This window comes from Xyrauchen texanus, chromosome 22 (genome assembly GCF_025860055.1).
Source record: "Xyrauchen texanus isolate HMW12.3.18 chromosome 22, RBS_HiC_50CHRs, whole genome shotgun sequence".
Classification (NCBI taxonomy): Eukaryota; Metazoa; Chordata; class Actinopteri; order Cypriniformes; family Catostomidae; genus Xyrauchen; species Xyrauchen texanus.
The window spans coordinates 39,438,470-39,540,654 of NC_068297.1; the positions used below are offsets into that span (position 1 = coordinate 39,438,470).

The following is a 102,185-nucleotide window of genomic DNA, read 5'->3' on the forward strand; positions in this document are numbered from 1 at the left end:
GTATGTTTTCCCAAAAAACAATTCAATTCACAAAGTAAAACATCAAATAATGTGTTGATGTAGTGCTTTCAGTATAACAGATGGTAAATCCAATTTACAAATCACACCTTTACTGCCCCAAATGTTTTGGAATTGAGGTTTTACCCATAAAAAAAACAGATTTTTTAAATATTTTTTGTATCTTTATATGATCTAAATAAGTTTTTGTTCAAATCTTAATACCTCAAATTTGTCTTTTATCTTGCATTAAGATTGCTTAGATATTTAAACTCAAAACTGCAACAAAGAAACAATAGTTTTTACAGACGTTTTTGCAGTTACTTGTAATTTGAAGGTAATTGTTATTGAATGTATAAAGTCAGTTCTCCTCAGATTCACACGGGTTACTCTGCTAGGACACCACAGGTGGAGTTCATCACATTGACTATGGACATGTTCTAATGTTTGACAACCACACAGTACCACAATACTTGTGTCTTAATCATGAACACAATGTTTAATCACTTGAAATCAAACAATCTCATTTTTGAGAAATGTTCTGTTTAAAGTGTGCTTGTGCTATCTTTAAAATCGATGGCACTTGGTTGGATAATTTTTTATCTTAAGCAAAGACATTCATTCATTTCTAAGTGTCGCTTATGTGCAATAATAAGCTTTTTTCAAATGTACGATGCTCTGTAACTAACAGAAGTTCAAAAAACTTCAGTTGAAAGTTTAAAATAAAAGCTATGGAAATCAGTGTCAGGGGTTTTTGAAGTTAAAAAGCATTTGAGATTTCATTTACTGTCAAATTATGTAAATATGTGGGAGTCACAGGTCTTTGAAGTGCCATCAGGAGTCTCTCCTCAGTGCTGTGCTTTTTCTCCTCCACAGATTCACGTCATCGACTTTAATGATGAGAATTATATGATTAATAAGAGTATACGGCTGCATGATGCTGGTGAAATATGGCACATCAGCCCCAGCTCTACAGACAAGGGAGTGCTGACCATGTGCTACAACAAGAGTCTCTCTTTATTTTCCTCTCTTTATGTGTATTCATATAGGATGTGTTTCAAAACCTAGTGAGCTGTTTGTATAGACCACATTTATGGGCATCAGAGGCGTGTTTTGAAATGGCTAAAATTATCACTCAATCACAGAGATATAAAGTATGCAAATAATAAAAGAAAAATTATGGTTGTCACATTTCACCCCCAAAAATAATAAATAAATATAAATATATATATATATATATATATATATATATATATATACACACACACACAATACATCCCAATGTTTTTTTTTTTTAAATCCTCTTATTTCAATGGTGATTTTAATTAAATTGCTGTTACAATAAAACGGAGTAAAGAAAGCTTCAGTAGAATGATTATTTTTAATTTACATCAATATAAAAATAGTATAACAGATACTACTATGGTGAAAAAATACTTGCAATTTATATATATATATATATATATATATATATATATATATATATATATATATATATATACACACACACTGGTGGCCAAAAGTTTGGAACAATGTACACATGTTGCTGTTTTGGAAGGAAATTGGTACTTTAATTCACCAAAGTGGCATTCAACTGATCACAAAATATTGTCAGTATATATTTTACATTTCTGATGTAAAGAATTACTGATGTAAAGAAGAAAAAAAGCAATTGGCCTCTGGGACTGCCTTTACAGCATCAACGAGTACCAAGATGAGGCAATGTGCATTACAATGTACATAAAATACATGTTTTGCATCAGTCTTTATTCTGGCTGCCCCTCCAGAGTGTTTCCCACTCATTACAGATGCTCCATCGTAACCCTTTCCAACATGATTGGATTTGTACTCAAGTCCATATCTTTCGAAGCAATGGATTATTTTATCCTCAAGTCCTTCTGCATCTAATCTTGTTGCATGCTGAAAGTCAAGAAAATGTTCATGCACTTCTCCATTGCAGTAGTAGCAAAGTACCAGTGAGAGCTGTTCCTTATTTTTCAGGTCTTAAGTCTCATCGGCAATCACAGAGAAAACTTCACTTTGCTTCACTTCCTCAATTATTTCTTCACGGACCATATTTGCCAAACATTCCAGGATTTCATTCTGTATTACAGAGCTTGTATACTTTGCATTGTGGCTTCACGTCATTTTTTTCTGTATCACTGGGTCATGCTTTGCAATTAACTCCAATATTTCTAAAAATGTCCTCCTGTTATCTGCCTCTTCTGTCTCACAGTGACCTCGTTGGGCAATATTTTGTGTTGCAGTTAAAAGAAGTACTTCAGCCACTGTTTTAATGTACTTTTGATTCTCTTGGATTTTCTTCCTGTATGCCTCATTAATGGCATCACTTATGGAGTAGTCAGTGAGTACTGCCTTCTTGTGCTCACCCCATGCAAACATAGCATTAACATAACCCTCTGACTTATCATGTGCTTTGAACCCAGCATCTCTGCACATTGCCTTTTTTCCAATGATTGAAGCCTTGCTGTGACGTGAACACAGATGCTGGGGTATTTGGCAGAGAGAAATGCCTACATGCATAACAGTAGGCAGAGTCTTGGCTTTGAGAATATTCAATCCATGGACACTGTTTATACCAGTCACTCAGGAAGCACCTTTTCCTGTTACCTTGCAGTGTCTGAGGAAATACTTTCAGATGAGGCTGTGTTGGACCTGCTGCTCTGGACTGTGAAACAACTGCAAATAATAATCAAAATCAGTCCATCACTGTGAGGCTAACTGGTGCAATGTATCAATGCAATGAGTTTGCTCTGTATTAGCAAATGAATATCATACACTGAGCAAAGGTGGCTCATCCTCATTACCCATACAAGTAACTATTTATGGAACTCAGAAAAGGAAGCAACTGAATTTGACATACTATTGTGAGGTGAGGCAGGTGCTGCTCCAGACACTCCTGGATCACACTCATCTCCCACAACTTTCTGTTGTGAATGTGGCCAGTCAACTGAAGTTGAAGCTGCAGTGTCTGAATACAAAGAGACATGAGGTTGGAGGCTTTTCTCGATGTCTTATGCTTTGTACACTCTCTCTCTCTGCATTGCCAGTGGAGCTAGGATGATATTTGTGTGTGTGTGTGATGATTTATATTAAAACCATTTTTAACTAATCTTCTGCTGCAGCGATATTTGATCATATGATTGTACCTGAGTGACAACATGAATGTAAGAGTACATGGCAAATTCATATATGTTCATCCAGAAGTCACAGGGAATATCTAAACATGACATACCATGCTGTGTAGGGGGTGCTGACTGATCACTGCCGTATCCAGGCAGTGAGTGGGCTTTTCCACTGCTGCAGGAAGTAGCTGCGGCTGGTTCTGAAGATTTGAATATCTTTGGTTCACTTCATAGCATTTATCCTGGGGGAAATGCTATTCAGTCAATCATTCAATCAATTATTCATTCATTTATTAGCTATAACTGCACTGTCCAGCAGAAATATTGTTAAATTGGGTACAAAATCAGTGTGTGAAATTGGCTACGAGGGCTTATAGGTGTGTATCTGGAAACCCGAATTACTGATAGCTTGAATTACTTTGAATATTACCAAATAAAATAGTTAGTCAAATCATTTGTGGCATTTAAGTGCAATTTGCCCTGCCTCTGCATATATAAAATGTCAAATAAGGTATAAAATCTTTGAAGATTTTATTGGTCTGATTGACCAATAATACACATAAAGAGCTAATAAATAACTCAAGTAAAGACTTAAAGTACAGTCACAGCACCCCCCCACACACACATACAGATTAGCCATATATATAATTTTAGCTATTGAACGTATATATCTGTAAAACAATTTACATGCCTCTGTCATTAAATCAGAAAACATGGCATTTCATATTTCATGACAATATCAAGATAACATGCTGAATGTGCTGTAGGGTCTAGCTTTCTCTTTAACCTAGCTACTGTTAACATGCTACATGAATGTTTTCACATTCAGATGGAAATTTGGGATCAATTAAACGTTAGATTAGATAAACGTACCTCTCAATTAACAGCTTTCTTTTTGACCACAAATCGACGTTGTCAACTCCTTGAAAGTCAGAGGTAGATGCTAGCTTGTGTCAGCTTTGTGTATCTGACCGACTGTTATACTCCAGACCTGGCACCTGCTGCCCATGACCTGCGGCACCTGCCTGGCCGCCCGCAGCCTGCCCCTCCCCACTGATCAAAGATCAGCTCACACAGCTTCAGTCCCACCACTACTATAATGGTAAGAAATATAAAACTGACCCTGGGTCAGTGTGGCTGATGTCATCTTTGATTGACAGGTGTTTCTCTTGGTTCTTCGTTCTTGTGTTGATGAACATGATTTTGACAGGGTGGAGAGCGGGGCCCGGTCTTGATTATACACACCCGGTCCCTTATCAGGTTAATTAAACCTCCGAGAGGGATAAAGGTCGACTGCGGATGGTGGTGCGACAGAGAGATCGTTTATGGGCAGCTGACCATCATGCATGCTTGCGTGCGTGTGCGTATGTGTGTCTTTTGTTTAAGTTTATCATTAAAACTATTATTTATATCGTCAATCCGGTTCTCGCCTCCTCCTTGCCCATCTAAATCCCTTTACAATGGTGCCAAAGACCCGGGAAGGAGGAGGGATATGGTGTAGTAGAGTTCTCGCCACTACCATCCACCCCAACAGAGCAGCCACGGCTGTCTGCCGGGGGACGGTGGAGCCCGGCTGCCTAGAAGCGGAGGAACGGCCGTTGACCGCGATGGGAGAAGGGGCTCCTAACTGACCGCCTGGAGGCCCCTACCAGCCTCTGAAATGCGGTGGGGTCTGAGACCACCGACCTCAAGTGGGGAGGTGCTCGCTTCCGACAGCCTGGAGCGGGATAACCCCTGCCTGGGGCGGGGGAGACCTCTTCTGTTCCCTGAGAACGCGGCGGGGTGTTCCGTCCACCTGGGGTTGGAGGACTGCCTCCGATCTGCCCGGGGAGGAGTGGCTGTTGTTCGTTAGAGGGTGGAGGAGTGGCGAGGACCAAGCTACTGCGTATCGGAGAACTGGCGAGGAACCGGCCTGAGAGAACGAGGGAGGAATGTGACAGGGCGGAGGGTGGGGTCGGGTCGTGATTATACACACCCGATCCCTTATCAGACTAATTAAGCCTCCGAGAGGGATAAAGGCCGACTGCAGATGGTGGTGCGACAGGGAGAGATCGTTTACGGGCAGCTGTCCATCATGTGTGTGTGTTTGTGTATTATTTTAAGTTAACTATTATTTATATCGTTAAGCCGGTTCTCGCTTCCTCCTTGCCCATCTAAATCCCTTTAAAATGATGAACTACCAATCAGTTCTGGGGTGTCCACAGGGTGGCTAATGAGATTTCAGTGGTGGCCCAGGCCACCACAGGCCACCCCCTAAAATCACCACTGAAAACAGCACCAATTCTCCTAGGTACTGTACACCTGGACACAGTTTTTTTGGTTGTTGGCAGATAGGATGTTCAAGCTCCTTGGAGAATTCATCACAGTTCTTCTATCTATTTAGGCTGTCTCAATTGCTTCTTTCTCTTTATGTAATCTCAGACAGACACGATTTTCAGTGATGGCTTTGTGGGGGCCATGACATCTGTGGCAGTGCTCCCTGTTCTTCTATTGTAATCTTTTCTGTTTGCAAAAGTAATGTTTGGGAGTCTAACATTTATATTTCCTATTGACACACTAAAGCTGAAGATATAAATAACCATCCTAAGACAAATGCTTTTTTGAAACTTTTGCATAGTACTGTATATATATATATATATTAGGGCTGTCAATAAATAAAACATTTTAATCAAATTAATTACATGGTGTCCCGATTAATTAATCACATATACTGTACATATATTTGCTGAGAAAGCCCCTCATATAACAATAATTCAATATATAAATATTATACATATTTATATCAATATATAATTATGCATAGTTATCTTTAAATATTTAAAAATTATATATATATTTATATATATATATATATATATATATATATATATATATATATATATATATATATATATATATATATAATAAAAAATATTCAGATAATTAAAATTCTTGTGGTTAGAAGAGTTAATCATTGATAAGACAATACAAAAATCGGCATTAGAATACAATGTATTGTTTACTACCATATTATTGATCATAAATCAATCATTGGCACACAGTTCACAGCAATCCATTTCACAAGTGAATTAGTGCATTGCATCATAAACATAAAATGTTTAGGTCACTGTTTCAAGTTAAATATAGTTTAATACTTAGAACACATCTTGAGAACTCTTAGTTTGGATTTGCGCTCTTTCGAGTGTTTTGAACGCAAGAATGTAACGCATGTTTGTGTTGTTCTGCCTACTGAAGTGTTTTCTTCACTGTATAAACTGTGCATTGCTCATAGAGCTGAAATTTCACTTACTGCCCTCTGGAGTAAACAGGTGGTACTACAAGCTTGCATTTCTCAGGAATCTTCCTTATTATGGTCCGGGGGCATTGCGATTAATTGCGTAATTTTTTTTAACACATTATTTTTGGTCAAATGAATTGCACTGAATTAATGCGTTAAATCAACAGCCCTAATATATGTATATTTATGGTATATATTTGGATTTAAATAATGGTTATGATCTGGGGTTGCTTCAATTGGTCAGGTCTAGGCTTAGCAATGTTATGCGACAATAAAATGAAGTCAGCTGACTATCTGAAGTACTGAATGACCAGGTTATCCATCAATTAATTTGTTCTTCCCTGACAGCATGGGCATATTCCATGACAACAATGCCAAGTAGTTCAGGGAGCATGAGGAATCATTTTCACACATGAATTGGCCACCACAGAGTCCTGACCTTAACCCCATTGAAAGTCTTTGGGATGTGGTGGAGAAGACTTTACGCAGTGGGTCAACTCTCCCGTCATCAATACAAGATCTCGGCCAAAAATTAATGCAACTCTGGGAGTAAATAAATGTTGTGATGTTGCATACATTTGTCGAAACAATGCCACAACGAATGCATGCCATAATCATTGCTAAAGGTGGTATTTACGATGGCAGAATCGAACCACTCCATAAAGAGAAAACAGTGTAAATATCAATACATTCCTTTTTTTCTCTTTTCTTTTCTTTTCTTTTTGTAAGCTTCAATCCACAGATCCAGTTTATGTTGATCTTTTTCAAATATTCATCTCCATTTAGAGAGTGTATTCACCAAAATATAAATAAAAAATAATTCAGGTTCCTTATATTAAGTGTTATACATCACTATAGTCATTTGCAGACCTTGGTGGATGTGTCATATCTGAGAGCAGCACTGTTCTCTCGAGCAGCAAAAGACAGCAGGCCCCACATATTACTATGCTATTTTAGGGTTCCCTTGATTACCAAATCCCAATATAATTCCAATATAGGCTACATCTAACACCATAAGAGTTATATACTCTCTATTTGGTTATATTTGCAGTGAGTCCACTCTCAAAGTTACACAAGTGGCTGTTAATATAATATGTGACACATTCTAGTACTCATGGCTCCAGGCAAATAAAAAACTACACTAACATGATGAAACAATTGAAAATGAAATTTTTAATTAAAGCCTGTGTTTATATGACTGACGTCCGTGGCCTCCGGACGTATGATGACAGTTTGGATCGTAGCGAGCGTTTCTTTTCTGAGTGAAAACTGGAATATTACTTTTTTTTATTCATTTCTCCTTCCATCTTCATTATGACGAAGCCAATGTGCAAGATGTCACAGTAGAGTTCAAAAGAGGAATGTAATTACCATGACATTCAAGCTAATGGAGTAGCCGAGCAGTGCTCAGTCTGCCCCCCAAAGCCCCCCACCCGCTCCGCATTCTGCCGCTCTTAACGCCGAGCTATCTGATCTGAGGACAGCTCTTAACCTGATGCTGCCATGTGCTTCTATTTAACTAAACCAGCAGCAGGCATCACAGCAGCCTTAACAGAAACAATGAAAGTGTGCAGTATGAAATCTACTCATTAAAGTCTTCATTACTGTACTATAATTATAATTCTATATATTAGCAAACTAATGGGGCTTTTCCACTGCACGGTTCAACTCAAATCTGCTCGCTGTTTTGGGGTTTTCCACTGTGGATAGTACTTGGTACCTTTTTAGTACCACCTCGGTTGAGGTTACAAGCGAGCCAAGCCGATACTAAATATGACATCAAAATCCTGCAGATCATTGCAGGGATAATCGTCACTACCAGCGTCAATTGATTTCCGACACGCGACATTAACCCGCTAGTTTTAAAGTTAGCAACAGCGATAACAGTATAATATTGTTCATACAACTTTTGAATTGTGATAAAAGAAATGGCTGTGCGCAAAACCACACCGTGGTCAATAAACGAGGTGCAGACGGTCCACTCGTTAGCAATGAGCGAAACGATAAAAACTCTCAGGAAGTGTATCAGCTGTTGGCTGCACACGGCTACCACCGGACCTACCAACAGTGTAGTGAAAAGATAAAAAAAAACTTAAGTGACTACAGAACCATCAAGGAAATGTGGAAGTAGTTCGACCAAATGGGCGCTATCTAAACCAGCGAGTAATGGGAGGGAGAGTGCCCTGGACTGGAGGATGGAGGATGGTATATTTTGTTACATTAACACTATATTCTGCTTGAAAGCTTCACTTTATTTAGTTGACCAGCTACTGGAAGCTTGCTTCTAAAACAACCAGGCCAATTTAACTGTTACACTTGTGTAAAATCACCATGCAACAACTGCTTTATGCAGCACAATGAGCTAGTAGCTAACAGCTAGCAGTCGTGTTATTCTTTTGGTCAGTTTGTATCGTGTTTAAGATGATGTCACAGCAGTAGAGGCACAACTATGATGATCAGACTATAATCCCACCCACATTGAGGCGGCACTAAACTGCAGTGGAAATGCAAGCTCAGAAAGGTAAAGTAAAGTAGAGTTGAGGTGAGTCAAACCGTAAGGTGCAGTGAAAAAGTGCCATAAGATCAGGGTGCTAATAGTCAGTTAAACCTGGTATATATATTATATAAGATGACTTGACATTTATTTTAGTTTAGAAAATGGATGCTTCCGATTCTAAATACAGAGTCTGATTGGAATTTATAATGTTATAAAAAAATATATATATTTTGTGTATAGAAGTATAGTAATGACAAAGCACATATAAATGCATTGCATCAACAGTTCTTGCATTTTTGGGGGATGCAATTATGTTGGTTGAATATTTACACAAAATATTTTTATTGAAAACCTTTTGCACACAATTCCATCATTAACAAAATCAATAATAAATATTTACCTTCCAAAGTTCAGTTCATAAAAATAAATAATTGCTTTTAAATTATTTGATTGGTAATATTCTCTTTGGTCCATTATATTTCGCTGCGCAAATTCACCACTAAACTTTTACTGATTTAAATTTGGTTGAAATTCAACATTGTACATTCTGGCATTAGAGGGAAAGCAGTAGAGTGCCAATGCACAATCTATATTAGCTGCTACTATTCTTCACCATTTGTTGCAAGCAGGTGTTGACTGGACAATTGCCAGTTTTAATAAATCAATTAAACTAATTAGACAATAAACAATAAGGTAATTTTAAACAGTTTCTTCAGTTTGACACACCACTTTGCTCTGCGTGTCATCATCCATTTTAACGTACAACATACACCGATCAGCCACAACATTAAAACTACCTGCCTAATATTGTGTAGGTCCCCTTTTTGCCGCCATGTAGACTTTGTCAGTTCAAACCAGTCTGGCCATTCTCTGTTGACCTCTCATCAACATGTCATTTCCATCCACAGAACTGCCACTCACTGGATGTTTATTTTTTCTTTTTGGCACCATTCTGAGTAAATTCTAGAGACTGTTGTGTGTGAAAATCCCAGGCGATCAGCAGTTACAGAAATACTCAAACCAGCCCATCTGTCACCAACAATCATTCATGTGATTATCTAATCAGCCAATTGTGTGGCAGCAGTGCAGTGCATAAAATCATGCAGATACAAGTCAGGAGTTCAGTTAATGTTCATATCATCCATCAGAATGGGGACATTTTTTTATGTCAGTGATTTGGACCGTGGCATGATTGTTGGTGCCAGATGGACTGGTTTGAGTATTTCTGTAACTGATGATCTCCTGGGATTTTCACATACAACACAAGCGAATGTGATTGTGATAAAGGTTTATTTGGTGAGGACCTCTCATGTTGCTCTTGATCTTCATCAACACCCAATTGGTGACCAACTATTGATGAAGCATAGTAGCAGTAAGTGAAGATTTTGCATCTGCATTTTTTTCTGCAATGCCAGGATGTACAAGGTTAAATTTCAAACCGAATTTGAACCACTGAAATTTTAGAGGTGAATTTGTGCAGCAAAATGTGATAGACCAAATACACTCACCTAAAGGATTATTAGGAACACCATACTAATACTGTGTTTGACCCCCTTTCGCCTTCAGAACTGCCTTAATTCTACGTGACATTGATTCAACAAGGTGCTGAAAGCATTCTTTAGAAATGTTGGCCCATATTGATAGGATAGCATCTTGCAGTTGATGGAGATTTGTGGGATGCACATCCAGGGCACGAAGCTCCCGTTCCACGACATCCCAAATATGCTCTATTGGGTTGAGATCTGGTGACTGTGGGGGCCATTTTAGTTCAGTGAACTCATTGTCATGTTCAAGAAACCAATTTGAAATGATTCGAGCTTTGTGACATGGTGCATTATCCTGCTGGAAGTAGCCATCAGAGGATGGGTACATGGTGGCCATAAAGGGATGGACATGGTCAGAAACAATGCTCAGGTAGGCCGTGGCATTTAAACGATGCCCAATTGGCACTAAGGGGCCTAAAGTGTGCCAAGAAAACATCCCCCACACCATTACACCACCACCAGCAGCCTGCACAGTGGTAACAAGGCATGATGGATCCATGTTCTCATTCTGTTTACGCCAAATTCTGACTCTACCATCTGAATGTCTCAACAGAAATCGAGACTCATCAGACCAGGCAACATTTTTCCAGTCTTCAACTGTCCAATTTTGGTGAGCTCTTGCAAATTGTAGCCTCTTTTTCCTATTTGTAGTGGAGATGAGTGGTACCCGGTGGGGTCTTCTGCTGTTGTAGCCCATCCGTCTCAAGGTTGTGCGTGTTGTGGCTTCACAAATGCTTTGCTGCATACCTCTGTTGTAACGAGTGGTTATTTCAGGCAAAGTTGCTCTTCTATCAGCTTGAATCAGTCGGCCCATTCTCCTCTGACCTCTAGCATCAACAAGGCATTTTCGCCCACAGGACTGCCACATACTGGATGTTTTTCCCTTTTCACACCATTCTTTGTAAACCCTAGAAATGGTTGTGCGTGAAAATCCCAGTAACTGAGCAGATTGTGAAATACTCAGACCGGCCCGTCTGGCACCAACAACCATGCCACGCTCAAAATTGCTTAAATCACCTTTCTTTCCCATTCTGACATTCAGTTTGGAGTTCAGGAGATTGTCTTGACCAGGACCACACCCCTAAATGCATTGAAGAAACTGCCATGTGATTGGTTGATTAGATAATTGCATTAATGACAAATTGAACAGGTGTTCCTAATAGTCCTTTAGGTGAGTGTATATACCTGTTGAATAATAATGATGAAAATGTTCACAGCTTATATATACAACTGCATGAAAATTATTCCCAAAAGAATGCAAGAACTGTTAATGCTGTGTGTTAGTGCTATTCAAAATGCTTTTTTAAAGACATTTGTCAGTAATTTACTTCCATAGTGAGGAAAATCTTATTACTAAAATGCAAAAGAAGTTTAAATTGTCATTACTGTAATGTACAGATGTAAGTGTACATCATGGCAGTATTTATTTATTTCACATTACCATAATTAGTGTTATGTTATTATGCGCTCAGTTGTCTTGATTATTTTTTTTTAAATGTCACAATGGATACATTCTTGATAGTCCTAAAAATAGGCTTCATTGTCTTTATGAAAAATATGATTTCTTATTTTTTCTTTAGATTTTTGGTGTGAAATATATCTTGGACATTCCTTGAGAGATTCACACTATTGCACCTTTTAACACGAGTGTCTAAAAAGGAGTTATGAGTGATGTGGCCACTTGGGGCAGCATAACCTTATAGAGACTGAAGCAGCACACCCTACACTGCTCATTTGGCTGAAGAACCAATGACTATATTATATTTAGTATAAATCATATATTTATGGGTGTCTATTAGTGTCAATAGTGTCTATTGTGGTTGTGTGTGTGTGCATGTTTATGTGAGATTCTAACCGTGCTTGGGTGTGTTCTGTGGGGCAGCGTCTGAGAGTCGGTTGCTCACATGTGAGGCGGTGTGGAGGATGCCCCCAGAATGGGAATCAGGCAGAATGAGTCCCCAGACAATTCATCAAACAACACGCAGACCTTGGAGCTTCTCTGTCACCTTGACAACACGGCCTATGGCAGCGTGGCCTGGTATGGCGTGCACTATCGATTTAACCCTGTAGCTTCCCCATCCACCTTCCTCTCTCACTCTGCTATTCTTCTCTTCTGCTTTTTATTTAATTTCTCTCTCTGTCTTGCTTTGACTCTCTCTCTCTCAGCATTTTGGCTCTACCTCCTTTCAATCTATTGTTCTTTTCTACTGTAGATGTTACAGAAATCTATTTGCTTAGTGTATCATACACCCGTCTGTTTCGTTTTAGTTTTTTACCTACTGCCTTTATTTCATGCACCATAATTCACAACAGGGAATAAAAGGAAAACAAGGTTGTGTTTTGAAGCTTTTGCCAAATGCCAGGCCCTCATACTCACATCCATCAGATGAGGGAGTTGCACATGCTAATGGAATGTCTCTTCTTCTTTTTCAAAGTCTAAACTAAAAATAATATATGTGTACATTTTTCATCCTTTATTGGTAGATAAAACTCAGAAGCTTAAAGGAAATGTTTACCCTTAAATGGAAAGTCTGTCATCATTAACTCACCCTCCGTTTGTTCCAAACCCATATGACTTTCTCTCCTCTGTGGAACACAAAAGTAGAAATTTTGCAGAATGTCTGAGTTGCTGTATTTCAGGCACAGGAAATAGAAGGTTATTCACAATGTCAAGCTCCAAATAGTAAAAAAACAAAAAACAAACTTTACCAAGAAAGTATAATTAAAGTACATTAAATTGTATATATCTCCTGCAGTATATTCCAAGTCTTTTGAAGTCATATGATCACTTTATGTAAAGAGTCAAATTCAAGTTTTATTGAAATAAAGATTTTCATATCATAATGGCCTACAGGTATATTGGGTGTTGGAAACAGTTACCACTTTTTCAAAGCAATAATACAATTATCAGCATTTCATTATCATGGTATTGTTCTGTTATTTAGTCCTGTACTTTTATTCTGAGAAACAGGCTATATGGAATAGTTTTCTCTTAAATACCTTGTTTCCTCCCATCATTCATCTATGTGACAGAAGATGAAGGACACTGCACTGGGACCGTCAGAGCAGATGCCTGATTCATTAGACAAACTTCCAGTGTTTGTATTATGACATACTCTAGACCATCTTAATGTATGACTGAATGTACAATACCCTTATGATTGATTATTATGCCTCAATCACCGTAAACTCTGCATAACTCACTTGTAGCTTTTTTTAAGTGATATAGAATTTTATTTTAGCAGTGGCATCTCTAAACCGTGACAAACATGGGAGGTTTGTGTGTTTGAGAGTGTCTTCTGCTGAAGAGGAGAAAGTGCTTCTAGAAAGTAATTGCTGTTCTTGAGAGAAAAGAAGAAGCAGGTGTAAGAGATGAATGTTCAGTGAATGACAGTGAAGCCCCATCCACTGATGGTGTCTCCTTAAAATAAGCACTCAGTGGGAAACTGATGCTATTTCTGATTTCTACTGTTTCAATTATTTTATTCTGCTCTCTGAACATTTGAGCATGTGTGTTTGTGAATGCGTACATAATTCAAAGACAAAGTGTGTGTGTGTGTGTGTCTTGTCTGTGCCTGTACATTTTCTCTGTCTCTGTGTGTGTGTTCTCTTGGCAGAGGTCAGTGAGTCCTGGTGTGGAAATTGATAGTACCAGTGTCTGCCCACTTATAACTCCAAGAGCTATGAGATTCTCAGGGGTGGGAGATATGTGAATGTGCACCTGTGTTTGTGTGTTGGAAGACCAGTTTAGCTTCACATTTATGTCCTTGGTAGACACTTTCTATTAAAGCAACTTAAAAGAGAATATGCATATTATCTAAGCAACTGTTGCCAGAATAATATTTACAAACAGGTTTGCCAAGTGCCCCGCCCAACCTTCCATTGTTCTGACTAAAAAAATAGTCCCATCACATACTCGCATCATTGGTTGAGCCAAAAGTTTACAAGTTGGACTGCTCAAATGAACATTTAGAAATTTTGAAGGCATCCTACAAATGTCTTTGTGGCAGGGTGGAGGGCCGGGCCGGGTGTTGATTCTACACACCTGGTCACTTATCAGGCTAATCAAGCCTCCGAGAGGGATAAAGGCCGACTGCGGAAGATGGTGCGGGAGAGAGAGATCGTTTACGGCATGTCCGTCATGTGTATGTTTGCAGTTCAATGGAAAGGAGGAGGCGAGAACTGGCTTGGCAATATAAATAATATTTTAATGATAAACTTAAACAAAAGACAAAACATGCCCGTAAACGATCTCTCTCCCGCACCATCTTCTGCAGTCTGCCTTTATCCCTCTCAGAGGCTTGATTAGCCTTATAAGGGATCGGGTGTGTAGAATCACCACCCAGCCCCGCCCTCTGCCCTGCCACAGTCTTACTTATAGGTAACAGTGCTCATTAAACTGGTATAGAAATAATTATGAAAAGTTATTTTGATCGTAATTATTACATGTTGACTGTTAATTAGAGGTTGGTTGTCGAGTTCAGCATGAGAGTCTTTCAAGGGGCAGTGACATCTGAGTGGCATAGAATGGAGGTAAGATTAATCACTGCCTGAACCATCTCTGTGATCATCTTCACCACGGCAATGACTATACTGGACTAACCTGCTGAACTAGAGTGTTCTGGTCCCCAAAATACATCTTAGGTGGGACGACCGCCAATCTGGGCCTTCATGAATGACCTGACAGTTACCACTGAGACAGTACTAGGAAGTAGGTGGTTCCTACAAGGGTTAAAGAAATTTGACAAATGGATGGGAAAAGAATGCACTATAAATCAGCAAGTCCAGGTCTCTTGTCTTAAAGATGGGGAAGGTTATAGACTGATTTTGTTTCATTATCTAATAAATGCCAATTACAACTTTTTTTGATTAGCCAGTAAGGAGCCTTGGTAAATGGTTCAACAGCAGCATGTTGGCCACAACAGCAGTGAAGGACACCTGCCTGAAGCTAAGAGGTTGGTTGAGAGAAGTCAACCTGTCGAGGCAGCCTGGAAATTACAAGGTCTAGTACCAGCATGGCATCCTGTTGAGGAAAATGTGGATGTTTCTGGTGCCCAGAAACTGGAGTTTCCCATCTTAATGCCTGCAAACTTGAAGTAAAAGGCGAGCAACTACTTCTGGATTTTGTTGAGACTGCAGAGGAGCCTTAACTGCAAGTTGTGACAGCCCCTGAAGTCACTTGAAGAGGAATTCAATGGGTCTCGGAGAGAGGTGATACTGTTGAAGGACTCTGATAACCCAGAAGGTAATGGAGGGCAGAGGCATAGGTTCAGTTTGCCGCAGTAACCAATGGAAAAGTTGGCTTAGGAATTTTCCCAACTGGCACAATACAAGGAAAGGAGAGATGGAGGTTGGAAGAGAGTACCAATGGAGCACATTCTGAGCTGTTTCCCAATAGCCTTGGAGGAAGGCCGGCACCGCTGGCACCACGATCAGGTACTGAGGTCCATTGCAGAAGCCATCAGCCTTGGCAGCAACTGAGCATGCCCCTTCTCTCGGATGATTACATTGGTTAGAGTGTTTCAGCAGTCAGGAACAGGACCTAGGTTTTTCTGGCTGCTTTCAGTGAACTTAGCGAAACAACACATAATCAAGGGTACTTTAGACCAGACATTTTCCTGGACTTTGAGGGAACCAAGAACATCTTCCTTTTGGAAATGACTGTGCCATGGGAGGATTATATGGATGAAGCCTAAGAGAGAAAAGTGATCAAGTATGAAGATCTTGCCAGTGAGTGCCAGAAAAAGGGACTGGTGAAGAGTTTGCAGAGTGCATTGGATGTAGGTGTTTTGCAGGGCAATTCCTCTTCACATCACTGGAGCATGGGGAAAACCATCTGCAACATCAGGGAGGCAGCTTGAAAAGTAATTTGTAATCGGGGGCAGGCCATTGGCTGCACTGCCAGAAAGTGTCTTGAGTTTAGTTCTTGCAGTTGCTTGCAGTCATTGTAGAAATCCAAGCAGAGTGACATAACAGACGTTTCAGTGGTTAGGCATAAGTAGATTGGCGGCATTTTGGAATGCATTCAATGGGAAATGTAGGAATATCAGCAATGTGTGAGTTGTAATAGTAGTAGTGCACTAGCTGAGAAATCTCCTAAACCACAACTAATGTGAAGGATTCTCCTGGGATATATATATATATATAGTGCGCCAGAATGCCCACCACACACCAGCTATCAGAGGAGAGAAGTGATGTACTAAATTGATATAGGCGATTATTAGGAAGCCATGATGGATAGAGGCTAATGGGAAAATTTGATTAGAACCCCTATAGCCTTCTCAGGAAATGTCCCGGTATTTTTAATGAGCACAGAGAGTCAGAACCTCGTTTTAACGTTTTATCTGAAAGACTGTGTACTTTTTACAGTGTAGCATCCCAGTCACTATACAATGGGCATTGGGACCCATACAGACTGCAGGGGGAGCATCATTCCTGCCTTTCTGTCTTCATTTAAAAGTTTACAGTTTTACTGCAGTAAAGTTTTTAAAAAATCTTTCAATTTTAGCTCCCCTGAAGAGAATAGAAAAAACATCAAATCAAAATGTACAGAAAGACAATCTTTATTGTCAATTATTGGGTTTTACGTTGTCTTGTGCCTCACAGACATGACTTTCAGAAAAGCATTGCTTCATTTTGAAAGCTGGTGGCTGCCTTATAATCAATCGCTATTAAGCACTTTGGGGCCGATATAGCATTTTTTGAGAATTTGTTCGCGGGACATGCTGAGTGTGTAGTGATGGCAGCGTGCGACAGTCTAATGGCTGTGTGATGGGTTATCAGAGCCACCGCTGCTAGATCAATTGGAGCTAGAGAAGAACCGAAAGCAAACTGTGTTACTGTATATAGGTCAGTCAATACTTTCAGTAATGATGGAGTAATCTTGCTGCTGTTTGGTGGCCAGTCGATGCTCACATGCCTCTTACATTGTGGACATTTGCTACACATGAGCTCCCTGCTTCCTTCTGACTAACCTCATCTTTTTCACCTAGCCTTTCTCCCTTCAGATCAAACTTAAAACATTTCAAATTTACCCTAGCATCAAATATATATCTCTTTCTGGTTAGTTTTATATTTTAAACATAGTGCAGATTGTTTTAAACATTTAAATTTAAATATTAAATATATTTATTCATTTAGGAGCCATTTTTATCCAAAACAATTTACAAACAAGGAAGAAAACAACACATGCCACAGTTACATGGACCCAACAGTAATAGCAGTTTCACTATGTAATGTTAAGTTAATCATAAGGGTGCAAGATAGAACAAAGAAACTGGCAAAAAAACAAGAAGCACAGTCTCTTATGGAGAGCGTTTTGAAGAGTATATTTTGGGAAGTTAATTCTAGTGTTTTTCAACTGGTGGTTCGCAGGTCTGTTCGGAGTCACGGACAGCAGTGAAAAAACCTGCCATATCTTTCCCATTGAAAATGTTTCAGCGGCCGGCCTAATGATTAATAATTTGGTACTTCTTTTGTAGTTGACATCAACAACAAAACTAATGCCACTTGATACATGCCCATATACTTGAAAATTATGAACAAAACTATGCATGATAAATGAAAATACAACCCAGGATGCATTAAATACATGCTACATTTTTTACTTGCCACTTGACATCCAATGGAAAATATGGGTCCTGAAGTAAAGTTGAGAACCAGTTGAGAACCACTGCTCTAGAATAGCTCTTGACCCTACCTGTCAATGCTTTGCTGTATATCCAGCATCTTTGTTTAATTCTTTGGCTCTTGTCCAAAATTATTAAGGTTCTGACAGAATAATTTTTAAATATCATTGAAACATTTCTGCTGTATTACCAATAGACCTCAAGCCAATATCAACTTTATTTGGTGTTCTTCCCATAAAACTCTAAATTTACCACTTTACAGATTCATAATATAGCACTCTCCATCCTTTTGGCCAGATGAATAATTCTCATAATTTGGATGTTAACACTTTCCCCATTCATTCATAAATGAGTTTCAGATATACCTATTGAATCTGTTAGTGTTCTACCATTTCTGGCTGGGTGTCAATCTTCACCAAATTGGGCTGATATCATCTTCAGACAATGCCGACCAAAAGTTATCAAAAGTTTTTTTATTATTATAATTTTTTAATTCTTAACCTATCTTGTATTTAATCATCATTAAATTTGATGACAAAATACCAAAAAGGATCTGAAGCTATATCTCAGCAATGCTAACATATGGACATGAAAATTGCCATGTGTCCCAACTGTGCCCTACATAAATGGCGAAACGCTGTGACATTACCATATTAATTGGGTGACAGCGCAACCTATTGGTCAAAATGTATAAGCCTTTAATTTACATTTGCATTAAGTCACCTTGATTATGCCATCTCTGGTGATAATTTTAGGCTATCAAATATTATTGCCGTTGTTGCTGTTGGTGTGCTTGGCACCATAATTGATTTTACAGCTTTATTTTATGATTTGATTGTGATTAAAAAAACAAAAACAAAACTGGATTTTCAGTTTACTAAAATGAAATGCTACCAGGGAAACTATGGATGGCAAGTACGGAGGGTACTGCAGGTTAAATTAATTCTGATGGACCAAGTTTCTGTGCAGTTTGAATTTATGTATGCAAGGATGTACTGTATGTGTGTGAGTGAAATTAATCCTATCTTACTATGTACATTTTCAGTTAATGCTCTCACCTCCTCTTCTTTCAAAAGGGATATACAAATGATAGAGTGGGATGGATTCCAAAATATGACTTTGACATTTTAACTGTCCAATCTTTCATCTCACTCTGTTGTTGTATTGTGCATCTGATATCTGGATAGCCAATGATAACAGAGCTATGCCATGCAGTAGTTACCATACCTCACAGCCAAACCCAACATCATTTATGCATATGCAGAGAGAACCGTTCAAACATTGTATTATATGGTAAATCTAGTGGAGACAGGCATTGAAAATAGATGGCTGTGAGTTCCTCAATCTCTTCTCCTGTGCCTCCTGCAGTGTATTGTGGGAGCCCATGAGTGATGGCAAGCATGTGATCTCTCTGGCTTAAAACCATGTGCTGCTGTGAAACCTGCAGGAGAGCTCCGCTTAATCCACGGTGAGATTCCAGCTCATTATTTTACAATTACTGTATTTCACACTGCACGTCAGTTACTATATTTAGTTTCATACCGCAGAAACACATTTACAGTCAACATTAGACAGCATGGACATGGATGTTTCAATAAATCTCTTGACTTGTTACTTTAGGATTATCTACAAAAGACACTTTTAAAATGTTGTGTTGTGTTAAAATTATTCACACAAATAATTATACCAACAGCCACAACATTAAAACCACTTGCCTAATATTATGTAGGTCACGCTCATGCCACCAAACAGCTCTGACCCTTCGATGCATGGACTCCATAAAAGGTGTCCTGTGGTATCTGGCACCAAGACGTTAGCAGCAGATCCTTTGTGTCCTGTAAGTTGCGAGGTGGGGCCTCCATGGATCGGACTTGTTGGTCCAGCACATCCCATAGATGCTCAATCGGATTTAGATCTGTGGAATTTGGAGGCCAAGTCAACACCTTGAACAATTTATGATGTTCCTCAAACCATTCCTGAACAATTTTTGCAGTTTGGCAGGGTGCATTATCCTGCTGAATGAGGCCACTGCCATCATGGAATACCGTTGTCATGAAGGGGTGTACGTGGTCTGCAACAATCTTTAGGTAGGTAGTACATGTCAAAGTATCACCACATGAATGCCAGGACCCAAGGTTTCCCAGCAGAATATTGCCCAGAGCATCTCACTGCCTTTGCTGGTCTGCATTCTTCCCATGGTGCATCCTGCTGCCATCTCTTCCCCAGGTAGACAATGCACATGCACCCAGTTTGTCCACATGATCTAAAAGAAAATGTGATTCATCAGACCAGGCCACCTTCTTCCAATGCTTCATGGTCCAGTGCCCATTGTAGATGATTTCGGCTGTGGATAGGGGTCAGCATGGGCACTCTGACCAGTCTGTGGCTACACAGCCCCATATGCAGCAAGCTGTGATGCTTTGTGTGTTCTGACACTTTTCTATCATGGCCAGCATTAAGTTTTTCAGCAATTTGTGCTGTGAGATTGGACCAAATGGGATAGCCTTTGCTCTACATGCATCAATGAGCCTTGGGCGCCCATGACCATGTCGCTGGCTCACTGGTTGTCCTTTCTTGGGCCACTTTTGGTAGGTATTAACCACTGCAAACTGGGAACACCCCACAAGACCTGCCATTTTGGAGATGCTCTGACCCAGTCATCTAGCCATCACAATTTGGCCCTTGTTAAAGTCACTCAGATCCTTACACTTACCCATTTTTCCTGCTTCCAACACTTGAAATTCAAGAACTGACTGTTCACTTGCTGCCTAATATATCCCACCCCTTGACATGTGCCAATAAATATGATAATGAGATAATAAATGTATTCACATCACCTGTCAGTGGTTTTAATGTTGTGGCTGATCAGTGTAAGTATGTCATCACTCAGGATGTGCAAGACTTGTCGACTTAATGGTTCTGATGCTGCTAGTCGACACTGGAAATACTAGTCAGTTAATATTTTTCTCCATTAAACTGTTCAACATTTTGACACATTTGTGTTTGGAATATATATTTTAAAAGGCTGCTCTTAAAGTCATCTTAATGTTACACATTTTTACGAATTTAATAAAATAAAAAAAAGAGGATATTTGGAGCAGTTGCAAAGTTTCATTTTACCTCAGGCTGCATTGCTTCTTTCCTCTCTCACTTGCAGCAGATAAATGTCCTCTCGCAAGACAGGCAAACTCAACAAAGTAGTTATGAAATCACTCTGGAAGTGGATTTCAGAAACGTTGGATGCATGTCGCTATGAATGATCTTTTTTTTACATTTAAGTCTTCTTTAAATCCGTACATGCTTTTAAGTTATTTTTCCACTGAGCATGCTTTTTTAAGTGCATGATTGTCGCCTCAGGTGGGTCAAGTTCCGTCTTTCACAAGACCATGTTGACGTGTTAATTTTACTAATGATTAAAAAAGCTACAGTTGAAGTCAGAAGTTTGCATACACCTTAGCCAAATATATTTAAACTTAGTTTTTCACAATTCCTGACATTTAATCATAGAAACATTCCCTGTCTTAGGTCAGTTAGAATCACTACTTTATTTTAAGAATGTGAAATGTCCAAATAATAGTAGAGAGAATTATTTATTTTGGCTTTTATTTATTTCATCACATTCACAGTGGGTCAGAAGTTTACATACACTTTGTTAGTATTTGGTAGCATTGCCTTTAAATAGTTTAACTTGAGTCAGACATATTGTGTAGTCTTCCACAAGCTTCTCACAATAAGTTGTTGGACCTTTGGCCCATTCCTCCAGACAGAACTGGTGTAACTGAGTAAGTTTTGTAGGCCTCCTTGCTCACACACACTTTTTCCAATTCTGCCCACAAACTTTCTATCGGGTTGAAGTCAGGGCTTTGTGAAGGCTCCTCTAATACCTTGACTTTGTTGTCCTTAAGTCATTTTACCACAAGTTTAGAGGTATGCTTGTGGTCATTGTCTATTTGGAAGACCCATTTGCGACCAAGCTTTAACTTCCTGGATGATGTCTTGAGATGTAGCTTCAATATATCCACATCATTTTACTTCCTCATGATGCCATCTATTTTGTGATGAGCACCAGTCCCTCCTGCAGAAAAGCACCCCCAGAACATGATGAACACGTGAAGCCTTACCTCACTTGCAAACTGTTGTCTGGCTTTTTTATGGTGGTTTTGGAGCAGTGGCTTCTTCCTTGCTTTAAGCCTTTCAGGTTATGTTCGATATAGGACTCGTTTTTACTGTGGATATAGATACTTGTCTACCTGTTTCCTCCAGCATCTTCACAAGGTCCTTTGCTGTTGTTCTGGGATTGATTTGCACTTTTTGCACCAAACTACGTTCATCTCTAGGAGACAGAATTAATCTCCTTCCTGAGCGGTATGATGGCTGCATGGTCCCATGGTGTTTATACTTGCATTCTATTGTTTTTACAGATGAACGTGGTACCTTCATGCATTTGAAAATTGCTCCTATGGATGAACCAGACTTGTGGAGGTCCACAAATTTTTGGCTGATTTCTTTAGTTTTTCACATGATGTCAAGCAAAGAGGTACTGAGTTAGAAGGTAGGCCTTAAAACACATCCACAGGTATACCTCCAATTCAGTACATCTCCATCAGAAGCTAATTGGCTAATTGCCTAAAGGCTTGACATAATTTTCTGGAGTTTCCAAGCTGTTTAAAGGCACAGTAAACTTAGTGTATGTGAACATTTGACCCACTAGAATTGTGATATTGTCAATTAAAAGTGAAACAATCAGTCTGTAAACAATTGTTGGAAAAATGACTAATGTCATGTACAAAGTAGATGTCCTAAACGACTTGCCATTACTATAGTTTGCTAATATTAAATCTGTGGAGTGGTTAAAAAAATTAGATTTAATGACTTCAACCTAAGTGTATGTAAACTTCTGACTTCAACTGTATATTCAACTATGTCCTGACTGCTTAACGGGTTTAACTATCTTTTATTTGGAATGCGCTTCGTGTTTAGGATACATTAGGTTTATTGTAGGCTACATCACAGGCCTATTTTTTCTTTCCTATAGCTTTACATCGTAACTGTTATTGGTTAACGTTCTTTACTGAACAGCTGTCATATTAGATCAATGGCTAATGCACGTTGTGTAATACATGTAACTTTTCAGTGCATATTTTTCTCTCTCTCTCATCGTGACTGTTTTAATATGTTAAGTAAATTTACTTGGTGAATTCCATTTAGAACAGACTGTTGGGGATGCTTTATTGGTCCTACACTATTCATTCAATTGTTTTCAATAAATATGCCTGTATTCGCAAACATTGATTCAGTGAATTTGTGTCATGTTCTGTATTTATTGTAGGTGAGCATGCCACAGATAAATGCCTCTTTTCAGCTGAATTTAGTGTCGGATTTGGAATAGATTACATATTTTAAATGGGTCGTATAAATGCATTTTTTTTACTGTTTTCTAAAGGTCGGTTCCATTTTAAACTAGTCGACTCCAAAATTTTCATTTAAAGTCAGTGAAATTAGTCATTCCAAACATCCCTTGTCATCACTTACCCTTATGCCATTTCAAACCTGTATGAGTCTTTCTTCTGTGCAACACACAAGGAGATACATACAATAGCATGACCAGAGTTTGTCAAGCCACGAAAATATGTTTTTGTCTATGTATTCCACTGGTCTGACAGTCAGAGTGTAGAGCAACTTTAGCAGGGTCAATGAATATGCCATTAGTAAGAACGGCTTTGCACAGAATACTCATTAAAAATCATCTGCAGTCATTACTAATTAATGCCTCTCAGACCAGCACTCACAGGCTGCAGTGTCACAGGCTTTTGAGAACATAACCTTGACTCGACATTTGAAGAACCGCCACGTGTGAAAACACTCAGGCTCTCAGCAGATGCTGGAGAAAAGGCCCACCGTTGACATCACGCCGTGTCTCTCCATGAGGTCCCACTAATGCCATCTTTGCATGCAAAGTGAGAGGAGGTTATCGAGTAGAAAGGCCTGCTGAGTGCAGTACGCCCATTATAATGAGAGAGAGAGAGAGAGAGGCCTGAAGAGGGGGAGGCAGAAACAGAGAGAGAGAGAGAGAGAGAGAGAGAGAGAAAGGATGTTTGGAAAGCTCTTGGCAAAGCTAGATTCCAGCAGTGTCGTGAAGAATGCTAAACTGCCTCATGCAAATGCTCACTCATACCGCCCCCACCCTCACAACACACACACACACACACACACACACACACACACACACACACACACACACACACACACACACTCTCTCATCAATGCCCTTCCCCCATCCTCTCATCCCTCTGTTCTTCAGAAAATTTCAGGTTGATGCGTTTATCTCACGCTGCCTCCGTCTGCCAGCGTTTTATTCAGAATCACTGAATTTCAAAAACGCAAAATGAGGGAGAATGGTTTTCACGTATCTACACTCACAAATGTGCACCTACCAAACCTACAATCACATTTGGGCAAAAAAATGCAGATGTTGTTGTGCTGGCTCGCTCTTTACTTCATTTAACATCATTAATGGCAATGCTGGCTCTGTTCCAAGACCTAGTGAGCTGACTAGCTGTCTAGTGTCAACATAAACAGCTGCCTACTAAATCAGCATCCTTGCTGAAATGAATACTCATAAGTGTCTGATTATGTTGGCTTGACAAAGTCTGATGTGGGTCCAATTAGGTCTAATGGGATCCAAAGTGGTCTGGTGTGGTCTCAGTGGATTCTGATGTGGTCTGATGTGGTCTGATGTGGCTTCTTGGAGGTCTGATGAGGTCTAACTGGGTCTAAACTTGGTTTAATGGGATCTGCACTGGCCCAGTATGGTTTTTTGTGGGAGTATAATGGGATCTGAAGAGGTCTGTTTGGTTCTAATATGGTCTGATGTGGTTTGATGTGGTTTCTTGGGGGGTCTCGTGGGATCTGAAATAGTCTAATTGTGTCTGAAATGGTCTAATGTTGTTTGAAGTGTTTTCTTGGAGGTCTTATGGGGTCTAATGTGATCTGGATTGATTTAATTGGGTCTAATCTGGTCTGATGTGGTCTCTAGAGTTTCTGATATTGTATAATGTGGTTTGAGGGGGGCATTAGTGGTCTGTTGTGGTCTCTAGGCAGTCTAATGAAATCTGTTGTAGTTTGATATGGTCTGATTTGGCTTCTTGGAGGTCTGAAGAGGTCCAACTGGGGCTGATGTGGTTAAATGTGATCTGAAGTGGTTTCTTAGGGAGCTATTGGAATCTGATGTGGTCTGATGTGGTTTCTTTGGGGTCTAATGAGGTATATGTTTATTCTGATGAGGTCTAATGGGGTCTTAAGTGGTCTAATGTGGTTTTTTGGGGGTCCAATGAGGTCGACTGGGATGAGGCCAAATGGGTTCTGATGTGGTCCTGTGGGGTCTCATTTGGTCTAAAGTGGTCTAAAGAGATATAATGATATCTGAAGTGGGGTAATGTAATCTCTAGGAGTTTTAATGTGGTATAGTGTGGTTGGGGGGGTGGTCTATTGCTGTCTCTAGGTCTTCTGAAGTGGTCTGATGGTTACTTGGGATATAAAGGAATCTGAAGTGGACTAATTGGTTCTGATGTGGTCTAATGGTGTCTGATGTGGTTGTTTGGAGATCTGATGTGTTCTTATGGGGTCTGGATGTGGTCTAATGGGTCTGATTTGGGTTTATCAGAGCGGGCAGTGGGAGGTCTCTCGGGAGGCAAACAGGTCTACCTGGGCCTTGTCAAATCGTTCCAAAATCAGCTGGACCGATTGGGGGTGAAGCCTCCACTCTCCACCGGGCAAGCATTGTTGTGACAGCGCGTCCGCTACCACATTGAGGTTGCCGGGGATGTGAGTGGCGCGCAGCGACTTGAGTCGCTCCAAAGGAGGAGACGACGGGTGAGTCCTGACATGTGGCGGGAGCGTACGTCGCCTTGGCGATTTATGTACGCTACCGCGGTGGTGTTGTCTGACCTGATTAGAACATGTTTGTCTCGAACTAAGGGGAGAAACTTCTGCAGGGCAAAGAAAGTCTCGAAAACAGCAACTCTAGGCAATTGATGTGCCAGCGCATCGGGGCCCCTTTCCAATGGCCCGCGGCTGCGTGCCCGTTGCACACGGCGCCCCAACCCAATCTGGAGACGTCGGTCGTGACCAGGACGCGTTGGGACACCTGCTGCAAGCGGGGCTGATCTTCACATGGTGCGTGCCGTGGCGGTCTCATGATGCGCTTCTGCCAGTGCAGAAGCGGTCTCATATGCATCAACCCCAGTGGCACGACCGCTGTGGAGGGTGCCATACGCCCCAGGAGCCTCTGGAAAAGTTTTAAAGGGACCGCTGTGCCCAGCACCGACTGCACATCCAAGTTGGTGAGACGTGCTGACATTGAGACTAAGTCTAACTCCATGCCGAGAAAAAAGATGCTCTGAACCAGGGCGAGCTTGCTCTTTTCCCAGTTGACCTGAAGCCCCAAACGGCTGAGGTGCCTGAGCACCTGTTCTTCAGGTCTACCGCTGCGAACCAATTTAGATGCCAGACGCAAGTTAAGATGTGTTTTTGCGTGAGCATTTTGAACGGGAGTTTGTGCAAAGCCCGGTTGAAAACTTGCAAGTCCAAGATCGGTCGTGAGCCACTGCCTTTCTTGGGTACGATGAAGTAAGGGCTGTAGAAACCCTTCATCTTGCAACAGAGCTGAAATAATCTTCTAAAAATCTTAATTTGTGTTCAGCTGAAGAAAGAAAGTCATACACATCTGGGATGGCATGAGGGTGAGTAAATGATAATTTTCATTTTTGGATGAACTATCCCTTTAAAACTATCAATGCTGTCAATCCATCACCAAAGTTTGTCATGGCAAACCATACCTATCTATTTTGGGATGTTCTACATAGGTGACAACTCTGCACAGCAAAAAAGTTGAGCTACTTACATGAAGCTTGTAAAAGATTTTATTCCCAATTGATTCCAAAAGAGTTTGTCATTAGCATGTTGCTAAGCTAACAACGTGATAACCAATAAGCATAAACACGAATATTGGGTAAAATTTTCAATATTGAATAAGATTAGAGAAATGTTTTAATTGATACTTGTCAGCAGTGCATGAAATGTAAACATATGTATAATCAAAAACTTTTCTTGATTGGTCTGACACTTTCACTTAGCTTGTTGCAGTGCATTCTGGTATTGCCTTCTTGCTGTAGGAAATACACAATACTGCCTTTAGAACTGGGCAAAAACAAATAATCTTTGAATGCAGCATAATTATGCTGCTTACCATTTGGCACTGCATTTGTGTCAGAAACATGCCTATGATTCCATAGAATCCTGTCTAGGTAGGTGGCTCACTAGGTTCTGGAATGGAGCTGTAGTGTGGTGTGGTTGGCACATGCAGCATTACGTGACTGTGCCAACACATGGCTGTGTTATTGTTCACAAGCTCAGGCTGGTGTTTGAGCTGGAATATTGATCTTTTCTCTCTGTGGTCAATAAGCTACAGTACAGAAACAAACCCTGAAAAATACAATAAAATAAAAAACAGAGAAAGGGGCTAAGATAGAAGAAAATCAGGCTTCTCCTCTGCTTTTATAACCGCAACTGAGTACTGAACACAATAACAACACACAAATGCACTGTTTATGTATTAGATAAAGTGCCATTTTTTTATTGCTTTTGTAGTAGCTATAATGTTTTTCAGTATTTAAAATTTTTAGTTTTTAAAATCTCCAAATTCTGTGATTTGTCTAAGGCCAGATTCTCTTTGCATTCTTTAAGTACACAAGTGCAGATGCAAATTGGCCAATGCAATTAAAGCACACAGTCCCATTGAAGGCCGGACTTACCATTGGGCTAGACTGGGCTCCAGCCCATGGGATATATACAGTATATATATATATATATATATATATATATATATATATATATATATATATATATTGTCCATAATTTTGGAATTTACAAAGACACGTGGCCAAAAACATGACATAGTGCTCCGTTCACAGAAGGAAAAAACTTGGCGGGGCCAGGTCGTGATTCTACATACCCGGTCCCTTATCAGGCCTCCGAGAGGGATAAAGGCCGACTGCAGAGGATTGTGCGGGAGAGAGAGATGTGTGTGTTTGTGTTAGTTTAAGTTTTATATTAAAAATATTATTTATATTGTCAAGCCTCCTCCTTTCCATTGACTGCTTTACAGTGGGTTATAATGGTGAAATACCCATAAGCCTTTGCACTTCAATAAGTATGTATGGGCAATGCATTGGGGCTAAATAAAAAATTAAATAAAAAAAAAACGTACAAACGTTTTTATTCAGACTTAATAGAAATCTTTCAGAGAATGTAACTTAAATATACAGTAAGTGTATTTTGTATATACATGTTTTTTTCACTTGGTTATACTTCTGCGAGTGCAGTAAAGACAAAATATACTTGTATTCAAGATCTATTCTATAAACGCAAGTCTAAATATCTGTTATGCTGCTTCTCAGGTGAATGCGTTCTTTTAAAATTATTTTTAGATATTTTAAAATATTTGTATTTTTAATATTATATTCAACATTCTCAGATAACAAAGTTTTCTTCTGCAGTATAGCTGCTAAAGTAAATGTACATTGTTTTAAATGAGTTTTAGATATTTATATGGGAAAACAAGACAAAAGAAAAACAAACGCATAAACGTATTTTGTTGCAGTGTATGACTTCCTCTCTCACATTTCCATTTACTTCAATCCATCTTTAAATCACAAAAAAAACAAACTCTTTCTTATTAGTAAAGTACAGTGACACATATATTATGATTCAATAAGTTACAAGCCATCAAGTTATAATCGAGCTGTTGCAAGCGTGCACACTCGAGTGATGAGCGTCCACGCGACAGAGTGTTCTTCAGCCGGGTGCAGTTCAATCTCTCTCCCTTAGATCGGGACATTAGCACAACTCATAGAAGAGGCGCTGACCACACACAAAAAAAGAGTTTGTAGTTATTTACATAATCTGCTTTCATATAATTTGAACTTTAAAGGGGTCATGACATGGTTTTTTTTATTGTATTATTATGTTCCCTTAGGTGCAATTATAGTATTAATATATTTTTTTTTAAGAAAAACTTTTAAAATCTAGTGATTTATGACCTTTTCCCACCCTGTTTCTCATCCTCTGATTCAAACAGTCTGTTTTGGGGGCGTTTTCCATTTAAGACTTCAGTGTTAACGCCCACTGTTATGATTGGCTAACGTCAGTGCCTATGTATCAATTATTGACGCCCCAAGCCAGAACAATATGCAAGTAAACTAAGTAAAAACACTGTGATTATTCATAATGAATGAAATTGCGCTTTAAAAAGTAGTTTAAAGTTTAAAATAGATTACTTACAGTTTGCGTCGTCGTTGTTCCCAGAATAGTCGGCACGGACTTATCTTTGAGCAACAGTTTTCTGGCAAAGCCAGCATCATATTGAGATTTGTTCTCAAAACAGTCATCCTTAAAATGTACAGAACAAACGCTTAAGTTAACACTGCCGTGACTGGAACGTCTGCAAAAAATAAACTGCATCCATTTTTCCCTGACGTCTGGATCTTTTGGCAGCTTATTCAGAGGTTTTGTTTGACCACAGCCAGGAACAGCACATCTGTGTGGCATCGTAATTTTCCTGTGCACAAGTAGTCTCTGTCAGAGCTCGCTGTCCATCGACTGAACATTTGTGAGGCGCACGGCGATACGAAATCAGCGTAGTTGTCTTGCGCTTAAAGCGTAGTTATCTTGTGCTGGAGGCGGTCATATGCAAACGCTGGTACGTCACTTCTAACCGACACGTCACTTCTAACCATGAATCCAGAACGAGCTGTATTTTGAGCTTGATTAAATAAATGATTCGTTTAGAATGGGGAGGACGTCTTAAAATATTAAACTTGCAGGACGTTTTAATGATACAAAGACCTCTTATATACCAAAAGATCAAGGCAAATTTGGTTTCTCATGTCATGACCCCTTTAAAAAAGCTATAACGCATTAAATATAACTGCATTAAAGATGAAACGTCGGGGTGTTTCCTTTATAGACACTCGACACACAAGTTTTGCTTCAGCGAAGCGGCAGCACCTGCTCCACTTATTCCACAACGAGAGTGCTTCTGTGTTTACTTATGTAGTATTTTAGCATTATAATTCCCTCATACTTTGGGATCTACATCACCTGAAGCTGTTTGGAATGTTTAGAGTGCATCTGGACTGTGATCTGTGTAATTCTTCATCTCCTCAGTCAGCAGTGCTGCTCTCACGCGTCATCATTAGAGTTTAATGTGATCTTTACGTTAATTTTTTATTGTCGACATTGTCAATAATGCTGACTAATTGTTTTAGCCCTAGTTATAATGTCATATGTTTTTGCCTGAACTGGCACAAATATCGCTTGCTATTCATTCTTCATATAAGTTCTTTGTTGCAGGAGCTGCCAGTCTAAAGGTGCTCAACAAACAGGCCGAAACTTTTTCCAATATGTACGGTTTATTTCTTTAACAGGAAAATTGCACAGAAACACTGTAATATTATGTAATCTTCCAGGGTGCTGAAGGGTATTAAATATAAATTAATGTCATGAAAGAAATTGGGCCCTATTTTAAGAGTGCTAGCGCTAAGTGCAGCACTGTGCTTTAAGTCATAAGCGCAAAGTAAGTGGGCATGACTATGAAGTTTTGGTATTTTCATGCAAGCATGCGCAAAGACTAGGCGCAAGTGGGTTTGGGGAAATTGCCCATGCATCGTGCAAATGGGATGGGACAAGTGCAATTTAATTCTGAGGTTCTTCTCTGGTTATTGCACCATCTGCATCCTATTATATAGTCCATTCCCTCAAGCACCAGAAATATAAACAGACAACACATTCATAACAAATTGATAGTGTAAATGGACTGTATGCAATGAATTTGAAGAATTCCTTTGTGCATGAACTATGTCCTTGATGAATGCTATGGATATTTCTATGGCAGTCACATGATCCTTTTATATGCATGGGAAATGTAATTCTAGACAGAATTTGGATGTACCGTATATTCCAGAAATAAAGTCGCACCTGACTATAAGTCACACCAGCAGTGTTGAGAGAAACCCCCCCACAGATAAGCCTCATCTGTGCAGTCTGTGAAGTCACACTGACAGAGATTGTATTTGGCAGGGACCAGGACTCGTGAGCAGTCGTCTGACTTCTCTTCAGCCAGATGTCAAATGCGCTCTGTGAAGATTACAGTACCCCAGAATCTATGCATTGTATCACAGTGTTTTTCAGCTTGATATAAAGGGAGAGTTTGCTTTATATCTCATGAAAGAAACACAACAAGTAAGCCACATTTGTTTAGAACATCTGTAAGTATATGCTGTGGAGAAATAAACAGCTTTTAATCTTGTTACTGCCTGAGCCTTATGTTAATCTGTGTACTATTTTGGCTGATCTGATTCTCTCTCTCTGAATAGGCTCCGCCTCTGCACACCTGCAGCCTGTTTTGGGCTGGAGATATAATGGGAGAGCGGAAGGAGAATCGGGGGGGGTTGATCACCTACGATTTGTTCCCATAGCGGAGTGATCGTTTTTCGATCACTGTTTAGCTCTGTCGAAAGCTTGGCGTGCACTGGAGGAGAAGGGCATGAGTGGACGAACGAGAGAACGAACGAGAGAGCCCTGTGTGCGTCTTGATGTTTCCGCCAGCCGCTGATAAGCTGTGTTTTTCATGTTGTTTGTTTTAGTGTCTTGTGGGTCTATGGTCGTTAATTTCTGTCAACATCGTCTGTTGTTGTATGACACGTGAGTTTGTGTGCTACAATAAGTTGTGAAACGGTTATATCGTGTATTGCGTGTATTGTGTGTCATTTATGTTGCTTAACCCCACCTTTAACCAGCACTTCAATAGTGGGGTTCGTAACATAAATGGGTTCAGCTAGAAGTAATTAAGTAACTTGATTTGCTTTGTGTGGGTCAGGTTTGTCCTGCGCATTTCCCGGTTAGTTAGAGTGAGCCAACGGGACTGTGTTTAGCGCCAGTTCTGGCTACGGTTTACTGTTTGTTGTTTTTCTTTATTATTTTAGTTTGTTGTTTTTGGAGGTATTCCGGGGGAGAGATACATCTCTTAATCGGTACCCTCTGAAGACTAGCTAGAACGTAGCTAGTTTTCTGGTTGGGTAGGTAGGTCCGGGTTAATTGCGTATGGATTTTCCTTATTTACTCAGCTTTAAAACAATCTAAAAAAATAAATAAATAAATAAATATATATATATATATATATATATATATATATATATATATATATAAATAATGGCAACTTTTGATTTGAACAGATTTATAGATCAACCCAGTGTTGAGGGGTTAGAGGCATGTCGGAAAAATGATTTGCTTTTGATAGCCCAACACTATGAGATTTCAGTTTTTAAAACGCAGCGTAAAGAAAAAATAAAAAGTTGTTTACTTGCCCATTTGACTAATCAGGGGGTATTTTCTTCTGGTTCTCTACAAGTAGGTGATCCAGTGACAAATGCTGCAGGAAGCTTTCCATCACGAGTGCCGGTCGGTGATCAGGTTACACCAGGAGTGGTGGCTGGTGAGGTGAGGCCACCTTTTTCTATTCCTAGATTTGAACCGATTTCGCTTTCTACTGAGGCATCACCTGATTTTCGTTCAGAATTGCGTTTAAAGGTTCGGCTAGCTCGTTTACAATTGGAGACGCAAGAGCGTGCTCAGGCAAGGCAAGATGATTTAAAACTTCAAATTGAAATGCATCGAATCGATGCTGATACAAAAGTGCGACTACGGGAGTTGGAGTTACAGGCCGTTCCAGACGTACGAACGACGGTCCAAACGACAATTAGTGTGAATGATAGTTCGGAGACAGCTCCTGGGCTGCCAAATTTGAGTATGGTTTCTGGTCCTTCTGTTTTGGCTGGTGCTGAATCCGAGTCTGTAGTTATGTTGTCATCTACACATTTTGACGTGGCTAAAAATATTGCTATAGTTCCACCTTTTCGTGAAAGAGAAGTTGAGGCATATTTTCAGGCATTTGAACGAATCGCGAGTGTTTTAAAATGGCCAACTGAAGTATGGGCATTGATGTTACAGTGTAAATTAGTCGGTAAGGCGCAAGAAGTGTGCGCATCTCTTTCATTGGAAGAAAGTGTTCAGTATGATGCTGTGAAAACTGCGATTCTTTGAGCGTATGAATTGGTTCCTGAGCATTATAGACAGCGGTTTCGTACTACTAAAAAATCTGGTTCTCAGACCTATGTCGAGTTTGCTCGTGAGAAAGGCATATTGTTTGACCGATGGATTAAAGCGTGCAAAGTAACGGATTATAATTCTTTGCGTGAGTTGATGCTGATTGAAGAGTTTAAGAACTGTGTTCCAGAGCGCACTGCTCTGTATTTAAACGAACAAAAAGTTAGTGCAGTGCAGCAGGCTGCGGTGTTAGCAGATGAGTATGCTTTAATGCACAAAACAGTGTTTTTAAAACCTTCAAGTGATTCTGGAGGTCCTGCACAAAAAGAGAATGAGAATAGGCCTATCTCTGATCTTAGAAACAAGTGGGTACCTACCAGTTCAAAACCTCGCAGAGAATGTAGTTATTGCCACAAAATAGGACATATTATGACTGAGTGTCGTGGTCTTAAACGAAAGCAAGAGCGACACGAGTCCTCTTTTCAGCCTCGAGGGTCTGTGTTGGTTAAAACTCTATCTTTACCTTTTTCTCTTTCTCCAATAGCGCCTGATGTCTGTTTTCGACCGTTTGTGTTCGATGGATGTGTGTCTATGAATGAGGGTGACGAAGGTCGAAAACCAGTACGGATTTTGCGTGACACCGGAGGATCTCAATCCTTTATTTTATCAGACACTTTAGATTTTTCACTTTAGCCAGCACAATTGTGCAAGGCATTGAGATGGGGTTTGTAACTGTTCCTCTTCATCGCGTGTGGGTTACGTCTGATTTAGCACTCTGATGTACTGGATAAAAGTTTTCCAGATGTGTTTTCAGCTAGTGCTGTTACTACGCGAGCACAAGTAAAACGTGATATTCAAGAGAGTAACCTCAGTGATTCTGTTTTCTCCAAAATCTTGGGAGACAATATTTTTCCGGAGTCTTTGAAAGCTGCTGAAATGACTGCGAGTTCTCCTGTTTGTTTTGATCTTTTGGCAGATGTGTCTATTTCACGGGAGACTTTAATTGATGCTCAGGGAAATGACCCGACGTTAGAGAAATGTCGTGTGAGTGCTGAGAATAGTTTGTCGTCCTCGCATAACCAACAGTTCTATTGGAATGATGATGTGTTGATGCGTAGGTGGAGTAGAACTCCAAATGTTGAGCAGACAGATGATTGGAATGAGGTTCAGAAAATTGTGGTGCCCTTGGAATTCCGACCACATGTGTTGAGTTTAGCCCATGACCATCTCTGGTCTGGACACCTTGGGATAAATAAGACTTATGACCGGGTACTCCAATATTTTTTCTGGCCAGGGTTAAAAACTGAAGTCTCAAAGCATTGTAGAAATTGCCACATCTGTCAGGTGGGTGGAAAACCTAATCAGATTCTGACGCCTGCTCCCCTTTGTCCTATACCTGCAGTAGGTGAACCGTTTGAACGTGTTCTTGTGGATTGTGTGGGTCCACTTCCTCGCACGAGATCTGGTTGTCAGTATTTACTGACGATAATGTGCGTAGCTACTCGGTATCCCGAAGCCATTCCGTTAAGGAGTATAACTGCTAAAACTGTGACAAAAGCTCTTACGAAATTCTTTACGACGTTCGGTTTACCGAAAACGGTCCAAACAGACCAAGGATCTAATTTTTTATCTCGAGTGTTTCGAAATTCGTTGAAGGCTCTCAGAGTTTCTCATGTAGTGTCAAGTGCCTACCATCCCGAATCTCAAGGAGCCTTGGAGCGCTGGCATCAGACATTAAAATCTGCACTGCGCAAGTACTGTATTGAGACCAGGAATGAGTGGGATGAGGGAGTTCCCTTAGTGTTATTCGTGGTGTGTGAGGCGAGACAGGAATCGCTTCGATTTAGCCCTTCAGAGTTGGTGTTTGGCCATAATGTGAGGGGACCTTTAAAAATGCTGAAGGAAGAATTTCTTGGTGCAGGTCCTTCTGAGAAGACCAATGTACTTGATTTTATCTCTCGCACTCGTGAACGTTTACGAAATGCTTGTAGTGTAGCAAAAGAAGCTCTTTCTCGTTCGCAGGAGAAAATGAAACGCCGTTATGATAAGAAGGCAGTTGTGCGTAATTTTCTACCAGGGGAAAAAGTTCTCGTCTTGATTCCGACCCCTGGATCTGCTCTTTCTGCGCGTTTTTCAGGTCCTTATCTTGTTAAAAATAAGGTGGGTGACACAGACTACATAATACATACTCCAGAACGGAGGCGAAAAACTCGTCTATGTCACGTAAACATGCTGAAGCCATATTTATGTCATGATCAAAAGGACAAGATTGTTAATGTTCCTGAACCAGTCGTGGAGATAAAAGAGCGAGTTTCGTTGCTTATTTATACGTTACCTACCGATGATGTGGATGATGGACTAAAAGTCTCTATGGAAGTCTTGAATGGTGGTTGTTTGAAAAATTCTGACGTTTTAGCAACACTTCCCTCGCAACTGTCTTATTTGTCTACTGAACAGCGGAAGGACATAACGAAATTGTTAGACAGTTTCCCAGCTCTTTTTAGTGATGTCCCTCCTGGTACTTCTGTCATTCAACATGACACTGATGTCGGTAGTGCACTCCCCATAAAGCAGCATGCATATCGTTGCCCGGTGAGTAAGAGAGAAGCCATGCAACTTGAGGTGAAGTATCTACTGCAAAACAGTTTTGCTGTTCCGAGTGGTAGCCCATGGAGCTCGCCATGTATTTTAGTACCAAAAGCTGATGGATCTTCTCGTTTCTGCACTGATTTTAGGAAAGTAAATTCTGTTACTGTACCTGACGCTTTTCCTCTGCCACGTATCGATGACTGTATTGATACCCTTGGGGCGGCGAAATATATTACGAAGCTAGATTTGCTAAAAGGTTACTGGCAGGTGCCTCTAACCGAGCGCGCGTCTGCGATTTCTGCGTTTGTAACCCCTGATTCTTTTCTTCAATATACGCGTATGGCGTTTGGTCTGCGAAACGCACCAGCGACGTTTCAAAGGTTGATGTCCATGGTTTTGGGCGACGTTTCCAACTGTAATGTCTATTTGGACGATGTAGTAATTTACTCGTCTACCTGGGCTGAACATCTGTCGATGTTGTATGATGTTTTTTCCCGTTTAGCTGCTGCGTCCTTAACATCGAATTTGAAAAAGTGTGAATTCGCGAAAGCGTCCGTCACATACCTGGGAAAGCAGGTAGGGAACAGTCATGTACGTCCATTAGAGGGAAAAGTGTCCGTTGTACTGGAATATCCAGTACCTACTACAAGGCGAGAGCTGCGTAGATTTCTTGGAATGGTAGGGTACTACCGATGTTTTTGTAGGAACTTCTCGAGTGTAGTAGCTCCCTTAACTCGATTATGTAGTCCTAAAGTTGATTTTGATTGAACTAATGAGTGCCAACAGGCCTTTTTGTCTGCAAAGTCTCTTTTATGCAGTGCTCCGGTGTTGTCCGCGCCGGACGTGTTCTCTCCGTTCCAGCTGGAGGTGGATGCCAGTGCTGTGGGAGCGGGAGCTGTCCTTCTACAGGAGGGTGCTGACGGAATACCTCATCCAGTGTCATATTTCTCTGCTAAGTTCAATTGTCATCAGTTTAATTACTCTACAATTGAGAAGGAAACGTTAGCTCTTTTGCTGGCACTACAACATTTTGATGTTTACGTGGGGGCCAGTATGTTTCCTGTTATTGTTTATACAGACCATAATCCGTTGGTCTTTTTGAGTAAGATGTATAATCATAATCAACGTCTGATGCGGTGGGCATTGATGGTGCAACCCTATAACTTAGAGATCCGTTATAAAAAAGGATCTGAGAATGTAGTGGCTGATGCGTTGTCGCGGGTTTAGGTTTATTTATTTATTTATTTTTTTCTGCTGATAGTATTCAGAAACAGTTTTTCACCTTTTCTCAGTAGGAGGAGAGGGAAGAATGGGGAAAAAGAAGGAAAAAAAAAAAACTGTTTCTGTCTTCAGGGGGGAAGTGTTACGGCCTGAGCTTTATGTTAATCTGTGTACTATTTTGGCTGATCTGATTCTCTCTCTCTGAATAAGCTCCGCCTCTGCACACCTGCAGCCTGTTTTGGGCTGGAGATATAATGGGAGAGCGGAAGGAGAATCGGGGGGTTGATCACCTACGATTTGTTCCCATAGCGGAGTGATCGTTTTTCGATCACTGTTTAGCTCTGTCGAGAGCTTGGCGTGCACTGGAGGAGAAGGGCATGAGTGGACGAACGAGAGAACGAACGAGAGAGCCCTGTGTGCATCTTGATGTTTCCGCCAGCCGCTGATAAGCTGTGTTTTTCATGTTGTTTGTTTTAGTGTCTTGTGGGTCTATGGTTGTTAATTTCTGTCAATATCGTCTGTTGTTGTATGACACGTGAGTTTGTGTGCTTCAATAAATTTTGAAACGGTTATATCGTGTATTGCGTGTCATTTATGTTGCTTAACCCCACCTTTAACCAGCACTTCAATAGTGGGGTTCGTAACAATCTGTGTATTCTATTCATTCATTTCATCAGCGAATGTTTATCTGTATATATTTCTGATATTCGTAACCCTGTTTGCAATGTATTAATTATCCGATTCACTGACTGAATGACTGATGCTTTGCAAAAGCAATGGCAGAAAACACAACGTTAGAGATCTTTTATGTTATTGTAAAGGGATCAATGGAAAGGAGGAGGTGAGAACCGGCTTTTCAATATAAATAATGGTTTAATGGTAAACTTAAAAGAAGACACAAACACACATAAGACGGACATGTCCACTAATGATCTCTCTCTCCCGCACGGCCCTCTGCAGTCAGCCTTTAAACCTCACAGTGTCACAGAGGCATAATTAGCCTAATACGGGACCAGGTGTGTAGTATCACGGCCCGGCCCCGCCCTCCACCCTGCCACATTCCTCCCTCGTTCTCTCAGGCTGGGGAGCCCCTGGCCTGATGTACATCCCCCCCCTCTTTCCCTGGGGGGAGGGCGCACCTTCCGTGCTGTCTGCCGGCAGGTCATCCCCATCTACCTGGACGAGGGAGGGGACAAGGGGAGGGAAACAGAAATAATTAAAATGGGGGGGTACTTCCTGTAACAGTGTAGTACCCCCAAAAAAACTGTAAAATTTAAAAGAGGATAAAGGCCAACGCAGAGCGACAGTGAGAGAGAGAGAGAGGAGAGAGAGATGAATAAAAAACTTTTACTCGCCAGTTCTCCGATACGCCGCAGCTTGTTCCTCGGCCACTCCTCCACCCTTTATCGGACGACAGCCGCGCCTCTCCGGGTGGATCCGAGGCAGTACTCCAGTCCCTGGCGGACGGAATGCCCCGCCGCACTCTCGGGGAACAGAAGGGGTCTCCCCCGCCCCTGGCAGCGGTCCTCTCGCTCCAGGCGGTCGCCAGTGAGCCCCTCCCCGCTCGCGGTCGGCGGTCTTAAACCCCGCCGCGTTTCAGCGGCTGGTAGGCGACTCCTGTGCCCCTGGCAGCGGCCCTGACCGCTCCAGGCGGTCGGCTCGGACCCCCTTCTCCCCTCGCGGTCGGCGGCCATCGTCCTCGTTCAGGCGGCTGGGCTCCTCGTCCCCCGGCAGATGGCCGCGGCTGCTCCATTGGGGTGGACGGTAGTGGCGAGAACTCTACTATGGCATATCCCTCCTCCATCCCGGGCTTCGGCACCAGTGTAAAGGGATCAATGGAAAGGAGGAGGCGAGAACCGGCTTTTCAATATAAATAATGGTTTAATGGTAAACTTAAAAGAAGACACAAACACACATAAGACGGACATGTCCGCTAACGATCTCTCTCTCCCGCACGGCCCTCTGCAGTCAGCCTTTAAACCTCACAGGGTCACGGAGGCATAATTAGCCTAATACGGGACCAGGTGTGTAGTATCACGACCCGGCCCTGCCCTCCACCCTGCCACAGTTATTATAAGAAGTGTAAAAATATTTTCAGTTCATTATGAAACTGTGGTGGGCCACCACAGTCTAGGTCATTACTAGGAAACACTGGCATGTGTTTGACCAGCCGACATCTGTACGAAGAAATTATGAATGTAAGTGGCTATGGACTATAAGTCGCAGGACCTTTCAGATTTTTTTTTACTTCTATTCCGGAAAATACAATACACTTTGTTAAATTATAAGAAATAAATTTTCACAAAAATATTTCTAAATTCAAATTACACTTGAAACGAAACAAAAATATAATCAATATAACGAAGTGGTAAAAAAATTGTCTATTTTTATATATGGTAGAATATATTTTTTTGTACGAATGCCCACAATATAGCACCCCTTGTGGCAGCACTGAAAATGCAATGCATTTTTTTTATGTTTTCTCTCCCCAAGTTCTCATGCTCTCAATCCGGGTGGCGGAGGATGAATCTCAGTGGCCTCTGTGTCCGAGACATTAATCTGCACATTTTATCACATGGCTTGTTGAGACATAGCGCATGTGGAGGCTTCACGCTATCTCCACGTCCACACATAACTCGCCACGCGAGAGCGAATCACATTATAGCAACCACGAGGAGGTTACCCCATGTGACTCTACCCTCCCTAGCAATCGGGACAGTTTGGTTGCTCAGGAGACCTGGCTGGCGTCACTCAGCACAGCCTGGATTCGAACTTCGCGACTCCAGGGGTGGAATTTAGCATCTTTACTTGCTGAGCTATTCAGGCCCCCAAATGCAATACATATTTATTTTATGAATATTTTTAGTATTCTGACATATTTCGGGAAGCCATGAGGTATGCAATAGAAGCGTTTGTATTTACATACTTAGAATATGTTTTAGATTTTATTTCCCTGGATCTTTCTTGAATATTATACATAGTACATATCAAGTTTCTTCTTAATAAAACATCTGGTTACAATTAGGTTTGGGTGCACACTGGATGATTTTTGCCTTGATTTTGCTGTCTGAAACAAATTGTGGGGATTGTATGAGATCGGCAATCTTTGATTGTTTAGAGTGACATGTTCATTAATGGATGATTGATTGTCCTTGCAATGAATCTTAGCCTCTGGATTTCTGGCAGTGTCAGACATTTTGGATTGCAGCCCAGCAGTGTGACTGTTCCTATAAAGGCTGTCTAATAAAGAACCAATACGAGCACAGCAGTGGATGACATAGGTGTGTGTGAGAGAGAAAGAGAGAGCATGACAGTGAGAGACAGAGAGATGCTTGTCTATATCATATGCAGTCTAAATATCTCATTATTTATTTTGCCAGTCATGACAAACGTCAGCTATGATGTGTATCGCAGAGTCTGACGTAATCATAAGTGACAGTTTATATGTGACTTGGCTTTTACCCAAGATTACACTGGGGTCATATCGCACTGATCTGTCGAGCCAAAATTGCAAAGGACAGACAAAAAAACACAGTGTACATCCTGCTTTAGCAAGACATTCTGTGTAAGTTACAGTTCAAGCAGCAGAAAGATGATCTTGAGCTGACCTTGACTGCCACATTTCCCCTTTGTGGAGGCAATATTAAATCAAACCAAGAAATAAATATAATAAAGAATGGTCAGCTCACTTTCTCTGGTGCCATATGCCTCCAAAAGACACAAATAAATGATCAAACACTTGCCAATGTATTAGAAATATGTTACTGATAGTCTCCGTAGTTCCATTGTCTGTATTGGCTCCTCATTGTGGAGATGTCTAATAGCTGGCTCACAATCTGAACAATCAGGAATCATTGCAGGCTCAGACCAGCTTTTTCATTGAATTTCCACTATAAATAGTTCACTGCGCAACCAGAACACAACCCTGTGTCCTTGACTCACATCGATACGAGGATTCATTCCTTTTCACCCATGTGCACTGATGTGTTCACAGAACAGGTCTATTCTGTGAGCAGGCTTGCCTCAGATTTCTGTTGAATATGCTACCATTGATTTGAGTTGTATGTGGTTTGGTTTTCCTGCATCAGATCTCGAGTAGTGCCACTCTGGAGGGCAAAGGGCAGCTGAAGTTCACCACAGGCAAGTGGAGCCCACATCACAACTGCACCCAGCTGGCAACAGCCAATGACACAGCCATTCATGCCTGGGATCTACGTGGCATGAGGTAAGATTTTGGCTCGGAGATGAGGACAGTATAACAGTATGCATGGCTAGTGTGGAATTTTCCATTTTTGTGTACATTTCATTTCAGTGAAACACAGCTAAACTGAATTGTCCATTGTTTTCCAGTAGTGGCAAAACATTTCTAAAAGTTCATGAAAGACCTGTTTGCCAACTGTCCATTGTTCCCAAAGGTTTGCTAAAAGTTCATCAAGTTCACTGGTTTGCCATAACTGTGTTAAGTAGTGGCAACAGGTTGGGAGGGTTACTTTTGAAATGTAATCCACTACAGATTACAGAATACATGCTGTAAATTGTAATTTGTAACGTATTCCGTTAGATTATTCAAGTTCAGACATGTATTCTAAATACTTTGGATTACTTCTTCAGCACTGGTAGATTTTTTCACTTGTTTTGACTATAAAAACTCTGCCAGAACCATAACACAAAAAAACAAAAAACAAAATTAAAGACATTTTTTTTAATATTTTTACTGGAAAACAATACAAAAATTATTATCAAGAATGTGATTTTTCCCTAATATAAAAGTCTTAATAGAATTTTTTTTTTATTGTGATCCAATGTGAATTTTCTTAAAAAATAAAAATAATGATCGTGTCTGGTAACATGTGCATGTAAAATGGCTAGAAATAGCATTTTAGCTTAGTGTTAATCTGAAAATTTACACAAGGTTTATTTCTATTTCTTCTGCTCCAATCTTACTTCTCTGTCTGCACGTATGAATGTAACACATCATAAGAAAGTGTTTCACCGCTGTTTGAATCACATCATTTATATATATAAATCAAGTCAATTAAATTTTATTTGTATAGCGCATTTCACAACACACATCGTTTCAAAGCAGCTTTACAGAATATCAGCATTAACAGACGATAAAACTGTAATGTCTATAAAGTCGATTAATCATCATTGTGTAATTTAGATAAAATACGATTTTTAATAGTGTTTAAAAATAATTAAATGATAATTGTATTAATAACCCCAGTGAGCAAGCTGAAGGCGACTGTGGCAAGGAACACAAAACTCCATAAGATGTAGATTAATGGAGAAAAATAACCTTGGGAGAAACCAGACTCACTATGGGGGCCAGTTCCCCTCTGGCTAACATTATGAATGTAATGTAAATATTAATTATGTATAGGTAAAATCATGATTTAAAATTAATAAACTAAGTGTTAAGGGTCAGTGATTAAACATCGATTGTGTTTGAACTGTAAGATTAATGACCAAAGTCTTTGAAGTCCATCTTGATTAATTGCAGAAGTTCACATAGATGCAATTGTCCTTGTTAATTGGCTGATGAAGGCTTTTGTTGGCAATAGTTAGTCTAAGCATTTCATTTCAACATTTTGTTACCTTTACAAAAAGCTACACTAGGATGCTGCGCTGAAGAGCGCTTTGGGAACACGTCTCAGTTGTGACCAGATGTGAATATGTATGCAACACGTTAATGAACACTGACTGGAATTTCTAGCCTCTGCCGATGTAATCATTGGACGCACCTGGCGCAGTGGCTATAAATAGATGCGTCACCGGTGCATCATCACACATTTCGTCTTCAGAGACATTCTGTGCTGTGTGCTATCACAAACTGTCAAACTTTCTTTCCTCTGTTAGGAGTTAGATTCTGTTTTTCTCCTAGGAGTTATTCATTTTCTCCTTTCTGTTTCCTCTGAAAAAAATAAATAAAATCTATCTCTCGTTTTTTAAGAAAAAATGACTGAAAATCAAGGCAAACGATTCCCTGTCTATGAACGAGACGGACACACATCAGTTTTATTTTGTTTGTTTGGGGGAGAGCATGCTGCTCTCGCGTTGGGGTGGGCGGGTGCGAGCATTGTGATCTGCTTTCGGGCAAAATGCTTTGCGCTCGCCTCGCTCACTTTCGGGAGTCAGCGCCCACTCTTCACTCGTGGGGCTCTCGCATGGATCTGGCTGCGGAGCGAGAGACGGGTTCGTCCCTTTCGCTCGCTCTCTCCCCAGATCCAGCGGGTTCTTCCCGTGATCTCGAAGGGTGCTATGGCGCCTCTTCGGTTCATGAGGAGGACCATGACTCTTTTGGTTCAGTTGATATCGAGTTATCCACCTCTGAGCATTCCGGGTTTGATAATAAATCAACAGAGGAATTGCTCGACGTTGTTACTCGTGCTGTGGCCAGGCTTAAGATAGACTGGCCACGCCAACAAGAGACCCCCAAACGCTCCAAATTGAAGGATAGATTTTTGTCTGGTGGCCGGGGGAAGGGAACGCCTCATCAGTCCCTTCCCTTCTTTAATGACCTCCATGACGAGCTTTCTCGTTCATGGAGGAAACCCTATACTTCCCGCGTTCACGTGCCCTCGACGTCGATATATTCGACTATCGTGGGTGCTGTGGCACGGGGGTATTCGATGATGCCGCCAGTTGAAGAGACACTTGCGGGTTATCTCTCACCGGGCTCAGCATCATCGCTGAAAAGACCCTCCCTCCCCACGAAGCTGTGTAGGACCACCTCCACACTAGTGGGGAAAGCATATAAAGTGGCGGGTCAGGCTGGTGCTGCCCTGCACACCAGGGCGGTCTTGCAGGCATACCAGGCTGATCTGCTTAAGGACCTGAGTGCAGGTTCCACACTCGTCGAGGAAGCATTTTCTGAGCTTCGTTGAGCTACGGACCTGTCTCTTCGTGTGACCAAACAGACAGACCTTGCTATTGGCCGGTCTATGTCCGCTTTGGTCAGCATGGAGAGACACTTGTGGCTCAACCTATCGGGCATCAAGGACAAAGATAAGACTTTTGTCCTTGATGCCCCAATTTCGCCTTCTGGGCTTTTTGGAGACGCTATGACTACGTTTATCTCCAGGTTCCAGGAGGCAAAAAGCCATGAGGAAGCGTTTGGACAATTCTTCCCTCGCCGCACTCAGAGGGCAGGGCCATCGTCCACCCAGTCCCACTCCGGTCCTGTTAGAAGAAAGGCTCAAAAACAGAGCGTGGCGAGTCGTGCTCCCCCTCGTAAGGACTGGGGACAGGCTCGTCGCCCCCGACAGCTTCCAAAGCAAGACCACAGGGCAGTTATTTCAAAGAGGAAAAAACCCTGAGGTTCTTGCACTCAACCCGGTGGGGGTAGCTCCCCTCGGGATGGGGCGCATGTTCTATTCACTACGCCCCAACCGGTACCCTCATGAATCCTCTCCTTTCCCGCCGCCTCTGGTGATTCAGGAAGCAGAGGCTTCTAACTAAAAGTTGGGTGTACCGCTGTTTCCTGCCTTATTCCATGACTCGGAACACCCGACATCCCCTCAACAGGAAGTTCTGAAATTAGTATCCATCCTAGAAAACCTGGCAGTGTGGAAACTTCTGCCCGGTATTTCTATGTGGGCTCTAAGAACAGTAGAATGTGGCTCCAGAATTAAATTCTCTTGCCTTTTTCTGCGTTTCAACAGCGCGGTCGCCACCTCTGTGAAACCGGATCAGTCATGTCGACTAAAAATAAATAAATAAATAAATGCAAATCTCCTGGTTAAAAGGGGCCATAGAACGTGTTCCCCTTCCAGAGAGAGAGTCAGGTTATTACACCATATACTTCCTGGTTCCCGTGGAGGGTGAGGGGTTGCGTCTGGCACAAGATCTTAAATCCTGAACTACCCAGTCTGGGTGTTCAAGTCCAAGATGCTGCCTATCAAGACGATCGTGTCACAAGTCCAACATCACGCTTGGCTGGTCACCATTGGTCTTATGACGCACTTTTTCACTGAGAAGTTCTGCCGCAACACAGGAAGCTCCTGAGGTTCGCTTTCGGGGGCGAAGCCTTCCAGTATCGGGTTCTTCCATTTGGCCTAGCCCTCTTAACCCGCACATTCACAAATGCATGATGCAGCGCCGGCTCCTTTGTGACTCCGGGCATCCGCATTCTGAATTACATAGACGACTGGCTGATCCTAGCGCAGACTTCTGACTCTCAAGATGGTTCTTCGCTGTCCTTTTATGCATATCATGGCTCATTTTAGCTTATCACTGCATACGTTATGATTTGACTTTATTTCAATAAGAAAAAATAAGTCCAAAGATCCGAAATATCCCACAATCCACAACGTGAAGTTTTAATGAACTCAAACATGTAAACAAGATATATTTCTTAAGTATCTTAAGATAGAAGTTACTACTAACAGTATTTTATTAACTGTAATTAAACAATTTACAAATAAGTATATTTTATGAGGAAAAAGCCAATTCTTGCATTTCTTAAGTGTATTAATTTAAAATATATTTAAACAATAGGCTACAAGCACATATTATTAGGAGTCCTCCACCTGTGTATTGTGATATCATGGAATATATTGTGTATTATGAAAGGTTCATCACAGAACTGTTTGTTAGAAATGGATGATATTTGCCAAAGGTTCGTCACAGAACTGTTTGGAAATAGTGACACATATTTGCCAAAGAACTGTTTGCTAGTAGTGGAAGACATTTGCCAAAGGTTCACCAAAGAACTGGTTGCCACCAAGGTTATTAAAGTATAGCATTTTCAAATCAGTTTTATTTTATATAGTAAAAAGTGGTAGCTAGTAACACATTATTTTGATGGTCACAAGTAGATATTTAACTAACTATATGTGACTTACCAACTGGCTTGCTATAGCTAGTATAGTAACAGTGTTTCAACAAACATTCAGTAGACTTTCAGTAGCCTGTATATTCGCTCTGTGCACAGGGTGACGCGACGAATGTTCGAAATCTGTGTGGTGGGCGGGGGGGACTTCCGGTTTAGGTTACTACCGGTATTTCCGATGTAGATGTTGAAGAGTGAGTGGCAAGCTATCAGTGAGTACCGTATGTAAAATGTTATCAGTAAATAAGAAACGTCTTACATATCAGTATCAAATTGGCAACTCTAAATTACATTGTAGTGTTCCTCGATGTGCCGTTTCATCGAGGTATAATTCTGAAGTAAGTTTTCATTGTTTTCCACATCAGCCTGAGGTACGAGCTCAGTGGCTAGTCAAGATAAGACGCGAGAACTTCACTCCTACCGATAACACCTGGGTCTGCAGTCGACATTTTAAGCTAGAAGATTTCATCATAACAACCACAGGACGCCGCAAATTTGGTCAAGGAGCTGTGTCATGTCTTTTTGAGTGGAACAATTTTTGTTTACCAGCGCCAAGGACTGTATTTTTCTCTATGAGCTTCCATATACTGCTTATATATTTTGTAATTTACTATGCCGTTTGTTTGTTTGTATCTTGTGATATACCTTTCAGAAAATTGTCTGAAATATTGACAATGTTTACATTTGTCATTTATTGTCTTTTACACTGCCAGGAGGAACACAAATACATGAGTTAATTCAGACATTTATTATACAAAGACACAAGCTGTCATACTACACTCAACAATAACATGGCTCCTATAATTGTAACATTGTATATAGATTTGTAATGATGAACTATGTAAATAAACATTGTGGTGCAACGTTTGACATTTTGTATGAGTTATGAGTTTGTAGATAACTAGTCCACATAACTGCACATAATACAGTACTCAACAGTACTTTAATGCTTCTTTGCACTTCTGGTTGGATGTCAACTGCATTTCATTGGCTCTGTACCTGTACTCTGCTAAATGACAATAACATTTAATGTAATCTAATAACTACTAACACTGAATTCATAATAACAAAAGATACCTTGTATAGGTTTGTTGTTTATGTACATACATGTGCATTTCTTAAAGAGAACTATTTACATTAACATTGATTTTCACACAAACACATGTTTTGTACAGTCTGATACAGTAATGCAACATTATGATTGCATAAGGCTCTGCCAGCCACACAGGAGCACTCGACCTCATAGAGCTGAACAGGAGTGGAGTCTTCTAGGACAATCTTTTAAAAAACAAAAAAGTGTGTTATAATCAGCAGAGATCACAAACTGATCAGATATCTCAAAGTCAAAAGTGCATTTTGCATTATTTTTCAAGTTAGCTACTATGAGTTAGAGAATGAGGTTACTTTAGGGTTAGTAAGAAAGTAAGTTAAACACAACACAATATAAACAGCAAAGCAACTGTCTCAACAACCAGCTTCTGGGGTTTCATATAGGAATGGTAGGTCTACTAGAACACTAATAGGGCAGGCAAGTGTCATCATAGTGTTACCTACTTCAAACGTTTGGCTAGCTAGATAGTTGTCTAAGATGTTCAACTTGTTTAGGTAATTATACATTTGTTTGCCAGTTTAACCCATCATTGCCAAATTGAAGCCCCAGAACATAACTGGAACAGAACTGGTTGGATCAGACGAACAACTGAACTGTCTTTCATCCTACTCTGATGGTGTGAGGTTTCTCATGTTTCCTCAAAGATCTATGACAGGTAGCACGGATGCTGACTCTCCCTGTCTGTCTTTACTTGATACCGGGGATAACCAAATACTGTCAATACATGTAACTGAACAACACAAGTCATTAGTATATGGGTGATTCTTAGACTATGGGCACTTTTATGTACTTTGTAACCATAAATGTCATTTTTAAAAATATGACCAAAGTACAATTGATATGGATTGCAAGAGTAGATTTGTGTAATACTTTTTATATTATAATATTATAATAAATTACAATACTTTTTATATTTAGATTATAATATTCTTTTTATTTCTAAATTATACTTTTATATTAATTGATTTCATTTAGATGAATGAAAATTAAATTTTGTTGCATCATTTATTGCTTATATTTTTGCCTTGCCATCAGTTGTGTCAGTTATTTACAGTATGCACTGTAACCGTTCATCTGTGAGACAAATCAGTTGTATACATCAAACTCAGCACTACACTAAAAACAGTTGTGGTTATGTTTAATGGCTTTGTGTATTGAGTTTACGGAGTGTGATGAGTTTAATTGTTTTTCTAATAAACATCTCCACTGTTTCTCTACATTCACGTTAATTCATTGTCTTTCCACCACCACCCTGTCATTTCCATCACCACACACATTTTTTTTAAATATTTAAAAAGTTCTCATCACACATTAAAAATGTATCCACAATTTACGAGATCATGCTCTACTTAATATAAAAATGCAAGTCATTCATTTTCTAATAAGCTCTTGCCCAAACCAGTATTAAATTGAGTGTGACAGGTGTACAGTTCACCGTTTGGTCCTTAGGGCAGTTAATTTATCTCATTGACAAATGTATAATTATTGTACATTGTGGAAAAACTGATAAAACTAGTTACAAAAATGATCTTAGACAATTCTGGACTGACGTAAGTTATTCTGTTTTTAAATAACAGCATTGAGATGTGGTGGAAATGACATTTCAATGCTGTTATTTAAAAACAGAATAACTCATAACTTCATAGTTATGAGACTAACACAGTCTCATAAGTTCTCTTGTAATCTAAGTTTGTCCTCTTACAGACCTTAAAACTAGACAAATTATTTAAACTTATGAGACTGTGTTACGTGACTTTTGAACAAGTTTTTTTATTCAACTTCACAAGCCTAAAAGTGCCCCTTGTTGAAGAAACGCCCATACATGTATTCAATGTCAGATAGTAAAATGAACATATAATAAACCACATGCGACCAACAACTAAAATTAATCGTTTAATAAGTATTTTGTAAAGGTTACTTTCTAGCCTAACGTCACCTAGAATCATCAATAACGTTAGGGCTACAGCTAGCTAAAGACATAGCATAACTTACCTTCATAACTGTTCCCTCTTGCTCTTGGGAGCCGATGATGACGCTTGAATTATTAGGTGTACGTCGTTTATCGTTATCCTTGGCAGATGTTAAAGGGATCTGGCTAACGTAACTTTAGACCGGAAATACCATCGCCCACCAGTGACGTCTGACAATCATGGAACGTTCGTAAAATCAACTAGCCAATAGATCATTATTAATGACCTTTTAATGAACTGATGTTCTCAACAATAATGTGAGTAGGTCATTAATAGAGATCTATATAAAGGCTACTGAAAGTCAACTGAAAGTTTTTTGAAACACTGTTTAATAGCTATAGCAAGTCAGTCGATAAGCTGTTATTTTGCTGCTGTTATACAGGCTATTGATAGTCTACTGAATGTTTGTTGAAACACTGTTTACTAGTTATAGCAAGCCAGTTGATAAGTCACTTATAGTACGTTAAATATCTACTTGTGACCATCAAAATAATGTGTTACTGGCTGCCAACTTCTGACAGCTATTTGCGGCAAGCTGCTACAGATTTACCAGCAATTAACTGTACATTTTCACATTCATAAATTAACCATGCAACGGTATCTGTAATTTGGCTGATCAAGTCCCTCAACACTAATACTGCTGTTCAAAATATCACACCTCAATTACAAATCATGTCTTTGTTTGACAGAAGAACAGTGATGTGTTCCTAAGTGGTTCTGAAGTCCAGATTGTCCTCATCATGTGAAGCAACCATAGTGCTCAGTGTGTATGTGTGAGCAGGGAATGGTCAGCAATAGATGCATGCTGGAGTGAAATGAGTGTTCATGTGAGCTCTGCTGGAGGAATAATAATCACAGTGTTATTGATCCCTGGATAACACACAGACACACTTGAAGAGATGAGATATAATGAGAGAGGAAAAACAGCAGAAAGGAGAAATGAAGACTAGATGATCGAGATGCATTTAACAGATGATGAAGCATTCCAGATGTTTATATGTAAACTAAACTAAAATGCAAAAGAATGCTGGTAGAGTGAGAGATGGATAGAACAAGATTGAGGACAAGAAATGGAGTTACAGTTAATCATAACAAAAGTTAATTAAACCTTGGGAGGAATAGGGATGGGAGATGGTAGAGAAATGGTGAGAGGACAGAAAATTCTATAAATCTAAAGGAAAAGGCTGACATTGGAAGGATTGTTTTTCCAATTCAAACAGGTAAATGTTTTTCTATGCAGGTTACATACATACCAAACTGTTGTCCATCTTGTTTAATGTACAGTAAACTCTTTTGATGTCCAAGATTAAATTAATTAATACAAATAATTTCAAATAAATTAACCTTGATGAGTATTTAGATCTTTTTCTTTTGAGTTCACAAAATGTTTAAATAACTTGAATTGTTTAATGTTTTGCGTTTGATTAACTTATCTCTTTAAATTTACAGGAACTTAATTTTAACTGAAACTGGGAAGGGGATTTTTATTTCTCAGAATGCTTTACATGGCACTCGACAGGGAGAGTAAATGTTAAAATGAAGTGTTATATAGTGCATCTCAGTATATTGGTATACTTGTTGAGCAATTGCTATGCTAATCAAAGCATGGTTTATCAATTAGCGACATTCAACATGCTAACATTCACTCTACTAGTTTGTTCTAGCTAGTACTAGCTAGCTAGGTTCCCTCTACTTGACATATTTATGTTGAGCCTAAATTGTGATTTTAAGTTCATCCAAGGAGTTACATTTAAAGTTAAGTACCATTCAAATGCATGAGTTAGCCTACTCAATATTTAAAATTAAGAAAAAAAAATCAACACGCATGAGTAGTTGGGCACGAGTAGTTTAAGTAAGCAACGTTCTGCTTACTTAAACTTGTAATTTATTAACTTAAAAAATTGGAGTTCTGCTAACTCATTCAGGTTTACAGTGTAAACACATTGAAAAAAACAAAAAACAAAACAAGGTCATCATATTTGTTAGTAACCTGAGTAAATATAATTTTCAAGAATTGGTATAGGTCAAAATGTATATACAGTTGAAGTCAGAAGTTTACATACACTTAGGTTGAAATCATTAAAAAAGAAAATTTACCAGTCCACAGATTTCATATTAGCAAACTATAGTTTTGTTAAGTCGCTTAGGACATCTACTTTGTGCATGACACAAGTAATTTTCCCAACAATTGTTTACAGACAGATTGTTTTACTTTTAATTGACTATATCAAGTGTTGCCAAGTTTCTATGAGCCAAATAAAGGACATTACAGCTCTAAATACGGACATTTTTTTCAGTGGTGCTCTGGCGTAAGATGCTGCACATTATTTATTGGTCAACCTAGAGCTTGTTTAGAGACATAGTTCTGTGTGAACGGCACCATATTCGCTTAAATTAAAAACCTTTTTAATTCAATGGCCAATAACACTATTTTGTCAGTTTCCACAGTAGCTGCTGCCCCGAAGAATGCACCGATATTGCTTGCACCTTTAGCTAGTGTGGCCTTTTTGTGCATTTATGTGGAAGCATGTTGAGTCAAGTCATTCTCGCCTCCATGGCCAACTGAAAATTCCCTGCGACATAATGTACTGAAGGCTTTTAGTTGAGTCACCGCAGACAGGCTTTTTTACTTCCCATTGTTTATTGTAGATGCACAGTCTTTTCTTTTTTTCAGGGTTATCCATATTTGCCATTTAATCCGTATTTCCACATGCCAAATCGACTGAAAAGCGTCACACATTGCCCGAATTTTCTTTTTTTTTTGTGTGGAGGAATTGGCGCATTTACTTAACGTATACTGATTCGCTTGAGGGGGGCTGTGATTGAATGATGACAGGTGTCTGTGATCATTCTTAAGTGTCGTGATCAGCACTGCTGCTGTTGCTGTTGTATCCGTCAGTGGTTAGATCAGTGTAGCAGTCAATAAACGGGACAAAGGTCTTTAGACAATTAGCCAATTAGCTTCTGATAGGAGGTGTAGTGAATTGGAGATGTACATGTGGATGTATTTTAAGGCCTACCTTCAAACTCGGTGCCCCTTTGCTTGACATCATGGGAAAATCAAAAGTAATCAGCCAAGAACTCCACAAGTCTAGTTCATCCTTGGGAGCAATTTCCAATTGCCTTGAAGGTACCAAATTCATCTGTATAAACAATAGTACACAAGTATAAACACCATGGGATCATGCAGCCATCACACCACTCAGGAAGGAGATGCATTCTGTCTCAGAATGCATCTCCTTCCTGAGCGGTGTGATGCTTCTGCAATCAATCCCAGAACAACAGCAAAGGACCTTGTGAAGATGTTGGAGCAAACAGGTTGACAAGTATCTATATCCACAGTAAAACGAGTCATATATCGATATAACCTGAAAGGCTACTCAGCCAGGAAGAAGCCACTGCTCCAAAACTGCCATAAATAAGCCAGACTACAGTTTGCAAGTGCACATGGGGCAAAGATCTTACTTTTTGGAGAAATGTCCTCTGGTCTGATTAATTAAACTGAAAATTGAACTTTTTGGCCATAATGACCAATGTGCTTGGAGGAAAAAACTTACAAGTTGAAGAACACCATCCCAACCATGATGCATGGGGGTGGCAGCATCATGTTGTGGAGGTGCTTTGCTGCAGGAGGAACTGGCGCATGTCACAAAATAGATGGCATTATTAGGAAGGTAAATTATGTGGAAATATTGTTGCAACATCTCAAGACATCTACCAGGAAGTTAAAGCTTAATCGCAAATTGGTCTTCCAAATGGACAATGACCCCTAGCATACTTCCAAATTTGTGGCAAAATGGCTTTGGTATTAGAGGGGCCATCACAAAGCCCTGACCTCCGTCAATCCAATTGAAAATTTGTGGTCAGAACTGAAAAAGTATATATATATATAATACACACATTTATATCTATACCTCTCTCTCCACTGCCCCTCCCCGAGAGCCCTCCAAAAACTCAAAATAGTTGCCCCATTTCCCAACAAGCAAATCCAAGTTACCCAGTCTTCTAAATGACATTTCCTCAAAAGCCGCCACCCTCCCCATCTCCGTGCACCACCCCTGAAATGGGGTGCTCCAGTCGACTTCCATCCCCTTAAAATAATTTGTCTAGCAATCATTACACTGGTCAGAACAAAATTTTTTATGCGTTTATTCCCCACATCGATGACCGCCAAATTCTGGGGCAAAACCCAGTGCCCAGTACGTCACACATAAAACTCTGAACCTTCAACCAAAATTCTTGGATCTTAACACATGTCTCCATCATCTGATTGGCATCGCCAGCAGGTGGGTGTGTCTTTAAGCCCAAGCCTATACAATCTAGAGGGGGTCCAATAGAATCAATGTAAAATCATAAGGTGCAACCCTCTCTAGATGCAGACTTGACATTTTTTTTAATCCTAGCCCACACTCCCTCCTCCAGTACCAAGTTTAAATCTTTCTCCCATAATCTTTTGATAGAAGTTAAAGCTTTGTCCCCCAGACTCTGATTTAGCAGGGAGTAGTACACTGATGCCTTCAAAAAGCAGTAATCACCATTCCCAGAGTATCTGCCACTTTAGGGGGGTGAATACTACTCCCAAAAATAGAACAGAGCAGATGGTGCAGCTGTAAATACCTAAAAAACCTAAAAGATCTGGGAATCCCAAAATGTTGAACCAAATTTTCAAAAGATCTCAACACTCCACTCTCATTTAGGTCACTGAATATATTAACCTCCATCACAATCTACTCTGACCAGCAGAAAGTAATTTTGAGTTCAGCCATATGCTCGAGGCAACATTTAAATAAATGTCAGAATGAAACACTCTGGACACTTTTGTCCATACCGAGTGCAAATGCGAGATAACAGGGTGTAACTTAACTTCTACGGTTAGTTTAATAGAAAGGCTTTACAATGCTGAAATAGGGGCAAGAACTTCCTGTTCAATACAAAAGTAGGGAAGGGCTCTCTCAGGTGAAAACAACCAATGAGGTAAATGTCTGAGATCGAATGCATAATAATAATACAAATTCTTGGGTAGGCCTAGCCTACATTTGTCAATCGGCCTATGTAATTTACTGAAATGTAATCTGAGATGTTTACCATTCCAAATGAGTGTGTAAGATTGGCTCCAAACTGTATCTCCTCCGTGAAAGACAAAGAACCAACATGACAAAACTCCTACACAGATGAGCATCTCCACCTGAATCAATGCGTCTTACTGAGCAAGGACCATAAAACTCAAATCTCGTCTGACCTCTATCTCACCTCAGGCCAATTTAGGCCTATTCTCCTAAAACTAAGCACAAATAACATGCAGATTCATCCACTCAACAGTCCCGAAGGAGTGTTACTCCACAAAACAAACTCCAGCCACTAGGTGGAACAAGCACAAAAAGAAACAAAAAAGGTGCTCAGTTCCTCAAACAGTCACGTGAATGTTCAATGAGTAGGTCCATTCGGCTACAACGTGAGTACCACAAAATAACTTACTCCATCCATTGACTTTATGAAGGACATCGCTTGCTGGAAACATGTAAATGTTTTGTGGACATCCTTAGCATCTATTTTCAATTTGGCTGGGAACATCAGTGCAAAAGCAACCTTCTGTTGATGTAAGAGTTTCTTGCATTCCTTGAATCGATCATGTTTCTCTCTTGATGAATTTGCAAAGTCTGGGACCAAGAAAATGCTGTGGTTCTTCCAAGAAGGCCTTCCTTTATTCTTCGGCTTGCACAACACAAGACTTTTATCAGATGATCTCAGAAATTTGGCTAGAATTGATTGGGGCCTGTCTACCTCAGCGGATCGCCAAGTTGGAATCCTGTGAGCTCGCTTGATTTCCAGCTTATGGCCTGCTTTGCCAAGCAGATTCAGAAAAGACCCATCCAGGATTTTTACCTTATCCTGACCTCTTCGGCTTAAAGAATTCTAACGATTCGGACATCATTCCGCCGGTTGCGGTTCTCCAAGTCCTCCAATTTCTCCCAGACATGCTCCAAATCCACCTTGGTCACTAGCGGATTAGCAGCTAGTTCCCTCTCCAAAGACTCCAGATTATCGATCCGCTTTTCAACATCCCCCACTCTTGTGACCACCTCAGTGAATTTTGTTTCCATGGCAGTGATCGAACGACATATTACAGTAACATCCTCCAATCCGGCAACGACTTTCGTCATCATTGCCGACATGTTCAACGATTCTTGTCGAATTTCCCTCACTTCTCTGGCCAAATCGACTCCCGGACTTGTGGCCTGCTGCTCAGGGGAATCATCTTGAGCAACTAAGTGTCTTTTAATGTCTCCAGAGCCTGAGGATTTTGAATTATTTGACATATTGTCTTCCTAGAACAGTTATGGTACAGAGTGTATCGAATCTCACCGGTTTATGACATAAAAAGAATTAAACTAGCAAAGTGCGCAGAGCTCGCCGCTCACTCGTCCGAACCTCAAATGGCGTTACGTGACTGCCGACATTTCACATTCTTAAAATAAAGTAGTGATCCTAACTGACCTAAGACAGGGAATGTTTTCTATGATTACATGTCAGGAAGTTTAAATGTATTTGGCTAAGGTGTATGTAAACTTCTGACTTAAAATGTATCTGTGCATCCCTTTTCTAGGATGAAACTATTCTACACACAAGGCTCCACTGAAAACATCTCTTCTGTCAAACAATTACTGAGCAATCATTCTTGCATGGAATGTAAGATGAAACATGTCAATATTTAAAGTGTGCATCGCATGCAAACAAGACTTTCAGTGAAGACATGGTCGGATACACATTTGTGTTCACGTTTCCAGTTGGTGTGCAGAACACACTTTTCTGGGGCTGAAAGATTAATTAAACTAAAATCGAAATCAGCATATGAGGTAGTGCGAATATCAATCCGCAAAGCTGCAATTTAATTAAATAAATAAATTGTCTGCTCGTGCTGCTCACTGTGCTTATTGTACATACAGCTGTATTCTCTATAGTATTACACATTTTCAATGCACACATTGATGCACACATTGTTATAAATTAACAGTGCTCTAGATGCACATTAGTGCAATTCCAAATATTCTTGGCTAAAAGTTATTATCCAAATAGAATGTACTGTAAGTTAATAGCACAGGGTTTTTGTGGACAAAAGAGTGGATGAGACTATTTCTCTTTCTTCATTCATATCAATCAATATCTTTCAAAATAATCATAGGTAGATTTTTTTTGTCCAAATCGTTCAGCCCTGCGCTCTCCATATGCTGGACTTCACATCCAGAGTCTTCACAGAGTCCCTGCCAGCCCAAACACCAATGAACCATTCCAAACTGTCACAGACATCAAAGTTATGTGCTGTTTAGTATCACAGTCAATTTTCAATACTGCAAGAAATAATTTTTTTGGGCTATTTCCCAATTTTAGGCCTTTTGGAATATGAGTATTTCTTGATCCAAAAAAAAAAGTTACTCCAAAAAGTCACACTTGGACTATCTCTTTAATACATCTTTTATTTCTTTATTTCGATAACTATTCACTCATGATGAATGTCATAACAAGAGGAAACTTTCCACATTTCCTTCTGTAAGGTATTTTATTGCAGACTATATATTAAACCTACAAAGGTTTAAATAACTTTAATATGTTCCTCATGTCTGTGTATAACGTTGATAGAGAGCCCTCTGGTAGAAAGAATAGTGTGTGATTGATTGAGCTCATATTATCATTCTTATGATAACTGTCAAATGGAAATATCCTCCGTTTCATGGCACTGATACAGTATCAGGTGCGGATGTGACTGTGATTTAGTGCTGAATATTCTGTTAAATCTCCATGAGTGAAATGTTAAAGATTACCAGCTTCATCAGAAGTTCCATCACAAATTATAATTTTTTTGAATAATGTAAAAAACACCCAAAACTACATTAATGTAATGTGCTTTGTGGTGAATGCTATCTTCCATTTGTCTTGTCAAATATGTATTATATAAGTGTTTTATTTACATTTCATGTGAATTTTAATATGACAGCTGATTAATAAATGTGTTTATGTGATTGGCTGGCTATTACACAACTTCCGGGAGTCAGGAGGCACACATTTTCATCAGTCCAAAGAAGAAATTGTGTCACTTTACATGTTACAATCCCATGATTGACTTTTGAAAGATGTTTAAGAGATTGTACTAAACCAGACCAAATATCTTTACACCTCAAATTAAAAACTTTTAACAGAAGGATTAATGGAAGTTCTTATGAAAAATATAAGCTTCAAATTTCTGCCTTTAAACCCTCAAAAAATTGGCCCCCATTCACTTCCATTGTAAGTGCCTCACTGTAACTTCGATTTTTGCTTTTTAAAGAAAAGGAGGGGTGAGTCGAAATCAGCATTATGCCACAAATGCTGTTCATAGAGCTTAACTTGTATTGAACCCAGAATATTCCTTTAAAAAATTAACTGTGGTTGGTCACTTTACATGGTGGTCTGACGGTCTCTTAATGTCTAAGGGTGTACTCACACTAGGCAATCTGTACCATGCCCGGGCACGGTATGCTGAACCATGCCTTGGCCCACTTGAAGAGATGGGCTCGAGGATGGTTCAGTTGACTCAGGTATGGTACGCATCTAGTGTGATCGCTAACCGTGACCAAGCGCGTAACTCGAAACATGACGTCAATGATGCGAATGGGCAAAGGGGTTCACTTTCGTCTACAGCAGAGATGCAGTGTTTACTGGAAATTTGGGCTGACGTGAGTATACAGGTACAACTGGATACAACACACAAGATCACACAAGAACTCCGAGATATTTGGTAAAATTTGCAACTATCTTCATGCTCGTGGATACCAAAGAACTACTGAGCAATGACGTGACAAGCTGAAAAAACTGTGTGTTCATTATCTGAAGGTACGGGATGCACTCAGACGAAAGAGATCAATTCCTGTGGTACAATGTTGTCGAAAATTAGGCATTTGAGAGGGCCATGTGTCACCGTGCCCCAAACAACTCCAAATAAGCCACAAAGTAAGTAATGTTACAAAGATGGACTCAATTGTGCTGTGCAAGAGCACTTTTCTTCCTGTTTTCTTCTAAACAAAAAGTCGCATCGTAATAATATAAGTGTGCTCAGGCCCGGAACGTTAAATGCAAAGTGAGTGTAGGCCAGCGGGGGAGGGGGGACAATCGTGCTTGGGCACGGTACAAGGCAAACGGGCCTAGTGTGAGTACGCCCAGCTGGCCAGAATGAGCTTCAAGTGGAACAGACTTTATGCCGATTGTCAGTAGTCTGGCTACACGAGACTACTGTGATGTCACAATGTCTTTGCTACAAAATCACAAATAATTTAAATGGCAGTTTTATCAATGTAGGTTATTAGCTATTTTAATCTGAATACACACTGAAAGGAGAACTTTACAGCATCTCAAGCTGCATACAGTCAAAGATTCTTTAAGCATTCCTGCTGTCCACCTGCTGTTTTCTGAAACCTCAATATCCTGCAGTGCATTTAAGACCTGTTTGAAATCCACATGCTTTTAAACTGTCTTCCGTGTAGACTGAAGCAGACATCAGGCCTCAAGCCCTTCCATTCAGCCTGTCTTACTTCAACATGATGTGCCTCACTGTTGCCATGGAAACAAAGGTCTGGCATTGTAAGCGCTTCCAATCCACTCAGCCATGTCCATTTATCAGGCACTCATGCCTCGCTGCAGTGTGGAACACAGGCCCATAATGACTTCTGTGGCCAGGAGAAGGGACTTTGGGAAGGGAATGCAGATTGGTCCGTGCCATGTCCACAGGCATATGGATCAACACAAACTAATCTCTGTCAGATTTTTTCTGTGCTGTATGCTCGCCCAGGCTTTTCCTGATCGGATCCCAATTTCACATTTACAAGCATGAAGGACTCCAGAGCAATGCAGCTAACCTCATTTCTTGCTCCATTTCGTTGGCTGGGCTGCTGCTGGCTTTGGCTTTCACATACACCTTGCTCCTTAACAGGGAGAGAGTTCCTGAACCTTCCGCCTGCTAAAGGTCTCCTCCATTATGTCTGTGTGCTTTGAGAAGGCCAGCCGAGAGTGCACGCAACAGTAAATGCAGGCTTGCAAAACCAAACTTCTGACTATCTGAAAAAATGTGGTCCACTTGGTAGCATATTCTGGAAGAGACCATCGTACTGATATTGAAAGCAACCAAATGCAGTTTGTTTTGATTCTATGGCTATGTTCACACTGCAGCTGAATGTATCCCAAATCTGATTGTTTTTGTCAGGTTGTTCACATGACATTTTAAATGTAGCCCATATCATAATCTCAAGTCATTTCCTTGATATTCCTAAACTGACCTGCATGCTTATAACAATCCTAAACATGCGTATAATAAACCCTGGCGTGATTATAGTATGTAAAGTCACAATTATTATATAATTAAAAATATTCACTCACCAAACACTTTATTAGTAACACTTTGGTTTAATAAAGTGCCTAACATGGTATTATGCTGTTGTAGCCCATCCGCCTCAAGGACATGTTGTGCGTTCTGACACCTCGTCCTAACCAGATACAACATGATAAGTTTCCAGTGACAAGCATTCTGTCCACACCAGGTGCGAAATGACACGGCAATATTTATACACTAAAATGAGGATAACTGACAATAAAATTTAGAAAACAGAGCAATCACAGACGAAACAGTATGTTTATTGAACGCAACACTTTTTCTCCCATAAGTGTCTTAACGCTTTACACAGGGAAAAGTTACTTTATGAATGGTATCCTTATTCAGTTTGTTATGATTATTTATGTCCACACAGTAGTCCTGTTGTAATTTCGCCAATCTGTAATTTAGACGTGACAGGGAAGCAAAGCCAGAATAAGCCGGTATGTCTCCCCTCTGCCATTCTGAAACTGTGTGTGTGTGTGTGTGTGTGTGTGTGTGTGTGTGTGTGTGTGTGTGTGTGTGTGTGTGAGACAGAACTCCGACTGAAGAGAAAGAGACCTCAAGCACAACATTCCCTCAGCCAAAATCAAATGGTTCTGAACTGGTTAGTGAGATGCCGGCTTTAATATACTGTAAAAATTATCATTTTAGACACATTTGTTGACACGTTTTAGGCAGGACATCACAGAAATAGATAAAATAAAAAATCCAAAAATAGAAAGCCCTGTCACGGCTGTTTAGGACAAAACTCGAATTAACATGAAAAAGATACCTTTTATCGCATGTCATGGCATCACATCGCATCTGGTTAGGACATGGTGTGAGATGCTATTCTGCTCACTACAATTGCACAGAGCGGTTATCTGAGTTATCGTTGCCTTTCTGTCAGCTCGAACCAGTCTGGCCAGTCTACGTTGACATCTCTCATCAATAAGGTGTTTCTGTCCACAGAACTGCCGCTCACTGGATGCTTTTTGTTCTTGGCACCATTCTGAGTAAACTCTAGAGATTGTTGTGTGTGAAAATCCCAGGAGATCAGCAGTTACAGAAATAATCAAACCAGCCGTCTGGCACCAACAATCATGCCACTGTCTAAAATCACTGATGTAACCCACTAGAAAATAACCTACTAATTATGTAATGTTTCCCCTGCACACCGTATTAGTTCAGTAGGTGGCGGTGTGGTGCTGAACAGAGGGAAATAGTTACGCTGATTTCTTTCGGAGAAGAAGACCGGACTCGTGCAGATCGATAGAGCTGAAGCGTTGCTTCAATTTTCTTCGCTGAAATAAAAAAAGTTAAGGGTAAAAAAAATAGGTGACAGTTAAGAGCTAGTTAGAAGGGTTTTCCCACCAAACTTACTTCTAATGCAGAGATAACCGAGCAAAGTGTCAAAATTACGACAAGGAGGTTACCTATTTTTATGATTTTTCTCCGGTGAGTGTTTTACACGTGTCAATTGTGTTACTAGCAGACATGGTGATAGATGAAATTAGTGAGTTAAGTGTGGAAAAGTTATCATTGTTTTATTTTTTCTTGACTGTAACTCAGTTTAATGCATTGTGTGAGAATGTATTGATAAGATATGCTAAAAAAAAAAACAAAAGGAAAAAACCAATCGGAGTTGAACATGAGTTTAATGATCTGAAGTGTTGTTTCATGCTATATTGAAGCCATGTTGCTACGTGATATGCTAGTGCTTGAGTTTCATGTATGTAGTGAATGTATAGTTCGGAAATAAGAATTTAAGCTACTACATTTCATGGATATATGTTATGTTTTCAGAACTAGTAAAGTTTATCGAGAGAATAATGAAATATTGCCCTGCTATGCAGGTTGGTTTTTTTGATGCATGATTCGAAAAGGAGTTCCATTGGATAAATTCATCATCGGACGTGTGAGGCAGAACTGCAGAGGGCGCGACTGATCATCTTGCCTGCACTACGGACTGCTTCCACTCACCATTTCTCCATTGCATCGTACAGATAAGCGCGAGATCTCACCCCACTAAAACAAAATTACTACCCGGGTAGATGGACATTGAGTTAATTTTTGTTTTCATATTTTCCCCACTTGTGAAAAAAAGAACAGAAAAAGTTGAGAACTAAGGGAAATACAAAATTTAACAACTCAAAGGACATTGTATGTAAAAGATTAATAGAGCGATATTGGTTGATATGTATTGTTCAATAAATGCCGGCTTTATGTTCTAAGTAAATTATCTTGGTACTTTAATCTATCTACTCCTCCTGTGAAAAGTTCCTTAGAAAGGCAGCACTTCAAGCTACATTATAATAAGTGCCCCTTTCACTGAGATACCTTTTTTCTCCATTCTGATGGTTGATGTGAACAGGAACTAAAGCTCCTGACCTGTATCTGAGTTATTTTTGTCATTTCACTGCCGCCATACATTTGGCTGATTATATAATTGCTTGAATAGGTAGGTGTAAATGTGTTCCTAATAAAGTGGTTGGTGAGTGTAATTACATGTTTTATATGAAGTCATTTGTATGGTGTAATTACCATCGAAGCTCAAGAATGTAATATTACTTATGAGCAAAACACATAATTTTTTTAATGAAATTAAAGGGCAGCAGGATTGGGTTCCATAGCTACATATGTGTTAGGCCAGTTAAGAAGTTTGAATTTGTCATTATTTCAGAATCGCATTGACTTGCTAGCTGTAATAGTTAAAGGACGGGCAAGGAGGAGGCTGGAACCAGCTGAACAGTCAACATAAAATTTTAATGCAAAACTCAACATAAAACAAACATGCAGCATGTGTGTCTCTCTCTCAAACTACCGTCTCCGGCTCCCCTTTATCAGTGATCTGATCTGATCAGCAGATTTAGTGCCGGCCATGTACCCTAACGGCCCGGCCACGCCCTCTTCCTCGTCACACTAGCACTATGTCAAGGATGTTTTTATGTGCAAATTTTACTATTTAATTGTAGGCCTAATCCAAATGAATCACTGAACCCAACTCTTTAAGCCTATGATATTATAATCTTTCCTTAAAAAGGAACTGAATTTGTTAACAAAAATAGATGTGAATCACAAATAAATGTTTCAAAACATAACAGACCTGCACATGAGGTAAATCAAGTTTGCAAAGAAATCACATAAAATCTGCCCAAAGTTGCATTTCCCATACAACGATGTAACTTAACCACCATAGTACGATACATCATTGGAAAAATGAACTAGCAAGTCACGACTGTTTCCCAAAACTGTAGTAGCTATGTCGCACATCCATTGTTCAAACCATGTTGGTTCAACAACATAGAGCTGTCATTAATGACGTTACACAGGGGTGGAGTTATAACTTCCATGAATATGAAATAATAAAAGCTCATTCACACGTACATCAGAAAGTTGTTTTATGTGCGAAAGCTGCTGAAGACATGAAAGCTCATGCACCGTGTAGTGTGACAGGAACATTGCGCTGCAATAGTGAGGTTTCCATCTACATCAGACTTCGGTGTTCCCCCGATGCACTTGAGCTCATACACACATGCGCATTCTTCAAAAACCTAAAAACAACACTTTTGCATTTACAAAAAACACAAAACACATCCGACAGAAACCGTTTGTGATAAAGCGCTTTCTCTTAGTAACTTTTAATCCCTTAAATGGCAGCATTCACATATAGATGATGTTTCAGAATGCCACTTTCTGCAAAACCCTGTTGCAGTGTTCTTAAATGCATGTACACTAGGCACTAGGCACTAGGCAGACTGATGCACATGGGGAGGGGCATTATTCATTTCACCATCAGTCTGGGGTGCGGCGTGCCACTTGATCGTTTTGTTGTCAGTCAGTGTGGGGGCATCAGATGGGACGGCTTGAGGCTAATCATAGAAAATCCTATCCTAGCCCCACTAGGCCATGTCAGGTCTACTGAAGCACCCCAATTCCTGAAAGTTGCATGAAGCCAGCCAATTAAATTCTGTCAGCTTCTGTCCTGTTTGTGAATCAAACAGTCAGTGACTGGATTGTCTATGGTTTGCAATTGCAGGCATACCATCTGAAGCTGAGACTAGAAGATGCATGGCTGAAGAATCTCCTCTAAAAATCTATACTAAGATGATGGAGTATGACATTTTACTGTCTTCTTCTCTTGATTTTAGTATTCATACTCCATATAATAGTCCTCTACATTTGAGCATTTCTCATGTTAAACATGACTTGGATAGCCAGCTAATGAAAGCAGAAAAAGGCAGATGCAATATGTCTGCGTTTAGTCCATACAGATTAGCCTCAGGTCCTTCAAACCAGACGAGATCTCTTTGTGTGAGGACACTAGCAGCCTGTGCTTTATGACGTGTCACACTTTATACGATACTTGATGGAGGTTTGACCTTCAGACCCAGATGCTCAGACTGTTTTGATTCATGAGAGGGTCTCTGTATCTCTCTTTCTCTTGAGTCTCTTCTTCTTTTTCTCTTCTACTACTCTCTCTCTCTCTCTTTCTCTCTATCCCTCACTCACAGTCTATCTGAGTATTTAATAGGGATGTAAAAAATCGACTTTTTGGTGGGTTGCCTGAACGACTAGTCAACTAATAGATTTTAGGAAAGTCCTGTTTAATTAGACTGGTATTGGGTTTTCCTGACCCTGATCAGATGCATTTGTGCTAGACTGAGTGCAAAGATATGAAACCAAAAGCATGGGTCTCGAGATGCATTTTTAAAAGTTGTACTATTTTTTATAAAGCAGTAGGTAGAGCAGTCAGTGCAACTCCAGCTGTACAGGTAATGCACCTCATCAAACCAATGCAGACTGATCTCACAGTGAATTCAGAGAGAGTCGGTAGACTTTTCTTAAGCGGTTTGTGCTAACCGAAATTCAAAGCACCGAGAATCTGGGTCTCCCATGCAGCTGACACAATGCGATTCTGGTTGCACCACAGTAGAAGGTAAACATGGATGAACTGATGCAAAAATGACTGATGGAAGATGGCGCTTGTCAGTAACTCGACATACTGGTACTGATCTCAGGGTATTGGAACACCCAGACGCAACGAGAGCAACATGTAGCACAACCTTCCACAGATGAAGTGCTCTTGGGCTCAAAGACAGCTGGAACAAGCACAACTAAATTCAGGAATCCCACAGTCCAAATCACTGAGATCACATTTTTCCGTATTCTGATGGGTGATGTGAACATTAACTGAAGCTCCTGATCCATATCTGCATGATTGTATGCACTGCACTGCTGCCACACAATTGGCTGATTAGATAATGTATGGATTATTGTTGGTGCCAGATGGGTTTGAGTATTTCTATAACTGCTAATCTTCTGGGATTTTCACACACAACAGTCTCTAGAATTTACTCAGAATGGTGCTAAAAACAAAACAAAAATCCAGTGAGCAGCAGTTCTGTGGACGGAAACACCTTGTTGATGAGAGAGGTCAATAGAGAATGGCCAGAGTGGTTCGAACTGACAAAGTCTACAGTAACTCTGATAAACGCTCCGTACAATTGTGGTGCCAAGTATATCATCTCAGAATGCTACTCTGACTGTACGTTCACACCAGAAGCGGCGAGAGCGTCAAAATTCGCTCTGGCTGCCCTGCCTTCGACGCTCAAGGACGCTCGTGGACGCTCTGACGTAGTTGAAATAGGCAGCAACGTTTGTTCAGAATGCTTTGTTTTGTGAACTATATTTAAAGGGGCCGCAATTTAAACATCCAGACATGTCGACCATTTACTTTTTGCCGACCTATCACAAGTAGCGTATATCCTCATGTACTCTTTAAAATGTGAAAATAATTAATCGATCGATGGCAGTAAGTAATTAAAATTATAGTTGTTTGTTATAAAAAATAAAATACATTTTATTAGTAATAACTGTGGTCTTGGTCATATATTACAGGGAAACCCGTCACGGCAATAATTCGTTTCTCCTCCATTTTATCTTCGGAACGAATGCTTGGTGGGAACCAAAGTTTACACGGTTGTGTTCTCTAGACTTCGCTAGAGCGGAGCACTTCTATATTCCAATAGGTTGCCGCCGAACCGCGTCACAGCTCATTACCATAATGTTGACTGCACTTGAACTTCCATCTGACGCCCACGCCGCCCAAGACTCGCCGCGGCGCTGGCTGTCATTGAAAATGAATGACTTCCGGTCGATTTGACGCTCTCACCGCCTCTGGTGTGAACGTACGGTGAGATGTGGGTTTGTGCTGTTTTGGTGGCACAAGGGGGACCTACACAATATTAGGCAGTTGGTTTTATTGTTGTGGCTGATAGGTGTGTATATATATATATATATATATATACACACACACACACACACACAATATAATGTGGACCTTGCCTAGCTTGTTGGATGACTAGTTGACCATCCTGACCCATCCCAATTTATTGCTGTGTATTGCATTGTTTTGACGATGTGATCTGCTGTCATAAAGATTTACTGCATTGAAAATGCTCGCGGACAGCTGGTACGTGACTTTGACTTCAACCCCAACAACCAGTATTAACTGGCTGGCTGTGGAGATGACTGTAAAGTAAAGTTCTGGGACATGCGGCACATCAACGAGCCTGTCAGATCCCTGGAGGAGCACTCTCATTGGTTAGAGATACACACACACACACACACACACACACACACACACACACACACACACACACAAACAGTGGAAAAAATAAACCTCTGAAGTTGCACTTGCAGATGTTTTTTACATTGATTTAAATAACCATATTTTTTTAATTGACAAATATACTGTACACGGGTTGAAAAAAATTACAAAAACACATAATGATATGTAAGGCAGAATGTACAGTCAGCTGCTCATCATTGCACAATTCATAGTTCTGTTTCTATACTGACCAGCTGAGTGTATATTCAGAGGAATGATATTGATGATATTTTCTCCTGCTTGAAAGCGTTTTTAGCTAAATATATAAATTCTGATTTATTTCACCCCTGTTTTTTTCAGACAGTGTGATTGCTGTCAAACAAGTCTAGAACTGTGTGTTATTGCTCCATCAAAAAGAAAAGTCCCAGTTCTGTTTGCTGACGCTAGTGGGGCAGAATGCCTCGCATGACTTTAAGGCATTCTTTGCCATAATTTTTGCATGACACATTGTGATTATTTTTATTTTATTTTTAAATCCTGATAAATAGCATCTTTTTGAGTTGAAATGCCTCAAGCTGCCTTTATATACTCACAAATCAAAATGTGTATGTTCTTCCTTATGTGAGACACTTTTACGGCTGCATTTATAATTGTAATTCAGTTATATCCAATACTAGATCTCTTGCAAATCTGCCTTTGACTCTAGTCAAAGCTTGCCTTCCTTTGCTGCTTTATCTGTATGCATGTGTCAGGGTTTAAAATGGTTATCTTAAATATTAAAGACATTATTTTAATTAGAGTGTGCATATCTGTGCTCCTGTATCTTGCTGATGCTGTGGTTGTGTGCTACAGTGCTCAAGGCTGAGTTAGTGGAGCACATTTTAGCTCACTGCAGATCTTTTTCAGTGAAAAGAGGAGTGTGTGTGTGTGTGTGTGTGTGTGTGTGGCTGTGAGACAGAATCAGCTTGTAGGAGTGAGTCACTCTATATAATTGTCCCACAGTCGCACATATCACTTACTTTACAGACGTGTTTTACGCACACCAATCACAGAATTTCAGACACAGGGTGCTATCTCTTAAAGATACAGCTTCCATATCTATCAGTGCTGTTTTGATCCTATTTAGATAGGAAAGACCCAAAACAACAGTGTTCTGTACATTTCTCTCATTTATTGTGTGTGCAGCAGCAGGGGTCGGGCTGAGCCTCGGGGTGGGAGGTATTAAGGAATATTTCAGGATAGAGACAGATTAGTTAGGGAGCTGTCTGCTGATAGCTGAGTTGTCCTCCCACAATCCCTGGCTATGAACGCTTGGATCCATTCCTGAGCCCTGCCTGAGGCTTAGATAGATGCAGAGGAGAAAGAGGACATGTTGAGAGATATAAGTGATGTTGGTGAGCAGATGCGCTTGAAGTAGTACATGTCACACTGTTGCTTGTGGTGTTGTGTTTCAGGTTTTGGAGTGTGAGGTACAATCTTTCTCATGATCATCTCCTGCTCACGGGCAGCAGTGACAGCAGGGTGATCCTGTCCAACATGGTGTCCATCTATTTTGAGCCGTTTGGACACCTGGTCGATGATGATGATTGAGAATGAGGAGAACCAATAGGAAGACAAGTCTCTTTCTGTTTATCTCCCTTTACACTTGATAATATACACTGGCAGCAAAAAGTTTGGAATAATGTACAGATTTTGCTGTTTCGGAAGGGAATTGGTACTTTATTTTATCAAAGTGCCATTCATCTGATCACAAAGTGTAGTCAGGACATTATTGATGTAAAAAACAGCACTATCACGATTTGAAAAAGTAAGTTTTTATCAAATCTAGACAGACCCCATTTCCAGCAGCCATCACTTCAACAACTTATCCTTGTATAATCATGATAAATTGATAATTTGGTACTAGAAAATCACTTGCCATTATATCAAACCCAGTTGAAAGCTATTTGGTTTGATAAATGAAGCTTAACATTGTCTTTGTGTTTGTTTTTGAGTTGTCACAGTATGCATTATATTGGCATGTCTTAAGTTCAATATTAGGTTGGAAATGGCAACAACAAAAAAAGAAACAGCTTTCTCAAGAAACTCATCAGTCAATCAATGTTTTGAGGAATGAAGGCTATACAATGCTTGAAATTGCCAAACAAATGAAGATTTCATACAAAGGTGTCACTACAGTCTTCAAAGACAAAGAACAACTCTCTCTAACAAGGACAGAATGAGATATGGAAGACCAGATGTACAACTAAACAAGAGGATACGTACATCAGGTTCTCTAGTTTGAGAAATAGACACCTCACATGTCCTCAGCTGACATCTTCATTGAATTCTACCCACTCAACACCAGTTTCATGTACAACAGTAACATCATGGTTACTGTTGTAACCTCCGTTCCCTGATGGAGAGAACGAGACATGTGTCGAATGTAGTGACACAAGGGGTCTTTCTTGAGAGCCGTGCTTCCTCTGAACTTGACTCCTCTGAAACGGCCAATGAGAATTTGGGAGACAGAATTTGCATGTCCCGCCCCGAGACATACGGGTATAAAGGGACTCTTCCCTTTGTTTTTGCGACTGTCAGTCAGGTTTTTGTACTGAGGAGCCAAGAATAAGGTACGGCTGTTTACAGTGGTAGGTCTAGTGTCGTGGCATGGGGGACAAAATGTCTCGTTCCAGCCATCTGGGAACGGAGATTAAACAGTAACATGACGTTCCCCTTCTGTCACTCACTCGATGTTGTGTCGAATTTAGTGACACAAGGGGTCCCATTTAAAAGCGCCATGCACTAGACCGTGTTACGTGAACTGCTGACACAGGTGGAAGCAAGCTACTGCATGCTAGAAGCAACTGTATTGGCCGCACGTAACCCTCTCCAACGCCCCCAGAAAAGGGTGTCATATACAAACCTTAGGTTCCCAGCACCCCTAAGGGGGGAACAGGCGACATGACTATCATGGGAGCAAGCCGGCCATCTTAACCAGGGCTATCTTAACACTATGAAATGTGTTGGGGAAGGCTATCTTTCCCGATCCTATTCTTTCAGGGGGAAAAGACCCTGTTGAGACCACATCCTGCTCAGGCTAGGGGGAGGTGACATGTGCCCAATACACCACATGGGTTGTCAAGCCACACGTGGGAGTGGCGCGGTGGTAGGTCCTACCTGATGAGGGAGGAGCTCTACAAACACAGTGACCAGGGTAGAGGGACTGCTCAAGGGAGACGCGGGTCCACTGACAGGGGGACCGTACCACGGAAAATAAATCACAGGGAGTTACCTGAAGAGGGAATTAGGCCTGTGGAGCCCTGCCTCAGTACACTGCACTTGCAGATCATAGTGGGTCTGGTCACAAAATCCTCTGCTAAATTCGCAGGCCAGAAGGCTAGGGAGGAAGAACATCCAGGAAGTGAGAGCTTAGTGGCTAACCTGAGAGAGAGAGAGCGCACTGGATCACTTTGGTGAATGGCACTAAGTGCAAGCGTAACACCCGGTCGGCTGTTCCATATTACCGAGTTCTACTGGCTCGGACCTGACAAACATGGTACAAGACCGACTCAACCCTGAGATTGTAGAATCTCACAATGGTATTGGTTGTTGCCCAGCCCGCTGCTCTGCAGATAGGGAGGTGCCGTTGGCCAGTGCCCACGAGGATGCCACACTGCTTGTCAAGTGTGCTCGAACCCGCAAGGGGTGGGCCCGGCCTGGGTCTGGTAGGCCAGGAAGATAGCTTCAACAACCCAGTGAGCTAACCTTTCCGCCATCCACAAAAGCAGACAAAGAGCTGGTCAGAACATCTAAAGCTCTCGTGTGGTCCAATTAGATACGCAGAGCATGCACCGGACACAGCAACGAAAAGGATGGGTCTGCCTCCTCCTGGGGCAGCCGCGCCTGTTCTCTCTCTATGTTTCTCGCATAGAGTTTAAAGTGGCTGGGGCCATCTTAACGCTATCACACGCATCGGGGAAGGCGTTCTTTTACAATTACTATTCTTTCAGGGGGAAAAGACCCCGTGGAGACCACACCTGCCCAGACTGGGGGAGGTAAAGAGTGGTGAAATACATCACATGGGTTTTCAGGTCGCATGTGGAAAATGGTGCGGTGGTAGATCCTACCTATTGAGAGGGAGGAGTTGCTACAAACATGGCGAACGGGGGACAGCGGGGACCGCCCAAGGGAGACGCGTGCCACTCGCAAGGGGATCATACTGCAGAAAAGACACACAGGGGGATCACATGGGGGCCCAACCTGTGGAGGATCTATTCCAGTACAGAGTAGTTTGAGTGCTCGTAGTGGGTCTGGTTAGGGAATTCCTCCATTGAATTCGTGGACCAGAGGGCTAGGGAGGAGTCATGGGGATTTAATGTGATTGCCTTAGTAGAGGGGAAAGGTGCTAGATGCAAGCGGTACACCCGGTCAATTGTTACCACGTTACTTAGTTCTACCGACTAGACACTGAGATTGTAACATTTCGTAAAGGTATCGGATGTTGCCCAACCCGCTGCTCTGCACATGTCTGCAAGGGAGGTGCCTTTGGCCAGTGCCCACGAGGATGCCACACTTCTTGTCGAGTGTGCTCAGACCCACAATGGGGTGGGCACAGCCTGGGTGTGATAGGCCAATGCTATGGCGTCAACTACCCAGTGGGAAAGCCTCTGTTTGGAGACAGCGTTCCCTTTCGCTGTCCACCAAAGCAGACAAAGAGCTGCTCAGAACATTTAAAGCTCTGCGTGCGGTCAACATAAGTATGCAGGGCGCGCACTGGACACAGCAATGAAGGGGCTGGGTCTGCCTCCTCCCGGGTCAGCGCTTGCAGGTTCACTACCTGATCTCTGAAGGGAGTCGTAGGAAACTTGGGCACATAGCCTGGTAGTTTCTCAGGGACGGGGCACCCTCCCCTCCAACCTCTCCTTCAGGAATGAGAGCACTGACCCGACTGTGCATCTCTGTGGGTCTTCAGACCGGGAAGAACACCAAATTCATGAAAAAGCAGCACTTCAGGGCGTAAAGTTGCCTGGTAGAGGGAGCTCTGGCTTGGTTTATCGTGTCTACCACAGTAGGTGGTAGGCCACCTAGATCTTCTGCATCCCATCCAGGGGCCAGACGTGGAGGTTCCAGAGGTCTGGGCGTGGATGCCAGAGGGTGCACCGTCCCTGAGAAAGCAGGTCCTTCCTCAGGGTAATTTGCCAGGGAGGGGCTGTCGTGAGGAACATGAGATCCGGGAAGCAAGTCTGAGTGGGCCAGTAGGGGTCCACCAGAATGACTCCCTGACCTTGCACAGCACCCGTGGGGGAAATGCATACTTGCACAGCCCCCGGGGCCAGCTGTGTTGCCAGTACGTCTGTCCCGAGGGGAGCCTCCGTTCGGGAGTACCAGTGTGGGCAGTGGATTGTCTCTTGGGAGGCGAACAGTTCTACCTGTGCCTTGCCATACCGTTCCCAAATCAGCTGGACCTACTAGGGGTGAAGCCTCCACTCTCCGCTGGGCATACCTTGTCACAACAGAGTGGTGTCTGCTGCTCTGGGTGTGAGTGGTGACTTGGGTCGCTGCTGGCTCCCAAGGAGGTGATGGCGGGCAAGTTTTGACATGTGACGGGAGCGCACGCTGCCTTGGCGATTTATGTACGCTACCGTCGTGGTGTTGTCTGAACGGATCAAGACGTGCTTGCCCCGAACTAGCGGGAGGAATCTCAGAAGGGCAAGAAGTACAGCCAGCAACTCTAGGCAAGTGATGTGCCAACGCAGTGAGGGCCCTTTCCAGAGGCCAGCGTCTGCGTGCCTGTTTCACACGGCGCCCCAACCCTGTTTGGAGGCGTCTGTGGTGACCAGAACGCATCGGGACACCTGCTGTAAAGGGACTCCTTTCAGTAGAAAACAGAGGTCTGTCCAGGGTTTGAAAGTCTGGTGGCAGAAAGGGGTGATGAACGCACGGTGCGTGCTGTGGCGCCATGCCCATCTCGGGACTTGAGTCTGGAGCCAGTGCTGAAGCAGTCTCATATGCATCAACCCCAGTGGCCCAGGAGCCTCTGGAAATGTTTTATAGGAACCGCCGTGCCTGGCTTGAACAAATTGAGGCATTTCAGCACTGACTGCGCGCGCTCTTTGGTGAGGCACGCTACCATTTAGACTGAGTCAAACTCCATGCCGAGAAAAGAGATGCTCTGAACCGGGGCGAGCTTGCTCTTTTCCCAGTTGACCTGAAGCCCTAGGTGGCTGAGGTGCCTGAGCACCCGGTCCCTGTTGACGCATAGTACTTCTCTGGAGTGGGCCAGGATGAGCCAGTCATCGAGGTAGTTGAGTATGCAAATGCCCGCTTCCCTTAGCGGGGCAAGGGCTGCCTCTGCGACCTTCATAAAGACGCGAGGGGACAGGGACATGCCGAAGGGGAGGACTTGTAATGATATGCCTGGCCATTGAAGACGGTAGAAAGGGTCAGTGTCGAGGCAAGATCGAGATGTGGAAGTACACATCCTTCAGGTCTCCGCTGCGAACCAATCTTGATGCTGGACGCAAGTTAAGATGTGTCTTTTCGTGAGCATTTTGAACGGGAGTTTGTGCAAGGCCCGGTTGAAAACTCGCAAGTCCTAGATTGGTCGTAAACCATCGCCTTTCTTGAGTATGATGAAGTAGGGGCTGTAGAAACCCTTCTTCATCTCGGCTGGAGGGACAGGCTCTATCGCGTCTTTGAGTAAATGGGTCGCAGTCTCCGCACGCAGGGTGTTGGCATCTTCGCCGTGCATTTCCCTCCCTTTATACCTGTATGTCCGGGGGAGGGACATGCAAATTCTGTCTGCCAATTTCTTATTGGCCTTTTCTCAAGTTCAGAGTTGCGCGAGGCTCTCAAGAGAGACCCCTAGTGTCGGTTCTTCGACACAACGTCGAAGTGAGCGACAGACGGGGAACTGATGTTTCTAACCACACAACTGTTTCAAGCACGAAGAAACCTAATGCTAACCTTTCACTCCTCTATATCTGTCTGTTTTCTATCTCTTTCCTTTCCTTTTTTCACCTCTTTTTTTTTTTAAAGAACTCTTGTTTTGTAACTGACCAACATGCTTCTTCAGATCTAAAGGAGTGAAAAGCTTGTTTTGACTTCAAATGGGAGTGTTTCAGTGAACTCCACAGTGTCAGATATCGACAACAGCTGAACCATTGCTCTTATGAATATCATTACTTGTATTTATGATATAATTTACTGACACCTGATGATTTATTTTGGACTACACCGAGAGGTTTAAATTCACAAATTCAATCTAACCCTAACCCTAACCTAACCTAAGTTAGGTTATTTCAAGACACATATCTGTGTTTCTATGTGTGTTATTTGTCTGCTGTGAGAAATCAGAGCCCTGAAGATTAATTATGATTATGTGTCTTATTATGTGTGCTTTAACAACAGCAATGCTCTGTGGAGCTTTCACAGAGCATCTAATTACCCCTGTATGTTTCCCATAAAACAGCTTTAATTAAAGAGCTGGACATCTCAGGCTTCGGTCTTTTCCAGTCTTTCTCTGCTTATCTGTCTCTCTTCCTGCATCTGTAATTGCAGGAGTTGAGTGTTGTCTGTAAGTGTTCATTAAAGTGTTCTCCAGTGACGGTCTCTTTTAATTGCAGTTTGACTCTCCACATCTCAGGCTGCCGGGGGACTGCCGCGGTCCGATCCATCAATAGCAGGGCCAGCGGAACGACTCTCTATATGCATAATTTCAGTGCTCGGCGTCTCGAGTGGCTTGTCTATCCTTTACATACTGTGTTCTCAGTGATGTGGGAAGGTTAAAATGGGTTTTCAGTTTTGAGCCCTCTCGCACCGCTTTCACACTGAATGGGTCTGTCACACGCCCTGCCATCCCTTTCTCACCCTGTTTTTCTGTTGACATGTGTTGTCATGGTGAAGTGGGGCTCTAACATGGAGAGAATTGCATGAATCCTTGTCTTTCTCAAATATCCTTCATGATTCCATGGCAGAGTGAGTGTAGCATCTCTAGTGTCTTGATTCTGATCATTGCAGGGTACTGAATTGAACTAAATAATCTGCATCATTTGAAGTGTTAGTAGCAGTGTTAATGGACTGCTTTTATGGCAGCTTTTATGAAGTTTTTAGAGTGCAAAGTGAAGGTGTAAAGTAAATTTGTTGTTTTTATTCATTTGCAAATATGATGGATGGAATTATGCATAAACTAGATGTCTGCTAAACACTTGGGTCAGTTTATTCATGTATAACTTCAGGTTTGTATTGGGTTCGTGTTTGCAATTCATGAAAAAGAATATCATAAATATTCTGTTTTAATTTTAACATAACTTGTTTTGCCAACCTGGTGTCATAGAATCACATTTGCAAAATTACTTTACGTGGCTCGTTGTACGTTACGCTGCAGTTTCCTGGTGAAACAAACACATCAACAAATACTTTTATTAACTTTCAGACAAATCACAAGTAAAATCAACTGCATCAACTACATTTACCAGCTTGTTCAACACAATCAAGTTGCGCAGTAGCTCAACTGATTAACAGATTAGCTGCAACAGACAGTTTTTTCAGATAACAGTTTAATGTCACTTTCTTCCACCAGGTTCCTGGCAGTGTCTCACTAAATGTCATACATCTGTGTATTATTGTTCTCTGATTGAATTATATGAGTTTTATCTCTGTATGTTTTGGAGCTCCCTAGTGCCTCCAGTTGTGTTTATTTGTCTCTGTCATATTTAAATACTGTTAAATCTATTGAATATGTTCAATATTAAAACCCCAGGGTCACTGTTGTGCAGATCCCAAAGGGCCTAGCCAAAATTGGATTCAGCTACTTGCAAATTAAAATTAGATTTTATTTAATAATTTATTTATGTCTTTTGTGCAGTAGAGTGGCCCTTGGGGAGCCAAGGTGATGATTACCTCCACACGAGCTCAGATTAGCATTCAGAAGTAAGCCCCTCAAAATGAAAAGATGGCACAAACAGACAGAAACATGGGAGGAATGGAAGAGAAGTGGTTTAGAATGAGTAATCAGAGGCCAGTGGGTCGTACTTTAGAGAACGTAGACATTAAGGTGAAAGTGTGTTTCTCTAGCAGTGGAAAACTTATGAGAATGATTCTTTCACAAGACCTTCAATGTATGGCTGATATGGCTGATTCTCTCTCTTTTGTTTCTTATTTTAGATCATTAACATTTCAAAAGTACAGTGTGTTCAAATCCAGTGAACTAGTGACAATCATGTCCTCAAGTGTGTAATAGTTCTGCTTGAGAATAATCTGAATGTATTATTTTCCATTTTAGATCGATATTCTGGTTAAGCCGTTATTCTGAAAAAGAGGTTTATATTCTCTGCACTGCCCTACAAAGGCAAAATGCAGTAACTGTGGCAACACTGAAACTATGGCTTCAAAGTAAATGTCAATGTCTCTTTTCTCAGAATCAGAGCACGGTAGAGCCAAACCTGTCTGTCACAGGACAGATCATGGTCTTAGGCCATGTCTACACTAATCTGTTTAAGTTTGAAAAACTATGTCTTTAGTCTCTTTTCCACCATCATGCCGAATGGTCCTAAGCATGGTGAGAAACAGTAGCTTTTCCACCTAGGCACGATTCGGCACAGCATGATTAGAAACCGTTCTCGGCCCAGAATTCTCAGCATGGTTAGACAACCGTGCTCAACTGTGCTGGTGGAATGCTTTTTTCTCTGTATCAGGCCAAGCACACTATTTGAGCAAAGTAAACACACTTCTCACATGGTCCTTAAACTCTTGCTTTACCATGGTAACAACTGACATATTTCTTGTGTACATTTGAAGTTTGTTTTCAGCACCACAGTGGAAAGAAAATTAGTAACCGGGCCGGCTGGCCCAGATCAGCACAGAGTAGAACAGTTTCGCAACAAGAACAGTTCAGCCCGATGGTGGAAAAGAGGCAATATTTTTCCAAAGTAAAAGAGCGTTTTAAAAATAGAAAACACGGTTCAACTTTGGATGGAAGGCATATATGTAGCGAAATTTACACATGAAAATGTAGTAGCTATTGAAATATAACTTAGACAAACACGTTCTTTTCATGCAGTTCTTTTATGGAAATACTGCAGATGCTCTTGCCATTTGTTACAATGCATTTCTAGTAATTCTGCACGGTAATCTAGTTAATGCATCAATTCCCATTCGTGTCTTAAACACATAAAAGCTTGTTGAACTCCAAAATCCAAAAATGTGTTCAATACTACCTATATCTCCCAGCAAACATGGATTACTTTCATTTGTACTTAATAGAATATAAAAAGAATACTACTGAAAATTGCATTTATGCACATTAACACCAAGAATGATAAATAAAACGATAACTATAACATTTTAAAAATCTTTAAGACAATAGTGGAGTCCATAACTAGAATGATATCGTTGGGATTCAATTTCAGAAAGAAAAATTCCAGCTGATGAACGCTGTCCTTTTCTGCATATCGCAGCCCCCTTCGCCATATCACTTTGCATGCAGGGAGGCCTGCAATGAGAGCATTACAGTAGTCCAGTCTAGTTACGCATGACAAGTGACTGAACAAGAAGTTGTGTGGCATGTTCAACAGCAGGGTTGGCTGGAAAGACAAGGAGCTTTGTCTTGGCTGGGTTAAATTGCAGGTGGTGTTCCTTCATCCAGGCCGAGATGTCTGCTAAACAGGCAGAGATTTGAGCAGTCACCATGGTGTTGTTGGGCTGGAAAGTCAAGTAGAGATGTGTCTCATCGGTGTAGCAGTGGTAAGAGAAACATGTGTGTTAAGGGTAGATGTGACTGAATCGTCGTGAGCAGATGAAAGCACTCAGAAGAGGTTGGATGAGTTTGTTCAGATGGGATCTTTTTATTTGTCCCAGTTAAGGCCAATGAAAGGCAATAAAAATTAACAAAAGAAAAAAAAAAAAATTAAAAAAAAAAAAAAAAAAAACACTGTTTAGTAAATAAAGTAAATTGACATGAGAGTCAAAAAAAAAAAAAAAAAAAAAAAGAAAAATTTCAACAATCAAACTTTTACAGCTGTTTGAAAATTGACCTTAACACAAGTCACTACAATTAGAGCAAAGACAGACTTATGTCCTCTCACCCACGCTCTCCCTAATAGAATGAAAATACTAGACTTTATAGGCCTGAGATCACCCCTGGAATTGGAACATACCAACACATGATTATGGTGCAGGGGTGGCTCAGATGACAAAGACATAAATGCTTAAAAACAGCAGATGTACTACCTCTATAAAACTAGAAAATTACAGAATATTATTTCTACAGTTTCAGCTAACAATTGGCAAGCAACAAGTCATATTTAACAGCTACAAATTAATAACTCAAACTCCAGGTAATTTCCTATTGACCCGGAAGTCATAGCGTCATTTAAACCCCACAATTGCAGCAAATAAACACAAACAAACCGGAGACGCCAGTATGACAAAGATGGTATGTCCAAGCTTTGTTTCTCTTAAACAAAATAAACAGATACATACTAAAAACATGTGTTGCATGATTATTGTAACTGATTATGACATTTTCTTTCAAACAGCAAGATATGTATTGATTAAAGTAGCTATAGCATATAAATCACCGTAGTATTAGCTGTTAAAAGTGTGCACACAAAAGCTACGGGATAACTATGGAGTTTTGCAGTGAAAGGCTAGATTAACCGCTGATTTATAACAGTATAAAGATTAACAGAAGACATTAATATGCTAGACAAACACATACCGGTCACATTTGCACTCAGTCTTTGTGTACTAGAATAGGCAGCATATCGCTGCCGTGACGATAGCTATGCGCCCCGTCACAATGTGCCTGAATGATGGGCCCCAGTAATGTTGTGTGTATAGAGAAGAGAAGTGCCCAAGCACTGAGCCCTGAGGTACCCCAGTAAGTAGCTGATGTGACTTGGTCACATCATCTCTCCAGGCTACCTTGAAGGACCTACCTGAGAGATAAGAATTAAACCAGTCAAGCACAGTTCCTGTGATGCCAAGAGTAGAGAGGGTGGAGAGTAGGATCTGATGGGTGACTGTGTCAAAGGCTGCAGAAAGGTCTAGTAGAATCAGGATGGATGATCTGGATCCAGCTCTCGCCTGTATCAGCGCCTCTTTTGAAGCCTGTCTGATTGTCATCCAACAGCTTGTTCTGTGAGAGATAGGCAGAGATCTGATTGAAAACTGCCCTTTCAAGTGTTTTCACCATGAATGGGATGAGAGAGACTGGTCTGTAGTGTTGTACTTGTGTGGGATTAAGTGCAGGTTTTTTAGCAGCTGGGTTACTCGAGCATGCTTAAATGTAGTGGGAAAAATGCCTGTAAGTAGAGATGTGTTAATTATGTGTGTGAGTGCAGGTAGGATGGATAGAAAGATGGCCTAGTGAAGGTGGGAAGGAATGGGTTCAAGGGAACAGGTAGTGGGGTGGTTGGAGAGGAGGAGTTTAGAACCCTCAGTGGCAGTCAGAGGAGAGAACATAGAGACAGAAGAGCTGCACACAGAAGACAGGTGTTTGAGAGGATGTGGTGCTGAGAATGTTTGCTGATGGCTGTAACCTTATTAGTAAAAAATGTGGTGAAGACATCTGCTGTCATTGATGTGTCAGGTGGTGGAGGGGAGGACAGAGAAGTGTGTTGAATTGTCTAAAAAAGCTGTGAGTGTCTGTGGTGCCATTGATATTGTTCTGGTAATAGGAAGTTTTTTCAGATTTTTTTTCTTCTTCTTGATTTTCTCCCCTTTTCTCCCCAATTTGAAATGCCCAATTCCCAATGTACTCTAAGTCCTCATGGTGGCGTAGTGTCTCATTCCAGGTGGCGGAGGATGAATCTCAGTTGCCTCTGCATCTGGCTTGTTGAGCGTGTTTCCGTGGAGACATAACACATGTGGAGGCCCACGGAGGTTACCCAATGTGACTCTACCCTCCCTAGCAACCGGGCCAATTTGGTTGCTTAGGAGACCTGACTGGAGTCACTCAGCATGCCCTGGACTCGAACTTGTGACTCCAGTGGTGGTAGTCAGCATCAAAACTCGCTGATGTGTAGATTTATAGTTATATGAAAAAGTTGCAAGCTGAGACTTATACTTACCCAGATCTTCTGGATCTTTAGATTTCTGTCATCTCCTCTCAGCCACCCTTAGGTCAGTCCAATGTTCACGAAGAACGTCAGAGAGCCAGGGGCTGGGTGGTGTCAGACGTGCTGGCCTAGAGGAGAGAGGACAGATGCTGTCTAGACAGCTTGTTAAAGTAGAGCTTAGTGTGTCTGTGGCAGTGTTTACATCTATGGTGGAAAATAAGTTTTGTGTGGGAAGAGAGGAAGAGACAGTAGTGGAAAGGCATGGAGGTTACGGTGAAAGGAAACCAAAGGCGAAGTCTGTTTTAATATAGATGGAGAGTCATGTTGATTTGAACAAAGTAGTGATCAGAGACATGTAAAGGAGTAACCAGAATTGTTGAGTTGGTACAGTTACGTATATAAATGAGGTCCAGCTGGTTGCCTGATCTGTGAGCTGCTGTAGTGCTTAGTCTTTCCAAGTCAAACAAGGCCAGAAGAGTATGAAGTTCAGTGGCCTGTGGCTTGTCTTGGTGTATGTTGAAATTGCCAAGAACCACAATTGACCTACCATCTTCAGGGAAGGAAGACAACAGGACATTCAGCTCCTCAATAAAGTTTGCCAGCTGACCTGGAGTGTGATAGATGACAACAACATGGATTTATGTGGGTTGCATTGTAGTAATGGCATGGAATTCAAAATAAGTATTTTTACATAGAGAGGAGTGTGGTGAAAATGTCCAGTTGTTTTGAATGAGTAAACATGTTCCCCCACCACTACTGGTGTGTTGAGGGGTGTGAGAGAAGAAGTTGTTGGAGAGAGCAGCGGGTGTTGCTGTATCCTCTGGACGTATCCATGTTTCTGTCAGTGCGAGCATGCTGAGGGTGGACTGTGTGATAAGAACACAAAGGTTTGGTTTGCTCAAAGGGACTTTTGTACACAGCGGGTGAGAATATAGACAGGCTCCATCCCTTTATCTCACATAATTTTGATGATTAAAAAAGTGAGTGTGTAGAATTTGATATAATTTATGTGCTTTGCCCATCATGTTAAACATATAATTGGCTCTGGAATGTAGAAATGGTTTTATTTCTCATCTCTGGTGCATCCAGCAATATTTCCTCTGAGGAATGAGGAAGAGTGAGAGCACTTGTTCTTGAGAAGTGTGGGTTACTGTTACGATCCCTTGTTGTCCGTCCCGTGTTTTCCATTTTCACTTATCGCATTCCGTGTCACGATCCCTTGTTGTCTGTACCGTGTTTTCTGTTTCACTCATCACCGCCGTCTCTGTGTTATTGTCCGCACCTGTTTGTTATTTTGTTATCACCATGTCTATCTATTTAAACCCGCTTGTTTTCCCCTTTCCTTTGTCGTTCGTTGACGTTACATGTTCTTCGCTAACCACTCTCCCTGCTTTCCACAATTAATGTTTCCTTGCTGTTCTAGTTCGTCCGAGGATTACCCTGCTGTTCTTGTTCCCCCGCTGTTAACCCGTTCGAGGATCTCTTTACCCTTCGTGGATGTTCGCTACCTAAAATACTGGATAACACACAGACGGGGTGTCTGTGTGTTATCCAGTATTTTAGTTTCCTTTTCCCATCGTGGACCTTTTATTTGCTCCTGTGTTTTGTGTCCTTCCCTTTGCTTGTAAAATAAACTGTGTTTGGATCCAAACCTCCCGTCTGCCTTCTCCTGACTCCCCACATCATAACAGTTACAGCCTTTGATTGCTTTCAAGCCATTTCATGGGGTCTTTAAAGCGGAATTGTGCAATTTCTGCACCATTAGCAGCACCAAACAGAATTGCAAAAATGTATTTCATCTCACTGCCTAGCTCCCTATGTTGTAAATTAGTATATCATTAACAGAATTTGGGCACAAGCAAGGGTGTTGATCCACCGTTCTGACACTGATTGTAACTCAATTACCTGTGACACAACTACGTGGTCAGGCATTAAAATGCATCTAGTATTATCAACGCTGTATAAAAATAAACTATATATTTTACTATGAAGTAAAAGTCACAATAAAAGACACTAAAGACAGCAAAATCATCACTGAGTAAAAGATACTACTGTGCATTTTCGTTAAAGATGTTAAAACGTACAGTGCTATTATAAAAGAGAACATACATAAACAAATAGAAATAGAAAGGGGTGTATTTTTAATCTTCTTCTATCCAAAGTTAAAATGTAAAGGTTTGTAGGATTATTTCCCTTTCAAGCACATTATGGATAAAACATAATTAGAAACAAAATGACTTTTTAAGATAGACAACAATGCAATTGACATCATAAATGTATACTTGTGCCTATCCTCCTACTTCAGATATCCTTAATATCATCTTGGGGAAGCGTCTCTGGTTAAAAAGTGGACCAATCACAGCTGTTTTGCTCTGCATTGAAGCAACACTTCACGGCAGGCTGTTCAGTGTCGTTCAATACAGAACTTTAAATCGGCCTTTACTTTCTGTTGACTCTGCATATTAAACTGGGATAGGAAAACATATTTTAACATAAAAAACCCATTACACACATCAGCTCTAATGATCGGTTTACCCTAATGCTCCCAATCTTTGGTTAACATTTGCTCTCGCTTGCATTTTCTAGTCATTATTACTGTTTTATGTACAGTAATTATCAAAATGTGTTTTCTTGTTGTTGTTATTACCAGAAACCATCTTGCAGATACAAATGTAATTGAACACAATAATTATTCAAACACATTTACAGTCTGTGCCGTGTATGAATATTCCTCCCACACTCATACACAATACACAATGCTGGTGAAAATAGCGAGTGAAGTTGTTTATTTCGGGGAGTGTGGCGGTAGATCATTTCCCTGTGGTGTTTCCAGCCCCCTCCTTCCTCTGGTGGAGAAAATATCTGTCTCTGCCCCCTCTTCTCTCAGTAGAAATGGTTATTACCTCTATCTGAGCCAGTGGGCCTATGATTCAAGAATTAGTAAGGCCACTTTACAGGCTGAAGTTGCTTTATCTGCTCTGTGTCTGTGCGTGACAGCTATAATAAGAATTTGTCCCTCCCCATGCTGCTTCCTGCTTCTGTCTGGAGTTTCTTTTTCCTGCAAGGAGGAGGAAGTGACCTATATAGCCACTGTCTTGCTTGTTTCAGTACTGTAGTTTGCATTTCAAGAGAGGGTGAATGAATAACGCAACGCTTTCCATAAATGATAAGATGTGAATTGATGGTAATGTGGTGCTGAGAGAATGCATTATAGATGCTGGCAGGAAAGTGGTTCTGTTGTGTTTGTTTTTAAGACTTAAAAAACAGACAGCCTTCTACAGTACAGTATACACTCACTTGCCACGTTATTAGGTACACCTGTACAGCTACTTATTCATGCAATTATCTAATCAGCCAATCATGTGGCAGCAGTGTAATATATAAAATCCTGCAATATGGGTCAGAACGGGGGGAAATGTGATCTCAGTGATTTGGACCGTGGCATGATTGTTGGTGCCAGACGGGCTGGTTTGAGTATTTCTGTAACTGATGATCTCCTGGGATTTTCACACAAAACAGTCTCTAGGGTGTATGGAGAATACCAGCAATTCTCTCTCTCTCGAACTGTCATCCTCGGCTGCCTTTATCCCTTGCGCCCCCATCAGGCTGATTGGGGACCGGGCATGCGCTGTCCCCACCCTCCTCCGCTCTACGGTTACATTCAAATGGAGGCTAAAGAGTAGACAAGCACAGAAGAGAAATGTCTTGTTCAAGAACCATTTCTGAACCAGTTTTCCAAAATAAGATCAAGTGTGCTTTAAACGCACGTATTTGTGTCTTAGAGCACTTCTTGTCATTTGTCACTCTGAGAAGTCTTAAAGGTCGCCTGTCACACTGTTGCTCTTAGACAGTTAGCAAAATTACCCGCTAATTTCATACCCTGCCATGTCATCTACTGAAACATCTACCATTCCTCCACGTAAAATAATAATAATAATAGTAAATTAAGTAAGACAAATTGTGGATACAATATATTGGTGCTAAGCGCAGTAAGCGGATCTGTTTACAGGCATGACTGCAGAGAAAATGAGCGACTCCGTATGAAGCGTGCCGCAACCTATTTCAGTTCACCATAATCATATCAAACATTTTATTTGAAATACAATTTTTTCTTACAATATTTATAACAGGAATATGATTATTATCTTGCATGTGAGATATTTTGTGTGTATCAAATTGCAGTTTGCAAACTGTTCTTATATTCCCGCAGTTTTGATTGGGTGGACCAGCCATCAGCAGTCAGTCTGGGTAGACTTGTGCCACTCTGGCCCTTATGTGGCCTCGCCTTTCAGTCAGCACTGTTTGAGTAAGCAGTAACCTCTAGCGGTCTGGATGGCATTATCCATTATCTATTACACCAATATAATACAGAATTTAAAAGGGGGTTTGTTCCTTTGGTTTAAACTTTTTATTTTTTACATGGTGTGGAATTGGCCAACATATATGCATGGTATGAATTTGTAATATTCCATCATATGCAGTAAATACATGTAAAATGTGAGTGAAATGCTAAAATGTTTTAGGAGTACAAAATAAGCTTTTTGTTAAAATGACTCATCATGTTATCATATTTGTACGTTTTTTTGTATTTTTTTGTCTTTTCGTCTTCTATTTACCTTTTTTTTTTGCTCTCTCTAAAATGTTGGCCTGTGTTCAACAGATCCAATCCACGTTCAATGAAAATTATTGTTAGAACAGAATGTGGTAGCGGGGGCATGGACAAGTGCCCATCCAGAGAGAGAGAGATTTACGGGCATCTGCCCGACACCTTTGTGTGTTTGTGTCTTTTGGTTCAGTTCATCATTAAAATATTATTTCTATTGTTATATTATATTGTTATATTATGGTTCTCGCCTCCTCCTTGCCCATCTTAACCCCTTTACACTGGTGCCGAGACCCGGGAAGGAGGAGGGATGCGCCGTAGTGGAGTTCTCGCCATTATCATCCACCCCAAAGGATCAGCCGTGGCCATCCGCCGGAGGGCAGAGGAGCCCGGCTGCCTGGAAGCGGAGGAATGGCTGCCGACTGCGAGGGGAGGAGGGGCTCCCAACCAACTGCCTGGAGCTATTGCTGCTGCCAGGGCTGGGGGAGACCCCTACCATCCAGAGTTTAGAGGGTAGAGGAGTGGCCGAGGACCAAGCTATGGCATATCGGAGAACCGGCTTGACAATATAAATAACAGTTTAATGAAGAACTGAACCAAAAGACACAAACACTGGTGTCAGGCAGCTGCCCGTAAATCTCTCTCTCTCTCTCTCTCTCTTTCTCTCTCTCTCTCTGGACGGGCACTTGTCCATGCCCCCACTGCTACAGAGTAAAAATAAATATTTGTATTGGCCTATATTTAAAAAAGAAATAAAACTTTTGCCCAACATATGCATGGTATTGGCCAACATTTTTATTTTGTGTTCTGCAGAAGAAAGAAAGTCATACACATCTGGGATGGCATGAGGGTGAGTAAATAATGAGATAATTTACATTTTTGTTGAACTATTCCTTTAAGAGTTTGGCCAAAATGGCAGTATATTAATGCTGTTTAATAGTATTATCTGTTAGTCCAGCAATCTGTTTGATTGTTAATAAAAATTCATGCTTGTGCATACCATCTGAAGACTGTGCCAACAAAAGAATCCCGTAAACCACAGCAAGGACACTCCACTAATCCTGAGTGTCCTAAACAACAGCCTGTTTTCCATAAATTGAGTGTCTTTATCGCTGCAAATGTATCTGCATACTGCTTGCAGCATTTCCATATGCACGTGAGCCGTTTAGTATTAGGCATCACTTTACTGTGGATTAATAGGACTCAAGATTTTTGACGGATTCTATCAAGTAAATGAGCTTAGAGCTAAGCTAACTGAATAGGATTTATATGCATTTTATTAGGAGATTCATTAGTATGCAAAATGAGCAGATGTTAATGCAGGTTACACACAAACAAGCAAAAACCACTGGAGTCAATGTGTTAATTCCACATAATAAACAGAGTATCGTGTAAATATTCATGTGGATGTTTGTGGGTGAAAGCCATACTTACTTCTCTCTCAACCACGCACTTCAAGGCAAGCAGCTTAATGGAATAATTTTTCAGATCTTTGACATACAGCAGAGTCTCGCATTATATTCTCACATCAGCACCAAATGTGCAGCAGCTCTGAAATGCTTTTATTTTTTTTGGATTTGAGTGGAAAGTCTCAAATATCACTCCAATTACTCATTCATCTGTAAATGTACATCACAACTCTGTACTTATTTACATATGTTTAAAAGACATAATTTTTAATTTATAGCTGATTTTATGAACAGCTTATCTGTCTGCACCAGTCAGAATTTAAACAGGGCTTTGGGGAAAATGGCACTGAAAGTGACAAAAAAAGTACCACATCTTAAAAATATGGGGCAAAAAACAAAACAAAGCCTCACTGTCCTTTTCTCTGATTTTTAGCTAATATCTTACATTTACAGTAGTATATTTCATTTTGTACAGCAGTTAGTTCCAGCCCTGCCAACTCGATTGATCAAGCAGCTGATATTTAATAGTAGAACTGTTGTATAAAAGCAAAATCACACTTACAATCATCCTGTTGTACAATTTACACCACTGTGAACTGGCTGCAGGAAACCACAGTTGTGCAATTCGGTACAACTGCGTTTTTGAGTGTGATATTGCTCTTATACTATTCTATAGTATAGACAGGCCTTTATGCCCTCATGTTTAGTGCCTTTACAGACGCTGTAGCTGTTCGATTAGTTCTGTATTTATTGTCTGTGTCACGGCTCCGGTGAGTTTGTCGGTTTGTTTTGTATGTTTTCTTTCATTTTCTCTCCCTTGTGTCTCGCAGGCACGGCCGGCATGCATGATTGTCATTTCCATGGGAACATTGATTGTTCCTGGGGGACTGCTGATCATGCCACTGATTAGCGTGCTGAGCAACACCTGTTCTCCTCTAATTCACTCCCTTCTTAAGCCCATCGTGTTCTCAGTATCTTTGCTATTTTAGTTTGATGTTGAGAACTAACCTCAATCTTTCTGTCTAGTTGGTCCTGTCTCATGTATCTGTTGGTTGACCGCATGTCGGGTGTGTGGTTGCCTTCCAGTATTGCTGCAGGTCAGCTGGTCTTCCATGGAGGATACCTCGTCTCTACCCATGTGTCGGGTGTTAAATTCACTCATCTCTGCTGGGTGTTGTTCTCCATCTCACTAGCTCAGATTCTACAAATCTGTTCCTGTCATCCACAATGCACACACTCATCCTACGAACACACTCTTCACAGATTGCCCCTTGCGTAACTACGATGCACACGACATTGGAGATCGCGTCCCACTGCTGCAGCCGGTGTCAGGATTTTCTACATTCCTCAATCCAGTGACTGCTCATTATTATTGTTAAAAGATTCTTTGAAATGTTCCTCTGCTCTTGGGTCTGTTTTGTCTCACTATCGTTTCTTACAGTCTGAGCATGTGTAGTCTCTTAGCCTTGTCAAACACTCTTGTAAAAAGTGGTGTCGAGCACTGACTGTGACAACTTTTGAGTGTCTGATGAGCACTTTTTAAGGTCCAAATATGGAGTTTCTATATCTCCAGCTGGGGATGCCAGATTGTGCTTTGAGCTTGCGAGAGCAGATCCCTCCTCAAAGTAATTATTGACAGCGAAGCATCCATTAGCTTTACCAGCTCTGGAAACCAATGGCTTTGGGCCACTCCGACCCAACAAACAGCACGTTTTCCACTTCGTATAGCAAGCAGACAGGAGGAATACATACTTGCGTTTCTCTGGCCATTTGTAAGACTGGGCATCCACGGCCAAAGGAGCTTGTGTCATGAAGAAACAAAGGTGACAATCCACCATCTCTGGGGAGGCAAACAGTTCCACCTTGGCCTCCTTGAATACCTCCCAAATCCTCTGAGCTGTCTGAGGAGGAACTAAAAATACTACATGAAAACTACATCTGCCCAAAAGTCTTCCATAGACAAGAGGACTGCAAGCAGCTCTAGGTGATTATTATGCCACGTGGCTTGCGCAATTGTTGAGGTGAAACCATTTACTTGAATTTACTAATAGAGAAAAACCGTATAAGGCATTTAGATCAATACACATGCTGCTGGCTTATTAAGCATAATCAGTGTAAAGAGTTGAAGTGTTTGACAAAAATGCATGACACACAGCATGTTTATTTTTAGAAAACAACTATGCCATAAAGGTAAAAAAAAGCCTTTTAACATCAATTCCAGTTGGCCACTATTGTCCCTTAATAAAGTTGATTTCTGACCAGGGATGTCCCGGAGTCCGATACCACGCTCATGTCTTGTACTCACAAAAATGCTATATGTACATAATCTTTGCAAATAATCTGATGTACGAATGTCATTTTGTAAACATTCAGCACAGAATTTAAAATCAAGTCATGTCCTAGTGAGATTATTTAACTGCAAAACCTAATTTAATTAGAGTGTGCTGCACACTTCAAATGTGAGTGCTTGTGAATGTGTGGTGCCGGTGTTGACACAAAAAAGGCACAAAGGGGCAGATTTAATACAAATGAATTGCATCCGGTAAAAGCGGCATCTATGCACGCGCGCTTTCTGCTCTGGTTTAGGGCCCGATTCACTAAGGGTATTATGCAGATCAGGCATTGACGTAAACGCAATTTGTATGCACAATTCTGAGCTTTCGGTCCACTTCTGAGTGCAATATAGCGGAGGATGCCACAGACCACCGTATTTGACACACCCTGCCAGGACTGTACAGCATAATTTTGATCCAGACACTTGGATCATCTCTTAAACATACAGAACATGCACTTGATGACACTGTGCATCTCAATATATGCCAGGTTATAATGCTCTTCATCATCATTGATGAATGTTCACAAACATCCTTTTTAAATAAAATTCATTTGACCTACTACTTTCATTTGACGCTAATAGCGCAATCTAAATTGCGCCAGGTAATTTTTGTGAATGAAGCGCAATCTACATTGAGACTAATTTACATAAAAAGGAGGCATGTTTACATGGAAATAAATGTCAATGTAATGTCTCAGCAAAAACCAAGCCATGAGGTCAAATAACTTTGCCTACAGAGCTCAGAGACAGGATTGTGACGAGGCAAAGATCTGGGGAAGGCTACAAAAACAATTTGGCTTCATTGAAGTTTCCACAGTGGCCTCTATAATTCTTAAATGGAAAATGTTTGGAACAACCAGGACTCTAATAAGAGCTGGCTGCCCGGCCAAACTCAAACAAATGGTCCTTGGTAAGAGAGATGACCAAGAACCCCATGGTCACTGTGGTTGAGCTCCAGAGATCATGTGTGGAGATGGGAGAAACTTACAGAAGGACAACCATCACTGCAACACTCCACTGATATGAGCTTTATGGCAAAGTGGCCAGATGGAAAACTCTCCTCAGTGCAAGACACATAAAGCACCTAAAGGACTCTCAGACTGTGAGAAACAAGATTCTCTGGTCTGAAGAAAAAAATATTGAACTGTTTGGCCTCAAATCCACACATCATGTCTGGAGGAAACCAGGCACCGCTCATCCCCTACTCAACACCATCCTAACGGTGAAGCATGGTGGTGGTGGTGGCATCATGCTTTGGGGGTGTTTTTCTGCAGTAGGGACTGGAGTTCTAGTCAGGGTTGAAGGAAAACTGAACACAGCAAAATACAGAGATATCCTTAGTGAAAACCTGGTCCAGAGTGCTCAGGACCTCAGACTGAGCCAAATGTCCACTTTACAACAGGACAATGACCCTAAGCACACAGCCAAGACAATGTAAGAGTGGCTTAGGGACAGCTCTGTGAATATCCTTGAGCCCAAACCTGAACCCAATCAAACATCCCCAAGTTATCAAAAATTGTGTGTTTGCTTTGTCATTATGGGGTATGGAATGTAGATTGATGTGACATTAGTTTTTTTAATTTAAGGCATTTTAGCATAAGGCTGAAACATAACAAAATGTGAAAAAAATGAAAGGGTCTGAATACGTTCTGAATGATGAATTGTTATATTTTCATTTGAATAAAAGTTTTAATGAAATCATTTATTTGAAACACTATTTTGATGATAAAATTGGCAAACTGTTGATATAGAATTCAGAATTGAATTTAATAAAATAATTTGTTTTACCAAAAAACAAGTATCGCACTATAAATAATAAAACAAAAAATGTTCTCTCATCTGCACAACTGTGTAACGCAACCGAATCAAAGTGAAAAGTGAAATGAATTGATCTGTGCTGGCAGATAATGATGGGTGAATGAATGGTTTGCACGCGCTGCACTCATTGGTTGACTGCCGCAGCCTTGTCACACTGTAATAGTGTTTGGCATCCCATCATAATGACATAAAACACACGGCATGACTATGAAAAAGGATTACTATACATAAAGAGCTGGATTGGCATGCAACTCCATGTAAATAAAATATACACTTCTCTTTCTCTATGCTCGAATGCCAAAACTAGAGGATATAAATGACAGTAGTGTAAGAGTATTTGTGGTCTCTGCAGGGTGCTCGATGGGGTCAGCCTTATCCCATGAAAATGACGTGACTGTGACAACGTATTTGCCACATGATATTACATGGTTCATTTACACATATAGCAGCAGTTCTGAGCAGTTCAATCTCCCTACTCTAAACCTTAAACCTAAACCTAACTGACAGTGTTTTAACAGCAAATGTGAGGTGAAAAAAAGCAATTACTAAAGCAGAAATTTAATTTTTTTGGTGCCCCTATGACAATTTCAGGTCACATGTCAACTCGCACGCTCTTTGCATCAGCTACTCGATTGCACTCGAACAAGCTTGCAAATATAACTGGTTATGTAATGCAAACATTAAAATGTATTGCGTTACAAGTAGGGCTGTCAATTGATTAACATTTTTAATCCAATTAATTACATGGTGTCCCGATTAATTAATCGCGATTAATCGCATATACAAAGATTTGTTGAGAAAGCCCCTCATATAACAATAATTAAATATATAATGATGAAATAATTATACATAGTTATCTTTAAATATTAAAAAAATTGCAAAATGCATTACATTCTTGTGGCAGAAGAGTTAATCATTGATAAGACCATTCAAAAATTAGCTTTAGAATACAATGTATTACAATGTACCATATTATTGATCATAAGTCAATCATTGGCACACAGTTCACAGCAATCCATTTCACAAGTGAATTTGTCAATCAGTTGGAGATTTATTATGAGGGCTTGTTTAAGGATCCGTCAATGTGGATCCGTCAATGTATACCTGCGTCAGACATTTTTTTTTTTGGAAACAAGCCAGGGGTATACATAGTACACAATACTACAGATATATTTTACAATAATGCCAAGACATTATATTCATTACATAGTGTAATGGTTTTCAATGCTTTGGAGTTGTTGGAGGTACAAAGAGTATTTAAATATTTCAAGTCTTTACAAAAAAGTGCAAATAGGGGCTTTATAGACATAAATTTACACTTATATATTAAAAACTTGGCAAGAAAAATAAACAGATTAATCAGAAAATATTAACTTAAGTTATCAAATCTGTGAAAACCAAATAAAACGTCTTTATAAAGCAAAGACAAATTAGTTAAAATAGAGGTACGTACAAACAAACAAAATTTTCTCCAAATTACTACAGCGTGGACACATTTCCAAAAAAGGTGAGGGGCAAATTCATCAACAGCATTACAGAAGGAGCAAAGTGGATCTATTTCAGGGAGCAGGTTTCTTAAATAAAGATTGACTGGGTAAAATGGTGTAACAGTTTAAAAGACACATCCTTAACCTTATTTGCAATTAAATATTTGTGAGGTTAAGACCATACGACCTGAGTCAGACATGCTTGTGTCGCATCTCGAGTGTGTTGCTTCATAAAAGTGAAATGTCACTGTGTCAAGTTAAATATAGTTTAATACTCAATCTTTAAACACATTGTCACGATTCCCTTGTTGTCTGCCCTGTGTTTCACTAGTCTTTGTCTCAAATTCCTATTCCCTTTGTAAAAGAACTACACTTCCCATGATTCCCGGCCCTCATCACTGCCAGCCCTGTGTCATTGTGCTCACCTGATCGTCGTTTGTCATCATCATTTCTCCTGTGTATTTAAACCCTGCTGTTTCTCCATTCCCCTGTCGATTGTTGATGTTTGTGGACGCCTGTTTCCGTGCTCGTTCTATGTTTACCCTGCCTGTGCAACCTTTCTATGTTTTCCGTGTTTTTGTTTTATTTCCCCATTGCGGGTATTTCCTTTGTTCCTGTTTTGTCTGTTTTCACGTTTTCTCAATAAAACCTGCAAATAGATCCTCACTCCACGTCTGCCTTCATCTTATCCGTAACAGAACAATTGACCAACAATGGATCTAGCAGGGTTCCTTACGGAGCTGACACAGGCGGACTTGTCTGTCCGGCAGTTCTCCCACTTCTTCACCAGCGTGGCCAGTTACACCAGCTAGGATGACCACACTTTGAAGGTGGCGTACCGGTTTGGTGTACCCAAACACCGATGGTGGGAACTCCCAGAGACCGGAGACTACACTTGGCAAAAGTATGTGGGTCTCATCGTAGAGGAATTCTCTGCCGGGGAGCCACCTCTCCTGATCCCGGCTCCCGCCTCTGGGCTTTCCTCTCCAGCCACGGTGAGTGAGCCAACCCCCACACCTGCCGTGGTCAATGAACCCGCGCTGCCGACTTCATCCGCCCGGAGGAGAAGAGGAAAGGCCTCTGCTCTCCAGCCTCCGCCAATCACGGTCAACCAGCCAGTGCCTGTAGCCTCGAACGTCAGTGAGCCAGCGCCTGTAGCCTCAAACGTCAGTGAGACAGCGCCTGTAACCTCGAACTTCAGTGAGCCAGCGCCTGTAGCCTCGACCATCCCAGAGCCAGCACCTGTAGCCATGACCGTCCAAGAGCCAGCGCATCTCAAGCCTCCCAGGGCTCTGCCTCTCGGGCCTCCCAGGGCTCCGCCTCCCGAGCCTTCTAGGGTTCCGCCTCCCGAGTCTTTCAGGGCTCCGCCTCTCAAGTCTCTCGAGCCTCCCAGAGCTCCTCCTCTCGAGCCTCCCAGGGCTCCGCCTCTCAAGTCTCTCGAGCCTCCCAGGGCTCCGCCTCTCGAGCCTCCCAGGGCTCCGCCTCTCTCGAGCCTCCCAGGGCTCCACTTCTCGAGCCTCTCAAGCCTTCCAGGGCTCCGCCTCTCGAGCCTCCTATGGCTCCGCCTCTCGAGCCTCCTATGGCTCCGCCTCCTGAGCCACCTACGGCTCCGCCTCCTGAGCCACCTACGGCTCCGCCTCCCGAGTCTCCTAGGGCTCCACCTCCTGAGCACCCTGAGCCTCTCGAGCCTCCTACGGCACCATCCCCCTCGGCTCCACCTCCAGATCCTCATACGGCTCTGCCTCCAAAGCCTTCCAGGTCTTCACTTCTAGAGCCTCCTATGGCGCCATCTCCCTCAGCTCCGCCTCCAGAGCCTCCTACGGCCCCACCTCCCTCGGCTCTGCCTCCGGTGCCTCCTAAAACTCCGCCTCCAGAGCCTTCCAGGTCTTCACCTCTAGAGCCTCCTACGGCGCTACCTCCCTCGGCTCCGCCTCCTGAGCCTTCCAGGGCTCCGCCTCTAAAGCCTCCTACGGCGCCGCCTTCCTCGGCTCTGCCTCCTGAGCCTTCCTCGGCCCAGCCTCCAGAGCCTCCCTCGGCTCTGTCTCCTGACCCTCCCACGGCTCCGCCTCCTGAGCCTCCAGAACCTCCCTCAGCGCTGCCTCCGGAGCCTCCAGAACCTCCCTCAGCTCCTTCTTCGGAGCCTCCATAGCCTCCCTCAGCTTCGCCTCCTGAGCCTCCCTCAGCTCCGCCTCCGGAGCCTCCAGAACCTCCCTCAGCTCTGCCTCCGGAGCCTCCCTCAGCTCCGTCTCCTGAGCCTCCAGAGCCTCCCTCAGCTCCGCCTCTGGAGCCTTCTACGATGTGGTCTCCTGAGCAGTCCACGGCTCCGCCTACCTCGGCTCAGCCCTCGGAGTTCCCCATGGCTGTGGTCCTGAGGCCGCCTCCCAGGCCTCCTGAACCTGTTTTTGCTCTGTGGCCAGCTCCCAGGCCACCTGATCCAGTCCTCTTGTGTCCACCTTGGACTGCCAGTCTGCCCCCTGTGCCTCCTTGGATTGCCTGTTTGCCCCCCGTGTCTCCTTGGAACGCCTTCTTGCCCCCCGTGCCTCCTTGGACTGCCTGTCTGCCCCCCGTGCCTCCTTGGACTGCCTGTCTGCCCCCCGTGCCTCCATGGACTGCCTGTCTGCCCCCCGTGCCTCCATGGACTGCCTGTCTGCCCCCCGTGCCTCCTTGGACTGCCTGTCTTGTGCCCCCTGTGCCTCCTTGGACTGCCTGTCTTGTGCCCCTTTGGACTGTCTGTTTGCCCCTTGTGCTTCCTTGGTCTGTCTGTTTGCCCCTTGTGCTCCCTTGGTCTGTCTGTTTGCTTCCCCCCCGACACTCTTTGGACGATTTTCTTTTTTTTTTGAGTATTCCCTTTTTCTTTTTGTTTCTGAAGAGCGTCTGGAAGCCGCTCCTTTGGGGGGGGGGGATTCCCTTGTTGAATCGTGACAACAAGGGAATGTCACGATTCCCTTGTTGTCTGCCCTGTGTTTCACTAGTCTTTGTCTCAAATTCCTATTCCCTTTGTAAAATAACTACACTTCCCATGATTCCCGGCCCTCATCACTGCCAGCCCTGTGTCATTGTGCTCACCTGATCGTCGTTTGTCATCATCACTTCTCCTGTGTATTTAAACCCTGCTGTTTCTCCATCTCCCTGTCGATTGTTGATGTTTGTGGATGCCTGTTTCCGTGCTCGTTCTATGTTTATCCTGCCTGTGCAACCTTTCTATGTTTTCCGTGTTTTTGTTTTATTTCCCCATTGCAGGTATTTCCTTTGTTCTTGTTTTGTCTGTTTTCATGTTTTCTCAATAAAACCTGCAAATAGATCCTCACTCCACGTCTGCCTTCATCTTATCCATAACACACATCTTGAGATCCCTTGGTTTGCAGTTGCGCTCCTTCATGTGTTTTGAACGCAAGAACGTAACGCATGTTTGTGTTGTGTGTCCGCTGAAGGGTTGTTAATATTTTGTACACTGTTATAAAATGTGTGTTGCTCACACAGCTGAAATTTCACTTACTGCCCTCTGGAGTAAACAGGTGGTACTACAAGCTTGAATTTCTCAGGAAAGCATTGCGATTAATTTTTTGTAAAATAAATGTTTTGTAAAATGAATCGCACATTATTAACGCGTTAAATCGACAGCACTAGTTACAAGTCATACACTATAGTAAAAGTGTTTAGATACATAAGATAGAATTGTGTAAGTTCCCACTACTTCTGAGACCATGGTGGCGTGATAAGATCAGTGCATCTTATCACGTGACTCATTGTGCATGACACTGCGGAGACTGCGCATGTGGAGGCTCATGGTACTCTCCACAATCCACGCACAACTTACCACGCACCCCATTGAGAGCGAGAACCACTAATCCTGACCACGAGGGTTAGCCCATGTGACTCTACCCTCCCTAACAACTGGGCCAATTTGGTTGCTTAGGAGATCTGGCTGGAGTCACTCAGCACACTCTGGATTTGAACTCGCAACTCCAGGGGTGTTAGTCATTGTCAATACTCGCTGAGCCACCCAGGCCCCCCCACTCTTGATTAGTTTGAAAATAAATAAAAGTAATTGCTGTTGTAGTGCCTCTAGGGTTAATTTTACCATGAAACTGCCACGATACGTACAACGAGACACAAACATATTATTTTGCAATTATGTAACAGAACATCAAGCTCCTATCGTCAACGAAACGTCATTCAAATACATTTTGTGATGTAATTTTTTAGATGTCTTTTGATGTTTTTATGAATATAACTTAGAACTCAATTCTTTTTTTTCATTTCTCCCCAATTTGGAATGCCCAATTCCCAATGCGCTCTAAGTCCCCGTGGTGGCGTAGTGACTCATTTCAATCCGGGTGGCGGAGGATGAATCTCAGTTGCCTCCGCGTCTGAGACTGTCAGTCCACACATCTTATCACGTGGCTTGTTGAGCGCATTACCGCTGAGACGTAGCATGTGTGGAGGCTTCACGCTATTCTACACAGCATCCATGCACAACTCCCCACGCGCCCCACCAGGAGCGAGAACCACATTATAGCAGCACTCAGCACACCCTGGATTCGAACTCGCGACTCTAGGGGTGGTAGTCAGACAGCATCAATACTCGCTAAGCTACCCAGGCCCCCTAACTTACTAAATTCTAAAAATATGACTGACATATATTTCTTTCATAAAGACAAGATAAGTTATCTGGGTTTCACCCAGAGGGGAAAGCTACTGTAGACAAAGAGAAGAAGCCATTTGATAACAGAGTACAAGCCAAACTAATCACGATGAATCTACACAAGTTATTACAGAAGTGTAAAGGACCGTTCTGTCTTCATCAACACTCCAGCAGCTCATAAGACTCTCTACCTCTCTCTGTCTCCAAATTGTGCCATCTATCACCCAGCGTATCGTTTCTTTCATGCTATCTTCTCCTCCGCTCGGCAAACAGGTCTCTTCCTTCAAGGTGCTAATAACCAGCCCTTCTTTTCTTTTTCTTGCCTTTCTTTCTCTCTGTGTCTATCCCTTAGCATTTCTACAGTTTCTCTTTCATCATGCTGGTAGTGGACGCGTGCTGTGCTCTCATTATAGCGGCCGATAATTACGTGAGAGACAAAGGAAATGGGTTGAGCCGCCCACTCAATGCCGTCAGCTTAAGAGAGTTAATTTCACACTTACAGCATGCTATAATTAAAAAAAAAGAAAGACAGGTAAACACCACTCTCATTACGTGCGTGCAAGTGTGTCATTGAGTGTAAAGTGTACCTACATACACACATGTCAGGTGTATGGTTTATGAATGGTATGCTACACTCCTTTAATGCTGTTTTCATTTTAACCTTCTATTATAGATTTGATTGTTATGCTCATAAGTAGGTCACTCACACCTGTGTAGTGATGTCTTTGCTGAAAATATAGGAAAAACAAAGTTGTAGATAATTTCCTATAAATATAAAAAAAATGTAGAACATGAGTCTAATCATATCTTTGTGAACATGATTTAACATACTGTATAAGATATTTAAACACACCTTGCTCAAATACAACAGTGGTTATTCATTTTAAAGCATTTTGTCAGAGCAGTAACTGTAGTGTACAGCCATACAACTATACAGTATACTCAATTAACACATGACGTAAAACAACATAAAATGAGAATAGCCAGAAATGAGCATTGTTAAGCTCTGTTAACACTGCCAGCAACTAACAGCGAGCTAAATCTGTTCATTTTCAATGAAGAGCTGGCGACTTGCATGAGCAACAGCGATATCCTAATCCCTCAAAGCGTTGCGGAGATACAGCCTCAAGTTCAATTTTGTTCTTTATCGAATTCGTTGAAGTACAATTCGAAAATGGTATGGCTTATCAAAATTCTGTTAATAAATTTTTGTCGTGTGTGTCTCTAGATGATACAGGCCAATTTTCGAGCAAATCGGACAAACAGTCTAGGAGGAGTTCAAAACAGTAGGTTTTCAAAACATTTAAAAATGGTAGACAGGAAGTTTGCTCGATCATGACATAATTGGTATCATTATTTTCGGCATGAACCACGGAATCTATCAAGACCAGACTCATGACAGTAGGCGAAAGAAGTCTATTAGCATTTTTAGAAATAGCATTAAATATTTTGACCACAAGGTGGCGCTGTCCCGAACATTTTTTAGACCATTCAGAGCATGGTGCCAAAGACACATACCGAGTTTCGTAACGATACGCCAAGTCCTTCGTAAAATACAGCATTTTATGACTAAATGGCTGATGTCCACAATGGCCAACATAGGATTTTTTTCATATCACTGGACTCGCTATACCCCACTGAATCTAATGATACCAATGATACCAATAATGGACAAACTGTTCAGAAGTTATAAGCAAAAATTTGCTTTTTTCATATCTCATGACCAGTAGGGAGCCGTGTGCCAAAACGCTGCAGGTAACCTCAGGGACTAATTCTGATGACACTTACCAAGTTTCGTCCCAATCCCTCAAAGTGTTGCAGAGATACAGCCTCAAGTTCAATTTTGCACATTCTTTGTCAAATTCATTGAAGGGCCAATTGAAAATGGTTTGATTTATCATAATTCTGTGAATAGTGTTTTGATGATGCAGGCCAATTTTCATGCAGATCAGACAAACGGCCTAGGACGAACCTAGGATGACTGAAAATGATGTCATAGGATGCAAGGAATCAGAGGAAACATTTTATAAACATAAATGTGAGTGCAAATTTGGGCAGTTGTTGGCACTAGAAGGTTTGAGGTAGAGATGGTCTATCTTTGTGCCAAATTTCATAACTTTCCTGCAAGTTTCTATGGGCTGCCATAGACTCAAGAGCGGAAGAAGAAGAAGAAGAAAAATAGGAACACTAACAAAAACAATAGGGGTCTTTGCACCGAATACAATTGTTTATAGTTAGTTAATGATAGTTTATAAAGCATTACACAATGTTAACATATAAAACATTTCATTTAAAAAATGTATTTGTATTTTTTTTTTAACCAAGATTAATAAGTGTTGAAAAATGATTGTTTATTGTTAGTTTACGTTAACAACTGTAGTTAATTAATGTGAACAAAATACAACATTACTGTAAAGTGTTACTGCTATTTTACATTTTGTATAGGTAACAATAATAATGTTTTATACTATGCCTCAGGTAGAGCTGTATTTATATATGGTATACTACTACCTGTGAGTATGTATTACAATAAGATTTATTTATTTAGCAGACCTTTTATCTAAAGCAACAATGTATCATGCCATATTATCTTTGTGTTGTATGTTTTTGTTTTTGAGAACTTTTGGCAAATACATGCAACCTGGTCTCATAGAATGAACGTTACTATAACAAAATTTTGTTCAAACTGACTTTTACGTGCTGCGATCTACATTATGTTCCTTACACATTGCATGTACTAAAGGCACTACTACAAGAGCACTGTGCATTATATTTAATTTCACACAAACCTCGAGTATGTAATGAACTGAGGAAGTGGGAGAAGGCAGAAGGGTGATTGGGATCCAAATGCAGTTTATTGAGAAGGAACACGAAAACAAACAAATGCTGGAACAAATAAAAAGTCCACGATGGGAAAATATAGGCTAAGTGCTGGGTAAGACACAGGCAGGGGTGCAGGCAGACAACTTCCACGAAGGGGAGGGTAGTCCTCGAACGGGCGACACAACAGGGAAAACACGAACGGCTGGAGGCTGCAGGGAACAAGAATAAAGGGCATACAGAGCATGGACAAATACGAGAATGAGCATAGAAGTTAACCATGAAACACGAAACGTTAACGCACGACAACGGGAAGGGAAAACAGCGGGGTTTAAATAAAGAGACACGGTAATGACAAAATGACAGACAGGTGCAGACAATAACACGCAGACAGGGCCGGAAACAACGGGAAGAAGGGAAGTGTAGTTTTCACAGAGACAGTGAAACACGGGCGGACAACAAGGAAGACATGACAGGGAGCGTGAACGGTAAAACAGAAAACACGGGCGGACAACAAGGGAGCGTGACATGGAAAGTGACTAGTGACGGGTGAAACAGAAAACACGGTACAGACAACAAGGGATCGTGACATGGAACGTGATAAGTGAAAACGGAAAACACAGGACGGACAACACGGGATCGTAACATAGCCCCCTCAAAAGGACCGGATTCCAGACGGTCTAAAGGGACCTAAAAACAACAAACACAAAATGTTCCAGGCGAGGGGGTCTAGAAGAGGGGGAGAAAAGACAGACCAAAAGGGGCACAAGGGACACAGAGACAGACCAAGGGGGGTTTTTTTGCTGGGGGGTGGTCACATTGTTGTAAAATCATGTTTAGAATATTATTTTATGTCTTCAGTTAGCAACACAACACTACCTAGTGGTGCACTTAGGCTCACCAGCTGGAATGTTAAAGGGCTTAATTCACAGATAAAGCGTAATACAATTCACTTGAAACTTTTAAATACCAAAGAAGCTTTTATTCAAGAAACTCACTTAAGGCCAGCAGACCACCTAAAGATTAAAATGGGCTGTGTAGGCCAGCTTTACCACTCTTCAATACCTTGACTTTGTTGTCCTTATGCCAATTTGCCACAACTTTGGAGGTATGCTTGGTGTCATTGTCCATTTGAAAGAACCATTTGCAACAGAGCTTTAACTTCCTGGCTGATATATATCCACATCATTTTCCTTCCTCATAATGCCATCTATTTTGTGAAGTGCACCAGTCCCTCCTGCAGCAAAGCACCCCCAGAACATGATGCTGCCAACCCCATGCTTCACGGTTGGGATCTTGTTCTTCGGCATGCAAGCCTCGCCCTTTTTGGTCATTATGGGCAAAAAGTTAGATTTTTGTTTCATCAGACCAGAGGAAATATCTCCAAAAAGTAAGATCTTTGTCCCCATGTGCACTTGCAAACTGTAGTCTGGCTTTTTATGGTGGTTTTGGAGCAGTGGCTTCTTCCTTGCTGAGCAGCCTTTCAGGTTATGTTGATATAGGACTTGTTTTACTGTGGATATAGATACTTGTCTACCTGTTTCCTCCAGCATCTTAACAAGGTCCTTTGCTGTTGTTCTGGGATTGATTTGCACTTTTCGCACCAAACTACATTCATCTCTAGGAGACAGAATGCATCTCACTCCTGAGCGGTATGATGGCTCTGTGGTCCCATGGTGATTATACTTGTGTTTGTGTTTATACTATTGTTTGTACAGATGAATGTGGTATCTTCAGTCTTTCTGCCCCACTGGGAATGTGATGAAAGATCTAAAAGCTGAAATAAATAATTCCTTCTACTTTTATTCTGACATTTCACATTCTTAAAATAATGTAATGATCCTAACGACCTAAGACAGGGAAGGTTTTCTACTATTAAATGTCAGGAATTGTGTAAAATTCTGTTAAATGTATCTGACTTCAACTGTAGTTGTAAAATGCTTCTGCTTTTTATTATTTGCATTCTATCTATTACACTCCATATTTGTAAAATAAATACCTATAAACTTGAAGCTCAGTTCCATGTCCAGTATTTCAGTGTAAACTATTCTGTGTCCAGACTCCGAAAGAAGTTATTAGCTTCAGTAGTAGACAGCAACCATTTTTCTCACCATTTGAAAGTGTAATGCACAGTCTGGCTGGGAAGAGAAGAGCAGGCTTGAATCCTCATTTTTAAAGTTCTGCCATAGCGTCTTTGAACTCGGCATGCAGCTTCAGAACTTTGGGGCAGTAATCCTCGAAGATCTGGATCTTGTGTCCATGATAAGACAAATCACCTTTTTTGCGAGACTTGCGAATGACCATATACTTCACTTGGAAGTAGGGCTGGGATAAACGATTATTTTTTAAACAATTAATCTAGCGATTATTTTTCCGATGCATCGATTAATCTAACAATTCATTTTTTTTCCAGTCCGTTTCGATTTCGATTAGATTATCTCCCCATTAATTGACTAATAGCAATTTATACATGTTGATTTACATATCTGAATGGAAAAAAAACATGAATTCCTTAACATTGCAATATATGTTTATTGCTCTTAAAATTCCAAAATAAAAGACTATACAAGTGCAAAGTATTGCATTCTTAGTCAGAGGTAGCATCCAATAAAACCTTGAAGCCTTGAAAACACATAGGCCTAGCTTACTGAAAAAAAGTGCATCTTGTAATTCTTCTTTCAGATTAAAATACCAACAACTTGATGTCTAGCATTCAATAAAAAAATTAAAAGGTCACCCAGCCACCCTTTCTTAGAGCTATTGAAAGAATACAGTAACTATTGTAAACTTGGGGGCTTTAAGCTAATACAGAAAATGCTTTTCCAACAAAAAATAAATAATGAAAATAAACATTCAGAATTCAACATTTATGTTGAACATAGGCCTAGCTTACTGAAAAAAAGCATCTTCATTCACATGCAAATAACAACTTACACTCTGACACTTTCCTTTCACCTTAAGAATACTGTGTGTGTGTGTGTGTGTGTGTGTGTGTGTGTGTCATTCAAGTCAAAATACAGTCATATATTGGAGTGGAGGAATGTGAGCATTTAAACATGCAGCTGCTCCCGTGTGGCGCCTCTTCAGGTGCTGGTGCATTGCCGTGGTGCTAGAATGGAAGGCCATCTCCATTTTGCAAAGACGACATACCACGGAATTGTTTCCTTTTAAATGAAAGAATTCCCATACTTTAGAGGAACGAGTGCGTGCTGCCTTGCACTTCTGATAGTCTGACTAGTAGGTCTAGTCCCAGGCGATGAAGTAGCTTCTCGATCCTTTTCCACCTGTTTTCCCTTTTCCCTTAGACATTTTGCATGAGTTTCAAATTCTAGAAACTGTTAACAATCAAAAGCTGCCTGGAGAAAACTAAAAACAGTAAGGTTTGAAGAGAAGTAAGTGAAAAGTTAGAGGGAGTGGGTTGCGCACAGGTCTACTCCTCAGGCGGCATAACCGGAAGTCTCAAAGTCCTTTTCATCTTTTTTCTAGGGCTTAAAGGCCAAAAGCCCTTACGAAAATTGAGAGTTCGTGGCATATTTGACGCAAATTTGCCTCAAATTTTCCACAGATAATTTTCACATGCAAAAGAGCTTTGCGGCAAACTTGCGGCTAATTATCCACTGCCAAAAGTTTGCTGCAGGTTTACCACTAACGGTGAAGAGCTGCAAACTTCTGGAATGCCATTTGCCTCTAAACAGGGATCGAAAACATGGACTTCTCTTTTGTTACAGCTGCTCGACAACAATAGAAAATGACTATGGAGATAAGAGAGGAGAGATGTGCAAGCTCTGGAGTGGATGGGCAGAGAAGAAGTGTTAGTGGGCTCTGGAAACAAGATCTATTGATTCATTCCTGTGGTTCATGATATAAGGAGCTGGAATGCTTTCACCCTTTTCCACAGTTTGGTATTCCAGTCGCCAGCATTCACAGAGAGAGATTACACCAGCTACATTCTGAAGGCTAGAAGAGTGTGAACAGATCCAAACATAGAAGAGTGTGAACAGATCCAAACATAGATCCCCTCACACTTCTCTCCACTGTGTGTGAGGGGATCTATGTTTGGAT

The 102,185-nt window shown here is 41.2% G+C and overlaps 1 pseudogene; it reads left to right on the plus strand.

Moving 5' to 3' along the window:
- Positions 1-801: 801 nt before the first annotated feature.
- On the plus strand, positions 802-67,572 carry LOC127662707 (EARP-interacting protein homolog; annotated as a pseudogene).
- Positions 67,573-102,185: the final 34,613 nt, after the last annotated feature.